General features: G+C 39.1%; 1 protein-coding gene across 11 annotated transcripts; it reads right to left on the bottom strand.

The window, feature by feature from the left end:
- Positions 1–16,448: 16,448 nt before the first annotated feature.
- LRRC8B (leucine rich repeat containing 8 VRAC subunit B) lies at positions 16,449–77,983 on the bottom strand. Of its 11 annotated transcripts, XM_019753340.3 has the most exons (8): positions 77,645–77,783; positions 62,993–63,067; positions 55,269–55,325; positions 42,126–42,180; positions 41,327–41,355; positions 32,449–32,552; positions 27,735–29,899; positions 16,449–21,390 (listed from the first exon to the last, which is right to left on the bottom strand). In XM_019753340.3, exons 7-8 carry the CDS (start codon positions 29,871–29,873, stop codon positions 21,118–21,120), a joined length of 2,412 nt encoding a protein of 803 aa, XP_019608899.3. In that variant the 5' UTR covers positions 29,874–29,899; positions 32,449–32,552; positions 41,327–41,355; positions 42,126–42,180; positions 55,269–55,325; positions 62,993–63,067; positions 77,645–77,783; the 3' UTR covers positions 16,449–21,117. The 11 variants fall into 11 exon arrangements, with proteins under 11 accessions (XP_019608899.3, XP_019608889.3, XP_074191209.2 ...); XM_019753330.3 differs by lacking the exon at positions 41,327–41,355 and having other exon boundaries at positions 77,645–77,806; XM_074335108.2 differs by lacking the exon at positions 62,993–63,067 and having other exon boundaries at positions 77,645–77,782.
- Between the last annotated feature and the right edge of the window lie 42,886 nt (positions 77,984–120,869).

The raw sequence follows: 120,869 nt of genomic DNA, 5'->3' as shown, positions 1-120,869 counted from the left end.
TGGGCAGTAAAACATAGCAACAGAGGGAAAGAAAATAGAAGCCACAAGGCACTGTGTACGTGTTGCCTACCAGGCGTGGCATAACTTAAGTGCTTTAATTTATTTAGGTTATTTCATCCTCATAACCTCCCTGAAGAGTAGGTATTGTCATTCTGTTTTACAGACACTCAAACTGTGGCTCTGAGTTCCCTGAGGCCTCATAGCTAGTAAGTTAGAGAACAAGCATTAGCATTCGGGGCTGTCTGATTCCAAATTTAAACTCGACACTCAACTTTACTAGTGAGCATCCAGCTTTGGGGCTTGCTTTGGCATGCCCAAGTCACACTCTGGGTTAGGAGAACAGAGAAAGGTTATCTTTTCCCCTTGACTTGGGGCAGGGGGCGGGGGGGGGGGGGGGGGGGTCATGTGAATCAACGCTCAACTTAGGGTAGAGTAAGTTCCTGAACCAATTTTTCCCAGAAGTCAGAGATTGCCACCGGCAAGACAACACTGAAATCCTTTTGCAGCCTTTTCTCTCAGCATTCTCTCTCTTTTCTAAAGCAAATTGGTGCTAATTCTGGGGCAGGCGGGGACAAGTAATCATCACAGCCTCCTAGAGACATCCTTGGTACAGCTGCCCAGGGCACACTTGGCTGTGTTTACAAACCCTTTCCCCACTCTCCTGAATTTACTCCATCTAGTTTTTAGTAGCCAGCAGTGAGTTTTCCAGCAAAAATCCTTTATAGTGCATCACACTGTCCACCAGAAGCTCCCCTTGAAAGTTCAAAATATGCTGAAACCACATTGAGAGGACGAGGCTGGGGGCCCTGCATTACTAAGTGTCTATTTGTCATTAGTCGGTTGGCTTTTCCTAGCATGGTTGGTCAAGGACCTGACACTCCAGGACCTGGAGTGTAGGTGCCCAGTCCCCTGGTGGTGGAGACTCAAAGTAGTAGGACAAGCCATGCTGATCTTCGCAGTGTCGCCTGGCCACCAGCAGGGTGGGCAGCCTCAGACAACATCTCACCTGTCTACCATTTTGACCAGCTGTGGAATGGAGCCTGGGCTGCAGACAGAGTGCGGCCACTCTCTAGATAACATCTCGAGCTGAACACACTCTCCCTCCCAATTCCTAAAGTTTCATGGCAGTTGATTTCCCATGGAAACAAGCAGAAATCTGTTTTAATCATCGAGGCATTTTTAGTTTCCTAATTTGTATGGGAACCTGGAGATGCAGACATATGGTACATTCATTATCCCAGAAAGCTGCAGCTGAAAGAAAAATAGTGAAGGCCAGTCTTAAAACTGGAAACCTTTAGCATAGGCCTTCAAATTACTTTCCTTAATCTCAGAGACTGTCAAAAATGCTGCCAAAAGAATTGTTTCTGTTTCAGCTCAGCAATGCTAGCCGAATTTGCATTTGAACCTTGGTGTGTGCTTCCCCCACAGCACAATGCAGCAGCCGACCAGCTCTGCTGGTTGGAGAGAGAGTCCCTCTTTCCTCCTGAACCAGACTGAGGGAGTTAAACAAGCACTGGCTGAATTCAAATCCTCACCTCATATTTACCAGTCCTGTGACTTTGGCTTAAACCTGAGCTTCTTTGGGCCTCATTATCTTTATCTGAAAATTTCACTCGATCATTAACAAATATTCATTGAGCATCAATTTGTGAGAGGCACTGTTCTAAAGACTGAGATGATAGCAGTGGGTAAAATAGGATCCCCCTCTTTAGAGAGTTCAGGTCTTATGTGGGGGAGATAAACAATAAAACAAATGAGTAGAAGGCATAATATGTTTACTGGGGATCAGGGTTACAGAGAAAAATAAAGCAAGGGAAGGGAGTATTTGGGAAGGGCAATTACAAATTTAAAATACACTGGTCAAGGAAATTCTCAGTAGCAAAGAGGCAGGTGAGGAAAAGCCTGAAAGAGGGGGTAAGAGTGAGCCGAGCGGGTATCAGAGGAAGAGCATTTCGGGTGGAGGCCCCAAAGTTGGAGACTACTTGCTGTTTTGAAGAGTAGCAGGAAATCCAGCATGACTGGAGTCCATGAATATGGGGTTTTGGGGGCACCAAAGAGAATTTGAATGTTGTCACTCTCATATTGGAAGGTTTTGAGCAGAGGAGATATTATCTAAGATGTGTTACGGTTACTCTGGCTGCTGTGCTGAGAGTAGACTGATGGAGGACAAAGTTAGGATGCTAACGTGGTCACTCAGAGGACGCCCCGGGAGGGTATGGACTGCGGAGTGGCAGTTAGTGGTGAGAAGTGGTTAAATACTGGCTCATACATGAGTTTGAAGGTCGAGCTGCCAGGGCTGATAGACTGGACGAAAGACTAAGAGGAGTAAAAGATTATTCCCAGGTTTTTAGCCTGGTTACCAAGAAAAATGGGGTGTGCGTTTTCTGAGATGGGGAACAGTATAAGAGGAACAGGTGGGGAGGAATGGCAAATCTGAAATTCAGTTTTGAACATGTTAAGTTTCAGGTGCCAATTCGAAATCCAAATGGATATAATGAAAACATATTACTTATCAAACAACAATACTTACCAAATGAAACAAATTTAAAAGAATGACTGTTTTTGTTTTCAAGAAAAATAAAATCTCTATTGATGCTATGTGATGAGAAGCCAAGGTGATTAAGAAGTAAAAAACTCTATGCTTTCCTAGAATGAACATTATTATTATTATTATTATTATTATTATTATTATTATTATATCTCTTTGCAGTTATTTAGTTAATGGAATTTCAAAGGTTCACAAATTTAAGGGTAAAGAAAGGTCTCGTCACTGGAACATACAATAAAGAAATCCACCTGCCCATTTACTTGGTCCTTTTGGGAAAGTTACACAGTGCTCTGGTCTGAATGTGTGCCCCCCCCCCCCCCCCCCAGTTCATACATTGAAATCCTAATGTCCAGTGTAACAGTGTGAGGAGTTGGAGCCTTTGGGAGGTGATTAGGTCATAAGAGTGGAGCCTTCATGAATGAGATTAATGCTCTTATAAAAGCAACCCGGGGGAGCTCCCTGCCCTTTCCACATTGTGAGGAAACAGTAAAAAGGCAGCAGTCTGCAACCAGGAAGAAGTCCTTCAGCAGACCCCAACCATGCTTGTGCCGTGATCTCGGGCTTCCCAGCCTCCAGAACTGTAGGAAATAAATGCCTGTTGTTCATAAGCCATCCTGTCCATGGTATTTTGCTATAGCAGACTGAATGACCTAAATGCACAGGCTAGAGTTGGAAAGAGGGTATTATAAGTAAGGTTGTAGAGAACATCATGGGGAAGAGAAGGCCTATGCTCGTATTAGTGTCAAGAAGCTTTCTGGCAGGTCTTCTAGGAAACGCATAGGAAATGAAAACTATCTTAAAAAACGTAGAGTTCTTAGTCACAGAATAAATGGGACCTTAACTTACATTTTAGTTTATTAAAATGAGTTCACGTACTTTTGCTGATGCCATCAAGTTTCTAATTACAAAATTTCTCCCTGACTCCAGAATATTAATGTTGGCACTGAATGGGGAGGGTGACTACAAGCAATACTGTTCTAAGCACTTTAAATGTATTAATTTATTTAATCCTTATAACAGTCCTACGATTCTTGTAATAAATCTATCACAGGCTTGGCCTGTAAAAAAACCCCCCCCAAGCCATAAAAATCCCAGGCTATCTGAGAGTAAAATGGTGGTTACCAGAGAATGGGCATTGAGGGGGATAAGATTGATGACATTTAAGAGTACAAATTTGTAATGAGTAGTAAATAAGCCATAAAGATCTAATATGCAAGTATAATGAATATAGACAATAACATTGTACTATAACTGTGTAATGTGATAAATACCACTACAATGGTAATCATATTATAATATATAAATGAATCAAAGTAACATGCTGTATACCTTAAAGGCACACAATCTTACATGTCAAATTTACTCAATAAATAATACAAAAATAAATAATATGTATAATAAGTTTGAATCTCAGTTCTGTCACTTGCTAGTTAGGAAACTCTATGAGACTCAATTTTCTAATATGTAAAATATGAATAATAATGACTCACTTCATAGAATTATTGTGCAAATGAACTTGAGGTAATGTGTGAAATGTATATGGAACAGTGCTTGGCACATAGTAAGCTCGCAATAAACATTACTACTATTATTGTGACAAATGGTAATTTTGCAAATCTTGAGGAAAAAGAGGTTACAAATATTCTATGGCAAGGAGGCCACAGGAATAGAATCTCTTCTTCTGGCTATTAATAAGCTATTAGTATGAATTACATTTTCAGCTTCAAGAGCCACAATTTCCCTGTCCATACATTAAGAAGTTTTGGAGACTATACTAACCTTCAAGGCATTGGAGAACTTTTTCTAGAGCATTTAAATCAAGAAGTTATTCCAACATGACTAACATTTTTAAAGTAATTTTCAAATAGGTAATACATGCACATGATACAAAATTAAAAGAAAATACAAAGATATGCAGAGAAAAGAATATACAATATTACCAGTTTTGCATTCACCAGATATTCTGTGAAAATGCAAGTTCTCTCTCTCTCTCTCTCTCTCTTTCTCTCTCTCTCTCTCTCTCTCTCTCTCTCTCTCTCACACACACACACACACACACACACACACACACACTAGCTTTCAAATACTCAGCAAATATATCCAATAGGAGTCGATTGCTTTTACTACGATACTCCAAAGCCCCAAGCCTTTTAAAGACTTGGGGCAAGAGTTCTAGTTCAGGAGTATTGATTAAGTTTCTCCAGGGACACTTTCTTACAGACTCACAATAGCTATTGACCCTGTTAGTGATCCTCTCCCCAAAGGCCCCAGAGAGGTGTCAGTAATCAGATATAAGGAGTGAGAAGTGAGCTCACGTAAGAAGAGAGCTCAAGGAAAGGAAGGTGAAGCGGACGAGTACCTCCTGGGCGTCAGCTATGACTATAAAAATTTTAAATGTACTGTCTTAATGTTCCCAGTCACTCTGGGAGATGGTTATTATCCTCTCCCATTTTGTAGATGAGAAAACTGAGGTATAGAAAGGTTAAGGGACTTGCCCAAGGAAACACAGCTAGAAAGTTGAGGAGGCAGGATTCACACAAGTCTGGCCGATATCAAATTCTTAAGCCCAAGGTTCTTTCACTCTAGGGAAAGGCAGAGGGTATCAGGTACCCAGGAGAGTGCAGAATGACTGAATTGCCTGTTATAAATGCTCTAAGAAGGGATGGGAGGTGAAATCAGAAAAACTAACAATTACAACATCAAAAACAATACCCAATAGGCAGAGGCCAGAGTCAACAATGCTTCTCTGTCTCAGTACCTTTTTGGACATGTGAACTCTTGACCACAACACGTTTCAAATGTTCAGAGAGGTCAGTCTAAGACAAGCACACAGATGTTAATGTTTTGTTGGGGAAGGCAGACCTTCTGCCCCCAAGCTGCATCAGTCCGTCCCCAGAATCCTTACTTCTATGGCTAAGTGGAAATCAATTATAATCACTTAAGCACATAACTAAGGTTTTTGTAAATGAAAATTCCTGAATAAAAAGATTAGATTCAGTTCTGGTGGTGTTACTGTCCTCATCAGTTCAGCTGCTATAACAAAATAGCACAGACTGGGTGGCTTAAACAATAGATATTTCTCATCGTTCCAGAGGCTGGAAGTCCAGGATCAAGGTTTCGTCTGCTTTGGTTCTTGGTGAGGGCCCTCTTCTTGGTGTATAGACATCTTGCCATCACAAAATGAGAAGGAGAGGGAGAGGGGGAGGGACAGGAGAGACAGAAAGCTCTAGACTCCTCTCCTTTTTATAAGGAAACTAATCCCATCATGGAGGCTCCACCCTCATGACCTCACCTAAACCTAATTACCTCCCAAGGCCCCAGCTCCTAATAACATCACATTGGGGTTTAGAGCTTTAACAAGCATTTTGGGGGGACAAATATTCAGTCTGTAACACTCACAAAATAATGTATGCTTACAAAGTTTAGCAGTTAGCAAAGCAAGGTCACATAAATCACCTCATTTGCACCTCAGGGTTGTTATCAGTAAGTTAGCTATTTTTATTTTCCCTGTTTTACAGATGAGGAAGCTGAGCTGAGAAGGCTTCAGTGATTTCCCCAAGGTCACACAACTTGTAAGCGGCAGGGGTGGGGTGCGAATTCTGGTTTTCTAATTCCAAAGCCCAGTTCTTTCAGCCGCATCAGGAGCCAGGCCATCCTGCCTCTAGTGTTAACAACAGCAGTAGCAAAACAGGCAGAACAATTGAGGTTCATTTAGTGCTTTACTGTGTGCCAGTCTCTTTGGAAACATTATTTCTTGGTGAAGGTACTATTCTATTTTACGTCCCTGAGAAAACCTAAAATCATCAGGGTTACGTCACTTTCCAATATCACACAGCTACGTAGTATATGAGAGAACAATATTTGAACTAGGTCTGGCTGAACCTAGAGATTATGTTCTTATTAAAACCTGTGCTCTAGTGGCCCTTGAAATCCTCTTTGAAAAGCAGTATGTAAGATAAAAATATTCTGTTAGACATTTATTGAGATTTTAGTCAGCAATGGCTTTCGTGCCCTTTAAAAGCATTAGTGTCCTACAATGTACTCTATTGAAAATCCAATTTTTTAAGCACGCAGATGGAGGACAGATGTTTCTTTATGCTCTGAAAAGTCCACTCTATGCAGCTGACCATAATGAGATTGCATCTTGTTCTGAATGTTTCAGAAAAAATGGCGTCGGGCAGATCATTCCAAACGAAAGCTGAATCAAGGGAGTTACTGCATAGATTTGACAAAAACAACAGGATGTTTTTCAGTGGTTTGGGTGGGAACTTTGCATTTTAGAGTACATGCTGAACTACACAGACATTTTCAGAGGCCCTCTACCCTAAAATTCGGCCTGAAGTCAAGGAATTGCATGATTGAGACTTACTGCGTTTCCCCGAAAATAAGACTTAGCTGGACAATCAGTTCTAATGCGTCGTTTGGAGCAAAAATTAATATAAGACCTTGTATTATATTATATTATACCCAGTATTATATTATACCCGGTATTATATTATATATTATATTATATTATATTATATTATATTATATTATATTATATTATATTATATTATATTATTAGACCGGGTCTTATATTAATTTTTGCTCCAAAAGTCGCATTAGAGCTGATTGTCCAGCTAGGTATTATTTTTGGGGAAACACGGTATGTGATGGGGTGGGGGTGCTACAGGTTAGGACAGTGCAATGCTGAACTTTATTTCAAAATACAGGTAGAATAAAGGCCCCAAGGCCATGGAGAGTGAGTAGACACTTGGCTGTGCCTTCAGTGGGAATACACAGATAAACAGACACTCTCTGTGAGTCTAGCAGTTGTACTTTAGTGTCTGAGCACATTGCAAATGCCCCATTGAGAAGAGGATTAGAACTGTGAAATAGTATTTCACAGCCTTTGTTGTGTTTTGAAGTCATGATTGCAAACTGTGAAAAAGTTTTTAGGGTCAACACACAAGTGTCCTTGTACGTTTTGACAGATTTGATTTCCAGGTTAAAAAGTTCATTTGTATTCTACAGAGAATCATAGCATCACAGAGCCTAAAATTGGCCATACAGTCACCTAGTTCACTGGTCCTCATTTTATTGTAGAGGAAACCGAGTGGGCTCTCTGAGGGTTAGTGACTTTCTGGAGTCAAACCTAGCACAACTGGGAGAGCATTCCCAGAATACCTAAAGGATCCTAGTTCAAGGTGGTGTTTTCAGATTTGGTTGAATTTTTGAATAGTACCTAAGAATACAGATTCTGAAATCAGGTCTAGATTCTAAACCAGATTTTGATTACTAACTAGGTGTGCTTTGGTAAAACATTTAACTTCCTCATGCCTCAGTTTTCTCATCTGTAGGATGGGCATAAGATTTTCATCCTTTAACCTCATCATACCCATTATACCCTTGCATAATATCCCCAAAGTTCTACTTCCTTATGCCATTTCCTTGCCCATAAGCCTTCAGTGACTTCTCATTGTTTTAACAGTCTGTCCACAAAGTACCCACTAATAGTTTCTGGCACACACACTTGCCCTTAGGCTTTCTGGTTGACTCACTGGTCCCAGGACACAGTTTGCCAATGTCTGGCATTCTGCCTTTCATTCATTCTGCACCTACAATGTGCTAGGCACTATGCTAATTGAAGGGGATAAAAAAGATTTGGTTTCTGTCATCATTTTAGTGAGGAGAAAATCTGTAAATAACCTCACTGCATTGTTATAAGGGTTAGGAATAAAAGCACCCAACTCCAACTTGGGGAAAGGAAGGTGTTTGGAGGAGGTATTAGAGACAAATGACATTTCATCTTAGTCTTGAAGAATGAATGGAGGTTTGATAGATGATAGATAGGTAGATAGGTAGGTAGATAGATAGATAGATAGATAGATAGATAGATAGATAGATAGACAGACTTCCATATTTATATGGAAGGAAGGGACTACTGATTGAGGGAACAGCCTGAGCAAAGGCATGGAGGCTGGGAAGGCCTGGCACCAAGGACTACCGTGCAGTTCCATATGGTGGGCCTGCAGGAATGTACGTGGAAAGTCCAGCACTGCCCAGAGGGTTTGGATTCTGGCCAATAGAAAACCACTGGGGTCAGGTCACATTGCTGCTTTGTTAAACCCCACAGGGCACAAAAGAGCAAGAAAATGAACATTTCCCGTGAGTCACAGGTAAATGACTGGTGAAGTCTCTTTCTCAATGTACTGAGTGAGTCTGGGGGAATCTTTTGTACCGGTGACAGTGAAAAGTCAACATGGTTATATTTCTGCCACTGGCATCATTCCAGTTATGTGGCCTTGGATTTCATTTTTTTCAAGGTTCTTCTATCTAGTTAAAAGTGACAACACCTCTTCTTTTAAATCACGTTTCCTGACTACGGGAGAACAGACACGGGTGTGACTGTGATGTACGGTCTCAAAGAAAACTCTTACTGCCTTGTTCTCAGCAGTGCCCTGAGGGGTGATGGAAAAATGCTTGGTAACAGTGGGGAACCCAACATGCCATCCTTTGCACCCTGACTTGGCAAACTAATGGCTTCCAGGGAGATGTGGGTGCTGCTCAGGACATGGTCTGTTTATTCAACTATCTTTTGGCTGTCCCTCCTCTTCATACTGGGAGCGAGAAAAGAGAGAGGAAAAGAAAAGGCCCGTGGGTTCCTGATGGGCTGGATACTCCTTTTTCTGGTCCACTGTCCTCTTCTCATTCAGAGTGGACCCATCCCCTTCACATGTCAGTCAACTGGATGCTCAGATATTTATAGAGAATCTCAAGCCAGGTGCCGAGACGTCAGGTAGATGGGGATGCTGTCCACATCAGGTTTACAGTCTAGTCAGGAACACAGACATTACACAAGTAGTAATCACCACAGTGATGGATTCTTCAAAGTAGAGTGCAGGTTGCCATGACAATGCACAATGGGGGAACCTAAACCTGGACTTGGTCAGGGAGGTGCTACTCTGAGGAAGTGACCATTTAACCTGAGAACTGGATGGACAGGAGTTAGCGAAACAAAGGGAGCAAGGAAGAGCCTTCCAGGCAGAGAGAAATACATGTGCAAAGACTGAGGTGGGAAAGGGTACGTTTTAAAAGATTTTCTAGAATCTTTGGAGGAACATTTTTTAGAGCTAACATGTAGTAAACAGCCGCCATGGTCAGACATGATGCTAAGCATTTTACATTATCTCATGGACTCCTTCTGTGAGTTTCCATTTGGGCAGGGCCCTTTGTTTTGTCCCCATTGATCCCACTGTCTCCTCTATAGCTAAGGCAGTAACTGGGAAGGAGCAGGCACTCAATATTTGTAGAATAGAGTTTACATTTTACAGAAGAGGAAACGGGGCTCAGAGAGATAAGGTTACTCCAGGGTTACTGGTGGAGATAGGACCAATAACCCAGGATGAAGCTGAGCGCCTTCCCGGCAGCCAGCCGATAGTCCAGCGCTGTCTAGGACAATGGTTTTGCTTTCTCTTCTTTCAGACACAGCAGAGCCTGTGTCGAGGCCTGGAGCAGTCCTGAACTGGGCACCAGAACACAGACTAGGTGCACAGCTCACAGCTCCAGGACAGCCCCTGTGGGTCAGCTGAGCCTGATAGGTGCACAGTCGGCCCCTAGAGCTGGCACCCAGTTGGGGATGTACTCTAAATGCAAGGAGGAGCAGACATTGCTCAGTGCACCCAAGCCCTGAGGTGTATCTCTCCAACTGGGAGCCTGTTACCATAGCTGACTGGACACTTAGGCCCAGAGCCCCACGCTACAGAAACCTGAGAACCGAAAACTTGGAGGCATCTGTTGGCCAGGTCATGCTCTAGGCTGGATGTCAGTGGGATGATCGGCCTCAGGTTTCAGGCTTTGGTGTCAGAGCTCCAGAGGGCCGACTACCTCACATGTCACCTTTTTACCTGTGTGATCCCAGGACATTTCTCCTTACAGGGAACTGGAACCTGAGTGATGAAGGCTCTTCTGGGAATGCTCCTGTCTGCCCTGCCTTAGATGGCTCCCCCTCACTATACCCCCGGCCTTCCTGATGCAGAGGCACTGCAGAACAGCCGTTAAAATCATTTCATCCTCCTTCACTTGCTGCCATGCTTTAGGTTCTTTAGTGAATAAAAGTCTTATTCATAAAAGTGAGTCACTTCCAAAGCTAAAAAAAATAAATGTATGACATGCTCAAGCTCTTAAGAACATTACTAAATATTAACCCTGATCAACACTTCCCACGCACTGGGATATGTGGATCAGAATCCTGGAGCAGGAAGGCACCCTAGGGGACACCTAAGCTCTCATTGGGCTCATTTGGAAGGGACTCTGAGCACGCTGCTATACACAGATCACACTGGAAATGGCATCACAAAGGCTGATGCTGAATCCCAGAAGTGACAAGGACCCCATGTTCTCTCCCCCTGTGAGCTGGCCTCTGGTCTCAACACCTCCAATTCCCTGAGCCGCAGCTCCCCCTGGAAAGCTTGTTAATTTCCTGCAGGCGCCTCCGGTCATGGGCTCAGCCTAGGCCTCTGCTGGTTACCTGCGGCAGCACCCAAGCCATTTGGCTCATTTCCAGCCTTGTAAAAAATGCTCTGCAGGCTGCATCTTTTCTAAGCTGGAGGAATTAGACTCACTACCAGAAGGAAAAAGGGAGGAGGGCCCATTTCTTTCATCTTCTAGAAGTGTATAAAAAGTAGGTAACGTGATCGTGCAAAGTCACTTGGTAAATCACCTTCCCATTCTTAGCAGATCTTATTGGGGCAGGCGTGAGAGGACATCCGATAGCTGCAGGCCCACTGTGCCAACAGGTCTCGGAGACAGCTGAATCCAGGTGACTCAGAGTGGGTCTGACATGCCACTTGCCTTAAAGGACAGGCATTTTGAAGCCTCCAAGGGGAAATGCCAGGTGAACCAGGGCTTCGAGGAGTGGGTTCTTCGAGCTTGGGGTGAGGCTTTCTCCGTGCTTAGCAGTCAAACGGCAAAGCCAGGGAGGGACACACCATCAGCCTGGGGTGGGGGACACAGCTTCTTATCTGCAGCATGGCATGAATTTCAGTAAGGTCAGCATAATCTGTCCCTCATCCTCACTCTCCAAATGTCTACATCAGCACAACAAATTTAGAACAAACTGAGTCTTCGCTATGATTGGGTATCATTGTGCAAAATGTCTAAAATGTCTGCCAGCATTTCCCTATAATAAATCAGGACTTTCAGGGATTAAACCGGAATTGCAATTCTGTAGTAAAACCCAAACTGACGGAGAGCCTCTTCTGCACCTTGAAACAAAACCCAAAATGTGAACGACTCTCTTTACCAGGATTGGGTCTTTAGTGAACATCTCCCATAGGGTCCAAAATTCTGAATGGCACTCCATTCTTCTACTGAGAGCAAATGTGCTCATAGTTTAGGTTAGTGCATTAAAATAAAAACTATGCATTTTCCAAAGTAACCATAAAGTTTAAAAGTACATTAGTCCTTTGGATGAAATTAGGTTTATTTATATTAAAGGGTGTTTAAAACTGTTTGTGTATATGTGTGTGTCTGCATGTATGTCAATCCTGTTTTAGAATATTCAGAGTCTGCACATTATAAAAGACAGAATACAGGACTAGATGTCAAAATCCTAGGCTGTGTTCACAATCCCACCACTTCCTTGACGTATGACCTTGGCAGTCTGCATTATACAAAAAACAGAGATTTGGTACTAGAGTCTCCAGTTCAAAACCTGGCTCCGCCATATACTAGCTGTATAATGTAATCTATAACCTCATATGTCATTTAACCTGCCTGGACCTCTTTCTTTTTCTATGAAATGGAGATAATGCCTACCTTAATATATTCCATGCATTGGTGATGTTTATATATATGGCAGATGCTTCAGTAGTTCTCAATAATGGTAACTATTGAAGCTGGCTCTTTCGGAGCCCAGTTTTCTTATAAGTGAAGTGGGGACTGGAACCTAAAATGCTTTGGGCCCCACAATGGACTGTGCCCAGGCAGGGGTTATGTCATGTAGGGTGTCATGCAGGGTCTCTGGTCCCGCTCTCCATATAAGAACACAGGACATGGTGAGGCCAAAAAGGAGGCCAAATGGAGCCATAGGTAGGGGAGTCATACCACTATATTCTCGCTGGCGGCTGGGTTGGAGACACAGGAAGCAGGAGCCACATGATCCGCAACCTACCATCCGCTTCTAGTGTAGACAACCTCACTTGCTAACTGCAATCCTCCGTGCTAACTGCAGTCCGCCTCTGCAATCTGCAAACCGCGCTTGCTAACTCAGCCACGGCAGTTATATCAGTGCCTAATGGCTAACCAGTAACAGCTGATGGCCAACTAGTCACAGCTGATGAGCATCCACTACCTGAACCAGCACCTTTCCATGTGAGGCCGAGAGCCTGGAAACTGCACACCTGGCTCTGTCCCCACAGGTTATTATCAAGACGTAGGATATAACTAAAGTGAACGCAGCTTCTTAGAGAATGCACAGGATCTGAAGTTAGGTCCTATGCAGGAGGCCTGGGTGCAGGTCTTGGCTGTTCCACCGGGCTTTGGTTAAATATAGGTGGTCCATATTCCTGACAGCCATCCCAGAAAAGTGAAAAGAGCTCTCAACAGGGGGCGTGTAGACTTAGACGCCATCTCCTCAGGCCTGGCTTTGGGATCGCAAGCCAGCCGCTTTGGCTTTCCCCTTCAGAAAAGGCTCTCCATGGTTCCTTCCCGGAAAGTTCTGCAAGTCTAGAATGACATAAGGGAGGGGGAAAATAAAATGGATAGCGACTGACTCATTGGCTCAGGAGAAGACAAACTAAGGATGATACAGAGCAGGAGGCGGCACTGGGCTTAAAGCCTGCAAGAAGAGACCAGTGAACTCTGCAAACCTGAGTGTCATGAGAGTCTTCAGACACCAAAGTGGGTGGGAGAGGATGAAGCGCTGAGGTTAATTGTTGATTCCCTAAACTTTGGTGGAAACAAACTTTGCAGAATGTGGCTTGAATACGTATTCCTCTTCTGAATGGTCATGAGACCTTAGAAAATTTTAAGTTTGTTTTCTCCCTTGAAAAAAATCACCAAATAAAGTTGTTGGGTGGATTGAGATAGCACACATACCGACCCTGGTAGAAGACCTGCCATGCAACAGGTGCTAAATAACGTTATTGTATTCCACCATGTGATTTCCACTGTGGTGACAGACTCCGAGCTGAAAGAGCGTGGACAAAATGGTTAGATTTTTAAAAATCTTTTCTCAATTTGGAGACATGAACAAGGTTTGCAGTGTATTGTTCTGCCCAGCTATTACAAGTCCAGCAAATTTTCCTCAGGCCTCTTCATGCAGACTGGATCGGTTCTCTTTCCCCTGGTTGCTTCTCCAGGCCTTCCCTTTCTGCAGAGCCATTGCCTGAGACTGGCTCTGTTGATTTTGAAAAGGGTGACAGAAGCGCTCCAGTCTCCCCATAACGATCTGAGTAGTTTTTCTGTGAAGTACCATAGAGGCTATAAGACAAGGCTGTGAATCCAAACCCAGTTCAAGGAAACACTAAAAGGAGACTCCGCACAGGTGGCATTTGTCTACCCCCCCCCCCCCCCCGCCCCGCGCCCCCGCCATGTTTAAACATGTGCCTGCGGCACTGATTTATAAGGAACACCAAATGTCACTGGAATAATTGGAAACAGGGGACCAGTCAACTCAGGTTTCCACATGCAATTCCTTAGGTTAACATCCTAAGGAATGCAAATCGGCCCTGCTCCCAGTCAGTACCCTGAATACGTCTTATTTGAAATTGTGACAGGAAACCACCTTTTAGGAACGGAGAGTCTTGATCACTGAAAGACATTCATTTTGGTGAGTACAAACGGAAACATCACACTCAGTCTGATGGGTATTTAATACTCTCAAAGATGGGGTTTAGTAATGGGTGAGGATGTGTAAGCTTGGGGTATGTGGTTGGGAAGGGACAGGGTGGGGGCCAGGAGAATACCGTGCTTCCAGGGGGAAAGAGAGGGGAGACCCAGCAGCTGACAGGCCGTCTCGTGACACCTGGGAGAAGAGATTGTCTGCTGTGATGTTTGACAGAAATATGATGAGCTGTGAGAACTTTAATTTGCTCTGCAGCCCCCGCCCCCCCACCTGCGTGCTTGTCTCTGCTTAATCATCTCTAAACTTGAGCTCACTCTTGTGAGAGTTTTGTTTTTGGAGAAGGGAATAGACAGCTGATATAAAAGTTTATGATTTTTACTAGTAGAAAACCATTTCCCCCACCTCTACCAAATACTTATTGTATATTCAAAGCATGCTCTTTTTGGTTTTTAAATGGGTGCTAAATTCCTGCCTGCCCACCTCTGGTCTGATTCTGGTGCCAGGCACTGCATGGGGCTTTCTAAGTGCATCTTGTTTGGGATGGAGTCACAGGGATTAAGTGAGGGCCACTGAATTCTCAAGATGTCACCTTGGGGGCTGCACTTGATAAATGGAAGGTAAGGAGAAACTGAATAAAAGGGGAGGTAATAAATAGGAGCGGGACAAGCTTCTATTTGGTTTACTCTCATTTCAGCAGCAGAGGGAGGCAGAGAGTAAAAAATGATGTGCATTGAGTCCCACACCAACAAACAGGCCCGTGTAAAAAGGGATACAAACTTTAAGGTATTTATTATAAGAAATAGTGTGAAGAGCTTCTCGGTAGCACACAGGTAGTTTTATAGATCTTGGTACTTAGGAGGCAGGACGTTTAACTCCAGAGGATGATGAGACAACAGAAGAGAGACTTGTATTTTTTAAAAAGTCTACACATGTTAAAAATGACTTTGTTTCTGATCCTTCTTTGGCATACCGATGTATATTATTTTGTAAATATGGGGCTTGAGTTCAAGGTGTGGCTTTCAGCCTTTGGATAAACCACTTTTCTCTAGGCCTCAGACATGAGATGGACAGAGACTACAAGCTAGGATTTCAGAGAATTCAGAGAAGGGAGCAGAACCCAAACAAAAGCTGCAGCTCTGGAGACTGGAACCATGCCCTCAACAGCACTGACACAGCCTCTCCCCCACAGGCAGGCCCTTCACTGCGTTTTTGAAAAGCCATTTTGCGATGTGGAAGTGAGTGCTGAAGATCATGAAGACACATTTACTGCCATGCGCATGGGGGCATGTCATTGCTCCCGGTGTCCCAAAACTCTAAGCAGTCCCTGAATGGCTGATAATGCTTTAGTCAGGCATGGGCTTCATTTCCTCAATATAGTTCCCATTCCCAAGGCACTTCAGAGGTGGAGGAAAGCCTTTCTGTAAGTACTGCATTTCCAGGGGAAAATATGTCCATCTAGTTTCAGGGCTTTCCTTCATAATCTGGTTCAGTGCATATCAAATTCTGTCCTCCAGCAGAGAAAAGATCTGGGTATCAGTGTTTCTGAAAGTGTCTCTCTCCCTCTGTCTTCTATCCAAGGGGTCAACTGATCACGTGACTATTTTACCCAATAATTCCATTTTTTTCTCCCTTTACTAAACCTTCTGAATATTTCCTATCTTGCAGTTTATTACTTTCTATTTATCAGGTCTACTATTCAGTGTTAGCGCGAAACGAACAGTAAATGGAGAAATAGGAGCCAAGGAGAGAGAGAGAGATGGCTTGGTTTGTGATCAGCAGTCCTCCAGGATGAACACAATTGGAAAGACGGATCTATTTGACAGATTTCACCCTCTGCCCCACGCAGTGCACTCTAGAATCAATCCAGCTCTTTTTCAGGGGCTTGCTCTTTTGTAGCATGCTTTTGAAAACCCGTACTACTGTTATGAGATTCATGTGTAACCTGAAATCTGTAATTTGGAGACTAATGTCACCATGTACCTGCACAGGGAAGTGTGAGAAGAGGAAGAGAATCACGTTTGGAACCTGGGCACTGGTACGTGTACACAGGTAAACGTTAGCACAGTCAACGTCTTCCAACATTTAATCTGTTTTTATTTGCTATTTATTAGAAAAATTCAATCTTTATTTTACACAAAACGTACTTTAAAAACAGTCAAGTTTAGCAAAAACTAATGAATCTCAGGCAAAGGGATTTACCACCAAAATGCAGATTTACATGGTAAACCTGAGGGCCAAAAACATTCAACTCATGACAAAATCTTACATTTTCTAATAGTTTATTACCAGAAGCGAAGCAAAAACCGGTTATGTATGTTTCAAAATATATGACAAAGACAAATGACCAATGCTAGCCTTCGCTGTGAAACTAACAAAAGAAAATGTCTCTACTGAAGATTGGCCCTTATTTCACTGAAAGTGAAACATTTGAAGAGTTTCAAAAATATTTAAACATATTTAGGCTTATACACAACACAGATATGCACAAACACATTCATTCTAATTCTATGCCCCTTTGTATTTTTCAAATTGCACCATCTCTGTTAGAGAGAATATATAACATGCAGGAGGCATTCATAATTATTTTTTCTCAGCAGTAGTGTATTATTATACAAGTAAAAAGCAAGACTTAAATATGAATTAAATTCAACTGGAAGCCATTTCTATTCAGTACTTTGGCTCATATTTTCTATGTTAATGCTTTAGTGTAGATGAAATCTTCATGTGAAAAAAAGAAGTTGAAGAGAATATAGTCTATTATCAACAGTACTTAGTAGGTAGTTCCCAGTGGATGTAGAAGTGATGGACCAGAAACTGGAAGAAAGCAATTAAATAGGACTACAGTTTTTTCCCCTGCTTCAGCTTTCATACCCGGCTGAAGATGAGAAATAATTATAATCAGGCCTTTTGCAAGTTATTAGTTTATACCATTTCATGTATATAATGTCTTCATAATTAAAACCAGGATACAAAATAAGCCCTTCACTCTCCCACTAGCCTTCCTCTTGTTTCCTGAAAAAATAAATAAATAAACACAGATTTTGATGCAATATACAGTTCCTAAAAATAAAGTGAACTTAGTTATATTCTTATGCTTTTGAAGGGATGAAAGAACATTGGATCAGTTGTAAATACTGCGGGGATGGGTAAAGTAGAACTGCTCAATTAAACAATTATAGGCTCTGGCTTCCCTCCAAAGATACTGTTGCTGTACAAGTGCTCATCAAATTTAAGGGGTGGGTGAGTGGAGAAGGAAAAGAAAACACCTTATGTAGATAGGGTGATGGTAAGAGAACGTACAGATGGAAAGAGCATTTTATTGAAAATACAAGGAAATAAAGCTATAAATCCACAAAATAGTTGTTTGATTATTTTAATGGTTTCTGAACCCATCAATATTATGCAGCATTTTAATTAAACATACAAAATTTGAATAATGGAACACATGACGAACAGCAATAAATATTTTCACTATCAAACAATATTATGCAAATAACTGCTCACCACAGCACACCAGTTGGAACTATGCCACAGTGCTGGGATCTTAGGATCTTGACTTACCCTGTTTAACACAAACATTTGTTAAGTGACAGTGACATATGGTGACATCTGGGGGGAAAATTAAGACTGAGGATGAAGAATGAAAACAGTATCTATGTGCCACATAGATGTACCCTGATGTAGGTTAGGGAAAGAATACTACACCTTACCAGAAAGGCTCAAAACTGCTTATGTTCTCAGACTAAAGTTAAGCATTCAGTTGTCTTTTAAATATTACAACTAAGAGAATAGAAAACTCCATGATTACAAGTAATGAATAAAAAAGAATGACTATCCTAGCACTAACCTACAACCTCTTGCAACTTTGGAAAAAAATGCTAAACATATCCTAAACGAGTAAGTTACATTTGCATACACAGGGGTGTGTGTGTCTCTTTGTGTGTGCAAAGTTGTGTGTATGTGTGTGTGTGTGCATCTCTCTGTATGTGCACACGCATGTAAATAAAATGAACCAATGCCACGTAGCATAAGCCATCAACTTGGTTCTGAATAACATCCACATTTCTTTTTGGAAAATGTATTACACATTCTTGGAAATCAAATGACAACTAAAGTCTCATAACTGTAAGTGAACAAACTTCATTTTCTTCATTTAAAATCCTCTTAAATGAATAGGAACACTTGCAAAAGGAAGATGTGCTTCAAATATGCAGTAAAGGTGGCATCAAACACCAAATTTTCCTATGTAAGTGGTGGTCTCAGGGTTTGTTGCATCAGTGCTATGTCATTTCAAAAGCTACCTAAACACTGGTGTGTAAGACTGAAATAAAAAAGAAATCTAAGAACTATGGCATCAAGAACAGAGTTTGCACCAGTAACTATGCCCTTGTGTCTGGAAAGCCACTTACAATATCCATTATTGATCGTGACTGTAACGCATTTCCAGAATTTAGAGAGGTGATAAGGAAGACTTAGCCAATGAGTTTGGCAGGTGAACAAAACCAGTCACTAGCCATGAAGAATTCTAGTTTGTCAGGGGAATGGTAGCAATCTAAAATTTGTTTTGGTAACTCTTCTTTATAGAAGAGTGTGGAATTTTTCATACAAATTATGGCTAATTTTATGACCCCCAAATTTAAATACCTCTCCATGTATCATGTTCACATCCAAAACTGAAGATAATCCTATCCAACGTTGGAGTCAACATGCATGACAATTCTATTAGGAAACATTAAAATGACCATCAACTCACATTAAAAAGAAATGAAAATAACAAAAAACTCTAGAATAGTCAGAGTCTGTTTTCTGAAGTCCTAGAAGAAAGTTTCGTCTGGGTCCCTGAGAACTTGAATGTCCTGGCTAAAGGCAAGTTTTGGTAAGGTTTACATTTTTACACCATTCCCTCTCATTCAGAATAAACAATACGGTTTAGGTTTTGGTAAGAATTACATTTTCACACCATTTCTTTTCATTCACAATAAACAATAAGGTTCAGGCAGCTTTTGGTGTTGTATGTTTTTTCTAGATGACATTAGTCAAATTTCATTTGACGCCAACAGTTCTTTGTCTGAGCTACAGTCCAGGGGTGTGTGGCAGGTGAAGGAAGCTATATTTTGTTAGAATTTAAAGACTTGCTTTCACCTTTTTGGAATGAGTAAAGCAAGAAAAAATACCACACATCACAATTCCACATTTACAGTACTCTTTACCCATCATGTTTTCCAGTTTTGTCTTAGGGCGGTTAATACATTACTTCATAGTTACATCCAAAATGAGAAGGCATCATAATGCCTAGACCCATTAGAGAAAAACACATTAAAAAAAATGTACATTTCCCAAAAATAAGTCAGCTGATTTTATTTGACAATATCCATGATAATAAAAGGCCAAACACAAAAGCTCTTCATAAAAAAAAAAAGAAAAAAAGCCAAATGTATACCAGAAAAGTTAGACAAAGTCATGAGATGAATTCCAGCGAAATGGATCTATTTTTCTGTGAGCTTTGAGCAGTCATCTTAAACACTGAATAAAGGCTGAGTGTTTTACGTTAGTCATATCTATAGATCATGCAGATGGAGAAGGAAAGTATTTTGCTTTAACACTTACTTAATTTCTGCAAGCTGTTTTAAAACCAATTTTAAAGATCCAAATCTGTACCTCTCCCCTCCATCACAGTTTCTGAAGTCAGTAAGAATTGTACCCGTACAATAAGCACAGCAACAAGGGAAGAGAGAGAGGTAGATGATGTGGCCATCCTCTTAAAAGGAAACCCCCCAAATATTTTAGGGCACGAAACACAAGGCTTTTGTTATCCAAAAGTAATTAGTTGCAGAGTACAAAAACATACTGGAGAATGCATCCTGGAGAAAACATACTGAAAAACAAATATGAGAATCATAAGCAGCCAAAGCCAAGTATATTAATAGTAAATTCTTAAAGAGATGCATGTGTTTTCCGTACCTTACAAAAATTATCCCCACAGATTTTGAATTCAAGATTATACAATAAAAATATTTATATGTTTTACATTTACTATAAAAAATTAGCAAATAAAAAAGGCTTTGATGATACACAAGAAGACATTTTAGAGAATACATGAATTTTCAGGATGCCCCAAGGATGACCAATCCTACATACCCTGCTCCTGTTTTATGCAAAGGTCAAAAGCAGGCACTTTTTCAGGGTTCATCATTGTTAAGAGAAAACCAGATGAAGGAAGTCTCAAGCAAACTGGGACAGGAAGGATAAAGCCAAGAAGGAATTCTGCCAAGCACAAGGCCTTAAAATATTTAAGAACATAAATCAAAGACAGTGTTCAGTATACATCAAAGAAATTTATATTGATGAGTTTATGGTCTAGGTGATAAATCTCCAAACAGGAAGTCAGTTGAAATAGTGTGCAAATAAGTAATGGGGGCTGGGGAAGGAAAAGAAAGAATATCTGATCTTCAACGTAAAAGCTGCAAGGTAGAGATTCAATAATTTCACATCCCCCATTCCACCCTCAAAGTGTACTTCTTACATTTCAAGAAGTAAAAGACCAATTATTCACAAAATCTCAGTTCAGTGTTAACACTTTTTACCTGTTTAATTTAGGGCTAGACACTGAGTAGCATTAATAAGACATTTGGTTAGAGTTAGTCAAAATTATTATCCATTTTTTAAGTCTTTATAATTTAGGGAATTTTAGTTCTCATTTAAAGCCCTGGGGCATATTTTTAAAAATTATTTTCTCTTTAGGTTAACATTTATCTAAGCAAGTCTGCAAACGTTCTGTTACAGGGAGAGGCAGAGTATTGAGCAAATTCTCCTCTACAATTAGACAGCTCCGTTTTAGGGACTGACATCCTTCCAGTTCAGGAGGAAGTGTTTCCAGGTAATTACCAATGAGCTCCAGATGAGTAAGGTTCGACAGCTCACCCACGTGAGGGGACAAACTCATCAGGCTATTTTTGCCCAAAAGTAAACACTGCAGCTTTTTGCACTGAAACAGCCCATCTGGTAGCATCTCAATCTGGAAAGGGAAAAAAAAAGAAGCCAGTAAAACTAGTTTTTGATGGCCTATGATAATACATTTACTTATGTATACTCCTAACTTTTCCCAAAAACATTTCTGCATGTTCACAGAGATACATATAACAATGATGATAAATTTGATGTACATGGAAAAGATAAAGGAAAAATAAGGACATTCTGACACTGAGGCTATTGTAAACTTAGAAACCCTTGTTATACACGTGTGGGAACAAATTTGGCTCTAAACATTCTAACAAGCAATTCTCAAAGAAAACCTAATCGGTTACGCACTCATTCTCCCTAAGACTAAAAAACAAACAAACCAGTAACTCAGGAGAATCATTATTATTCTTGAGTCCTAGATCAGAAATAAATTGCTCTCAAGAGTCCTCAAAAAGAGTTTACTGTTTAATGTAATGAGCAACATCCTCAAAAATATCCTGGGAACAGACATGAGGCTATTTTTTTTTAGAGTTTCACAATATAGACTGAAAATTTTATTGTTTAAAAAAAAAGTCAGCAGAAGCAGACAAGAAGATATGATAACATATACATGTACATTTCATTGCCCTCTACATTCACTCTTATGAGTATTCACCCTTCTTCCTGCTTTCTGGTGGGTTCGATTAAATCATGTAACACAGAGAAATAATTTTAAATATGATAAATAGCCTGCAATGAGGTAAATTCCTAGAGCCGCTCAACAGAACTGCCCCCCCTAGCTGGTGGGTAGGTTGCATGGGAATTTCCAAGGGAGCCACAGTGTTTATATGAAACAGGGTTTATTGGGGAAAGACACCTAGAAGAGCGCTGGGCATGCACAAGGCCTTCTACTCTCACCATGCCACTGAGAGGAGAGTTTGGGCCAGGCAGGGCAGGACTACACCCCCCCCACCCTATAACACTGCACGTATGTGTGCAGGTGGGGACAAGCCATCTTGGCAACTATGAAACAATGTAGGCTCATTGGTTAGGAAGTCACTTTGGTAGAAACAGGGATGAAAGAGGCACTCCAGAGGAGCCAGCCTGCTCCTCTGACGGGCTAAGGCAGCCCCACGGAGCTAGCTCTCCGTTGGAACTTCCATGGTCATCCAGACTGATCTCCTCAAAAGGATAAACATTTTTTCTACAATGTAAAGAATGGTCACAGTGCGTTAAAAAATGCTCATTATGTTGGAAGCTCCCCTTCTCCTCTTATCACCCACACATACACTCAGTACTGGATATCCTTGAAAATAAATGTAATCATTAACATTGCGAAAACTGGTGTTTAATATTGCTCATCACTGCACACCAAAATACTAAGTATAAGCAAAGGAAGAATTGCTACCCTTTTATTTCCTTCCCTTCTCAAGAAGGCAGATGCAAAAACCATACACATGTAGATTTCAATATAGAGATATAGCAGAGAGACGAGAGACAGAAGAAATGTAAGGCCTTTCTAAAGCAACCCTTTCTGGTCAGACCTCTGCAGCTCAGAATTAGGGTCAGCGACGTACAATTACAGGGAATAATCAGTCCTGATCAATGTGAGAGTCCCTGTTGGTGTCTAAGCTATAATGTAGGCAAATTGGTTAAAAAGGGAGAAAGCGTGGCTCCTCTGTATTCATAAGCACGTGCTGAGAGCAGCCCCCTTTTGTGCCAGGCTCCCAGCTGGGTGTTGGGGATAAAGTGCTGGGCAAGACAGATGGGTCTTTAATAACCTCAGTCTAATGCAGAGTTTCTCAACCTTGGCACTGTTGACAGGTGGACAGGACATGCTATCTCAGGACATGCTAATCAAATCCATAAAATCCAATCATTTCAAGAAACAAAGCTGAACGTTTCTGTTTCTAAGTAGTGATGTCAAAAACAATGGCAAGCCCTGCAACATAACTAAACTTCTGGAGGAATTTCCACATTGTTCACCTTCTGGCTAGTCTTTGAGTTAATAAATGCAATACATTAAGTGCAGAACTGTAGAAGTCAGAAGACTTAGGTATATATTGGAGTGGTTTAAAGATTTGAGGGAAGCTATTAAATCCTCCCCCTTTCCTTGTGTTTCTCTATCACATTCAATACCATCAGAATCCAATTACACTGTGGCACTGGGATAGAGATGGATGCTGCCTCTTCCTCTCCCGTCTTTCACAGCCACCCACACACACCACTGCTTCCTATGTAATATCATTTGGGTTGATGCACATAAGATGCAGTAAAAAGAGCACTAGAGGAGGGGTTGGAACAGCTGGGTTCCATCCCAGATCCATCACCAGGAAGCTTCAGACCTCAGGCAAATGACTCTGAGCTTCAACTTCAGTACCAGTAAAATGAAGGCCATGGATGAGTGCAGGCGCTGGCAAAGTTTTTCTCTAAAGGAGCAGGATAGTAAATATTTTCGGTTTGGTGGACCAAGAGGCAAAACTGAAAATTTTATAGGTGCTTATATAACAAGAGAGAAAAAAAATTAATACATTTTTTAAGTGTTGAAATTCAAAATATAATAATTGAATACCTTTTTTTTTTTTTTTTTTGTAATACAGGCCTAGTAATGAGAACAATGGAATTTATTTATGGACAATACAATTTGGATTTCATATAATTTTTATGTGTGACAAAATATTATCATTCTTTTGATTTTTCCTCCAACCATTTAAAAATTCAAAAACCAGTCTTAGCTCAGGGCTGTATAAAAATTTGAAAAACATCCTTAGCTCAGGCTGTAGGCAGATTAGGGCCTAGGTGGTAGTTTGCCAACCTCTGGCCCATCGGGTTCCTTTTAGATATAAGAGTCTTTGTCTCTTGTTTTAAATCTGTATTCCTACTTCTAAATCATAACTGATTAAACCTTTTCATGGGGTTTGTTTCTTGATTGTCCTCTCCCAACTCTTCCATATGCTACAGTCAGAATCCCATTGAAGGTACCAGTTCAAGCTAACTAGCACTTTCAAGCTGAAGTCTCACCTCAGCCATTATCCAATGAATCACACGTGAGCTTGACTGGCAGACTTCAAGGCACTTTCCATTCTGAACACCTTGCTAAATGCTTTTGTTCCTTGTTAGGTTGGGGCACGCCTGTTGCAATCCTCTGGGCATGACCTCTATCTTTTTACATTCCTGCATCCAGTGTTCTCAGGGTGTATTCCATGGAACACTCCTCTCAAGAGTTACTATGAAAAAGAGTGTCTTGCTCAGCTATGTTTGGCAAACGTTGCATACCATTTCCCCTCTTGGAGAAGCACAACGTATACTCATACATTAAAGCTCTGAGGAATCCTGCTGCAAAAATATGATAAAAAAATAAATGTTTGATTTGTGTGTGTGTGATAGCACCTATTACTATCCCGTGGAAGAAACTCCGGAGCGCCCTCTCAGTTAGTGAATGTCTGTTGTTTGGGGGACTGCTCAACATCCTCAATATCTAGAGAATTCTCTCCCTGACCTTGGTGGGAAGCAGAGCCCACTTCCCACTGGAGGAACCGACACCACCAGATTCTTGTGTGCCCAGCTTCCTTGTAGCTCGTGTGGGCATTCATTAGCTCTGCCAATCGGGTGCACAGGCCTGGACTTTGAATTGGGGCTAGTGTCACAAAGAAGCAGAAACCATGAAGACCCTATTTTGTGGGCGGGGGGAAAGGGCTTCAGCAGCATCAAGATTTCAGGGGCAACAATGGTGTCCAGTGCTCCTATGGTCAGTGGCAGGGTATCCCTACCATTTTGCTTTTGATTTTGGCTGTGGTCCTTTTGGCTGTCTGACTAACTTTGTGCTTGATTGTTTTCCAAGCTTGATTCTGCAGGCTTTTCAGGGATGATATGAACTACACAACGTCCTTTAAATAAATGCCTTTTCTGCTTAACCCCAGAGATAGTATCTGTTACCTCCATCCTTGAATCTGATATACTGCTCAAGTCTTTAGAAAAGTCTTAAAAACAGGAATCTTTGAGGAATCTGAAACCTCATTCCAAATGGATGAATCAACTCACATTTTTGAGTATGTGCATATCTAAATATTTATACATCCAATTTAATGTTTGTTTTGTTTTCTAATTGTTCTAAGTATTTTGGTCTACCTAACAGAATCATGAGGTTAGAAGGAACCTTGCAATTAGTTAAATCCCTACATGAAACCTGAATCCCCGATTCCCTTTAACAACATTCCTACCAAGTGGTTAACAATCTATAATCCGGGCCATTTTATTAAAAAGAAAATCACTTCTCCCTTCTCAAATGTTCATTCAACCTTTCAACAGCATTTTGGGAAAGATGAGAAATCTTCTGCTGGTCCTAGTTCTAACACTTATGGGTACTCCCAATAAGCTTTCTTTTCTACTTAAGTCTTTCACATATTTGAAGACAATTTGTGGACTATTCTCTCTCCTTTCCCTCCCCAAAACTTCCCATCATTAAGCTAACCTGTTCCATGAGAGAGGTACTTTTCACCTCTCCGGTCGCTATCTTCTGAGTAAGTTCCAGCTCCTCCAAATCCTTATTAAATAAGTCTCTTCACAGTTCTAAGTAGAGTGTCCTGAGTAGTTGTGATGGTCATTATTATGGCTCTAAGGATGCTCAGCAACTGCTTCTTGTACTTCTGAGACAACCCGCCAAAGATATCATTTTACTTTGGCCGTAAGCTACCTTCAGCATAAGATCTTTCACATGCTATCAAGCACCCTCATTTATTCAGAATAGGATGCGTCTGGTACTCCTAGTCTCTCTTTCAGATGTAGAAAAGCAGTCAATGAACTTGGTATCAAAGTTACATAAAACTCATTACATTAAACTAGAAAAAAAACGGTAACCTACTTATACGTTAAATAATTAATGGCCAGCTAACAAATTCATCAGGTGCAAATTTCAAAAGTTCATGCTGTGATTTAACTGTATGACAACTCGGTGGAACCAACGCCTCTTAAAATAATTATTTATACTTTTTATTATAGACTTAACAATGGAAGAATGTAACCAAAATATTAACATTAACCAAACTGCATAATTAAACAACACTAATGATAAATCTCTAGATCTGTAGTTTTCAAAGTATGGTCACCAGACTAGCATCAACTTAATCTGGGACTTTTTAAAATTGCAAACTCTTGGATCCTACACCAGACCTACTGAACCAGAAACCCTGGGTGTGGTGCCCACGCATCTGTTTTAACAAGCCCTTCGGGTAATTTTGATATGCACTGCTAATCTAGATCAATCCCAAAGGCGTTTTAAAACCTCATAATCCTTTAAGACCTGAAGATTTCTCATTTATCTTATAATGGGTTCTATCCTTTTACACGTGAGTAAAGAGTTCTCAAAATCAGCATGAATTTTGCTCTCATTCCCTAACTTTCTGGTATTCCTCCAACAATCCATGGTTTTTAAAAACAATATCTGGTGACTAATGTTTATTAGCCAATATCAAGCTCATAGCTATATTTAGCATGAAATACAAATTCCAAAAATTCTAGGAAATAATGCATTTTGGGGCAGAGTAGAAGAGAACAGTTCCCCATTTCAACTTGAGAAAGATCACTTTCGTCTTTCGGCAGACCTGATTCCTGACAGGATTTTTTCTTCTTCCCATATGGACATTATCATCACTCTCTCGTCCTTTCAGCTAGCATGATTTTTTTTCCTTTTTCCTCCTCCTTCACATTTTAACCTAGGAAACTACTCATTTATTTTGTTTTCTCTTGTTTCAGAGAAGTTAAGTTTTCCTTACTTGGCTTTACTGTTGCAAATTATGGTTCATTTTTAAAGCATAGATGCTGGAAAAAGCTCCTAAGAAGCCTTAGTGTTGCATTATAGAACAAGGCCTTTCATTTCGAATTGCCTTTCTAGACATGCATGTAGATTTCAAATCTTTTTTACTGCATCACAAAAAGAGATTTATGAATAACTCACGATCCCAGTATTTTTAACAAAAAGTTCTATGACAGATTTGGAAAGCTGAAAAGTGTTATGAAACTTTCTAAGTAGTTAAGGCCTTTCCAAAATGAAAAGTTCTATCATAACTAATTAGTTTAAAATACTTCAATTGTGATGTTTGTGTAAAATATGGGAAAAGAGAATAAAAAGAACATATGTTGAGCAACTACTACGTGTCAGGAACTTTGCCCATTTCCCCCCCCCCCCCCCCCCATAAAATCTCCATGACAACGTTTAAGTTGGATTAAAAACGGATGTTCTCAGTGTTTTGGTAATTTGTCCACAGTCACATGTCTAGTAAATGGTAGTCAGGCTAGGCTCTGAGGATGCTTAGTATGACTTAATATACATGTTTTTTTTTTTTTTTTTTTACCTACATTACACACTGTAACAGCAGATGGTCAAAAGACTGGCTAAATGAAGGGAAGAATGGATTTACTTACATTGTTGTTCGTCACAGCAAAGTACTGCAAATTACTCAGATACTGGATTTCTTCTGGAATGAAGGTCAGGTGGTTATAGCTTAGATCCAAGTACTGTAGTTTGGTGCATAGAAAGAGCTGCAGGGGCAGATTCTCAATATTATTATGGTCCAAAGAGAGCTGCTCTAGATTAGATAACGCCCCAATTTGGGCAGGAATATAAGCAATGTTATTGTGCCACAACTTTAAGCAGGAAAGATTCTGGAGATGCTGAAAGCTGATGATCTCTTCCACCGTTTTAAGGTTATTTTCCTTGAGGTCTAACTCATGCAAATTGTTCAGGCTGAAAATGGAGTGTGGAATGCGTTCCAGGTCACAGCTGATCAGCTCTAGGCTTTTCAGATTGATCATCTTTTTCAGGTTGTTCAACACAACCAGCTTGCTCCCCTCATTATTGAGGGACAACTTCTGCAGGGAAGGCAGGAGGTCGGTAACGACCTGTGGGATCCGGGACAGGCTGCTCTTCAAGTAGAGGGTCCTCAGGTTCTTTAAGTCCTGGAAACCCTCTGGCTGCATGGTACTCAACTGCTCGGGCAGAACACAACTGGACAGGTAAAGTTCCTTGAGATTCTTCAGGTGAAATACCCAGCGTGGAATTTTCCCCATTTCAGTAAATTTCAGGCGGAGGATTTTTAAGTTCTCCTCTAGGAAGGCCAGCGCAGGATGGTCGACCACCAGAGATGAGTGGTACACGTGCAGCTCCTTGAGGTTGACCAGCTGCGAGACTGTGGAGGGCAGCTTGACCTCAGGAATCAGCTCCAGACTCAGCACTTCGATCTCCGTGAGCTCAAAGACATTGTCTGGAAGACCGTTGAGCATAAAAAGATGCAGTTCTACCTTGTCCTGGGAGTTTTTCACGAGTTTGCTTTTCAGTTTCTCCACTGTCCATTCATTATTGAGGTTGATCTGTTTCAGCTTGTTCTCACTGACTTCCGACAGGAATATGGAGAAGCGTTTGGAATAAAGAGGATCGTACTGATCGGCCAGATGGAGGATGAAGGCAAAGTCATTCTTGACGTCAGGTATGTCGCTGTAGTTGCTTTTCTCTCTCAATGCCTCAAAGGAATATTGCTTCAGGGAACTCCTGACCATCCACCACAGGCTGTAGGAGGAGGTGAGACCATAAAGTATAACCAAAATGACATAGAATGAAGCCAGGACCTTAAATATTTCTGCCAAGGAGTAGACACACTGGTAACGCTTATATCCTGTAAAAGCCTGCACATCAACTGAACAGTCAATTTCAAGAGTGATGTAGGTTAAAAAATATGGAACATAAGTTATGATGAGGATAAACAAGATGACTTTGACTATTATCTGCTTCAGGTACACTCTGTAAATGATGTCCTTCTGTTCCACGTGCAGGCGGAATCTTTTCACTTTTTCAAAGATGGCTTTGGCCTGTTCGCCCTCCTTCTTGTCCAAGACACTGGAAGTTGGGCTCTCTATGCCAGCTGACTCCAAGCCAGGCTGCGGGTAGGGCAATGCCTGCTTACTGGCATCAACATCAGCTGAACACCCTGAGGAGGAAATCAAAACCTTGGACTTGGAGTGTGTCAGGGGCTTCACCGACTGCTCGGCCACTGTTTCGGACAGGGCGCGGGTAGTCCACGGAGAATCGAAGCACTTGTGAAGGATGGCCACAAAATGCTCGAGCCTGGAACTGGTACTGGGGTAGTGAAGCCAAAAGTTGCTACAGGCTGCAAAGATGAGCGTGTGCAAGAGCACCAGGTAGGGGAAAAACTTTGCGAACCAGTGGAGCTGTTTCTCATAACAGACAGCGTCAATGTACGAGTACTGCTGTCTGTGGAGGTCATTCTGGATTCTGAGGGGGAGCGGAAGCAGTGTCCCGGGATCAGAAGATGTATTCATGCTGGCTTTCAGGATGTCCCAAGGCACGGCGCAGTGATTGTCGAATTCCACCTTACATGGAAGACAGCACAGAACCCTGCTCTGCGTAAGCTGGAGGGCACCGGCCAGCACAGCCACCAGTAGCATGACCAGGGTGATGTAATACCAGAAGACGTCCCACCAGGGTTTTAGGATGTGATAAGATGACTGGGCGTCTGCTAAACATTTTAACTCTGTTAGTGTAATCATGACTTTCCCTTGTAGGAGCACAGAAACTAGAAGAGAAGACATAAAAGAAAAACCACTGACGTTAGATATCCAAAATAAGCATTTACGGCTAATGTCTGCACACACATATCCTGGCTAAGTGGGGTTTAGTTCAGGGGCAAAGCCTGAGAGGCAGTACTGCTCAAGAGTTGTAGATGTCTTCTGGTTTAATTTGAAATTGTGCACTGTAGAGTCCCTTAAATGAGAGACCATTTGGTGATAACCAGCCTGGATCTGTACAGCTACCTTGGACAGGATGGGAAGCAGCTGTCTACGCATAGTTTCCTTCTGGATTTCAACTCCATGTTAAGCTATTAAAAACCAGAAGCCAAATTTTCTTCAATCAACATTGGGAAAACGTGTTCTTATGCTACTAGTTTCTAACAGCTACATTTTATACCCTCCCAAAGGTCTGAATAAGCTCTTTTCTACATCGTAACCCCATCAGTGACAGCCTAAGGGTAGTGTTTCAGTCACTCCAAGGAACCTCGTTTGAACAAGCACTGCTTTATAAAATTATCCCTTAGGATAATCCCAGAGGGATCTGCCAAGTCTATGTTCAAAGCAAAATGTGATTTAATGCATTATCTCTTTTCCCTCCAACCTTTTGCTTTGTAACTCAAGTTCATGTCTAACTCAGAGGATTTAAAAGCTGACAAACAACAGTGATGGCTTAAAAATGGGTAGGAAAGAAAAACCCAGTTAGGACACTCAACTATGGAGATTCTCATGTTTAATGTTTTCAGGGCAAAATACTAATACCAATCAAAATATAAATGATTAAGGGCATGCTCTATTATTAAATTATTTTTGCCTTCAGAAAAACAAGGTGGATTTTGCATTCCCATATTTGATATTTAAAAGTATTCAGGCAATGCTCCTTACATGAATGCTTCATGTAATGTTCAGAAAGCAACTACACAAAACATTAATGAAATCAATTAAGTCATTAAAAAAACATTTTAAAAAAACCCAAATGTTTTAAAATTTGCTAATTAGTAAAATCTATGCGATGGAATAGAGTAAGAGAGATAGAAGGAAATATTTGAATCTAACAACGTATCTGGTAAGCAAAAAAAAAAAAAAAAGCCACAGTGGCATGGTCATCTTTTGCTGGTGGTCCAGCTCTAACTTAAGTCCAAGGGCTTCTTCTTGTACTTTCTTGAGTCTGAAGTCTTATCATCTTTCCTGGGCTTGAGTTTCTCCTAATACTGGTAGAACCCCCAAAGAAGCTTTTTTACTCTCAGTGGCCCTCTTTCTAGGGGCTGGCATCCTGCCTTGAACCCTAGAATTCCATTACAGAGGCTCTGCTACCTGTTAATAAGTGTCTCCTCTTTTGCTGATCAGCCCCAACACATTCCTGATCATCTGCCCCCTGAACCCTATACCTTCATGCTCTCCCACTTGTTAGGACATCATCCCATGAGCCCTGACTTTAACTGCTGGACTGGAGCACCACTTTCTTCCTGTATCTTCTCTGGACATCATATCATATTATGACCATGTCCTTTTAGGACCTGTGGCGTGATTATATAACTCTCCAGGGCTTCCCTCCTTTACTCTAGTTTAGTGGGTCTATTTCTGACTCTCAGCTCCTCCCATTTCTGCCTCATCCCACTGCTGTTAACCATAATTGTGCGTCAAGACAAGTCAAAAACCAAAAACAAGAGGATTATATGAGACGAATAGAAAGTCTTGGACTTAGACCCCAAAATACCATAACATGATGGGAGGCAGGGTGGCAGAAAATGTTGCTGGATGAACATATGAAAACTACTTAGGGATTTTAGTTGACATGAACGTATACTTTTAGCTAATCTTGTAATAGCTATTATGCTAAGTGTACCTATATGCTGTATTAATGTTAATTATAGCTATAATATGACTATAATTTATGGCTGTATTAATAGATGAACCCAGATAAAAGGAACCTAGTCCTTCTGTGCCTTTCTGGTGAGATTACACCTGCAACCCCGTGCTCAGTCACAGGTTAAAGACTAAGTGGGCAACAACAACAAAATCAGAAACTACTTGTCTACAAACCATTTCCTATTGAGAAACACAGGTGATGGATGATATTCAGCTGAGATAAAAGCTGACTAGGGAAACCTGAGAATTTAAATTTAGATTTTTATGTGCCTATTATTTGGATGAAAGAATAAGTGGCTCCAAAGGCAGACCTAGGTGGGTGGACATTTCAGAAAGTCATATTTTGATTCAATTTGTGGTGGAACATCCATAGCATGCCATTCTGTGAAACAGTTCCGGGTCTCGGTGAACAAGATGACCACCTGTCAGGGACCTTGCAAAGGAATTCCTTGTAATGAATCAAGAGTGTGAACCAGATCATCTCTAAAGGTTCTTCCAGCTCAAAGTTTATGGCTTTATTTATTCTCTCAAAGGTCCTGAGAGTTGAATTCATTTAAGATAGGCAACTGGAATTACAGAACAATGTAAACTGTAACAATGATAAGGGTGTTTGACAGAGAACATTTATTCAACAAAGACCACATGTCAACAGTGACCAAAAGAAAGTACTTTAAATATTTAAACTTACGCTAATAAAAAAAAAATGATTCCAATAAGTCAACAATGCTTCAATCAGGAGGCCTACACCTTTTAAAATTTCTTAGACACACCATCTCTGTGTTTGTCTTCATTCTATGAGAAAGCATAGATATCTTGAAGTAGCTGTAATCATTTGAACAAACAAAAATTAGAGTTACTGTCTTCAAGACCTTCTCCATCATAATATGGCCAACAGATTTTCATAAATCAGCTCACTTTTCATACTGGCAAAGCTATACACATAGGACCTCACCAACATATCAGATCATAATCATATCCTGAACTCCCTTAAATTACAGAAAAATTTCTACATAAATTTAGATGTAACAGATTTTAAAATCCTGTATCTATAACACTTAGATGAACACTTAGCTTTTTCCAAGCAAATGTTACAAGAAATTAACAAATGTTAATTTCTCTTATTCAATCCTCATCCAGTTGGACTTACTTGCATTTACCAGATAGCCTGTCAAATCATGTAATTTCTGCACCCTAATTTAAAACCTCACATCTATCCAAATAAGAACACTCAGTGCTCTTAAAATTTAGCCTACTGATTTCACTAGAAGTAGTCACAAGTTAATAACTTTTTAAGACACAGCTCAGAAATATGGCTGAAATTCTCTGAAATTGTATTATTAAATACATCTATATTCATTTTTTACCTTGTAGGTTAATAAAAGACATTCTTAGCATCTTTTTCAAAGAAGCAGTTACAATAGTTTAAATTACATATACTCGTATACTGATCAGTTTGAAATGAGAACATTCTAAAATAAAACAATTTTAAATTGGATGTTAAAATATTTTAGTGCCTGTATAATCTCTGAAAGTTTCTGGGAAGGTTTATATATATTTGATATTTGCCCTGAAGACACAATCCTTTATTGGTTGACTAAGTATTTGAAATCCAGCTCCAGACTGGATTGCAAATTACATTTAAGATATTTTTTGCAATAATCTTGTGACCTTGTCATTTTTCAAAGATCAAAAAGTTGGACATGTCTGAAATTTACTTTGTATTTACCAATCCATGTGTAAAACCTGCTTAATAATTACTACCCATTATCCAGTTATTTTGCAGGCCAGAGAGCACAGCTAGTGTGTATGAAAATCTAGCTGTACACTAATTCATATTTAGCACCACTGGAGTGTAAGTTTCTCATTCACAATTCATTTTTAAATGGTTTATAACATACGATACACAACTGCATTTATGTGTAGCAAGCATGATAAAGACATTTGATGTGTGAAACATTTTACATACAATTTCATTGCAGTGCATCTGTAATGTGCCAGAAAAGGAATTTATTGCATAATTCAAGAATGCTATTCAGTCATGATACCTCTTGCATACAGTACAGTTTTCAAAAAAATATTGCAAATACATTTTTTTACTTTAAACACAGTATTTCTATGAAAGCAGAAAGACACAAACCTCTAACTGTAGTATTTTAAAATAATCATAGTGAGAAACTACTATAACTAAGATGTTAGCAAACCATAACTTACTACAGGTTCTCCATATTCATTCTAACTGAAAATTACTTGTAAAGAACTTTTACTTTTTTAAGAATAAACTTTTCCTTTAATCACTTAATGCAGATTTCCTTGTGAGAGTTCTTTGTCAAAAAGAGAGCAAAAATCCATTATTAATAATAATCTGACATCTACTGGTTTCCTACTATCAAAGTACTTTCATTTATATTAATTTGTTTCATACTTATAACAAGCCATTGAGATAAATATTATTTTGAATATTTTATAAACAGAGAATAAGGTGGGCCCAAAGAGTTACCACACCCAAGGTGACAAAACCAGCAAGAAACAGTAACAACAAAAACCTAGATTCTTAGACTCAAATCTCAAGCCTTGTCCACACCAAACCACACTGTCTCATTCAATCCAATTAATTGTGTCAGTTTCACTTCTCTCCAAAACTAAAGAAAAAGCTGAATATTTAACTCTCTTCTCCAACTGCATTGGACTGCATATTTGTGTCCTCCCCAAGTATGTATGTTGAAGCCTAACCCCCAATGTGATAGTGTTAGGAGGTGATGCCTTTGGCTTTGGGAGGTGATTAAGTCATGAGGGTGAGGCCCTCGTGAATGGGATTAGTGCCCTTATAAAAGGAACTCCAGGGAGCTCCCTGCCCATTCCACCATGTGAGGACTCAGCAAGAAGATGGCTATCTATCAACTAGGAAGTGAGCTCTCCACAGACATAATGCGCCTTGATCTTGGACTTTGCAGCCTCCAGAACTGTGAGAAATAAATGTTTGTTAAGTACCCAGTGTATGGTAGTTTGTCATAGCAGCTCCAATGGAGTAAGATATCAATTTACTCCAATACCTGCATTACAACTGGGTTCTATTACAATCTTGAAAAACAAGGATGCAAATGTACAGTTTTCTGCAATGTCTCCAGTTATATATTATATAATTTACTTTCTCACTTAACATGTTTTTCCTACTAAACATTTTCCACTGAACTATCTAAGAGTAAATATATAAATATGAGGTCTGACAATTAAGTTTGCAAACTTGTTGCAATGATGTTGCTAATCTTTTTGATATTAGAGGGGGGGTTATTCATTATGAATTTGTACCAACTGGACAAACAGCCAAGTTTACTATTTGGAAGTGCTGAAAAGGCTGCGTGAAAAAGACAAAAACAACCTGAACTTTTCGCCAATTCATGGCTCTTGCATCACGACAATGCACCACCTCACACGGCACTGTCTGTGAGGGGAGTTTTTAGCCAGAAAACATATAACTGTATTGGGACAACCTTCCTATTCACCTGATCTGGCCCCCAATGACTTCTTTCTTTACCCAAAGATAAAGAAAATATTGAAAGGAAGACATTTTGATGACATTCAGGACATCAAGGGTAATACGACAACAGCTCTGATGGCCATTCCAGAAAAAGAGTTCCAAATTGCTCTGAAGGGTGGACTAAGCACTGGCGTTGGTGCATAGTTACCCAAGATAAGTACTTCAAAGGTGACCATTCTGATATTCAGCAATGAGGTATGTAGCACTTTTTCTAGGATGCATTCACGAACTTAATTGTCCGACCTTGTATATAGAATCTGGATTTAATGACGTATGAAAAGATCAAGCATTCCTATACATTTTGATGACATTTTGATGTTAATTTTTCTCATTGACGTGTTTAGAGAGCTAGAGCATAGCTGTCCTTTGTCATTACAAAATTTAATACTGTTTGTGTGTCTAGGAAACATTTTCTAGAGCATAATTTTGCAAACAATACGGACTTAACCCAAGTCAGAGCTCTATTTCTAATACACAAATGTACTAAATCATTTCAAAGAGACAATGTTAAGGGTGAGGATTTTTATGGTCCTAATCCCATTCCTTCAGCTTTTAAACCTCATTAAACAATCATAAAAGCTTTTCAAAGCACATGAAGTCACTTGACAATCTCACCCCAAAGTCTCTATGACTGGAACAACAACACTCAAGTTAGGGATCTTTACTTCCCACTAGTCCTATCTTACTTTGAAAGCATTTCCAAAATAACCAGTGAAAAAACAAACAAATGATGATCAGATGGTATTTAGAGTCATTATATGCTGAGAACTGGACGGTACTTCAAAGATTCCTGACTCTGACCCCAAGCAGGGACATAGCCAAACAATTCAGAATGGGGTTTCTCTACTTACTCTCACTGAAAATTTATTTAAAAATGATCTTATATCCATTCAAAATGTTCAGTACTACTTCAGGATGTTTTTTGGGTCTACCATATGTCTAACTGAAGTTTAAATTCACCTGAGTTCTCTCTCTGGGAAACAAAGCATCATTATCTCTAATTTGTTCCTATATTCTAAATAACCCCCTGAACCACTCTTCAGAGATCTGATGACAAATCCTTTAAACGATCGCTAGCAAGACACTTGGTATGCCAGTTTAAGTCCTTTATTAATTGTTTCAGATCTTGTCAGTATAGTGACTTTCAAATAACAAACACCCTTCCCAAATTTAGTCATAGTTTTGAGACCCAGAAGGGAACTAAGATTTATCTAGTAAAGTGTTTCTCTTCCATTAATGTCCATAAAAATCACTGGAGAGCTTATTAAAACACAAAGTGATGGGTCCTACCCTCAGAATTTCTGATTCATTAGGTCTGAAGTAGGCCCAAAGAATGTGAATTTCTAACAAATTTCTACTTAATTTCTAGTTCCTAGTGGAACTAGTGAGATGTGGCTAGTGCAGAGACCATTTATAAAAATCACAAATCTTTGACCACAGTTGTCAATTTTGGCTTCATATTAGAACCACCTGGGGCACTATTAAAGGAAACCTAAAACCAGACCCCACTCCCACAGAGCAATTAAATCGGTCCAGGTAAGGCCAGAATCATTGTTTTTTTTCTAAATTTCCCCAGAAGGAGAAAGCTCACAGGATAGATTGGCAATAAAATATCTAGGAAAAGTGCCTACCTTTTAAGTCTTCTGGAAGTTTCACTAGATGTCTAGGCACTATCCCCTCTATAGACTGCAAAGAATAGCTACCATCTCCCACATGAACCCCTCAGAGACTCAGCTTGGTGAGGCAGAAGAACAGTAAGTCAATGAGCTGTAGAGATTTGCAGGATGGACATAAGGGGAGGGACAAACTGGGGAGCTGAAAGGCTATTTCAATCATGTGGGCCAGAAATAGTAAGAGACGTTTTTAATGCAAAGAAAGCAAAGAATGAAACAGTCACTATAAATGCAAATTCACATCACTTGCCAACATCAGAGAAGTCCATGGAGAGAAGCAGGAGCCAAATGGAATCAGATTTTGATTTTCTGCTATTGGAGTGTCTTCTGCAGTTTTTAGCACACGGCATACAACAAACATCTGTACACTAAAGAATTGAACATACAAAAATGCAGAAGGCAGCAAATGATATGTGCAGATGTTTAGGCAGGGTGTAGCCCACGGGGAGGAGGAGGCCATATAAAGGGGAAGGATTTTGGGTAACTATTCTGCATATTCCAAAGCCTAAAAAGAACACAGTTTTATTTCTAGCGATTCTGTGAGTGGTTCTTTTGCTTCATTGTGTTGGCTGGCACAAAGATAGCTGGAAGATCCAAAGTGTCCTCGTTCATCAGGCAGGGAGTTGGTTCTTACTGCTGGCTGGTAATTCCGTCATGTGAGACTTCACATGGCTGCTTGAGCGTCCTCACACAGTTGGGTTGGGTTCTAAGATGGTGCACTCCAAGTATAGAGGTGAAAGCTGCAAGTCTTTCATGGCAGAGCCCTGGAGGCTGCACAGTGTCATGTCTGCCACATTCTACTGGTCAAAGGAGTTACAAGGCCAGCCCAGATCTGAGGGCAGAGGAAGCAAGCACCACCATTCAATGGGACGATGGGCAAAGAATGTGCGGCCATGTCTATTTTCTGTTCACAAACGATTTACAGTCCTCTTACATACAAAACATCATTATCTCCCAAGACCCCCTCCCCCAAAGTTTTATCCCACTATGGCATCAAATTCAGGCTTGAAGTCCATGATTTTGTCATCTAAATCAGGTCCATGGTGCTGTGAGACCCTTACGATTCTTAGAGCCCTTCCGTCTAGCTGAGAAGATCTAAGAGGCACTGCCTTATATCTTTTGAAGTCTTAATACAGGGTCTTACAGCTGTGCCCTGGTGTTTGTTTTTACCTTGAGACCAAATTTTACTGGCAGTAGGTAGTGCTCTGGATCTGATCTTTTGACCTGATGACATTTCTTATTTTGAGTGTCTTTTGCTGGGTACAGAAGCTAGCAACGAGTAACAATTCTATTCATGGCCCTTGAAAATTCTGGATGAGAAATATTTCCTCTGAAGTTTACTTAAACTCTGAACAGCTTCTTCTTTAACTCATCTGTCTCTTGCGATGCTTTGATCACAGGTGGTTAAAACAAGAAATCAATTGGCACTGCCCATATTCTGTTGGAATATTCCAATAGTCCACAAATTCATTAGGTTGATTTTCTATCTTGCACGTTACTACAGGGGGCAGTCGTGCTGATTATGTCCATGCAGAAAAACAAGGGTACCATTTTACCTCTTCCAATAGCAGTGTCCTGACTGCGCTTCCAGCCACCATTTAATAGCCTTCTTCCTTCCTTTCAGGTTTTCACTGCCACATGGTCCCAAAGCCAATGCCAGACATTTTGTTATGGCAGCTCCTCACTTCTAGGAACCAATTTTTGTTTTGGCTTTTTATGGCTATGTAACAAACCACCCCAAACTAAGCAGTTAAAATAACCATTTATCATTTGTCATGATTTTGTGGGATGATGAAGCAGTTATTCAGTTTCACATGGTGTTGGCTTCGGTGCTAGAGTGGCTGGAAGGTCCAAAATGCCTCAGTCAGAGGCTGGCACTGGGGCTGGCTGCTGGCCCGGAACTCAGCTTGGGTTGATGACAATGGGCCTTGCCACTCCTCCACATGGCTGTTCAGATGTCTCACAGCAAGGTGGATAAATTCTCAGAAGGAACACTTTAAGCACACAAAAGTAGAAGCTACAAATCTCTTTAAAGTCCAGCCTTAGGAATTACTCCACACCATTTCTGCCACATTTGATCGGTCAAAAAAAGGTAACAGAGGCAGCCCAGATTCAAAGGGAGGAGAAACAGATCCCATCTCTTGATGGGAAGACTCACAAATTATTTGCAGCTATCTTGAATCCCTGATAGGAAGTCATGAGTATTTAAGTAGGAGATAGTGACATAGAAATGAATGAATTCTTTGAGAGAACAAATTTAGTGAATGAAGAACAGATCTTGTCTTCCCCAAATAATGTCAGATGAAGAAGAACTATTAGACACAGAACAGTAAAGAGAGATGGAGAAGCAGGGTTAGTGAAATAAAGGAGAAGCCCAGTATTTCTGGAGCACACAAATCAAAGAGTTTTAAGGAAAGAATCAGAAGACAGCATAGTCAAATAACACATAGAAACCAAATGAGAATAGAGATGTGTGACTACCATTCTGCAGTGTCTTACCCAAAGCAGTAGACTGATAATGGGTCTCTGAAATAATCATAGATACTATTCTAAATTCTAGGAAAATAACCTTAATCATCTAAAGCCCCGGGAGAAAACTGCTGAATTCGACAATTAAAACCATGGAAATAACCCTAGAAATTCTAATTAAGCTGAATTGTTCTGAATTTAAGGAACATTGCTTCACTTTTCCTTGTTCCTGGTGGTTATGGAATACATCATGTATTTAATTTAGATGGTAATTGTCTTTTTAGGAAAAGACCTCTCAGTTCTCTGATGCTTTTGGTGAGCTACCAAATTATCTGGAATATATTTATAATGAAAGAAGTTGAAGCCACATTATTAGAATATTAGCAGGGTATAAGCCACCAGTGTCTGCATACTTATTAGAGAGAACGTTTAACCAGAAGTCAACCTCAAACCATTCTCTACCACCTTCGTTATCTATAAGAAATGTTTTCTGACTCCCCTCTTACCACCCCACAGTAAGCAAGCCATCGAGTAGAACCAAACTCAGTTCCTATGCAGTCTCCTTTCAAATGACTAGCTGAAAGCAGAGGTCATCATTCCGTTTAGTTCTCCTAATTCTTCCATAGATGACCTACCTTTCACAAGAGCAGACTCATATGAACTATTTACTCCAGGCAGCAACCTCAGAGATCAGAGTACAACTTTTTACAAATAAGGAAACCAAAGTTCAGAGTTGTTCAAGTGGCTTCTCTAGGGTAGTAGAACATGGGCTTATGGCCAAGTTTCCTAATTTGAAAAGAACTAGAAGGTTGGTAGCACTGATTCTGGCCACCTAGCCTAATTAATAATAGACTTTAAAATAAAGTCTATTATTATTTAAATGAAATAAAACAGGGTTTTGAAACATTAAGTTGCAAATATGGTCCAGAACATTTCTATGTTATATTTTTTTAAACTATAATTCAAAATGAGTTCTTTCAGCTCCAGAGCAGACAAACCAGTGTACTCTTTAAATACTTAAAAATATGATTAAGCAACGAGTCTTAACCCTTTCTCTAAAGTTAACATTTATATACACTCAGTTATGGAGGCTAGAACTACAAAGGCATACCAAGGAGATTATGTGGCATTGCTTCTGCCTTCACAGGATTTACAATTGTATTATGGAGAGAAAACATGCGTAGTTGAGAGCACCACCATCTTATACTGTCACCTCTGTGCCAAAATGAGTGAGATGACAGCTAAACCTAAAAAGTACTACATTTGGTTATATAAACAAAATAACCAAAGAGAATGGGTGAAGCATTACCGAACAACAGCACTTGTCAAAGAGAGGTCAGAACTTTAGTCTGTTCACGCAACACATATTTAGAACGCCTACTTTGTGCCAGGGAGAGTTCTAGGTGTTAGGGAAATACAGGCGTGTAAGATAGACAAGACCTCTGCTCTCAGCAACATCACTGGGCAGCAAGGGAAGAGCGACAAGAACCAAATACACAGACACAATAAAATGAAAAACACTATGAAGACTATAAAGCTCCTTTAGATTGGGTGGTCAGGAAAGGCCTGTTTAGAGGGACTGCCATTAGAATGTAGCTCTCAGTGGAGCCAGCCCTGTGATGACACTGGGAAGATCACTCTAGGAAGAAGGAGCCAGAAGCTCAGGATGTGTGAGGGTCAGAAAGGAGGCCACTCGGCTAGAATGTCGGGAGCCTTTACAAAGTAGAAGAGTGACAGAGGGCTTGCAGCCAAGGTAAAGTTTGGATAATAAATAGTCCAGGAGAGATGGAAAAGCCACTGTAGAGTTATAAGTGGAGGAGTGCCTGATGATATTAGCTTTTAAAAATGTATAGTCAAGTCAATGAACCAGCAGGCAAATGTGTACATACCCAAGAAGTCAAAGGATCTACACCTTCACCTATAAAAAGAAGGGTGTTCAGAATACAGTAGGGGACAGACACACTGTCCTCACCACTGCTTCCCCTGCACTCTATGTTCAAAACTAGATGACACGCTTTGAAGATATATGTCGTATTCATAACACTAGAGAGTCATATTATTTAATACAGTGTATAAATTCATCATTCATTATGTCAAAGGCAAAGGCTCTGCCACAGAGCTAATTTAAGATTAATCTTCCACAACTATAAAGGAAGAATGATGTTTGCAGAAAGCAACAGTGCACAGAACTTGCTTATTTCTGACTTACTTACTCTAGGAGAGCATGGCAGCTTTTAGTTATGGAAATAAGGCAAACCAATTCTATGCATTAAAAATATTACCTTAAACAAAGCAGAAAAATATAGACATGGAATCATGCAAAGTCTCTCATAGACATTTATTATATTCTTTAGATCTTTAACGTTAAAAATGACAAATATCAAACATACACGTGCGCGCACAGACACTCACTCTCTCACACACACACACACACACACACACACACACACAAAACCTTTCTATGTATAAAACCAACAAAGCACAGTAACATGATATTTTGCCAAGATGTATACAGATCTAAATTTCATTTAACTGGTTTAAAAACATCAAAAAGATTTTACTCAAAACGTCTGTAGGAATAATAATCTCTTTGTACGTATTAAGTATGCAATATTTGTTTGCCCCAAGCTACTAACGTAATAGTAATTATCTTTACCATGTGTTCACAATTCAGAATGTTAATCTTACCCTATGAATGTTGGTCAACTGGAAACTCTGCAATTAGTTTCTATTTGAAAAATTCCTAAAGAGAAATCATAAACATATTGTTATAGTTCATGCATCACAGGACTGCAAGATAATTTATCCACTTATGTGGTCCTAAAATTTCCAACATCTATAATAACTTTATGAGACACATAAAAGATGACTTTTTAAAAATTTGAGTGTTGTTAAAAGGGACCACCTTCTGACCTCTTACAAAAGGTGTTAACCAATACCCAGGAAAAGAAACAAATCACTGTCATAACTAACACATTTAATCTCATCACCATGGCAATTTATAAGGTACACAATCTGAACATTAAATTTTTAATGAAAACTGAGAGAATCATTATATCTGAGGCACCATTCATTTTATAAATAAAAGGTAGAAAACCCATCGAAAATATCTATGCTTTATACAAAAAATAGGGAAATATTAGGGGGAAAAAGACAATATTTGAGATTGTTTTCTCCTTCCAGGTTTTTTTGTTTTTTGCTGGACAGTTGGTTTTACACAATTGTGCCATTGTAAAATTCAATGGCACAGCATGGAGATCTCCTTTTGCCTCATTTATCATAGGCTTTCTCGATGTTGTTATAGTTTCTGCAAAGGTCATTTTTGACGGAAGAATAATAGTTCATACACCAGTATGTCACAGTTTACAAAACCATTTCCCTATGAAACTTTAGATTTTCCCTTTTTATTACTAATAAAAGAGTACAGATGCTGTAAACATCTGTACTCTGTTCATAAGATTTCCTTTGTACAGACTTCCAAAAGTGAGAGTAATGGTCAAATTATTTCCCAAGAAGGTTATACTAATTTTCTTTCCTATAAACAAGATATGAGGAGCACCCTCACCAGATGTGGGAATCATCATTAAAAAAACAAAAAACAAAAAATTGCTAATTCCATATATGAAAAATGATGTTATTGTTGCTTTATTTCTCTGAGTTGGCCTGAATTCTTTTCAACATGTTTTATTAACAAGTTTATTTCCTTTTTTCTATTTAACATTTACCTAAACCAGAGGAATATTTTGTTGAGACGATATAAATGTGTAACTTAATGAAAGCTCTCTCATAATGACATCTTGTCATCTCAGAGTGCAGCTATTGCTGTCAAGTAAAAAAACAACCAAATGTAGTTGTTCCTTTATCCAGGCTAAAACCAAATCACTCTACTTTTAGAAATCATAGAAAAAGTTAGCGCCTTTCTTCCTTCCCAGCGGCTAACAAAAGTGCAAGTTGGAAGGATGAAATATGAAAATACTAAGTGGCAATTCTTCTTTGAATAGAATAAATAGTCCATATTAGGCAGGATAAAAACAGGACTCAGGTTGTCACAGGAATTCGGACAGACTCAGCTGCTGAGACAGCATCAGTGGGTTCTTCAGTTTGCTATGCCAATGAGTGTTATAAAACTGGCATTACCTTCCCCTTCAAAAACAACTTCTCTCTCCAGCAACAGGACACAAGACATATATTTTCACTTAAAAAGTCAATTCCAAAAAGTCATCTCCAAGTCTGGAAGACAAGCAAAACACTGAGAACCCCCTTTCTCAAATAAGAGTTCCTTTCAGAAGGTTCCCAGAGAGAAATTTATAAGGGAATGCTACCAAATGAATGCGGATCAACCAACAATAGGAGGCAATCAGCTTTCTGATAGAAAAACTGAAGGCCTCAAGGCTTTTACTTTGAAAACTCAGAAGTCTGCATGCTCTTATTTTCTGCAGAGACAATGGAGATTCACAAAACAAACTCCTTTGTAGAAAAGCAAAGAACTGAAATTCTGGAATCTGAGAATGGCTTTCCATTTGGATGAATTTCTTTTAGTTAAATAAAATCTTAGATTTAGCAACAAGTCAAAAATCTCCTCATAGTCACTTGATCTCATTTTGCAGGTCAGAAATGGCATAAATCACTCACATATCACATTTATTTACCCTGCTTTGTGCAATTCCAAAAGTTTAAGACTTCAAGTTATGTAAAATTAAAGTATCCTATTTCGTCAAGTTGAAAGGTTCAAACTATGAATACCAGGTGTACTTAAATGAGCATTTCACTTCACCATCTGCCCCACCCAGGAGCCACCTTAGCCTCCACAGGCTGAATCTACTGCTCTTCCACATGTGTTCCTAGAGCACTTTATTAATAGTTTTCTCACACTGTTTTATCGTATATCATAAGCTATTGCCCCAAGTTCCTTAAGGACTAAGGCAGTATCTTATTTACCTATATCCCCAGGTTCTATCCCAGTGTCTCTTTCCAGGGCTAGACTAGGGCCCTGGATCTCACAGCAGCTTCCATGTAGCAATTCATCAGTGGGGTGTTGAAAACATTTCTGGAAACTTAATTAGATTAAAAAAAAACAGTATCTACCAGAACTTTTCTCAGGGATTGTACAGAATGTGGCTGGAAGGAAAGATAAGGAGTCTATTTTTCTTCTGGTCAGTTGAGATCTTGGGAACTGGCAGAGGGGGAACTAAAGGGCCTCTTTAGCTCCCCTCTTCCATCTCATAGAGTGCTTGACTTTTCCTCTTAAAAATGGCATGAGTGAATATTTAAAGAACAACATTCTGAAGTGACATTAAATCATTAGCCTGCCCAGGGTAACAAGTTATTAGCCCACGGGGAGTACTCCCATGTCTCACTCCTGTCCCTGTCCCCACCGGAAAAATAAATAAATAAATAAATAAATAAATAAATAAATAAATAAATAAGGAAATAATTAATGAGTGAACGAATACCAAATCAGGTTTCACTACCCAGTGAGGAATCAAAGATATGGAGGAGGAGGCCTGGCTCTCTGAAAGCTCTATGAACACAACTGGTTTGCACAACGGCTCTGGAAGGGTGGCAAAACAAAATCGTGGGAGCCTCATGCATTTCCATCACCCTGTACAGGGACAGAGATTCAGAAGCAGAGGCAAAGCATTCACCCTTCAGGAAGAAAAGAGACCATTCACAGTTACCAACTTCCCAACCAAATATGACATCTCACCAATCTGAACGGAGAGCTGCTGTCAATTCAGCATGATTAGCTGCACTGTAATGACGGTGAGTCATTTTGAATCCGTGATAGATCACTGGATAAATGCCACAGCGTCCCTAGTGACCTTAGTATTTTATCAAGTTATGATTTCACATTTATTCTTTTGTACAAGTTAACAGTATAATACAACAGGCATAATGCCATTGCCAGTGGAATTCTCAAGTTATCACCCCAACAAGGGAGGTGTGTCTCATGCCCTGTCCACCTCCCCACAAGACCACGGGCTCTAGGAAGGCAAGGACATTTCTTGTCTCCCCAGGGCCTGCCACACAGTAGGTGCTCCATATGTACTGTAATTATAAAACCCTGGGAGCTGTGAGCAAACTGACAACACTGCATGTCCTTGGATGATTTTGTCTTATAAAACAGTGATCACTGTAAAGAATGCTACATTTGGTATAACATATTCTTAACCCAATGACAAAAATCAAATTGCCGTGCATTGCAAATCAGCCTCGTGTTTAGACTGAGCTAATTTCTGACCATAAAATACAAAGGTTTAATGCTCACCAAGTATTAAATGACAATTAAACACAAAAGGTATTTAAAATGAACACTACCCACTGACCCCCAAGCACATAGCTGCCCCACACCTCATGCTTCTTCATTCAGCATTTGGGGAGTGCAGATAGCTCTGTCATACTGCTGTTAGTTAAACTGCATCACTAAATGGGTAGATGCCTTCCCACCTCTCACTTGGAGCTCTTAGGAGAGTCCAGTGTACAGGACCAGACCTAACACACAAGAGATTCTCAGTAATTATCTGTTGAATGCAAAAAGGTGGTGGGAGATGAAAAAAGGAAGGCCACCATTTACTGGGCACTTTGTGAGGTACCATGTTTCCCTGAAAATAAGACTTAGTCAGACAATCAGCTCCAATGCATCTTTTGGAGCAAAAATTAATATAAGACCCGGTCTTATTTTACTATAAGATCTTATTTTACTATAAGACCGGGTCTTTATCATATAATATAAGACTGGGTCTTATATTAATTTTTGCTCCAAAAGATGCATTAGAGCTGGTTGTCCGGGTAGGCCTTATTTTCGAGGAAACATGGTAGGTATTAGCATCTCAACTCTAAAGGTGAGAAAACCAAGGATCAGAGAAACTGAGACACTTGCTCAAGCTCACAAAGCAAACCCAGAATTCACAGCAGCTCTAACTAAGAGCCATCTGCTATACTGCCTCTCCAATGAGCTATATAAAATGGAGTTTTATATAGAATAACACCCCTCTTTAAAAAAACAAATCTACTATCTTTTAGAGAAACTAAAAGATACAATCTAAAAATATCAGATGTATATAGTTCTTCTAGCTCATTACTCAGTATTCTATCTAGTGAAACAGAACCAAGCACTCCCTTCTTCATTCTGCCTGTCTCTGTTAAGTAATTACGATCAACATGATAGCCATAGCAAGGGTGCATTCGGCCGGCACAACCTCTTACAGAGAAACATCTACCTACCAATTTAGTGACAAGAAGGATAACTGAAGTTTAATCTATGCTTAAATGATGTTTTACATGGCTTTTCTTCCTGTCTTCCTATTAAAATGTGGTTAAGATAAATTAATACCATATCACCTAAATGTGAACTTCTTTCTGAATGACTTAACAAAAAGAGTATCAAATGTCCTCAATGTGTTAGTTACTTTGTTAGGCCTAGTTATTATCCTCAAATTCTTATGAATATTTGAAAGACCGGGAAGAGTTATAGCAGAATGTTTAAGATCGAGTTCTGACTTTGTCATGTGCCACCTGCTTGATCTTAGATAAGCTAAGTATCAATTTTCTATCTGCAAAATACATATTAATGGAGTTGTTTTAAGAATTAAATGTGGTAAAAAAAAATTAAATGAGGTAACTATAAATCAAATGCTTAGCACAGAAACAGGTACAAAGCAAGTGCTCAAAAATGGTAATTTATTAACAAGTACCTTTATCTAAAATTAATCCTTTAAAGTTTGGCTTAAAAGTATTATCCTGTAAAGAGAAACTAGATTAGATGTTAAAGGATTTGGTTTTCCCCCTAAGTTAGTGATATCCATGGCAGATTTTGCAAAATGTCACATGACTCTAGTTACTACTTCAGTGTTATGAAATGTAAACATAACTTACCTCAATTATTTAATATATGTGCCCATAGGACAAAGTGATGTAACTTTTTTTTAAATGTTGACTTGTGTAAAGTAACCTCCGCTTTTTGATGCAGTGCCTGTCTCCCAATCAAAATGCATGCTGCAGACAAGACATTTACAGCCAATGTCACTCAAACAGAGGCCATTGTGTAAGTATATAAATTTATATATTTAAATATATAAATACATATACAACTATATAGTTGTATAACAATGCAAATGTACTCAATGCCACAGAACTGTACACTTCAAAATGGTTAAAATGGCAAATTTTATGTTACATATATTTTACCACAAAAAATCTATAATCATGTAAAACTGGAAAACTGTTCTCACTGCTTTAAAATGAACATAAATGGATTATACAAATTAAATATACAGTGAGCCCCAATGTACTAGAAAACATGCCAATACACAAAAATATAATTTTCCTGTGTCAAATTTGCTTTGTCCACAATTCATGGGTTATTATAATATATACTAAATATTTAATTATCAATTTTGTTTGTTACCTTGAGTGAGAATGGTTTGGGTGTGGGATATATGAACCTACTAGTTTGTCCAGAAAAAGTATAAATCTTTTTTTACACTAGATAAATAACTATATATGAAGTTAACACATTCAAAAATCTTCTAGCGACCATCTAGTTAAGCACACACAAGATTTTTTCCCCTGAAAATAACCATGGAAGCACCTACATATTTACAAAAATCATGAATACATTTAGATGGATTTGAAATATTTGATCCAATTGTTAATCTTTTACTAAGAAGTCAATCTATTAAGTTGGTCAACCACTGACTAGGCGTCAGGAGACCCAATTTTTACTCCCTACTTTACAGCTGACAGTATAATGTTGGGCAAGTTATCTCCCCTCATTTGACTTGACTTTCCTCACTTATAATGTTAGAAAGACAGCCAAATGATTGATCGACCCTCCATGTCTTGCATTCTACTAGCCTAGGAGTTGATTAATTGCAGCTGGAGTTGAAGGCTACACAATCTGAAAAGACTCCTCTGGAGTGGTGAGAACTGGACAGGGCTTTAAAGGAAAAAAGTGACAGCACCAGGAAAAGCATTAACTCCAAGAAGAATGATGTATATATTCTTAGAAAGCACTGAAAGGTCTACAATTGGCAACTAATAAATTGGTCGTGTTGAAAAGAGAGTAAAAGTGGGTCATAGCAAGAAAAGAAGGTCAACAGGTCAAGCATAAAATGAAAGCACTGATTTTAATAGAAGCTAAAAAGCTCACTGGGAACCATGGGAAGGTCCTAACAAACTCATCCCTCAAGCATTGGGGTTCACCAGGATTCAGTGCTTGGCCAGCAGCTTCTCTGCTCATGCCTATGCTCTCCTGGGTGATATCCTCTACTCTTAAGGAGCATCCACTACTTCTGTGTAGATGATTCCCAAACTACATAGTGAGCCAAGTTCCTAAAGCCCAAGCCTCAGAATCATCTCCCCAACATCTTTCTGGTTATCCACTGAGATGTGCAGAAGCAACTCAAACTCAATACGTCCATTGCATCTGCTGTTTCTGCTCACACCTGCACCAAACGTGCTCCTTTTGGGTCGCTGAATATTGATAGCAACATCAAGACTAATAGCTGAATGATGCTGATGGTGTTAGCAATACCAAGAGCTCAGGTACCTAACCCACAAGCCTTCTTTTCCTCTATTCTCTCAGTTCTGTTGGTTTGTTACTTAAACTAGTTCCTTCTGGATCCCCGATACCACTGCCTAGGGTGGAGCCAACTCCATCTTTGGGAAGGACAACTCAAATACTCTCCTCTCTTCTCCCCCTTAGTCCCATTTCCATTTTGTAGCCAGAGAGCTCTTTCTAAAACATATCACTTCCTGATTTGCTTTTGTTGTTATGTAGACAAAATAATGTCTCAGGGAGGGTTGGCAAGGCCTGGCAATGGAACTTGATGGAAACAAGTACTATCCAACTTCTCTTGCTGTTTTATTGGCTCTACTATTTCCTTTCCAGAAATGCTAGTGTTTGACCCCAAAAGGCTGGCAGACGAGATCACATATTCTGTGATAACAGTGACCATCACTCACCTGAAAATAGCTGGGATAGGAAGAAAAGAGGTTTCACCATGTGGCTCACTGGGGACACGACACACTCAACCTCCCACGTACGTGTGGCCATCTCTAAACTCAGCTCACACTGCCTGTGTTACATTTCTGATATAGTTTCAACTACAGATGTGATGGGAAGGGATTTTTAAAGCCTCAAGCTGTTTCTATGTACATGTTACTGGGGTCTATGCCCCCAGACACTGGACATCTTTACAGAAGTTCTCGTCTGCCTCCTGGTCAGTGGCAGTCACTTCTGCGGCAGTCAGTTCTGAGAATATAGAGTGATTGCTCCTCCCGCTGACATGTTTCCCTGTAAAGGTTCTGAAGCTGCTTTAGGCAAGTGCGAACGGCCCAATTTTACTTTCTTTTTATACCTTTTGTTCCTTCCCACCGTAGGGGCCTTGTTGCTGATTGAGCGAAGCCTCAGCTTCTCCACTCACACCACCATGAGACTGAGAGAGAGGGGCTGGTTTTCCACAGTTGCAGTGTGAAAAGTGTGCACTGCCAGGAGTCCTAGGCCTGCCTTCGCCACCCTCTGCACGGGCTTAGGCAAATCACTCAGCCCGTCCAAGCCTCCCTGTCCTCAGCTTTACAATACGGACAACATACTAGCCTGAAGAGTGGATATTAGTGGTAAAATAAATATTGTGGAAGTACTTTGGAACGATTCAAGTGGCGCACGAATGTAAAGGGGAACTCATGAAGAAAGGCAATTCATTCTTTTGCTGGCAAAGCAATTTTAAAAAAAGGATGGCTCTGGAACATTATTTAAATTGAAACAAAACCACCCACGAAGTGAGCTTTATTCTCTCCACTTTGGTTCCAAGGAAACAAAACAGCAAGTGTTACAGTCACCCCCACTTCCTAACACTTAAGTCCTACTTACGTCAAAAGGAACTTTGTAAAAAGGCTCAGGGGTCCGGGTGGAACTATGTAGCTCAAACACAGAATTGCACTGTGAGAAGATAATCTGAGTCGAAATTTCTTCTCCAAATCAACCTTGCAATACGGAGTGATAATGGACCATTTAGTCTATCAATTGAGGAAAAGGAAGAAAGAGAGGGAGAGAGAGGGGAAGAGAGTGGGGGTAGGGAGGGAGAGAGAGAGAGAGAGAGAGAGAGAGAGAGAGAGAGAGAGAATAAACAACACCCACAACCTTTGGCTCCCAGTACCAGTGAAGCACAGCGTGCCTATCTGCCCATCCCAGATAAGGCCAATACAGCTTATCGTCTCAGGCTCCAATTTTCCCTGAAAGAAGGTGTGGGAAATGAGGCATTGGGCAAGAACGTTAAAAGAGAAACAGGTCAGTTTTGAAAGGACAGGCTCTTACATCGCCTATTACTTCAGGTAACAAGCCCACTTTCACCTTGGAGTTAAATCAGTGCTTCATATTTGCAACTTGGTGAATGGCGACTGGCCAGAATCACTGGTTTCCACCTGCTCCTCTGCTGAAGCAGAACAATGTGTGGTTTACATTTCAGGTAAACATACTGAGATGTCTTTTTTTCCTGACAGATTTTCTCTGACATTAACTGGGTGCCTTGCAATACAATCCTTCTGACACTAACTCCATGGAGAGTTAGTGTCATCCCACAAGACTGTCCCCACTTCAGATACCAGTCCCAAGTCCAGGGACCCAGACTACCCACCCTTCTGTCTGACTTGATGACAAATTCAGGGGTTCCCACAACCCCCTACTTAAGTTTAATAATTCACTAGAACATAGAACAAATCACAGACGCAGGAAAACACTTTCCCTATAATAGTATTACTGGTTTACTGTAAAGGATACAACTCAGGAACAGCCAAATGGAAGAGGTGTGTAGGGTGAGGTACTTTGTGGAGGGGCAGGAGCAGAGCTTCCAGGCGCTCTCCGAGCACTCCACCCTCCCAGCACCCCAGTCTGTTCAGCAGTGTGAACAATGCCTCCCCTGGCCTTTTGGGGAGGGGTGGGGGCCTGGAAGTATCATTATATAGGCATGGTTGATTAAATTGCTGGTCATTAATGACTGAAGAATCTCCAGCCCCTCTTCCCCTTCCAGAGGTCAGGGATAGACTGAAAGGTGCAACCTTCTCCTCACATGTTGGTTCCTCTGGAGACCTGCCCCCATCCTGAAGCTATCTAGGGGCCCCCAAGAATCACCTCATTAGTATAGTTGAAAGGGGGCTCATTATGAGTAACAAAAGGTGCTCCAACCAGGAAATTCCGAGGGTTTTAGGAGCTCTATGCGAAGAACCAGGGGGCAAAGACCAAACACACTGGTACATATTATACCACTCATAGCACATCACTGCGTAGGCACCATCTTGCAGGAGGGCTGATTCTTACACAGAGTAGTTGCAATTGGAAACAGTGCTAAGCAATCCACTTAGAAAGTCAAGCTCACCTTCAAGGTCCAAACAGGACAAACATTTAAGCCATTGTCCTCCTGAGTCCATGACTTACAGAAGTTACTTCCTAAGGTATGCCTTCCCTGACCACTCCAACCAGGCCTTCACAGCATGCTCTTTTAGTTTCCTATCCTTTGCTTTCATAGTACTTATCACACACCTTCATACAACTGTTCGATGAAAGGTTTATTTCTCTTCCACTAAGCTATAAGCTCTATGAGGTATGGTCTATCTCCCCTCGTTGTACACCCAGGGTTTAGCAGGCAGAAGCTGCTATTAAGTATCAAATGAACAGATAAAAGAATAAAAATTAGACTCTCTTGCTTAGAGCAAACACCGCAACAACTTCCTATAACAGCCACATCATTTTGTCCTCAGTTCGCCAAATGCTACATGACACGCAAAGGTCCCGAAGCTCTTTGGCACATAAAGACTCCACGTGAGCCCCATCAGCACAGAAGAGAGGGTTAGCTCAGCCACGGCATTAAGAACGATAGAAGGCGGGCAGCTCAGGGCATACAGACGTGGCAGCCCACAAGTAACTAAGAGGAATCAGGTAGAATGCCCACGTTCCAGAAAAGGTGACAGGTAGGGTTTCTGCCCATTGGGCTTCAAAACGCAGGACTGTGCAGCTTCACGTGGTATTAGCAAAGAAGAGAAACCATGTTCTCCCTGGGAATTTTCTAATTCTGATGGCTTCCCAGGAGACAAAAGCCACATTCCCCATCTGGGAGCTTAACACGTGATTTCTAAGTCAGGGTGGGGCTTTGTCTGGTTCAGTGACAAATTCAGCCGCACAACATGCATAATCTCCAGTCAAACTTGAGTTTCTCCTTTGCACACAGCAAATGGATCTACGGTTATTTGTGGGTTTTTTTTCCCTGTATCTTTCCTTACCCACTCACAAGAAACAATTTCTTCTATTTATATTTGGCAACACCATCTGTTTTTGTTGTGGAAATTCTCACCTATTCAAGGAAGGCAACAACGTAGTCATTCTTAGTTGAATAGAGGTAGAAATGAAGAGGACCCTCGGTACCACCAACTTGAGTCATGCATGACCAGAGATGGGGCCCCAAGAGAATGTATAAGAGGAATGTCTTGTATCCACTCTAACACTAGGTATACTCTAGCTTCTGCTAGATGCAAAGCATCATCCCAGATGCTTAAGGAGACAGAAAGGTGTCACACTCAGATGTCACCCTCCAAAGGAACATAAGTTTTGGTGAAATAAAGCATAAATATAGAAAAGATCAAACAAATGGATTACACAGTTGTGTCTTAAGGCAATATACACCAAAGGAATAATAGTTACAGCACAGGAGTTATGAGATGGACCGAGAAAGATGCATAGGATTTATGTAGGCGGGAGGTAAAAGGATCGGGGTAAATAATAGGGCACATTATAGTTTATGTGGAGGAATGGAGGAACAAATAAAGAGGGTAGGAAGAATCCAAGGTGAATTTAAGGAGTTAGAGAAGAGACATATATAGATGGAGTGGTATTTTTGAGACAGAAATAATGAAGATAAGATTAGGAAGTAGGTTAGGGTCAAATATTAAAGAAAGTTTAGAATGTTAGGCTAAGAACTTTTCAAGACATAGCTCAGAACATAGCATATAACAGGCACCTGAGAAATGATTGTTTGGGGGTAAAAACATCATGTTTAGAGTTAATAGCCAAATATTTTTGTGAGAGCAGAAAGGAATTTAGATTTGATCATACAAGTAGGAAAGAATCACTGATAGTATCTGAGCAGGAGATTCATGGAAAAAATACATTTAAGGGCATATTAGTATATATTAGGGAAATTAATCTGAAAGCATCAGGAAGAATTTGCTGCAGGGGATTTGAGAATGAGGGTAGGAAGGCCAATTCTTTATTAGGGTATATATCAGATCACCTTGTGTAATAAAATAATAAAACATAAATGAACTTCAAAATTAAAGTAGAAATTTTCAAGTAGAAAACTAGTTATCCTTAACAAAAATTAAACTATCAAATTAGCCAGTAAAATGATGCAACTGGCCAAAAACAATTAGATTTAGATTTTTCCGGAAAGTCTTAATTGATGTTTTCAAAAGAGAAATGGATTTGATTAGTTTTTTGCTGTTTGTTTTTTTACACTGTTTGGTACCTGAATGGTGAAATTAGATGCCTTGGGGTAAAATATCACTTTTAGAATTAATAGTTAAATATTTCATGCAATGCTGTAACACAAAAGAACTGCCATTTAAAACACACACACACAAGGGTGCCAGATATACTCATGGCCATGTTAAACACACCATAAACAAAGCCATCAGCTTAAGAATATACTGGGCCCTTCTTCTGGAAAAATCATTAGTCATTCATTATGTCACTCACCATGCAATCAAACTTCTGTTTAAAATCAAGTTACAATTATTCTAATTAAGGGCCAACATTTCATTTGTTTCACAACTGGTGCCTACTCGAACAGTTTTGTAGATGATTTCACCACAAGGTAACTTAATTAAATTTAGTGCCTACGAGTTTTGTTTGTTTGTTGGTCTTTTAGCTTTCTTTAAGCAACAGATTTACTAGTTTGGGTATCGGAAATCTTATTTCTACAAAAATTACCACACGAACTAAATCTAAATCAATCCAAAATGCTTTCATCTCTTATAAAAAAAAGTTCTTCTCTCATAAACACTTTATTTAAATATTTCCCAGCAATAGGCTTGTGTGGACAAACCAGGAAGTGAAACCAAATATAATCCCATTGTGAAAGCCCGGTAAAATGAAAGAATACATTTGGAATTAGCTGAGGCACTATTGCAATTTCATTTAAAAACCCATTACCTTAGAAACATCAATTTAATCAAAACAGTAATAAGAGGAATTTCAAAAGCACACGTCTTCATTTTGTTGTTTGGCAATTCCCCCAATCTTCTATGCAAATATCTTTTTCTAGCTGGGCTGGCTCATCAGAAACGCAAGCACTCACCCAGCCCGCCCTTGAATGGAGAACAGGGAAAGCTATCATTTTCATGTTGGCAAATCTACTCTGCAACGAAACAATAGTAATCTTTAGTGACTTGCTTTGGAGGAATGTACCTTTTACTTCGAAGGTAACAAGCAAACTCCATTTCTCTTAGTTGTTTTGCTGGGGTTACTATCATTCCCTTTATTCTACTGTAAATTATAAATTCCCTGAAAACAGGGACTGTATTTTACTTGTTTGATTAGTTAAGTGCCATCACTTTTAAGAACTTTTAAGCAGGTACTCTGCTAAATAGCTTATTGGCATGGAGTCTAGAAGTACTGGTACTGAGTTATTGATCAGAGGACTGGTGGCACACTGGATGTCAAGGAGAGCCATGACTCAAGGAAAAGTGGCCACCCTCGTTTTGGCCACAGGGCCAGTGGTGAAAATTGGTCAATGGAGGAGAGTGATGAGCGTGATTTTTAAAACGCTGAATTTACAGTACCTGTGGCCCATTTAGGTGGTGATGTCTAGTAGGCAGCTGGACATACAAACTGGAGCCCTGGGGAGAGGAGAACATATGAATGAGTTTTGTTAGACTGTTCATTTTTGCTGCTCACCCTGGCCAATGCTGGGTTCAAAAGCTTGCACTTGGTAATTTGGAAAAAATAAGTTATTTAAAATAAAGAACTAAATGTAGCCTGAGTCCATCTCCTACGTAAAGGAGTTCACTTAATACCTCCATTTCAGAAAATTTACATTTAAAGTTGAACCAATTTAATTTTTTATGAAGGTAATCAAGTTGACTAAGATAAAAAGTCTTATGTTATAGAACACACACACACACAGACTCTCTCTCTCTCTCTCTCTCTCTCTCTCTCTCTCTCTGAATGGCTTCTACTTGTCTTGCCCAAATGGAGGTAAATAGCATTGGAAACAAATACTTTTTTTTGTTTTTTAAACAATAATATGCAAGCAAAGACATTGTTTTTCGATAACTTGCAGCCTCCCTGTTAGGGGTACTCATTGCTTTCCTCAACAGGAATAGCCAACTCTCTAACAAAATACATTACATAAGGGCCTATTTTTCATTTTACTTCAGTGTAAAAGGACTGCTACCTCTCCCATGCTTCTTCAACTTGGTGTTCTAAACTCACTGGTTGTAGAAATAGTTAATACATTTTGTTTATTAACAAAGTTAATAGAAACATGAAGGAATTTTAGATGCAGAATGTTTTGTATTTTTATAATTATCAATCTTTCCTCTGCTAGCTTTGATAGAGTTGGAAAATGTATCCTTGGGAAATTTAATTGTGGAGAATACTTCCTGTTTTGTTTTTCTCTACCAAATTTATCTGTTTAATGTACTATACAATTATTTTGTCTATTTTCTGTGTGTGCCCACTAGGCAGTAAGCTCTAATAACACAGGGCTTTTAACGTAGGGCTCACTGATGTATCCCCAGCACTTAGCCTAGATAGCAGGGGTTTAATAAATAATTCTTGAGTGAATAAATCACAGTCCTGTGATTATTATATTTCAAGAACTTAACACGTGTTTTTCCTTAGCAATCATGACTCAATCTCTATATTCCAACTTAACCTTGAAACATTATTTCTATTTACATACTCCAAATAAATTTTTTCAGTACCTATATTGTGGTGGGACCCTGCAGGGCATTGGAGGTTATTGATAAAAAGGAATTAACATGGGGAAAACTAAAGCCTAGTGTCAAAACCTCCCAGGCTCTCCAGGTGACTCTTCTGTCTGCCTCTGTCTTATGAGGAGGAATTATGATTCTTCTCTTACTCACCCTACTCTGACTTCTGGTTTCCTGATCTCAATTCCTGTTTCAGCATCTGTTTCAGTCTAGGCTTCCGTTTGGTATTCTGACCCCAGGTTACCTGAGTTTGACATCTGTTGTTTTCATTGTTTGACACTTCTTGTGTGTGGTTAAACCTACACGGACCAGAGACTCACAAAATTTAAAATAACAAGACAGATATTATAGACTACTTTCCCCTCAAGGTTCGTATTGTCCTTCCCTGTCCCCATTATAAAACCTAATCATTTCCTCATCACCCTGTTTGATGGAATAATTACAGTGACCACTTGCATTCCTTACTCAACATAATTTTTTTTTTCCTGGTCAACTGGATTTAGTTAGCATGAATTATTATGCAATCAAAAAAAAAGGAGAAACTATTATCATAATTACATATTCATATTAAGAAAAATTAAAATCAAATTTAGAAAAAAAGATGTTCTCTAAGCAATTTATGCCATAACTTTTCCATTTGATGTCTAGATATATGATAGAAAAAAAAATTGTGCTTGTGCACTTTTTGTGAAACATATCCAGTGTAGAACCTAGCCTATAGCTTTTTAAGTCCCTGGATTGGTCTAATTTAATTCATAGGCCAAAAATTCCAAACACATCAATTGTATCAGTGAGGCCATATTTAGAAAGGTTCCCATCATCTGCACAGAAGACAATTTACTTGACAGCACTCCTTTCTTGGGCAATGATTCAAACCAGCTAGACTGAAAATAGATCTAAAGGACTGTCATATAGCCCCAAGTAGCTCTGTGAGCTATAACTTGATTCATTTTCCCCTATTTGTACAATTGGTTCTGCAAACAGGATTGCAATCTAAGAAATGCATTTTCCTCCCACTGTGATGAGAGGTCTTCCCTAGTACCCTAGGGAAGGCTCTATTGGATTCCTTTGCCCTTACAGGTATGGTAAGCTGCACATACCATGTTTCCCCAAAAATAAGACATAGCTGGGAAATCAACTCTAATGCATCTTTTGGAGCAAAAATTAATATAAGACCTGGTCTTATTTTACTATAAGACCAGGTCTCATATAATATAATATAATACCCAGTATAGTATAATATAATATAGTATAGTATAGTATAGTATAGTATAGTATAGTATAGTATAGTACAGTATAGTATAGTATAATATAATATAATACTGGGTCTTATATTAATTTTTGCTCCAAAAGATGCATTAGAGCTGATTGTCTGACTGGGTCTTATTTTCGGGGAAACACGGCAATGATTTCTTGATTTTTTTTTTTAATGAGAAACAGACATTTGAACTCAATGAGCTATGTGAGCCCATGACAAATAAGGACTCTAAAATTAGAGACTAATATTTTATCAAAGGAATGTTAGCATTGAAGTTGAGGAATAGAAGTTTGAGATATCAGGCTGAATTTCTATGTCTACGGGGTATAGGCAACTGCTTTATTTTCACTGGTAATATTCCTTAATTATTGTTTTTAACTTTTTGTTATGGAAAATTTTAAATATACACAAAAGTAGATAGACTGGTATAATGAATCCCACGTGCCCATCATTCTGATACAACAATCACGATACTCATCCCCACTGGATTACTTGAAACAAATTCTAGATGTCATATTTTACCTGTCTTATTTCAGTATGTATCTCTAAAAGGTAAAGAGTCTTTAAAAAATATAACCACAATATTATAATCATACCCAGTGGTGTGCTGGTAGATTTTAACAACCAGTTCTCTGGGAGAGAGAGGAAAAGAAAAAGGCCCCCATATGTAGTCTTTGCCAATTTCCATTTCCATGATGTAAATAAATATTCCCACCACAGCCAATTTCCAGGTACCAACATGCCGTCACTGAATGTGGAGTTGAGAAGCAACGTGCAGCCCACCATTCTGTAAGCCCTCCACTATACAGCTACATCAGACATAAATAACCTTAAGAACATAGATAATAGCAAATTATAGTAAAATAATTAGGAAGTGATACATTTTAAGCATTAATTTTATTTTAATACTCTAATTTTGAGTTTGTATAACTTAATTTTTTAATAGCTGTGTTTAACAACTGGCTTGCAAAATTCCTGAAAATATAACAATTGGGCCTTGTCAGCTCTAGCAAACCACTGACTCACATCCAAATAATTAACAATCCCTTAATATTACCAACTATCCAAATTTCTCTGGCATCTCTCTATTTCCTCTTTTTTCTCAGCAGTAGAGAAACATTTTAAGCAGGAAGGAAAACGGAACTTTGCTTCAGAAAGCGACACCAGAGTGTCAGGCTTCCCAAATGGTTTGGTGCTGCTGTGTATCAAGCTCAGTCTGCTGTTAAAGTCTGTTTCCAGGACAGTAAATTACCGTGTTTCCCCGCAAATAAGACATAGCCAGACAATCAGCTCTAATGCGTCTTTTGGAACAAAAATTAATATAAGACCCGGTATTATATTATATTATCACCGGGTATTATATTATACCCTGTCTTATATTAATTTTTGCTCTGAAAGACACATTAGAGCTGATTGACCAGCTAGGTCTTATTTTCGGGGAAACACGGTAGATGTTTCATGCACATGTACCTTCATATTACTGGGGAATCATAGTTATGTTGTTGTTTTGCTTTCACTGCCCATTCTCAGGCCCCCAAGAGAACGAGTTTGTAAAGGGGTAAGAGAGGGACTTGGCAGAAGGGACAGTAAGTCCTTTCCAGGCAGACAACCCTAAGTTGATGGATGGAGAGTTCTATGAGGAAGATTCCTAAGCAGATGTGACATAACTTTCTGTGCCTGTATGTCCCGCCATTGAAACTCTGGTTGTAAAAAGCTCTCTTTAAATGTGCCTTCCAGAATCAGTTATGGCATGTCAGATGCAGTAGGGCCTAAGAAAATGACAAAATGGGGTTACTGCCATCCTTGATGAGGATGCCAGGCTGCAGTGCATCTCCTCCTTGAGCTCATGGTCAAGTAAGACTCAAGTCCAGTCAATGAGCCAGTATCTACCACTACGCAGCTGGACTCCACAGGGTACATTCACGAATCCCTCCAACCAACCAAATCTGTTCCCACACTGTCTTTCTATCACCACTCTGTACTGCCTTTGAACAAGTCCTTTATTCCAGATGGGGCAGCCTACACAGTAGCCAAAAACTACATACCATATTTTATATTTCAAACATTATGAAAAATTCCTAACACATACAAAGGCTTACATAATAGTCCAAGGAAGCCTCATGTACCCTTAACCCAGCTTCAACATTTATCAACTCAAATCATACCCATGTCCAGAATTGTTCTGAAGCAAATCCTGGACGTACCATTTCACCCACAATCATTTCAGCACTATATACTTTCTTTTCTGCACACCTCTGTAGACATTTCCCTTCTACCCCCTTCGTATTTCCAAATTCTGTCTCATCCTGCAAGGCTCAGCTCGGGTCTCACTTCCTCCATTGTTTCCAGTGAACTTGTCACTTAGTCACGTCTCCCTGCACATCTCTTATTGCTATCCTGCTGTTCCTTACCCTTAAACTGTATACTCATAATGTCATTTCCTGGAAAGCAGAAATCCTCTCTCATTATACGTATAGTGCAACAATAAAATGCTTAGTAGGGAAAGAACTAAAGAATAACAACTTGGTTTTATAAAGTTAATTAAAATTTGGTACAACAATTTCATACATCATATTGATCAAATTCCTTATATGGGAAATGTCTCACGGCACACAACAGGGTATGCTGACACAGAATGATGGGGCAGAAAGAACATTGGACATGTTGTTCAAAGGCGTGGGTCCTTGACCTGACCCTTCTGTTTGTGTTATTTTGGGTATACTGACTGACTTCTTGGAGTTCACCCATAAAATAACTATTAACTACAGACATCCTCTCTCTTTCCCTCACTAGGCTGTCGAAATTAAATGCGATTATATATGAAAAGATGGCTTTGCAATTGATAGAGTGTATTGTTAATACACATCATTACCTGTAAATGCAGAAATGATTCACTATATGACTTGACAACAAGAAAAACTATTGTTTTGGATACTGAGTATATGGGAATAAATAAAAGTTCTCAACAGGGAAAATGGGAATGTGATAGACAGTATAGAGACCAAGTGGGATTCAGAACCAACAAAATTAACCCTGAGAGGAATGTAAGAGCATACCTAGATTCTTTCTGAGACCTCAAAAACCACTGCCTTATAATGAAAACAGACAAATTGAAGGGCCCCTAAAAAGAGATTTCAAAGAAAGCAAGACAAACTGTCAGCTCTTTAAGAAAGGTTCCTGTTACATTAAATAATTAAATGAAAAGACAAAAATCAACATCTGATTCCCTCCTTTAAATAACACTGTAAAATTATACAATAAAATAGCTATAATTCTGAGTTTATGCTCTTCCAGGACATTTTCAAAGCCTTTGGCTTCTGAACTTTGCATTTGAGAAAGAACCATCATTAATACCAAACTGCAAACATTCATCATATTACACTGAACACTAATTATAGTGGAATTGAGCTCTCTTCTTCCAGCAGAAAAGGGATAGATGGCTTTCTCAAGAAAATACTGTTCTACAAACCCCACTGCAAGCTGTATTCGTGTCCTGTGAGAGACTGGTTCAGCCCATCTAAACCATCCACTGGAATATTATTATATGTTTCTTGCAAGTAAATGAAAATTACAAAGGTTGGGGAAAAGGCTTAAATATTATAAAACTGAATAATCTAGGCCAACAAAGAAAAAAGGGTTTTTCAACTTTAGACATTAATACAATTTAGCAATAGTTGGTAAAAACAACAGCTGCTATGCCTGGTAAATCCAAATAAGATTATTAGGTCAAAATCACAGAAATGCACAGAGAACATTTCAAAATTCCCAGAACACTGACAGCAAGGCATGAAAGCGGAATCTCATTAGGAAAGGAAACATTTTGTTTAGAAATAATTTTTTTTTCCAGATTTCATCATATGTGACATCTCTGAGGACTTCACTACAGAGTAGAAACACAAAAATCAAAGGGTAAACTACAGAACAATGGTTTCCTTCCTTTATTCCCCTTTTCCTCTCATCAACCCCTACTGCACACACGAGGCAACTCTATCCTTACATCTTATTCTTCATAAACACACATATACAGAGATTTTAAAAATTTATGGTTTTTCAAAAATGAGATATTACTAGAATAAACTTTCTCTTATATAGATCACTTTAAGATAAGGAAACTACCAGTCACTGATTCAGTTACTTTCATGCACAAGGGAAAAGAAACAAAGGAGTTCTAAGACTTCTAACAAGTAAAAATGAGGATTTTATACCATCTTGACTTATATTACTTGGAGTACTGTTACCCATGCTGATAATTATCATGAAAGACTTTCCAAGGTTAAAGTCTATATATCTCAAATAAGCATTAGAAATGTGAAGGGCCACTAATTTTTTTTACTTGTCCATTTGATGAATAATTCAAGGTTGAATTTCAGAGGACATGAAGAATGAACAAATTTCAGGCTACAACAAAAAGTTAGAGGCTTTTCTGATCTGGTTCTGGGACTGCTATAATTTTTTCTAATTTGTCTGTAGCGTTCCTTTTCAATCAATAACTATAGAAGCCTAATTTTTCAGCATTAAGTAATTTGACTCTAAAGAGCTAACCAAGAAAAAGTTCATTTAAGCTAGCTAACTAAAACAACAAATTATAAATCATCAGAAGGCAAATCAGGTGGAGCTGGCCCTGTTTCTTGTAGGTGGATAAAACAAAAAGTCCAGTGTGAGCACACATTGGCCCTAGTAAGTAGCTGATATGAGGTTGACGTAGTCGAATACACTCATAATCATTAAGTTATGGAAGCTGATGTTCATCACAAGAAAACCGTGTGTTAAACCTCCTAATCCCTTTAAATCAGTTAACTACTTAATGTTCCCATAATTCCATGAGGTTATGTCCACCTTACAGATGAGGCAACTGAGACAGTTATGTGATTTACCTAAGCCTTCACAGCTAGTAAACTCATAATAGTAAAACTAGTGTGAAAGTGAATAATCTTCAAAGAAATCTTTGAGGAGAATAAAAAGTAGCTGAGCTCAATGGAATGAACAACAGGGTAAGCATGCAATCATTCATTCACTCATTCATTCAGTAATGAGTAGAGTAGTAGAAGTCAGCCAAACGACCCAGGAGACTGCATTCCTATCCTGCCTACCATCTGCCTGCACTTTAGCCAAGCTACACAGTCTCTCAGAATGCCAGCTTCTTAATTGTAAAAATAGAAATAATTCTACCTGGCCTACTTTCTATCTTCACATTGATGATAACATCAAATGCAATGGAAACTCCCTCCGCCCAGGAGGTATCAGAGAACAATCACCCAGGAAGGACTAAATTCCTCACAAATGTAAGCTCTGTTCTCCCCACAAAACCTACCCAATGTGTCCAGGGTTTTCAAGCCTTCTGGAAGACAAGCAGCTGTCCTGAATGGTTTCAGCAGACCCCTCTCTCCTGTGCAAAGAGAGTCATTATTCTTCTCACAGAACAAAAACGACTTCCCCCATGTCTTTTCTCATTTCCACTCAGAAGTCATTCATGTTTAGAAGCTGTCTTGAACGTTCTGGCTGCTATAATAAACTACCGTTGACAGGGTGGCTTAATCAACAAACATTTTTTTCTCACAGTTCTAGAGGCTGAGACGTGTAAGGTGCCAGAAGATTCACTGTCCAGTAAAAGCTCGCTTCCTGGTTCGTAGACGAAGGTGTTTTTGCTGTGTTCTCACGTGGTTGGTGGGGCAAGGGAGCTCTTTGGATTCTAGCTTATAAAGGCTCTACCCTCATGACCTAATCACTTCCCAAAGGTCCCACCTCTCAATACCATCACTTTGGGGAGTAGGTTTCAACACGTAAATTTGGTGATGGGGACACACAAACATTCAGTCTACGGTAGAAACTATAATTCTCGAAGTTGTGCTAATATAATGTATGTTCACTGGTAATCTGAAATTTGAGGATTTGGGGGATCCAATGAATAATCAGGAGGAACTTAAATCCATTCCTTCTATGAAAAACTAAAAAGTTTGATGTTATGGAGTAAGCATAGTTTGACTTAAATACTTACCATGGGATCCTTGTGATGAGAGTTAATAGGAATATTTATTCTAATGCCTCTTTCTCAAATTTCTTTCATCTTAGTCTCCTCTGTTCCATCCTCACTGCCCTACTTGGTCTCCCAATATGCTTTCTCTCATCTCCCACACATCCTCCATACAGACGCCAGCATAACTTCCCTCCAAAAATCTGTTGTCTCCTTCTGCTTCAAAACCTTCCTTGTGGCTCCTAGGCTCCTCCTGATGAAGCTCTATTCTATTTATAAGGTTCAAAATGCATCTCCAAACCCAGCCCAGGCAGCAGCTGAGCCAGAGCCAGCTCAGAGCATTCCAATTCCCGCCCCAGTACTCTCATTCTTTTATCCACGCTACAGAGGGGGAAAAGTTGACTTTGGTGGAGAGGGCTACACTATATAGGTATTTTTAAAAACTCAAAGTGTGAGGTTGATTCCAAGCATATTTTCAAATCAGTGTAAGAGCCACTGTAACAGATATCGAAATTGGCAAAATATGGGTCATCGGGCAAAAAGAAAGGCGCTACATGGCCAAAGAATTTAGAGCTAGAAGGAACTTCAGGCCCTTATGCCACAGTACAACAGGCACATTCAGCTTCTTTAGCTCCAAAAATTTGATTCAAGTCCCATGACTTTATATTCTAAAACATTGTGCTAAATTATTTTACCCTGTATCTTCCCTTAAACATAAAAATATAAACAATACAAACTTAAAATATAATTAACAAATTTAAAAATAAGTGTCCAAAAGATGGAATTGATTAACTAGAATATTTTATTTAATATTTAGGTATTTCACTAGGGTTGTCTAAGAACATGATACAAGAAGATGCAATATACGAAACAATGAACATACATGTGAGAAGGTTAAAAACTACCTGTGGGAATCTATGGAAAACACTAATTTCTACAATATCTAGAAAAAATTTAATTGTAATTCTAAAACAAGCATAAAATAAGCGTGTGCTAGTAGTTTAACCAATTATTTAAAATAATTCACAGAAGAAAATACTGCAAGCTATTATCAATCAAGATAGATTCAATTTTTAAAAAATCTTCTCTATTGAAAGTTAAACCATGCAAAATCAAGCAATAGGATTAATGACGGGTAATTTTAAAAACCAGCCCAAGATTCCCTCCCATGTAATATGCTTCAGTAGATTAGTCTTTGCAGTGGGCTGGCTCTTGCTTTGGCACTTTCTGTACCACAGGCTCCCATTACTCTTCCTTCATCTTCATGACTCTGGCTAGAGAAAAGTCAGGTGAAGTGCAGAACAATGGGAATTGTAGGGCCTGAATCAGCCTGTAACCCCAGTTCCCCCTCCCAAATGGGCCGGTCCCGTTCTGCCACTGATAAAGAACAAGCCATGCCTGGAGAACCAAGATCCCTTTTTAGCATTGTAAACCATGTAGGAGATGCTTATTATATCTGCTTTGTTCTCTATTTCTCTGGTGCTCATCACCATAGTAACAAGGCACACAGATGGAAAAGTAGGTTGGAAATACCCCAAAATGGGGGTAGGGAATATGGAGGAAAGGGCCTTTCACTGAGAAAAGGCTAGAATTTCTTCTATCGGAGGTGTCACAATATTAAGGGTCAATTCTAATGGGAAAAAAAGTTGTCTTTAAGAGAGCAACAATAGAAAGCAGCTTAAAAATTCAATAAATATTAATGTTTATAGGAGATGAACTTGCCGAACTTTAGCGGATCAAAGCCAGATGTATTTTATTAGAAAATCTTGTACGCAAATTGAAACCTTTACACAATATCCAATTTTGGAAATCAAGTACTCATTCCACAGTGTGGATTATTATTACTCAAAATGTTTGGTTATTTTGTAGTACTAAAAGTTGAGACATCTATAAAGGAAGTGTGGCTGGGAAGATAAGTTGATACAATGAATATTTTCCTGAAAGTGACAAGTTTATCTTCCAAGTTTTAGTATCAAATGTCCCAAGAGGAAATCACTGGGTGGGGTGGTGGGGGTGGCTACTGTTTCACCCTAGGGAGTCGCTGCCCCATTGAAATTGGAACAAGGTCTTTCCCATCACCAGCCCCTTTGTTGTCTGTACATTCAGAGACTTTCAAAAGCACTCTCGGTCCCTATCTGCTCTCTAAAGCCACCACATGCCCAAAGTTCCATCTGTAAGAAAAGAGAAATCTCCTGACTCTGATACCTCCATTTTGTTATTGTTGTGTTTTGTCCTTTCCTGCCGTCAGCCTGAGTCATCCTTTCTCAAAATTTTCTAGGGCACTGGAATATTTGGGATATTATTTATGTTGTTACTGGTCAGGAAATAGGAAAAGGAACCACACTAGCCATTTAAGCTACTTGGGGAAGTTTTACTCTATGCAAATAAAAATGGTGCATATACAAAAAAAAAAAAAGGCAGGATATGCTTTATAGACAATTGTTTTAGAAAATTTAACATTCTAGCTACTTAGATTTTAGAAAAAGCAGCAGACAACTTTATGGGAATTTTAGGTCCTTGACTCAGCCACAAACTAGGGTGACACTGTGGACAATTTCTACTTTGTCTTTCTCAACCTGACTGTCTTATCAGTAAAAATAAAGAACTAAAATAGAATAAGGACATAAACGTGAGGAAATTTAAGAATGATTTCAAGGCATGTTAAAATGCTATGTATATAAGTATGTGTGTATTATTCTGGCAAAGACCCTCAAGGATACCTATCACACAAAAAAGTTAATAATCAATACTCTCTAAGATCTCTTCTAAATAACTCTAGAATACCACAACTTGAATCAACTTACCCAAATCAACTCATGATTTTGAACTCAGAATCAGGTGAGCATAATATTCAGGTTGACTCAAAAGTCCCCACCCAGGGAATTTGTCCCTGACCACCCCGTGTAATCCCCATCACCAACCACTTCTCTAGCCCTTTACCCTGCTTTATTTTCCCCCATGGCACTTGGCACATGACATTGTATCTTGCATTTGCTGATTGTCTAACTTCCCTCTTCTAGGACGCATGCTCCACGCAAAAAGTGTTTTTTGTTTGTTTGTTTCATTGTTGGGTGTATTCCTAGTGCTTGGCATGATGCCAGCCAAATATTAAGTGCTCAAAAAAAATCTGTTGAATGAATTTTTTTAAATTCATAAAATGAAGCACAGCAGTACAAAAACGCAAACGCATTATTTTTCTTTTTAAAAAGTCTGGGGTCCTGCCAAGAGCTATGTACTCTACTAAGTTTTTTCCAAGCATCTATCTCACATAGTCTTAGTCTTTTTCATGGGATCACTTCAAGTCAAGCTTTCCGATCCTAAGAGCTTTTTATAAAATAACACACCTGGGAACGGGAGCCAGGTAATATATTGTAGAAAAAGTTGCTTCGTCATGTGCGATGTGCCACTAACCTGTGGGGTTTGCCTACACAAGTCACATATCCCATTACAGTTTCTACATTTGTATCATGAAGACAATACTTGCCCCTGCAGTAGATAATGCAGGTCAGCAGGAGAATAAGTGTGAATGTAAATACTTTAGTATGTTAGAAGTGATGTACAAACATGTAATATGGTCAGTAATGTGGAGGTTCCTGAAAAGTACTTCAGGGCAGATTTGCTATATGCTGTTGGGAGCAGGCAGGAGAACAGTGTCTTCACACAGGCCAGAGCACCCAGGAACCAAGGGAGCCCCAGAAAAGGCTTCTTACTCAATAGGATGCGGCTATGCTTAACTCCTCTCCCTTCAGATCGCCTTCCTCCTTAAAGAAAAAATGTCCCAAATCTAGCCTGGGACCAAATCTTTCTGCATGCTGCAATCACAACCTCCTTCTGGGAAGAATTCAGCATACTTGATAACATGCTGAAGAATTTTTTTTTTCCCAATGGGATTGAGACTTGTTCTTAAAAACCAGTCACCCACTGACTCAGCCGACTATCAGTCAAGCATCTGGTGATTTTCACCTTTCTTTTTTTTTGGATCTAGTCTAAAAACGGGTACTAAAATAATTATATACAATTTCTAATTGTTCTAGGAGAGTTTGTGTATTCTTAAAATGGATGATGGTGATTAAATCACTTTGGTAGCAAATTAGCTTGTCAGATATAGCTAAATCTATCTATCTATCTATCTATCTATCTATCTCCATCTATCTATCTATCTATCTATCTATCTATCTATCTATCTATCTATCTATCTATCTATCTATCTATCTATGATATGCACTCACCATGCTCTTTCTTTCTCTGTTATATGTCACTGCCCATCAAGAAGAAATCTTTAGGGCCTAGTAGGGTGGCTTTTTCCCTTAGAGTTGATAGTTAATTTGGTTGAAAAATTTTCTGTAGCACCCAAACCAATTCATCTTCAAACAGGGCTATGGGGTTTGCGAGTCCCCCACGTTTTTGGGGAGGGAAGGGAGATAATTTACTCTCTTGAAGAATTTATTTCCAGATCATCAATTAACCCTTGTCCAAAAGTATCTGCTTCAAAACAGCCGATGTCCTGTTGGTTCTTTCTAGCCATCTCTTTTCTTCTCCATCTATTAATGTTTTCACATCCACCTTTTTCCCACATTCTAAACGAAAGGCAACCATCTCACCTGTCAGGAATCTGCCTATAATGCATTGCCTTGGGGAGTAAAAATCTCCACGGCCCCAACCAAAGGGATATTTTGAAATACCTGTAGGGTTACAGATGTTAAAAAAGTGAATGACTTTCATGACGGAGAAACAAATCCTTTTGGAAGTCAGCGGAAAGTTTCCATTTCTTTGCTTTGAGCAACACTAGAAGAAGATCTAATCAAGTTATTAGACAACAAAAAACTGAAAATCACTTTTATGATCAATCACTAGATAACTTCTGGCATATAACTCAGGAGTTTAAAAAATTCCTGGTGGAATTATACTGCCTTTGTTCCCATATACTTATTTATGTGGCAAGATGTATTAAGCACTTGCATTTGAAAAGCACTTGATTTAATATGAAACCTAGCTTATTCTAGCAATAAGTAATATTTACTATGTATAAATAATTTTTAAGCCCCATGCATCTCACTGAGAGATAATTTTCCAAAAAAATTTTACCTATGACTAATAACGATTCATCAAAATTCTAATATACTTGTTGTTCTGGTCAAATTGTATACTAAAAAAAAATCAGAACTCAATCTAAAAGAAATTTTATTTAACAGAAGTTTATTGTCACAGGGACTTAAAAAATAAAGATATAGTGTATGTTTAGGTTTGTGTGTCACAAGAGTATGATAAGATAATCAATGAAAGTTTTTCAAATATAAGTTACATTGGGATGAAGTTTTATAGAAGAGGAATGAAATGAGTCCCATGAAGGAAACAACTATAAAATTCATGATTTTCTAGAAGAGCTTGTTTCTGTGTTTTTTAAATGGATGATATGGTAGATATGAAATCATTTTGGTATTCATTTAACTTCTATCGGGTACATTAACAAGTTTGTTTTTTTTCTAAAATATCAATACTTATCATACTAGAAATGTCATCTTTTACAACTATTTAAAATCATGATGAAAAATGTCAGATATTAACTTCTAACATGTATGAGGAGAGCACATAGTTTTTCACAATCCTTTCAGGGAGAAAAACACTCGGAGACACTGTTCTAAGCTGTCTGAGAGCCAAGCGCTTGTACTGATCATCTAGAATTGTGACTTCTAGTAGAAACACAAAGCCAAGATTGTTCCAGAAAAGGGCAAAAGCGGTCTCACGCATCTCCTGCAAACTGTCAAATCCAGTACTCTGAATACAGAATACGTTCAATAAACACTCATTGACAAAATATTATGGCCATTCAACTGATTATTTATTAATAAGACATATATGTAATTTACTAATAGCATTTATTAATAGCATATATATGTATGTATAAAAATATATAATATGCCTTTCTATTTCTAACCTTCAAGCAGAGCTTTCAAACTTTAGTCAAGTACCAGTCAAAAACATGTTATTGAAACAAAGCCCTGGACTAGGTAATAAGCATGCTGAATTTTATTCCCTAAATTCTTTCCCCGATTTCCATTTAAATGTCAAACATGATAACTGGTCTAGGAGGCCCTGGAGATGAACAAAATAATCTTTATCCCCAGGAGAACGTAAGAGGGGGCAGAGCTGTTCTCTGGCTTAGATACAATCACAGGAGTATAGGCTCCGAGGCAGCACAGGGGAATGAGCTTCTGGGGGTGGTAGGCAGACGGAAAGTGTCTTGAATGGTCTTTAGAGTAGGTATGCTTGAAATGATTCTTGAAATCTTGCCAGGCGTTTGACAAGGGGCTACGAGCCCCCTAGATAGAGGGAAGAAACAAAGCCAGGGAGCTGAGCCATCCTCCTCCCTGTACTGTAAATAGTTGAGGACAGCTGGTCTACGAAGGTGCGATTGTGTTTGCTGTGTCAATGGTGCATGCACTGGTCATTAAGCAATGACAGGCTGGGAAGAGGTAAAGCTGGGAGTTGTGAAAGCCAACAAAGGAAGACTGTATTATATGGCTCACCGAGGAGTTTGGACTTGACCCTGGGGCTAATCAAGTCATTAAAGGGTTGTTATTAAACTGTGTAGTGATGGTATGAGATTTGCCTCTCAGAAAGATTACTTCCCTGTGCCCTGTGGAGTGCACAACGAATTTGGGGGTTGAAGACAGGAAAGACTACAAACTAAACTACCGGAAGACAATTAGCAGTGATCCTGGAAAAGACTCAAGATAGCTCAGGGGCTTGGAGGAAAGGTGCTGATAGAAGGAACCTTAAGAATATGGCCTCTGGACAAGTTGCTTTCCAGTTGTGTGAGGAGCAATATACTGGAGGAATGAGGCAAAGACAAGCCCAGAACGAGTTCTAGCTTTCTCTGAGTCCTATAATTTGGTAAATAGTATTGTTATTTGAAAAATATGAAATCTAAAGATGAATAGCAAGTTTGGGGGAAAAGAAAGTATCTTTAATTTACTTACTCCAGGTCCTCATTTGCTCTATGAGGCAGGTACCATAGGTATATTATCGGCCCCTTTTTATTCTCAAAGGGGTAAAATTATTTGCCAATATCACATGCAGCAGTTTGGGAAACTTACTACCGTGTTTCCCCGAAAATAAGACCTAGCTGGACCATCAGCTCTAATGCGTCTTTTGGAGCAAAAATTAATATAAGACCCGGTCTTATTTTAATATAAGACCGGGTCTTACTTATATAAGACCAGGTATAATATAATATAATAAATATAATACTGGGTCTAATATAATATAATATAATACCAGGTCTTATATTAATATTAATTTTTGCTCCAAAAGACGCCTTAGAGCTGACGGTCTGGCTACATCTTATTTTCAGGGAAACATGGTATAAACTAGGCTCACGAGCAAGTAAACAGGGAGACAGGTCCATACTTTCACAGAACTAATTTCATATTCTTGTGGGGGTGTGAAGAGACTAGAAGATAAACAAGCAAGCAAACAATAAACCCAGATCTGAAAGACTATGATGGGAGTAGGTGTCGGGGTTCCAGAGGCTTTACCTGAGGTGGTCAGGGAAGGTATCTCTAGGTCACGTTTAAGTTGACTCCTCATTGAGGAGAAGGAAACAGTCATGCAAATTCATAAGCGAAGAACATTCCAGGCAGAGAACAGCAGTTGAGAAGTCCTTGAGATAGGAACAAGCTTGTTGTGCTAAATACATGGCAAGTGGGGAGCAAGAGGAAGTCCCAGTTCCAAGGTCATTCCTGGGAGGGTGAAGGTGAAAGACGTGCGGTACCTCAGGGCAGCAGTGGCACAACATAAGCTCTCTTGGGGACGTCTGGGGACGTGACCAGCATGCACAGCACTGTGTGCCTGAAAAATTGCATCATGATTCACAAAACGCTTTGGGAAGACACGTCATGCTTAGTTGAGGAATGCCTATTTCGGCATTGAAATAGGGCCAAGAAAAAACTCATTTAGTTTTGCCTAGAGAGATGACCTTTAAAATCTTTTGATGAACAGAATTTATCTTAAATTTATCTACTCAGAGCAAGAAACTACCTGCAGTCCAATGGCAGGCAGCTCTGCCCCCGAGGCTGTCATGCCCCATCATGCTCCATGGAAGCAGAGCCTCCCAGCCACTCTCCAAGGCTCTAAAAATGAGTAGAGGCAACATTTTCTCCCAGGATCTCCAACGAGCTCAGCTGGACAGGGCAAAGAGAAATGGTACCCCACTGCCAATGTGTGGAGCTGGGTTCCTTTTTACGCAAACCCAAAAGCCTTGGAGGGACTGGCTGGACGCTGGAGTTGCCCACTGTCCAGAGGCCATCCCGGGCACAGCAGTCCAGACCGCTCTCCAGAACATACTGTCCACACTTCCCATCCTGCGTTCATGTTCCACTGCTGCTTTTTGGGCTACCAATTCTTCTGCCAACGGTCTTTCACATGGCCTCCATTCAGCCAAAAGGCTTCCAACTCCACACGCTAAAAGCAAAGAAACTCTGACCCTCTCTGAAAATATCCTACTTTACAGCCAACTTGCTCAGATGCATCTCAGATGCTTGGTGCATCAAAAGAGTACCTGTATTTAAAGTTTGCCAATATAGCATGAATAAGCTGTAAAATAATTAAATTATTCCTGCATGATGTAGCCCCTTTCAGCTTATCACATTGAGACGTTACATATTATATACACTTATTTTAAAGATGGCTCGAAACATTAAAAACAGTCTTCTTTGCAATGGTATTGGAAACCCGTGGCACATTCGGGTCCCTGTCTAAGAGCAGGCTGAGCTCATGTCTGAGCTAATTTCAAACCACGTTTCTGCATCACCTCTTTACTTCAGTTCGCTGGTCAATTTTTTGGTTCCTAAAGTCACCATGTAACCTCTGACCATAAGACATTTGCACATGCTTTCACAGCACCTGTACATCTCCTTCCTGACAACTTTCACAGTGGCAATTTTTCATTTATTTGCTGGCTCACCCAGTAACCTGCAACCTCCACAATGGCAGGGACCATGTGCATTTTTGCTTACCACTGTATACCCAGAACCTAGCACAATGTCTGGCACACAGTAGGTGGTTAATAAATAGCTGCTGAAAAAAAATACTATGAAATATGCTCAATGGTGGATATGTTACAGCTTTTGAGAATGGATCAACTCAAAATCATTCAAATTAAGGCTGAGGAAGGTTAAAAAATACACAAAAGATTTGCCACTGTTTGGGTTTAAACTGCTTTTGGAGACAATTCTCAAAAAGTTTGACTAACAATTTAATAATACTCATTTGGACAAGTATGGACATGACCAATTTTAAAACATTTTTTTAATGGAATAAGAGTTCATTTTCAAAAAGGTTCACCCAGATCAGGCCAAATTAAAAGAGAAAAGCTACCACTTACTTTATCAGGCACAGTATTAAGCACTCTATACACATTTTATTTTATTTAATCCTCATATCTAATTATTATTCCCAGTTCACAGATGAGGAAATTGAGGGTACGAGGGGCTAAGGTTTCATACTGAGTAAGTGGCAGAGCAAGGATTCACATCCATTTGATTCCAAGACCTACGTTTTTAATACAAGCCACGTTTTAAACTAAGAAATAAACATTGACATTGAATAACGTGTTGCTACCTCTCATGGTGGTACCAACTGGTACCACCAATTGGGCAAATGCCCCAGTATTTAAAATAGGATTTGGATGCCAATGATGTGACAGCAGGGAAACTAGACAATTCATGAAACAGGAATAAGGAGGAATATGAACTAACACTTACTGAAAGCTTGTTTTATGTCAGATACTATATTAGATGTCTTAATGTGTAATTTTTTTTAAATATTAAGAATCCTATGAGATAGGTAACATTAGTCAAGAAAAAGAGGTGTAGAATAACTGATGTTTGGGTACCCAATATTCATTGCCCCCTTTCTTCCAAATATGTGATCCTCCCACATTTTAGCTGAGCATAAGGTTGTCAGAAATAAGGACAATATTTCCCCAGTCTCTATCCCAGTTAGGTGACGTCGCATTACTAAATTCTAGCAATGAGATGTAACAAGACCTGTATGACAGCCTCAGGTCCTGTTACATCTGTTCCTTAAGAGACCTTCCTGAAGAAAGGCTTTTGTCTTTCCTCTGTCTCCTTCCTTTTTTCCTCCTTTCTACCACTTGGAACCTGGATGTGATTGATGGCTGACACTTCATCTGGGACCATCAGGTTGAGGGCCTCACCTGATGTATAATAGATCTAAAAGGTGGAACCAACCCAGGTCTCAGAAGACTGTAAAACCATCCTACCAGCCCTGGATTGTCTCTCTATTAACTTCTTTTTTTTCCATGTGAAATAGAAACAAACATCACTTTGTTTAAGCCATTGTTCTTTGCAGTCTCTATAACTGGAAGTTAATCTTAACTAATCCAACAACTCATCCAAAGTGATGGTGCAGGGTTCAAACCCAGACCCATCAATCTGCAAAGGATATGCTCCTAGGTAGAAGCCTGAAGCACTCCTGCTTATAATCTGCAATAGAGGTGGGAGGGAGTATCAAAATACTGAAAAGGAATTTAACAGAAGAAAAGAAGATTTGAATATGCTCTCAAATCGGCATACGTGAGAAACAATCAGGAATATGCTAGTTGACAATGAAGAATTTAGTCTCCATCAGAGACGGGCAGAGGAAGATCTCAGGCACCTCCACGGAGCTGTAAACAGAAGAGAAATAGAAGCTGTGCAGCTGGTAGCTTCTGTGAAAGCTGTTGGCTGAGGAGTAGGCCTTGTAGAATAGAGCCCTGGAAATGGCCACAAAATGAGACAGATTCTGAAAGGGACTCTGAAATTGAAGATGCAAGAGATGAAGTTCAAAGATACACCGTCTGGAAAGGGACAAGCAGAATCATGTGACCCATATCAAAGACAGCATAAAGGTCAAAGGCAAAAAGAAAGGTCAAGGTTGAAACTCCAACAACTTATTTTCATTCATTTCCTTTACAGGGGTTCACAACAGCACTGAAGAGAATTTATATTAAGTTGCAATACAGTAGAATCCTAAATGAAAGGGTGTCATAGAACAGGGAGTTTACTACTATTACCGTTTAGAGAATTTGTAAATGAACAGCAGCGATAAGAATTTCAAAGAGAGATTCAGTGACTGGAGTTAGGCCTGGATTTATTTAAGATCAATCATAATGACCTAGAAAAGGAAAAATAAGTTATATCTGCCAAAGCCATTATTTTAAATACTAGAAAAAAACTAAGTCATCAGAAAAGTATGGAGGAAGTTTAGAAAATACAGATGGGAAAAAAATGACAACAGGCAATGCAAATAAAATAAAAGGCAGCAATATGGAAACAGACATGGCACAAATTAGAATGCATTTTACAATTGGTTACATAATTGGGTGTCCCAAATTCCTTTTGTCTGGTCACAGGTCTAAATTGCTGTAGGATAGTGTCCTACGGAGTTAGGCAGGGAGGAACGTGCTTCCTACATGGAAGGCAATGTAAACCACTCCACCAAGTCCAGAGTAACATGACAGATACAGCATAAATTCATTGCTGCAAATATGAGTGTAAGCTAGAAGGATGCTAGGAAGGAGAAACAAATAAAATCTGGAAATTCATCGTGAGAGACAGTAAATGAAAATTGGGGACTAGATTAAGTAGGCTATTTTTGCATGGGCTGTAAAAAAATCAAAAAGGAACATAAAAATACTCAGATGCCATCAAAAAGCATTTGGAAAATTAAAAAATGTTTACAAATAAAAACGTTAGTTAAAGCAAGAATCTTCTACATTTTAAAACATTTTCAACTTCAGAAAACAAAACAACAAAAAATCACAAATTTCAGGCCACTGTAGGAAAATACCCACAGTTTTAAAAAAAAAAAAAAAAACTTGAAGGAATAATGGAATATTATTCAGCACTCAAAAGAAATGAGCTATCAAGCCATGAAAATGCATGGTGAAACTTAAATGCATATTACTAAGGGTAAGAAGGATATAGAGTCTAATGATTTCAACTATATGACGTTTTGGAAAAGCCAAATCTATTGAGCTAGTAAAAATATCAGTGGTTACCAGGGGTTGGGGAGAGGGAGGGATGAATAGGTACAGTACAGAGGATTTTTTAGAGCAGTGATATTATCATACTCTGATAATACTATCACGGTGGATACATGTTATTAAATATTTGTCCAAACCTATAGCATGTACCACACCATGAGTGAACCCTAATGCAAACTATGGACTTTGGGTGATAATGATGTGTCAGCCTAGGTACACCCATTGGAACAAATGTACGTACCCTTGTGGTGGAGGGTATTGATAAAGAGGCAGGCTATGCATGAGTGGGGGCAGTGGGCATATGGGAAATCTCTGCACTTTACTCTCAATTTTGCTGTGAATCTGGAACTGCTCTAGAAAATAAAGTCTATTAAATAAAAAATCTTGGAGGACCCGGTATCCTTTTCAAGTTATATATATGGATTAGGGCCCTTTTCGTTTTAACTAATGCTACTTTCATTCTGAGGATTCTGAAGAATGAAACAGCAATGCAGAATGGTCATAAAAAAGCAAATCTTAACAACTAGTTCAATGAAATCACTCCAAATGTGAAAATATTCATGTTATGCTGGACATGTTGTAACACCTTTCCAATTAAAGGTATAACTTGAACAAGTTTCGAAAAATAGTAAATTTAATTCTAAAATTTAGATTTTTTTTGTAAAATAAAAACATTTTGCGGGGATACGTAGTAAATAGAAGTGCCACGATGCGACTGTACACTCAGTGACAACTCTGCCTCCTTCACTACCTGAACTAAGAGAATACCAGACCTGTTAGGGTTTATAGTCTTAAATCACATAGGCCCAATTACTGAAGAGATTAGCTGTCACTTTATATTCTCTTCAAGAGTGGAGCTCCGGACTAGGAAAGCCAGGGACAAAAGAAAGTCACCTTGTCACCCTTAACTCAAAGAGCATTTGGGATTCTCAGGAGGTATAACTTGAACACATGGAGGGTACTGGAACATAAATAACTATACTGCAGTGTGACTTCTTTTGTGTGCTTCAACCCTACACAGGTTTAGGGGACAGAACAGTCTGACAGACACATGCCCTTTAATCTCTTCTTAGAAAGGAGTGAACAAATTGCCTGTTTCAAGTTGGCTGCATAACTGCAATTAAAAATTTTCATACTGATATATTTCTACAGAGTTTTAAAGAAGTTTTTAGGCGAGGCAAATTTATTCAAGGAAGTTCACACATAGGTTTTTGTAAACTTAGTTTTGTCCTTTTCTTGAGCGGTGGGGGGAAAGGGGTGCTGAGAGGGCATCTTTCTGACCATAAAGAAAGGTCTTCCACAAATGTCGACTACCAGCAACCTATGAACTTTGGGAAGTCAGTTGAGGACACAGAGTAAAGAGCCAACACTGAGCCTCCTCCTTCCTGACCTCTCAGCACCTGCTCAACTGCAGCCCAGGAGAAGTAAACTCTTAGCTTCTCTCGTTCCATGGGTATAGATTGGCCCCTTCTCTCTCTAACAAAGGAACGCCACCACCACCACCAAATTGTAGGCGTACAATGAGTATCCAATGAGTATAAAATGTTTGTCAACAGCGCCAGGGCAGGGGGCAAACAAGAGCGACCAAACGCGGACGCCCGCAGGAGAGGTCTAATCACCCAGGAAGGAGAGACTCCAGCCTGGAAAACCAGAACCCTGTTCCCGCTGCGCCCCAGAACTCACACTCAGGTGCAGCGCCCAGATCTCTAGGGTAGAAGGGACCGCCTCGTTGCGGCTGAGGACAGGGCGCAACGAAGCCGTGACTCATCTCTCTGGCCGAGCCACCTGCCCACAGGCCTGGCTCGCAAGTGAGGAGTGGACAGGTAACCGCACCTGCTGGGCAAACCCCACCTGCTGCGCCCCCTCACCGCGTCCTGCTCCTCCACCACCTGGATCGGCTCGGCTCCTCCTCCGTGAGTCGGGGGCGTCCCGCTCCAACCTACCTGCGCGACTCCAGCCCGGGGCGCCGGCGCTCCCCGAGGGGTCCGCCCCGCGCCGCTCGGGGCGCGCGGGTGGCGGCCGGGTGCCCTCACTTTCTCGGCTGCCGGCCGCGGCGGGCTCAGCGGGAAGCCCCAGCGCTGGCCGGCTCGCCGCCTCCGACCGGCTCCATTGTGACGCGGCGCCTTCCACCGGCCAATCGTGGCGCCGCGGCGCGAACCGCTGACTAAATTCGCGGGTGGAGGAGGAGGGGACTGGGCGGAGGCAGGAGGCGGAGGCGGCGACCGCGGGGTGGCGGTGGCAGTGGCCGCGGAGGAGAAGGAAGAAGAGAGAAGCTGAGGCTGCTTCGGTAGCTGCTCCTGCTGTTAAATGTGCAGCCGCCTTGGCCCCAGTGTTTGCCCAGCTTTGGGACTGCGGAGGCCGGTGACTCACCCATTGCTGTTGGAAACAAAGCACAGCTGCCATCACCCGGGAGCGCGCCATGTGGCCGCCCCGGCCCGCTCGCCACAGCCTTTGGTCCGCAGGGAGCAGTGCACGGCTACGCATCTCACTAGGGGGCTACAAAAGGCGGGGGCTGTTTTCAAAAAGAGAGAGAGGGGGAGGGGCTGAGGGCTGCCCACCGACAGCACCGTGCAAGAGACTTTGGAAGTACAGTGTTTATGTGTCCCCCACCGTCGTCCCGTCCTCCCCCCCACCCGCCTCGCCTTCTCACGTGTGCACCCCGGAGTAACTTGTGATTTACATAACGTGTTGGGCCCTAAGGGAAGGCTCGGGTGGAACACGCGGGAACCCACTTCTTACAGACAGAAGTTCCTTTACCTTTCTTTATACTGCGTGTAAATAGGAAGGCTGCGGAGTCGAGGTTGTGCGTAGAGTTTACGGTTGTGCCAAACTAAACGGCTTAAGTTAGGATTCTGGGCCTGCAGTACTATCCATCTGTCTCAAATGTCCTTACCCTCGGGAAGGGGAGGGAACAGCATGATAAAGGGGCCATCCTATACTCATAACCAACATTTAACTGCTAATAAACTGCAGGTCCACTCCATTCACTCGCCCACCCATTTCCCTAGGCAGTCAAGTGGCCAGGCGTTTAATCCAAACCCAGGGATTGGGGGACTTAATGTTATTTATCATCTTCGTTTAACCCTATGCCAGATTTAACTCAGTCTTTTTGCACAAACTATCATCTTCAACAATGATTCAGTTAGACAACATTTATATCTCTGAGTTGCTATGGCAATCACATTCCCATTTTAAAAAAGTGTTCCTCCAGGAGCCTCCCCAAAAGTAAATGAAGATTATAAAACATTTAACATTTGGGGCCTACCTGATCAGTTTGTGTAAATGGGAATAAAGAAAGTTGCATGACTGAGTTATATGAGATGGAGTTGTGTCCCACAAAGACTGTTCAGATAAACACCACAATTTAAATCACCCTCAAAGGGGACAAGAAGGCTCTTTATGACACTGCTCGATGTCCTTGCCCATGCCATTCTGGGTTGGCAGCTGTATTTTTCCTGAGTCTTAGGAGGCAGAAACAGCATTCTTTCACTTGGTCATTCATAGATTTATTTTATTGAGCGTATGTGTGAGAGACAGTATGTATGTACAGATCTAGTAAGCTACCTGGTAATTTAGATTTGAGTTTGGTCCTCAGACTGCCTACTACCTGGAGAGGAAGATAAAAATATGCAAAATTAAATATGAAACGAAAAGGTGGGTGCTAGAAGAGATACTGATTGTAAAGTCATGACATTAAAAATTGAGAATATCTGATTTTCCATATGTAAGTTTGAATGTTTGAAAAAGAATGTTCTCTCCCCTTCCAAATCCATCAATAGACAACCCATTCTATTACAGTAGTATCACTACCTGTGTAACTTGGGGTAGTTACTTAACTTCCTTGGGTGTCAGTACCTTCATCTATAAAATAAGTTATAAACTAGACGATCTGTTAAAATTCCAATTCCAATGATGAATGAATAAGTGACTTCCCTGCTTGATAACCCAAGTCACCATTAGCAGGAAGTCAAAGTGATCAAATTCATTAAAACTGAATTAGGTTAATCTTAGATACGTAGTTTATAAATATGTTTATTTTATTCCAATTCTCATTAACAAAATCACCCTCCATGGTGAATTTATTACTGACACTGAAGAAAGCGGTCTTCTAAATTTGTGATACTGCTTCTGGTAATCCTCCTCTGAAACTATAACATCAAATAGATATTTCTCCTGTTTCTTCTTCCTTCTGCAACGCTTCATATAAGCTTCTGCTTGCATTATAGTGAGGAGAAAGATAAATATCCTCAAATGCTGTTCTCGGAGAACTTTAATACTATGCACATGGTATGGGCCCAAAAAAGAGAGAGACTATTTTAGTAACTAGAAATTATTGTCATTCCAGCATAGGCCTTGAGAAATACAAATGCTGTGTGGCTTTCTATGCCTGTGCCTAGTTAATCTCTTTGCAAACAGGACCTATGGAATCTTGGAAGATATGCAGTCCTTTCAGGAGTATCTGAAATTCTCTAAGGGACTCTGACCAATTTATTTTGACAAAAGAAAGTTCTGAAAGACTCAGTCACTATTTCCACAGCCAAGTTCACTGAGGTCTAAAACAGTGATTCAAAATCCCATCACGGGTAGTAAGCACTTACTATGTATCCTAGACATCATGGGTGATACCAAAGAAGCATCAGACTTAGTCCTGGTCCCTGACCTCAACTGCTCAGATCTTAGACGAACGCACAGAAAACAATCAAGTGTTACTTAGGCTCAGATGAAGAGATTGAACAATGTGCGTGGTAGTCAGAAATAGCCTTATGAAGAAAGAGAAACTTTAAGTATTGAAAGAGAAGCAGGATTTAGGAAGACTGAATTCTATACCTTTGCCTTATCTGCCCCGTATATTGTCTTAAAATGACCAATCCACCCACAGGGCTCAGTCAATATCTTTCTGGTAAGCTAAGAATCTCTAGAAGAAGCAGGAGTAAAAATATTCTACAACATATCATTGAGTAGAAGAAGAGCTACTGGTAGGGTCTTCACATTCATGTGACAAAGGGATGATTATGAATAGCAAATGTGGCCTGTTCTACACAGTGACACAAGCAAAGTCACAAATAAGAGACATGAGAGGAGCACTACAATTTGGTGATCTGGTGGCTGAATTCCATGACCCATATGAAGGAGTCAACTAACTCTTGGGTTAGGCAGGCCCCTTCTGAGTTGAATCCCCCCTCTCCCCACAAAAAAATCTGAGTGACATTAGTATTAAGTTATGCTCCATGTGGCGGCTTTGATAAGAGTTTATTTTTCTCTGAGTCCTAAGAAATTTTTTATGATTAATGAAAGAATATTATCCAATATTAACAATTCTTTTCCAATTTATTATTCTAAATATTATTTATGATCATGAAAAATCCTCTACTACTTTCATTAAGCATTTAATGTCTACAGTGTATAAAAGAAAACACTGGGGATCTGACAGAGGGGAGGGAGAATACGAAGATAAAGATAATTCCTTTTCTTTAAGATATGTACTCTTAAAGTAAGTGGAGAAGCTGTATCCAGATAGCATACAGCACCTTAAAGAGAAGGTGAAGTTGGTGGGCCCTGTAGGGTTGAAGGAGAATCATACCGAACGTCAGTCTGAGGAAGTTTGGCTAGCTTTAAGGTTCGAAAGTAAAACATTACTTTTAAATGTTGTCTCAGCATCATGGTTCAAGTTTGTTAGTTCTACCAAGATGTCAGTTCACAAGAAAAATTAGAAGTCATTTACAGTTTTGCATTCTCAGAAAGTTTGCCAGAATCCCCCTCCTTCAGCTGTGTATGATTGGGCAAACTGTCATTGATAAAGAATTTTGTTTATATTGGCCACTTTACCATGTTTTCCTGACCTTTCCAATTTCCTGGTTGCAGAGGTTTAATATGAGCTTTCCTTGAGCCTGGGGGAAAGTCTGAGAATGATCCCTGAGAATGAGCTCAGTCGTGAGAATTCTGAGGATAGAATGAATAGGACATTGCACATGTGTTTGGAATAAGTAACTTGACTTAGAAATCCAAACTGTAATTGTGCAAGGCTGGCTGTGTACTTCTGTGTGAGCGGATCCCTTGTTATGGTCCCAGTTTGAAACACTCACGGCTAGTTACTCAGTGTTCTCACCATCCGTTGTACTGATTACCCACTCTGCCTTAACTATACAGTGCCCCTTCCTTACAAGACAGGTGCCCAGAAGGTGACCTCTAGCTTCTTTGCTGAAGGAAAAACACCAGTTCCTACAGCAGGATGCCTCACGTCCCCAGTTGATCTGTCTTCTGGGAAGTTGTCCAAATATTTCTTTGAAAGTTTCCCATGCATCCCATTTGAAGAATATATGCTGTCATCTGGGTCACATACTGGAATCCACCACACAGCAGCCAGCCAGTTATTGACTCATGTCCATGGAAAGGAGGTAACTTAAGAAAATATCCTTAGTGAAGCCAGGCTGAAAGCCTGGAATTAAAGCAGATCTGGTGCTCCTCAACCTCTGCAAAGTGGTCTGGTGAGTACTGCTAGTGACTGAGACAGTGCTTACTGGGGTCCCTGTGAGGATTCATCCTGTGTTCCCTGAACCATATGGAAATCTGAGCAAGAGGTTTCCTGGTGCTGTGAAAACGGCTGGTATCTGAGGTTCAATATAGTTAGTTAACCTTTCCATTCTTTGGTTCTGAGTAACCCACATCTAACACACTCCAGACCTTGGTTCCCTCCCCACCTTTTTCCCCCTCAGTAGCTGTGTGTGTGTATGTATATGTGTATGTGTGTTTCTTGGCCTATTATAAGGCCATCTGTTAATTAGAATACACATTGAAGACTGGACCTCAGTTCTCATCTAAACGAATTTTCTAAATCCAGGAGCTAATATAGCTCTGTGGCTTATTAAGAATTTTAAAAAATCAAAATGTTTTAAAAAAAGATTGAGAATATTTCAGAGCTGGAAAAGAAAGAGCTATGTGCTAGAAAGAGCACTGGACTTGTAGTCATGATTTCCACTGGTGGCTCTTTTGGCCATGAAACCCAGGGCAAGCGACTAACAGCAGTGGCAAGAGTTTCTATTTTCCAATGTGTTTAATACATCTATACTGGCCTATATAAGAAAAGAAGATGGGTATATTTCATGTTTCAGAAGTCTCAGACTTCATTGTATTTCACTCATTCATTTACCATTCAACAAATATTTATTCTGTGCCTCCGATGTGCAAAACACTGTAGTGGTTTGTGCGAATATACTGATCCATGTGATGGATGCAGGCTTTGTCATCTTGAGGTGCATAGTCTCCTAGCATTCTTCCAGAGAACGTTAGGCTGGGCGTGATAAATCAATGAAGACTAACTAGCCAGATTCCAGTCTGTCCCCACAGCACCATCCTCTTTGGATGGTGCTTAGTCTCCCGAATCCTACATACCCAAATGCAGACACACATTCCAATTACGTGCTTATTCTTTTATTAACTTATCTCTGCATATTTCTTCTTTACATTCTAATGTACTATATCCACCAAATTGTTGTGTTTGAAGCCCATGAAAGCAATAGGACACTTGTTCTCCAGAAGCTTAAAGTTTTAAAAACTTAAAACAATAAAGGCAAATATGCAGCCAGATATGGGAGCAAATATGTGGCCCAGTAGAATCTCCTAAGACAGGATATTGACATGGCTCAGAGCCTATGACTCAGATATGCTTTTTGATAGCCGAATATAACCTGGGTACATTATGAAAAAGGGCAGTAAATAATAAACCAGATGTTCTTTATCTCAAAATTGAGGGGCAATGATAGCCAGCTCCGACATTGATAGAAGAGATAGAGGGGTAAAGTGGGGAAGACTCCTTGGAGAAATTGAGACCTGATGAGTGAATTAAAGAGCTTAGGGCTTCAAAGAAAGCCTGTTGTTTCCGTGAGTAGAACAACTTTTAGTGGCTGACAAAGGCCTCAGTGTGGGTGGGGGAGTTACAGACAGCTTGATTATAAGTAAAGATGAAGGGGAAACATACTGAAGGATGAAAACAGGTACTTGTATATAGGTGGGTGGAAATTCTACAGTTTTATCTTCATCGTTAAGTAAACTCAATTATCCAATAAAATTCCTGGATTTACTTACCAATTCAATAAGCAGATATAATCTTTAGTTCTTTAGTGTCCTCAAGGATAAAAAGGATATGTGCATTCTGTCAAAATACAATGATAGTGCAAATAATTTCTATTTATAAACTATAGTTCATGCAAATCACACATAATATATTATAGTCATTTCTAAATAATATGCTCTTACCTCTGTAGTTCATATGACTAAGAGTAATGTCATCTATTAGCAGTCCTTCCCCTTTCAGAGTCCTCCGTTAAACTTCCTGCAGCTTAGCCATCATTCAGAGACCCAATAGGTTGAAAGATGGCAATTGGTTAATGGCAGATCCCTAACATCCTGTGGAGGAATGCTGGGAGACTGTGGACCTCAGGAAAGCAAAGGCTACATCTGTTGCATGGACTAGTGCATCCTCAGAAACCAGTTACAGTGTTTTGCACATAGTAGGCACACAATAAATATTTGTCAAATGATGAATGAAGAAATGAAATGAAGGTTAAATTCCACTGTCACCTCAGAATTTAACCCCTAGCTATGTCCACTATAGGTCTCACAATTTAACATGTTCTTACTTGATTGAAGAATCAACACATTTAAAAGACTTGGATTTGGAAGTGGGAATGAGTGAACAATGTGATTAGAGAAGACAAGGGAATGATATACAAGTGGCAAGATTTGTCAAAATTAGCTGAAAAAAAAAACACCAGTTACAAGGTTACTTATTATGTGTCTCATGGCGGTGGATGTCTTAATTGCCTCCTTCCGGTAACACAACATCCACATTGGCATTGGGCCTTTTTTTCCAACTTGAGTGTCTTGTGACTTTGAAGTATCATCTCATCTTGAGATTAATTATTCTTGACCAGAGGCTTGCCTTTGGAGATGCTAGAAACCATGATGATTAGCATAAAATAACAAGGCAGTATAAAGACATCAGTCAAAAAGTCATGATTACCTTTAGAAATAGCCACCCACATATAGCACAGTGGCTAAAATCATAGATTCTGGAGCCAAGACTACTTGGGTTTAAATCTTGGCTTTGCCCCTGTAAACTGCTTCATTTTGTCATTGCTTAGTTTCTCTGTGCCTTAGTTTTCTATTTGAAAAATGGATTGTGGTGAGGATTAAGTGAATAATCTGGTTAGAGCAGTTCCTGACACATAAGTCTCATATTATTCATCTTAGCTCTTACCATGATCTTGGGTAAATCACTTACCCACTCTGGGTTTAGAATTTCCATGTATAAAATGAAAGGTTTTGATAAGATTATCTCTAAAGTCCTCCTTAATTTACTGTTTTCAAACAAAGGCAGTTAGTCCATGCATTTTTCTACATATATGTGTGTGGTTAAAGATAGGGAAGTGGATGATTAGTTAGTAAATACTTTCCCTGATTGATTGGTGAAGAGGCTATTGGGAGATGGAGGTAAGCTTTCTCACCAGACTCTGATTGCTTAAGGGTAAGACATATATCTTCTTCTTCACTATACCAAGGCCTAACATGGTAGTTGGGGCTGGTGGGTGCTCAATTAACTGTTAATGAATGTGGAATAAATGCCTTGTATCTTCTGTTCCCAGGTGTGTGGGAATGGGATAGCGGGGCACTGCTTCCTAAGCCTTTTCTAGTTTTCAAGTTACACAAATTACTAAAAAACAAACGAAAACAAAAAAAATTAGTGCTCTCTACTGGAGATATTCATAGTGCAAGAATTTATAGTTGATTGGTTTTTTGATGGCAGATTCTGATTTGAGTTCAGAAGTCCTGGATTTTAGAAATAGGATATGGCAGATAGAAATATTTATCTGTGTTGCAAGTACAAATTTGGTATTATGGCGTAGACGATGAAATGATTTGCATTCAAACACCAAGTCTCATTTCTTAGCTGTGTATTTCTGCCCTTCCTTCAGAGTACTTGTATCTGTACATTTGTGCAAATTTTGTGTTTTTTTCATTCATTATAAATAAAAAAGGAGGAACAGCATTAATTAAAATATCAATGTTAAGAAAGTGAAAAGACCAGCCAAAGCATGGTAGAAAATACTTGCAAATCATATATCTGACAAGCAATTTATATCCAGGATGTATACAAATACAACTCAACAATAAAAAGGAAATAACCCATTTTTCAAATGGGCAAAGTATTTGAATAGACATTTCTTAAAAAGAAAAAAGATATACAGATGGATAATAAGCACATGAAACAATGCTCACCATCGTTAGCCATTAGGGAAATGCAAATCAAAACCACAAGGAGCTATTACTTCAACTTCATTCAGATGATTAAAATAAAAAGACAATGATAAGTCTCAGTGAGGATGTGGAGATACTGGAACTCTTATACCATTGCTGATGGGCTTGTAAAATGGTGTAGCAATATTGAAAAACAGTCTGGCAGTTTCTCAAAATGTTGAACATAGAATTACTATTCGAGTCAGCAATTCCACTCCTAGGTATGTATATACTCAAGAGAATTAAAAATATATGGGCACCAAAAAACCTGAACATGAATGTTCATAGCAGCATTATTTATAGTAACCAAAAGATAGAAACAGCCTAAATGTCCATCAACTGATGACAAATTGTGGTTATATTCATTCAACAGAATATTTTTTGGCCATAAAAAGTAATAAATACTGATCTAGGCTACAACATAGATGAACCTCGGAAACATGCTAAGTGAGAGAAACCCTTCACAAAAGGTCACATATTATATTATTCCATTTATATGAAATGCCCAGACCAGGTAAATCCACACACACAAAAAGTAAATTAGCTTCTGTGGTTGGGGAGGAAGGGGCAGAGAGCAACTGTTAATGGTGACAGGGTTTCTTTTGGGGATGATGAAAATGTTCTGATATTAGTAATGATGGTTGCACAACTCTGTGGTTATACAAAAAAAACACACACTGAAACATACACTTTAAAAAGATGAATTTTCTGAATCACATCTCAATATAGCTGCTATCAAACAAAATCGGTGCCCTCTAAATACACCCAATTTCAATAACCATAGGACAAAATTTCAGTCTTTGCTGGATCTTTTGAACCTGGATTTGCCGTACAGATCTCCTAGGAAGGTAAGCATGTTAAGTGCTTCCTTATTGTTGTTGCTTTTTTTTTTTTCTTACCAACTAAAGAAATAATCTGAGCTTGCCTTTACCTAGCCTCAAAGGAACTGATTAAGGAGTGAAAAAGGCAATCTAACTGGTTATTTCTGTTTTACTGAATTTAAACTTTTTGAGTTTTATTAGGCAAACCATTAGGTATCTTAATTTATAAAAATAAAAAGTATAAAAGAATGAATCCTGAATTTCAAGTATTCCCCAAACTGTACATTTGGGTGCTTATAATAAATGCTGGCCAGGGTTTAAGGATGATATGAAAGGGGTAACTTTAAATATATATTTTTCTGTTCATTCTGTCAGTTTTTGTTTCATATCTTTGGTGCTCTGTTGGTAGGCGCATATATATTTATTTGTTATTTTTTCTTGATGGATTGATAGTTTTATCATTATAAAATGTCCTCTACTTTTATTGCTGTCATTTATATGATGTATCTTTTTACATCCTTTTAATTTCAATTTATTTATAATTTTGACAATAAACTATTTTGTATAGACAGCATAAAATTGGATCCTGCTTTTTGGGGTTTTTTTTTTTTTTTTTTTTTTTTTTGCTTTTTAATTGGTTTGTTTGGTCCATTCACATTTGTAATATATTTGTTATTTTCCATTTTTGTTATTGGCAAATATATTTGCCATTTTTGTTATTGTTTTCTGTATACCTTAAATATTCTTATCTGTTTTTTCTTTACTGCTTGTTTTACATTAATTGAATATTTTCTAATGTTACATTTAATTTCTTTAATGATTTTAATTTCTTTGATGATTTTATTTATACATTTTGAGTTATTTCCTTAGTGGTTGCTTTAGCACTTAACAGATATATCATAACTTATCAAAAGCAGTTTCAGAATTATACTAATAATTCCAGTGAGATGATAGAAACATCATTCCCATATGATTCTACTCTCTTTTCTCTCTTTTTGTGATATTGTTGTTATATGTATTACCTCTGTACATGTTATAAATTCAGCAATACATTGTTAATAATTATTAGTACTTTGCATAATTTTATGTTTTTTAAGGAAGCTGAGGAAAAAAAGGAGGCCATCTATATATTTATAGCTTTTGTTATATTAGTCTTCTTGCTTATCATGTCAGGTTCTCTGCATTTGTTCCTGTAGATTCAAGTTAATATCTGGAGTCTATTCTTAGTCCAATACAGCTTTGTTCCCACTCACCTCCTTGTGCTTTTATTGGCAAATATGTTACATTTCTGTTTGTTATTGGCCCACCAATATAACAACATACCCGTTGCTTTATGCTTTTTAAATTAGTTAAGAGAAGAAAGGATAAGACATACGCAGTATACTCTTTTAAATTACATAATTACCATTACTAGTGTTTTTTGTTGTTGTTTGTATTGAACGTACTGTCTGGGGTCACTTGCTTTCATCATGAAGAACTTACTTTAGTATTTCTTGTAAGGCAGGTCTGCTTGTAACAGATTCTCTCAGGTTTTATTTATCCAAGTGTCTTTATTTGATCTTCATTTTTGAACAATAGTTTTGCTGAATATAGAATTCTTAGTTGAGAGTTTTTTTAAATTGGGGGACTTTAAATACGTTATCCCATTGCCTTCAGCCCTCCATTGTTTCTGATGACAAATCAACTGTTAATCTTACTGGAGTTTGCTTATAAGTGAGGAGTCATTTTTCTATTATTGCTTTCCAGATTTTCTTTGGATTTTTACTATAATCTGCCTACCGATGGATCTTTTTGAGTTTATGCTTGTCGTGCGGGAGACCCTGCTCGCTGCGCCATTTGTCATGCGGAGCGGCCTGCGGGGTCTCTGCTCCCACTCCCCACACAAGAACGCAGGATATGGTGAGGCCAAAAAGGAACACCCACGGAGCCATAGGTAGGGGAGTCATACCACTATGGTCTCACTGGAGGCTGGGCCTACCGGACACATGACCTGCCGTCTGCCTTTCCGCCAACCGACTGACCGACGACTCTCCTCCACTCTCCTCGACTCTGTTCCTCTGCTCTCTTCCGCTCTCCTCGGCTCTCCTCGGCTCCTCGGCAATCCGCAGCCCTCCTCCGTAGCCGCAGCAGTTATACTACCGGCGGCCAATCGGCTAACTGGCCACAGCCGTTGGCCAATCAGCCACAGCCGACGGCCATCCACTACCCGAGCCAGCACCCTTCCACGTGAGGCCGAGAGCCTGTAAAGTACTTTCTGGGGCTCTGTCCCCACAATGCTGCTTGTAGTTTGTTGAATTTCCTGAACATGTAGATTTGTATTTTTCAGAAAATTTGGAAAGTTTTCCACCATTAATTTTTCAAATATTGTTTCTGCTCCTTTCTCTCTCTGTTCTCTAGTATTGCCATTACCTGCATGTTGGTATACTTAATAGTGTCTCACACTTCTCTGAAAGTGTTCATTTTTTCTTCATTCTTTTTTCTGTCTATTCTTTAGCTTGCATAATTTCTGTTAACCTATTTTTAAGTTCTCTAATTCTTTCTTTGCCAGTTCAAATTTACTATTGAGCCCATTTAGTGAATTTTTAAACTTTAGTTATTGCACATTTCCACTCCAGAATTTCCATTTGGTTCTTTTTAATAATTGCTGTCTTTATTAATGATCTCCCTTTTATGTGACATTGTCATTGTATTTTACTTCTAAAATCATGATTTCCTTTAGGTCTTTGAACATATTTATAATGGCTTCTTTGAAGTCTTTTTCAGTTAAATCTGACATCTGGTCAATCTTAGAGGCAGTTCTGTTGCCTGCTTTTCTTCTGGTATATGGGTCATATTTTCCTGTTTATTTTGTATGGCTCATAATAGTTTTTTGAAACTAAACATTTTAGATAACATATAGCAACTTTGGGTATGGTCTCCACCTTTCCCCTGCTCTGGGGCTTGTTGTTGTCATTACTTTGTTAAGTTGTTCAGGGATTGGTTGGATTATTTTAGTGAAGTTACTTCCCTGCCCCTCCCCCCACTCTCCCAAACACAAAGACAATGAAGAAGACTCTGACGTTGTTCCTCAGGGGTGCATCCTTGGATATGCCCACAGTCACTCTGGGAGGACAGTGGTTTGGCAGGGCTCTCTGTCTTTCTGGTTAACTGACCACACCCATCTGTGAAGCTCCACTAATTACTGGTGGATTCCTCTATTGTTTGTAAAATACCCTGGGGATAAATTGCTTCACACTAACCCAATCAAATTCAGTCTCCTTTGAAGGGGTACTTCCTGAAGTTACTGTTTGAAGTTTATTCATACTGCAGGAAGGCTCTTCCAGCTGTTTTTTCTACAGCAACTAGTTGGCTTACTGTTTAGCCTATATCTTCAGTGAATCTATCAATCTCCTCCCAATTGCCTTGTACCAAAACTTCCACTGTTTTTGAAAGTACCTGTACGCGTGAACTTTATGCTCTGTTACAAATGAAGTTGGTTCCTTTGAGGAGAGATTTTGAGCTGTCTGTTCTATGGGCTGTTGCTCCTTCCAGGCAAAAATCTCTGAGCCACAGCTCTGGTGCTGGGGGAAGGGACAATAGCTCATTTCTCTCTAAGTGACACCCCTGCTTAAAAAACTGGATATGGGTAAGGGGACAACAGCCCCAGGTGTCCTTGTCTTTTCTACCTTGGCAGGGAACCACTGCCCTTTGAGCTGAGGCAAAGGCAATAGGGACCTCACTGTTCTACTGTGCCCAAGATACAGTCTTTGTCCACTGAGTGGGGGCTTGATGGAAGAATGAAGTCCCTGCCTCTTGGCTGCACTTGCCCAGAACTTGGCCTCAGCAGCAAGTATCTGGGGGCAGCATGAGAAATGCTAATGTCCTGTCCTTCCCAGGAAGATAGCCATCTAGCTGGAAGCTCGGGGGAGTCAGAACCTTGTGTTCTTGGCTGTACCAGTCTGGAGTGAAGTTCCTAGCTCATTGATCTGGGAGTGGGGAAGGGAGGGGTAGGTTACATACTGAAGACTTTTGCAGTTTTATAGAGTTTTAGTAAACGGTTTTGAGTAAATGTTTCCTCATTTACTGTATGCGTATATGGCCAACCATTTTTAAATGATTGTTTTAAAAATAATTTTCATCAATTTTGCTGAGGAGTAAGTCTGAATTGCACATTGTCATTCCAGAAGTGGAACCGAGAAGGAGAAACATTGGTAATGTATAGATTACCATCGTCTTTAAGACACTGAGTGCTTCAGGTATCTTTGATTGTGGTGAAAGGCCTAAGATATATTTGTAATAGTAATAATAGTTTTCTTAGATTAGTAGTTCAGAAGCAAAACCTAACATGGAAATTCCTGTAGGTGATTTGTTGAGGGAGTCCTCAGAAGAAAGCTTTAGTGAAGTGGTGACATGGAAGGATGTAAGTTACCAGGCTTCTCTTGAGGGAGGTAGTGTGAGCTGATGGCAGCCAGTACCCATTTACTGGGATGGACACATCTGTCCTAGGAAAGAGACTCAGAATGGAAGTGCTGCAAGAATCTAAGTCAACCTCATAAAGATAATCATAGTAATACCGGTAGTAATAAAAATAATATAACAGCTACTTTTATGTGCCGCTTTGTACCATTTTAGGAACTTTATACTTACTGTCTCTAACTCTCTGTATATAACAATGCAGTAATTAGATATTACTCTTTGATGTCTACACATGAAATAATTAGACCTGACCTGGTCTAGGTCACTCAGCTTGGTTCTACAGCTCAATTCATTACCTACAGAAAACCATCCAAGAAGAATTAAAGGAGAGAGAAATAAAAGGAGAATGAAAGAAAGGAAATGGAGCAAAGAATCAAATGCTAAGCAAAAAGCAGAGGCATGCATGGGAGTGCCCAGGCAAGACCAACAATCGCCCCATTGGCCATTCAGCAGTACAAATGCCCTCAGCTTTGGCCTAAGCCTTCTGAGATCAGCCTTGTCAGAGTTCAACAATGACGAAAAATCTTGGTTAATGTCATCTAAGGAGTGAGAATTTTGGAAACATTGCACATGTGTCTATTTCCCACTAATTATCCTTAAATTACTTGGTTTAGCAAGAGTAGAGCTTTTTCCCTAGGCAAGAACCCTGCATAGCAAATATTTTCCTTTAAGTTAATTGGCAGTGGAGAGTCTTCAAGTGGTGCTATATACCCCCAAGCCCCATTGTGGTTCAAGTGCTAAATATTAAGGTTCTACATGAACATCAATTTAAACAGCACCCGGCAGCAATTTCTTCAGGAGGAGCTATATTTTTGTGAACAGGGTATGCATGCACCTGGTCTCTCTTTAGTAAGTGACAATATGATATTTATTAATAAGAACAAAGTGAAGGAGGACTTACAGACTGATCCACATTCTTTAATATGTGTTATAAATGCTCTCTTTTTTTCATTAAAGATGTTGCCTGAACTACGTATCTTAGAAACCACTTCAAAATCTTTGCTTTTTACGATTTGGTTAAAGAGAAAGTGCCATTCATTAAGAATAAGATTCCACTGAAATAAGTTAGGCACCTAACTAAACAGATCTATGCCAGTGAATGTGTAGTTGTAGTTAGACATCACTTTTTCACTTTGTCTAATTTAGAATATATTAGCAGATAAGTAACTCTCAATGGACCTGTGATTGCAAATGATGTGCCATTGGAATACCATAGAAATATTTGAAAGTGGTGATTGTAATCACAAAGCCCTAACTCTCCTATTCTTCTAAAACAGAAGTTGCGATTTTAGACCCAGAAAAACCAGTACAATCTGACAAGTTAATAACTTGAACAACAAAACCACAAAGACCTCATTGGCATATGAATATTGTGGGAATTATAACAAAGACATTTGGGGAAATTTTAGATCTATTGTATTCAAATAGAATACTTTCTAAAGTTTCCTCTAACATCTGCTTTTTCAATGCCAGCCAAGATTGGTAACATAATTGAACCATATTTTAATCTCTTGTGTTTCACATTGTTTAAGTTTGTTATGCCAGGATATTTTTTAGCAGATGGCATTTCAATATGTTTTTAAGGTTTCTTACAGCAGTTTCCAGGAGGCCTTAAAACTAAATTCTCCTTAGGAAATGATTCCTTATTTGTACCTCTAGAAATAGATTCAGATTCACAGCTGGATTAAGCAGAATATGATATTAATGATTGGTATCTGTTGCTAGATGACCACTTTTGACGTTTAATTCCTTACAAAATCAGACTGATCTGTAATTCACTATTATTTTTATTATTATTTTGATTTTATGATACAAGAACAATAGACAGTACTTTAGGTCAATCACAATACAATGGGACAATAACTTCCACTTTACATGCAGCAATTTTTAATATTTCTATGTGTTTTCCCTCAGATATATTCCATTTGATTGAATCTTTATCTTCAGTGGCCTATTGTCTGCTTGATGCTCCGTAACTCCTGACAAAGTCAACTCTCAGTGGATGGGATCAGACCCTCTCTAGGCTTTCAATATTATTTCTCCTCTTGCTGACCCTTGGGACTCTGCCCTAGTTACTTCAATTCAAGAAGTGTCTGTTAGTCGCTGATAATTCTTAATATTTTCTAAAATCAACAACCAACCACAAAAAGTCATTAATCACCTAATATGTACTAGATATATATGTTTATATTCCATGTTATAACACACACACACACACACACAAACATACACACACACACACACACACACACACACACACACCAATCTTACCATGGAAGATTGAAGTGTAATAATGGTTATGATTGTGAATAAATCAAATATTATTATCTTTCTGACAATAGTATGTTTTCAGATATGAAAGACAATAAACATTATACAATACTTTTTCAAAGTCTACTGATAAATAAATATGCAATTTGCAAAGAACTAAGAACAGATATGTCCCATTTTAGACAAAGTATTCATATAGTATTCAAATAATTCATATTACAAAACAGATTAATTAAGGGTGGTTAGTTATATTAAGCCAAGCACTTACACTTCACAGTGTTCTTTTAAAGTGTGAACTCTGACTTAAACATCATTGTTACTAATTAGATTTTAAAAATTCAATTTGTGCACCATCTTTAGGACTATATCTGTTACCATTACAGTTTCATGGATTTACCTATCTGAGCTACTTTCTGAAAAATACGTCCAGTTAGAGAGAGTGCTATATTTAGGTCAAATTACTTAAAAAAAAATTAAAAACAATATATTTGATTCTCTTGTAACATTGAGGGTAGAGAAGAAGGAAGCAGAGGTAACTAATAATTATTTAAATTTAGTTTTTCCAGATTCTTTGCTAAGTGCTCTCTTTGTGTCCCATTTAGCATCAGAACAGCTTTTGAGGTGAGTGTTTCTATTCTTACTTTGTAGATCAGGAACAGAGGGCTATGATTAACCGTGGTTATATAGCTCTTAAGTGCTGGAAGGAAGTTTAGAATCCAGACCTTTAAAGTATATGCCTTTTGAAAACCAAACAACCAACCAACCAACCAACCAACCAACCAACCAACCAACCAACCAACCATTTATCAACTGTTAAAAAAGGAACCAATGAGCTGGACAACTGAAGCTGAAGTAGAATAATATTGTATGTCAATTATAAGAAAAAAAAATATATAGTCAAGGGAGGTGGAGTATAGCATAAGGAAGATAGTCAATGGTATTGTAACAGTTATATAAGATATCAGAGGGGTAGAAGCTTGGGGGAGGGGGTTATCACTTTGTGAGGGGTGTAAATGTCTAACTATTATGTCGCTTTGCACACCTGAAACTACAAAAAAAACAAAAAACAAAAAAAAAGGAACTAAAAAAACCCCTTACTTTTGAAAGGAAATAATAGATAAATATTTTTTGGCCAGATTGTTACACTCCAACCATATGTAAAATAACTCTTCTAGTTACCTAGCTTTAAGGTAAAACAATTTAGGCCCTTACAAAGTGTAGGTTTAGCTTCTTGAAAAACACTGAAAACTTACCATGCATGAAGAAAACAATTCATTGGACCAATGCTGGCATATGACATGCATACTGGCATATGACATGCTCAGTTTTTATGAGTAAGATATGCCAAATATAGGGTCATTTTAGCAGTTGAAGTCTGTCTTTATGTAAATAGATGTTTGTTCTCATTGATACCATCCCCAGCAGTACCGAAGGCCTATTGGTTGCATGGTGCCAGCCTGTAGGAAGATAGCATATCACAGATTGGTCTGCTGTTTGAGTTGGAACTGAACCAACTACCATGTGATGACTCCAGTCATCCATTTTGATAGTCATTATTCTTCATTAGTAATCATTTTTTCTCTGGGGATTCAGCCTTCACAGAAAAGGTGGGTCCCTGAAAGCATCTGATTTCCCCCTTCCATATCACTGGCCTTGGATATTTTATTAATTGCTGTATGAGTTGGCATTATTTACTAGTTTCAAATATTCTTCAAATACCATCAGTATAAATAATTCTTTGTTTCCTCTTTATGAAAAGATCACAAGGTTGAAAATCTCTGGCTCATTATGAAGCCATATTTTATTTCATTCTTGGTATGGAGTGAATATAGCCAATCTCTCAGAAAGTGGTGAAAGATTTTTGCCACATGACTGAGCATTGTTCTTATATGATTTCTTTGTTTACTGACTTTCCTTTAATCCACCCTGCCTACTCTGGAAACTCCTTCTATTGCTTCTCTCCAACTTTCAATTCTGTGTCAAAGTAATAAATGTCACATCTATGATACTTCAGAACTTTCCTGTGTCCATATTCAAGTAATGCCCTTTACCACCTTTTACCAAGTGCATATGGAAAAAGAGGTTACCCAACTGAGGTATCTAAGCTATGAAATGACTGATTTATCCTTTTCTTGACTCACTCCACCTCCAAGGTAAAGCCTGGAAAAATACTCATTAGACACACTTAAGTTCTGAAATGGCAGATGTGACATCTAGTACTTTGAAAGAATCCTTTATGCTAACGAAAAGCATTAGAAGAACATTGTACAGCATCCCAGTGTGGCAGCAGTCCTGAACTCTGCCTCAGAGCCTACAAGACCCAGAAGCCCCATGAGACATAGAGAATGACAAAACTTTGGATGACATATCAGCTATCAGCACATATGCTGCCCTCTCCTATGCAAGCAACTAAATTCTGAGCCTTGAGAGGGAGTCATTAGGATTCCTTCCTTCCTTGTTTTACTCCATTCACTCAACAAACATCTATGGATTTCCTTCTGTGTGCCAGGAACTCTGCTAGGAGCTAGGAATACAGCTCCCAGTTATTTTCTTGCCAGCTGGTAGTCTTGCCCCTTCTCTCCCCACAAATCATCATGGTACCATTAAGTATTTGCTGAGCATTTGTGCTGTGCTAGGCACTGTGGTGGTGATTCATTCACACAAGTATCTCTCATCAACATCATAATCTTGCACGGGGGGTAATAATATTCCCGTTTTATAACTGAGGAAACTGAGACTCAGAAAAACAAGTCGATTTTTCAAAGTAAGAAGTGGAGCCCCAATGCTGTGAACCCAAGTTCTGTTGGGCTCCAAATGCAGCTACGTTACACTCTTTTGTGTTTTGTTTTTTCCTCATGAAATGGTAGAAAACTCTCCTGGAAAGAGAGTTAAAGTGCTCGATGTGCCAGACCCGACAGCTTCCCGCAGCACATTGGAGCCGGTCCAGTTCTTCTCCAAAAAGGCTTCTTTCCTCTTCAGGGTTTTGGCTACTGAAGGTTATTCTCCAGAAACCAGTCTTTTTCTCTGTGTCCTTTCCAAGTGTTGTTTAGTTGCCCAGCTAGCAGATTCAACTTTTCTTTCCTCTTTATTGTTCTTCTCACCTGTGTATCAACAAATTTAATATCACTTGTTCTCACTTGTCTTTCCTTTTCCTAAAATACATTTAGCCTTCGTCTGTACATGACTGAAGTTTTTCTGTGCCATTTCCTGGATCAACTGAATGTGTCCCCACCCTCCCTCCAGCCCCCCACCCTCTGCTTCTGTGAATGTATATGCATGAAACTATCAATTGTCCTAGAAACTTCTACATGGCTGGGCCAAGTTTGGTCTCTTCTACCCAAGAGCAATTAATATTGGGCAAGTTATCTAACCAATATATGCCTTGATTTCCTCATTTCTAAAGGCAATTAGTATCTACCTCATAGGCTTGTTTTAAGAACCAAATAAAATACTATAATACTTCACACAGTGATTGGGACTTAATAAGATATTAATAAATGTGAGCTCATTATTATTGGGATTTGATAGAGCATGTCAGTTCCTTCCATCAGATCAGGCTCATAGGAGGGGCTAGGACTACCAATAAACTCACCCAAAGGGGAGCTGGAACCTTACGGTTTAGGCTGTCACGTTAGCACACTTTCTGAGGACTACAGTCGGGGTCAACCAGGCAAATAGTTGGCAACAGGGCTGACACTGAAATACCAGGGAGTACCAGTATTTGAGCAAGACACAGCAACGAAGAGTTGAGAAGTGTTTGTCAAGGGACGTGAAGGCTTGGTTCCCTAGGCTGATTTCTAGGACAGGCCTCCAATCCTTTGGAAGTAATCTTTGGTAGAGGAGCGGGAATATAGGCAAGTGATCAAAAACTTGAGGATGGGCAGAAGCTAACTATAAGCCATGGAGTAGACGCCAAAACTTGGGACTGCCGTGAAGGCCCAGATCTAGAAGTGGGGGCTAGCGCCAGAGTCATATTCAGAACAAGGGGAGCAACATGGAACCTGGGAGTGTGGGGCTGGGGCAGTCCCAGGCCAGGCATAGGGACCCAGCCAGCTGGTCACGATCCTGTGATTCCGGGTGGGGAGAAACATAGAAGTGAGGAGCCAGGCTGAGCTATGTGTATACAGATCTGTTGATGTGATACTTAATTAACATCTTCTGCTACTACTGTGAAGTGTTATAAAGATAATGAAAAATAGATGTGAAGGTGATTTTTACGTTTTGTTTTTTTTAAAGCTTTTTAAATGTGAGGCATTGTGGCTATTATTTATAATCATACTTTTTCATGATAGCAATGCAATATTCCATTTACATTCTTGTGTTTCTTCATAATTTACCTTGAATAATATTTCCATTATAATAAATACAACTGGTGTATTGAATAAGTATGATTTGAGAGATGTAATAAGAAAAGCAATTTTATGTTTGCCTCCCACTGTCACATTAAAGTGTATTCAGTAAGATAAATGTTTTTCCCGCTGCTGGAAAAGCTCAAGGGGACTTAGTAACAGAAAGTCCCATGGTGGCTTTAACTTGCAAAACAGAGCTTAATTCAGAAATTAACATGTCTAGTCTGAATTTTGATTTTCATTTAAAGGTAAGACCTTCTTCCCTCTCCTTTCTCGTCCTGTCCCTAGCTGCTTTCTAGCAATCTTGGCAGGGATGGATTGTGGGTTGCTTCTCCCACCTAAGCAGCCTCAGGTCCCTCCTGAATATTATACCATTAACTATAGAACTCAGGAAGGGACAGAAGGAAAAGGACCAGAATGTTCTTACTTGGACTGGTGCTTTCATTCTATCTTCTTACTTTCCGGGACAGATGATGTTTAAAGCTGACTTTTTTTCTCTGGGACCATCCTGGATTCATTGACAGCTCACCAGCTGGGCCCCTCTCACCTACGCTCCTACAAGGTGAGCAGCAACCCTCATTCTCCTGATTACTGACACTCCTCAGCCTCTAGATGTCCAGCAGTCCAACCCAAGCTCAGATTCCATTGGGATCTCTTGCCTTTTGGCCAAAGCCCTGGTTGAGCAGGTGGGATCGCTTTTAAAATGATTCCAGGACAAGATTCTACCAGCTCTCATTCTCTGTTGGTGAGCCAACAATAGCAAATCTCTTAGATACTTCTGTCCCGGCCCTCAGACTAACAGCCACCCTGCCACAGTCCTCAGATTTGTGTCACACCCTAGCCCGGTGTGCACCTGGAGAATGGCCCTGGCTCACAGCTATGGTTGTTGGCTGGAGGCTTCAGTTACTGTCCACATGGGGTACTCCATGGGATGGCTCAAAACATACAATAAACAATGGTGGGAAAGACACAGAATAACTGCTATAGACATTCCTGTACAAGAAGGGGGAAAGGTCATGGAAAGGTCCCGTCAGACATAGGTTGGAAAGTCCTTGATTAGGTCTCTAGGCCTGGGAATAATTCTTCCTCTTCTCAGTCCCTTTCTCTGCTCTCTTGTCATTATTCTCTGAGCAATCCTTCCTTTTAAGGATTGCAGCTGAGCAGTTTTCTCAACCTGCTTCCTTCCAGTGGAATTCACTTGTCCAAGGACCACTTTTCATGTTGTGCTGTCTCTGTCCCTTTCTGGCCAAGTGGCCAAGTTGATAATTCTTCTGAATGTATAATTCTTTTTAAAACATTATGGATTTTTTGTGTGAATTTTATTGAGTTATACCATTAGACAAAAGCCACACCTCCAAATCCTTTCAATGTAATCCCGTCTCTCCCATCTCTCCCTTGGGTTTTTGCTGAGGAGGCTGAGGGACAACACCCTCAAGCTTTCCAGAGCCCTAGTGTTTGATTAGAGCATCTGTGATCCACACTGTAAATCTTTCCAGACTGCCTTCTTCATACTGGATTGTACTCTGAGGAAGCACCCTTAATGTTCCTGATGTTTTAACAGAAGACTTTTCAGTCATACCCTTAGCTTCATATTTGACCCGTTTTTCTTCCTGGCAATGCTCTGGATTTGTTCTTTGCCTGGAAGCCATTTCTTAATTTTAGCATCATTTGCCGTCTTAAGAACCTAAGAATTTTTGAAATCATTCCTGGCTCCTTTTGGTTTAACAATTCTTCCTTTAGTTTATGTCATTCCTCTTGTATTCTACTATAAGCAGAAAAAACAAACCAGGCGGCACTTTTAACGCCCTCGCTGGAAATCTCTGTGTCATCCATCCAGTTCATTAGGTACAGTTTTTACTTTCCAGATAACTACATGCAACACTGTTGCCGAACTTTCTACTACTAACATGTCCAGTTCTTCTTGATTCTTGGTTCCAGTAACATTTGCTTCCCTTTCTTGTAAGCCCTCACTCATTGCCTTATCAAAGACTATGAGGCATCGATTAATAGCGACTTTGAGGCATGTTAGGCTTTCATTAAATGCTCTCTTCGGTGCCTACTGCCCCGTTCCTAAGCCACTCTCACATTTCAGATTTTTGTTATTGCAGCACCCCACTTCTATACTAGTTATCTATTATGTAATAAATTACTCCCAAACATAACAGCTTTAAATAACAAATATTTATTATCTCACAGTTTCCGAGGGTCAGGAAGCTTGGAGCAGCTTAGCTGGATGGTTCTTACTCAGGCTGTCTCATGATTGTAGCGGAGCTGTCAGCTGGGCTGCAGTCTATGGAGACTTGGGTGGGGTAGAGGTTCCATTTTTAAGCTCATTCGCATGGCTGTTGGCAGAGGCTTCCATTCCTCCTCACATGGGCCTCTCCACAGGGCTACTCATGACATGGCTTCTCCCAGAGTAAGTCATCTAGGACAGAAAAAGTACATTCCCAAAGAGGAAGCTGCAGATTTTTATACAGGCCTCCCTTGGAGACATTGGAGCTTCAGTTCCAAATCATGAAGTGAATATTGCAATAAAGTGAATCACACAAATGTTTTGGTTCCCCAGTTCATATAAGTTATGTTTACACTATACTGTAGTCTTAAGTGTACAATAGCATTATGTTTAAAAAAAAAAGTACATACCTTAGGTAAAAAATTACTTTATTTCTAAAAAACAATGATAACCATTATCTGAGCCTTCAGAAAGCTGTAATCTTGCTGGTGGAGGGTCTTACCTTCATTTTATAAGAAACACAGTATCTGCAAAGTGCAATAAAGTGAAGCACAATAAAATGAGATATGACTGTACTCTAATCTCAGAAGTAAGTGCCATCACTTGTGCTGTATCCAAATCACTACAAATTAGTCATTAAAATGAACCTACACTCAAGGGGAAGGGAATTATGCTTGACCTCTTGAAGGGAGGAGATTCAAAGAATTTGTGGTCATACTTTCAAAACTAACACAGGTAATATACTGACTGAGGAAGATAGTTTTAATTTCTTTGCTTTCCAGTTGTCTGATTTTAAGACATAACATATCTTAAAGTAATCTATCCTGTAAAAAGGAAGACTTAAGTAATATTAGGTATAGGAAGGCATTAAAAAATTGGCCATTTAATTTCACAATCTAGTTTACGCAAATAGAAAAGGAAAAAGAAATCTTGCTTTTGTGGCTAATTTACAAAGCACTGACATCAATGAATTAAGCATATTCTTGCATTAGCAGCAAAAATGGACCACTCATACTGACGGCTTTATCTTGTGGTTTCTTTCTCTCAGATTTGTGGTTAGCTAATTATGTCATCAAAGGGTTTACATCACCTACCTTGTCATTATAAATACTTCCTCTTTGTTGACTTCTGGTTAATTTTGAACAAGTAGTCCATTCCAACCGAAATAAGTCTTTCCTAAAGAAAATTCACAAATTTGAAAAAACATAAAAATGATATAAAAGCCACAATTAAATATTATGATAGACATGGCATAGTGGTACATCTCGGAGAGGTACATAATTGTTGTAGAACTTTGCTAATTTTGTAATTTTCATTCACATTTACAATTTTTCTGCATAGATACAGAGCAAGGTAATGTCAGTCTAATAAATATAAGCCACAGTCAATGATTCTAGGACAGTTCTGTTGTCATACATTGTTCTGGTAGGAACTGGAGTTCACTAGGAGAACTGAGGATAGGAGAAAAAAGCTTATTCCATTCTTTCCTACGTATCCACATGGACTGCTTCAATTGAGTATTCAACATCAGGTCCTAAAAAAGGAAAATAGGTCTATGTAGTAAATAGGGTCGACAAACAGGAAAAGTACTGCCACTGAGTGCTTCTTTTTATTATTTTTCCCTTCTTGGTCCTGGCCGAGTACTGTACAGGATTTAGAATGGCTGAAGCTAGTGAAGAAGGTGATTTCTCTTGCAGCACTGAGTGGCCCTAGATCTCAAAGCCTTGGAATCAGCATAGTATTCTACCCCTCACAACGCTTTGTAGACAAAGCTCAGTCTTCTCCATGAGTTTCTCCCTTGCTTCTCAAAGATCAGTCTTCCAGCGTTACCTCAAAAACAAAGGATTATTTCTCACAGCTTACTTACTCCTACAACCAACTCATTAGATGTGGGAGCCTAATTATTATGCATTCACATGATTTATGTGTTCAACGGTTGTAGGAATCAAGACATCCTTGTTGGCACTGACTGGTTGGATCGTTACTGCTGCTTTCTCGTTGTAACTGAAATCCATAAAATAATTCAAAGCTTATTTGTTCTCTTTTTTTCTCCAATACATTGTATTTATACGCAGAACATAAGGAAACCCCCATATATGTATGTTGACAAAAGTCATAATCTTACAGGAGATTATAAAATTAATAAAAATCTCAATAATTTCCACAATTCATTTGATTACGATATTGGGGTATATGGAACAACCTACAGCTACCAGGATTAAATAATGTCATTAGACAAGGACAGATATCTGATGGTGATTTGTAATGGTAATGGAAGAGGAACTTCTTAAGTCTCACACTTAAAAGTCTGTGTTGTGCTCATTTGCTAATAGGTTTCTATGACTGTTATCGTAGATGCTATGGATCATTAAAATTTTGTCAAACAAAAAATTTTTGTGATCTCATACTTTCCACTGTAGAACTATGATAAAGAAAGATAAAGGAATGCTTTTTCCCCCCATATTTTTTTAAATTAAAAAATTAAAATTAAATATGACAATTCAAAAAAATGAATAAATTACGTGTTCAGCTCAATAAAATGTCACAAAATAAACTCACCTGTGTAATCACCACTCAGACCAAGAGAAAGAATGTTGTCTTCATTCGTCTCTCAATCAATGCCTCCTTCCTTCTTTCCCAGAAGTATGCATTATCCTGACTTCTAGCATCATTTTGGCTGTTTTAAAACTTTCTATGAAAGGAATCACAAAGAATGTATTCTTTAGTGTTTGACTTCTTTTGTTCAACGTTGTATGTGTGAGAGTAATCGATGTTGTGGTGAGCAACAGTTCTTTAATTGTAATTACTATATAAGATTCCATTTTATGAATGCAAATACTATATACTGATATTATTCATTTAATGTCAGTAGAGATTTGGGTTGTTGCCAGTTTAGGACCACTAGAAATAAGGCTATTCTGAGTGCTCTTAAGCATGTCTTTTGGTACACATATGCATGTATATTGCATGTATTGCTGTTGGCTATAAACCTAGGAGTGGATCTGCTGGGCAGAGCTGGCTTCATGGGCACACAGCTTGGATGGGTTTTGAGATTATCATGCTGAGCGAAATAAGTCAGACTGAAAAAGCAGAGAACCATATGATTTCACTGATATGTGGTATATAAACCAAAAACAACAAAAGAGCAAGATAAACAAATGAGAAACAAAAACTCATAGACACAAACAACAGTTTAGTTGTTATCAGAGGGTAAAGTCGGGGTGGTGGTAGATGAGGGTAAAGGGGATCAAATATATGGTGATGGAAGAAGAACTGACTCTGGGTGGTGAACACACAGTGGGATTTATAGATGATGTAATATACACTTGAATTATACACTTGAATTATACACTTGAAAGTTACTAACAATTGTCACCCTAATAAACTTTAATTAAAAAAAATGTTAGGGGGGGGTTCACATCTGATTCCTATGAAAAATTATTTACTTAGTTAACTAGATGCCTCTACCCTGATTGTAATACTTTGTAAATAAATGTATTTTAATTGTGCAGATATGTTTGAGTTATTTCTATTCTACTTGTAGTTTAAAACTTGACACAAAGGCCTTTTCTTTTGATATCTCAAGGCAAAATATTTACACTGTAACATTCTATCTTATCTAAATTTATTTTATGTCCACTATACAATTTAAACTCTTGTGGAGAAGAAATTGTGTCTTACCAAACTATGTAGACTCCGAAGCACCTAACATAATGTTTTGCACATAATAGGAGCTTAATATATATTTGCATAATAAATGGGTGATGAGTGAATAAATAAGGAGGCCGGAGTGCAGTAAAAGGAACGTGGATCGGAATAAGAAGAGCTAGGTTTCTGTGCTGTCTCTGCATTAGGCAAGTGCTTTTTAAATGTTTTCTTAGTGTCCTCATTTGTAAAATCAGAATAAATCCCTGTCTATCTGAAGAAGTTTTGAGGCTTAAGAACATAATTTTCTTAATGTGCATTATAGAACAATAAACAAATATAAGGTAGTCATTTATATTTTAAAAAGGTATTGGTAATGGGAAATATATGCCTGTAAAGGCATAAAATACCTTCAGAAAACTACACAAGAAACAGGGGAACAAGCAGGGGAACTGGGTGATTGGGAGACAGGATAGGAATTTGAATTTTAATATTATACCCATTTGTATTTTAAACCATTTAAATATTTTAGCTATTAAAAATCAAATGAATAGAATTTAAGAAAAATGTATTGTTATTTCATTTTGTATCAGAGAACTTGGCTCAGCAAAAATACTTTTGGTGCTGATAGTCATGATCGAGATTGAGAGCCTTATCTAAACACCTTTATAGACAGAGGTTTAAATAATTTGTGAGTTAATCACATTGCTTTTATTTATTTATTAAAAAGTTCTTACCTTTATTATTTATACTCTAGCTCAGAGCCTGGAGCATATATTGATTATTTCTTAAATTCATTACATAGTTTGAGCTTGTTAGATTATTACACTAGATTTGGAAGGGTCAAAATGCTAGAGATTTCTGGAATGTGAGGTTCCTTGTCGTTGAATATAATTTAGAAAGTTTTCCTGAGTACCCTGCAACAAATAGATCTTTTTTAGGGCGTCCAGCAGGGAAGGACAGCTACTCATGCATCCTTGGTGAGGAATACTGTTCTCCTGGGATGACCTTGCAGCACTGATAGGAATACAGGTGACTTAATGAGAAGGGATGGGACCCTCAGTCACCTCACTCAACTACCAAACTTGGTGATAAACAGAGTGACACATGTGGCAGCCAGATGGCCTGTACCTCCTTAATTTATGTAGAGGTTTTCTGAGTAAACTTTTCAGTCATGTAAAGTATTTCTTAATTATTCAGGAACCTTCCCTAGCCTTTGGTTTTGTCTACGTCCTGGCCATTTCGAGTTCCACTAGATAACCAGGGAAAGTAGATTGGGATCTGAAATCCAATCCAAAGAAATACGCTGTTTTTAAATAGTGTTGAACTTGAGTGGTTGAAACTTTTGTTGAACTTGAGTGGATTGAAACTAATGCCTCAGTCTGAGGATGGAGGTTGGTTCTGGAGCTTATTTATCTGTGTCTTTCCCAGGTTGGCAGAAATTTAAAAAAAAAAAAATTACTTCACTGTCTCCAGCTATTGTAAAATGGTTTCTGACTTTTTTTTTTTTTTTAACTTTTCTTATTCTCCTTGCAAACTTTCCAGCTTTAATAAATTTAATTTATGATGTTTTAAACTAAACAGATTGGAAAAGAGGCTTTGGGAGGAATATTTTCTATTTATAATTTGTTTGGGTATCCCAGTTTCTTAATCATATCTCTTAAAAGATTCAGGTTTTTTTTTATCTTAAGCTTTCAAAATCTGTCATATTTCCTTTGAGAGGTAGATAGGATGTTTGCCCAGAGCCCTGCAATTTCCAAATTTGAACAACAAAAGTAAGTCACTACTAGCATTATATTAACAAAAGATTTATAGTCACCACTAAGCTGCAAGTAATAAAAACTTATTTAGCTTCAGATTGATGTAAAAACCTAGCAAATCATTATATATTCATGACTTTTGGTTCTGTTGCTCAATGTGAAATATAATATGAACCACTTTTCTAGGTGTTTCAGCTGCGTATTGCTTATGATTTGGGGTGGCTTGGGATGGCTTAGCGATAGGTAACTAAAACAACAGACAATAATAACTATTCATTTTCCCATGATTCTGCAATTTAGTGAGGGCTTGGGGGGGATGACTTGTCTTCGTTCCGTATGGTATTGTCTGGGGTGGCTCAGTTGGAAATGGATGGTCTACAAGCTTCACTTATGTGTCTGGTGCCCTACCTGGGGTGACTGGATCAACTGGGGGCTGACTGGGGCTTCTCTCTGTTCCTTCAAAATCTCTTATTATTCAGGGCTTCTCTTTATACACCTGGTATCTATCTATCTATCTATCTATCTATCTATCTATCTATCTATCTATCTATCATCTACCTATCTAGGAGTATCTATCTATATCCATCCATCTACCCACCCACCCACTCACCCATCCATGCACCCATTTATCCATGCAAGTGGCTTCTGTCTCTAAATGATAATTAAACTTCTTTATATGGCTGCTACCTTCCAACAGAGTAAAAATGGGAATGACGATGCTTCTTAAGACATTGACCTGGAATTGTCAAAGAGTCACTTCTGCCATATACTTTTTGATAAAACAAATCACAAGGACAGTCCAAATTCAAAGGGACTAGAAATAGATTCCACTTCTTCAGGAGGAAGTGGCCTGGGTATTCAGAGGTGAGAGGAAGGTGATCATCTGTGGAAACAATTTACCGTCTCAAGACAGCAAGAGCAGTCCATTAAAACATCTCTTTCATGAGTTCCTTCATTCCTAAAAAGGAATCAGTTTTATTCCCCTAAAATGTGTCCTTTTATGGAACCTGACCTTTTAATTTTTATCTGATCCTCATCAATATGCACAGGTTTTTTTCTGTATTTTGCCACATTACAAATGAGATGTTTATGTTTGCCTTATTGCGTTTTTTGTAATAACTACATATACTTCCAGGCACACCACACACACAAACACAAATGGTTTCTGCAATAAGACAGATCTAAGTTTTAATGCCAGCTTTTACTACACGTGACCGGGATGGCCTTGGGCAATCTACCAAAACTATTATTTGCAGTTTTCTCATCTGCAAATTGGGTTGACAGAAATATTTATTTTATAGCATAGTTGTGAGATTTTAGTGAGATAGGAAGTATTTGATACGTAAGTCTTCCATCGTTATTAACTATTATCATATCGTCTCATGATTTCAAAGTCATTTACAAACTAACGTTTATTTTCACTTTTATTTTTTAAGTCTCCCTGTAGTTTGAGCAACCAGGTAAATGGTGATGCCATTTAATGAGGTGGGAAAGACTGAGATAAGAATATGTTTTGGGATAAGTAATTTTGTGGGTAAGAAATGATCCTAGAAGCTATTAAGATGATATATGAGTATATACTCAATTGTGCATATATACTTGTATGTTTAAATGTATATAGATACATAGCAAGACAGAGAGGGAGAGAGAGATGGAGGAAACAATTATCCCAATGATGATTAAGGGCTAGACTATTCATTATTCTTTGCTTTTGAAGACAGAAGTTTTACCTTTACCTTATTCTCTTTCTAGTATCCATAACACAGACCACTATCACTTCCAGGTGGTAGAGTATTCATATCATTTTCACTTAGTTGTATTATTGCTTTCCCTGTAGAGTGAGCTTGAGAAGTAACCTGGAGACAACTTTTAGAGCTCCTTAGTATTCCACAGATTCAGTTATATCCAGGTTAAATCATGCCTTTCATTTGCTGAGTGTTTTGAATACCTTTCCTTGCTTTCTCAATATGTAATAGGACAAGGAAGAGCTTACAATGTGTGTATTCTCTTTGTCCTCTAGAGCTAATAATTTCTATTAGAATTTGAACAAACAAGTGTCTTGTTATTTATTAATATTCAATGTTAATTAACATTTATAATTTATAAAACATTTTCATAGTCAATACAGAATGTGATCAAGATAAACCCTTAACGTACCATTATTATGCCCATCTGACAGACAAGGAAACATGCTTAGAAATTTTAAGCATACAGCTAGTGAGTGGCAGAGCTAAGACTTAAGCATTTTCCACCTCCAGAATCTATGCAATGATAAAAGGTTTGATAGAAGAAGCAGCTTTTGGGAAGTATATGAATTTAAATTATTCCTGATTCCTATCACTATGAATACTTTGAAATGACTCTACATATTTCAAAATTTCTAATTAAAATATTTTGGTAACATTCTTTTAAAATGCACCATCTGTGATTCTTCAGCAACTTTTCATGGGGGATCTGTGGTTTATTTTAAATATATGTTATTAATTCATAACCAGAGTGAACTACAATGTTAATCAAAGATATTCATCAACAGATAAGTCTTTCATTAAAGAAAGACTTTTAAAAAGTTATTCTTTGCCTAGTTATTAATAAGATTTTAAAAATCAAATTATTGCCATTATAGCAAGCTGATAGTCAATATATCAGGTTGAGAAATTATTTTGATTAGCATAGTGTCTTTACTCATAAACTCATGTAATTAGGCATACAGAAAATCACACTAAAGAGACTTTTTTTCCCTTCAGCAATTGACACTCATGGTACAAAGCTGGAATAAAATGATTGGATCTATTTTTTCTTCCATTGTTATTTTAAAATATTAACCTCACTTCTAGCCAAGAAGAACTAACTTGAGACAAGAGTAAGAGGTTATTAATGTGAAGCAAATGGAGATTCAATCTTGATTCTCAGAAGGTGTTTTCACGAAGCAGGGAATTACATTCAGTGTGAAAGTACCATGTTGGATTTTTCCAGCTGAGCAGAAAAATGCCCTGTATTTTAGATAGCAAAAAATAAATCTAGAGACTGTCACTCACATTAAGAAAGCATACTCGTATATCATTTGTCATTACAAAGAAGAGCTCAAAATATTTTCTGATTCTCATTTGTCATTTCTTTTTGACCCATGGATCATTTTAAAAATATATAAATATTTTTCTAGTTAGTTTTTTATTTTTGATTACTAGCTTAATTTATTGTGGACAAAGGTATAATCTATAATAATTTTAACCCTTTGAAATTTATTGAAAATTTATTCTGAGGCTCTGTTATTATATGTATAAAATCTTAGAAATATTTTATTTTTCTCATGAATTAAGCATTTATCATTGTGAAATGACCCTCTTTATCTCCTTTCTTTTCTCCTTCCCGCCTGCTTCTCCTTTCCTTCCCTCTCTCCCCTTTTCTTCCCCATACTATGCACACATTGCTTAAGACAAAGCAAAAGAAGTTGCCTCTTCTCTTACAAAAAAAAATAAAAAAAAATACAACTGCTCTGAAGAAAATGTAATGATTTATAAGAACCAGGTCAATCTCATGAAAAACAAATACCAGGTTATATCTCATATGAGTTCATATGATAGGTGCATTCGTGTGTTAGGAACTTGTTAATAAGACTCATTTGCCATGACACACAGCTCTTTCTTTGTGGTTGACAATATACAATAGGTCTGCTAACCACATAATAGCTTCATTTACCAATATTGCAGAAGAAACCTCTTTGTATGACCTGTCCTAATACAATAATTTTTCTGTTAATTTGGTTTCAGTTTTTTAATCCCACAGCAAGCCCAGTATTATATTAAAGCTCATTTTGGCAAATGGATTCTTTCCTAGCACTGAAATGCAGTGACATGGAACTTTGGTTTCAACACCAGTTAATGGACAGCTATTGCCCTAGATGCTGTTGTTTTTGATGATTGGAGCATTTGTTAGCTTGTTATTTGGAACAGCTACTGATTAAAGACTCTTCTACTAACGATAGCAAACACATGTTTATGGAGGCCTCAGCCTGTACCGGGCACTATCGAATTGTATTTCACAGAGGTATTTAGTTCTTGACATGTTATGATAGCTCTGTCTAACCTTTCAAACAAAGAACTCAAGGGAGCTAAAACACTCCTGTCATTTGTATATTATTAAAAGCCTGCAAAACAGATTTATCTAATCCTCAGGATGGCTTTGGAGCAGGTATTATAATTAAGATCTTAGAATAGAAGGAACTGAAGTTTAGAGATATTAAGTGACTTACCCAAGGTCCCTTTAGTAGTGACAGAGTCAGGTACTGGGACCTAGTGAAAAGAGCAGGGTGTCAGAGAAACTCAAAGTTTCACCATCTCTGCCATTTCCTAGCTCTGTGACTATAACAGGATTCTTAAATATATCTGAGCCAGTTTCCTCATCTGCCTTGGCTTTGTCCCAGGGTTGCTGATAGGATTGAATGAACTAATGGGTGTGGAAATATCTGTAACCTGAATGTGTATCTAAATGTTAGCTACATTATGTAACCTTTGTGGAGGAGATACGAGATGGCAGAGGATTCTAAATCACACCATTTCAAGTCAGGCAGAACTGGTTCTAACTAACATGTCCTGCATGAACTTGAGTGTGTTACTTGAACTCCCTGTGTCTCTGTGTTCTCTGCAGTAAAATATGGATCATAACACCACCTTGTGGAGCTGTGAGCATTGACCAACGTGACAGAGGGGGAAGCGTGAGCACAGCACCAGGCTCTCAGGAGGCCCTTGGTGCACATCAGGGCTCCTCTCTCTGGCTCCCAAGCCTGGTGCTGGTGTTAGGACAGCACCATCTCCTTGCAGAGCACTGAATGACTTAGTGTAGCATGGAAGAGCTGTCATGGACTATGCAGGTCATTCCATGGATGAGAAGTCTGAGACCCAGAGAGGTGAACTGACTTACCGAGGTGACAGACCTAGTGGCAGAGTTGGAAGTTGAATACAATTCTGATTTCAACGCCAGTTTTTTAAAATTACAATATTACAGTAGCCTCCACAATGGTATTATTTATATGTACCTGCCCTTGCCTTGTGAAGTGATTATTCACAACCCATTAATATGTGTAGATAGCACTGCAAGAGCAGTTGAATCAAACCTGAGTCATTCTACTTCAAAAATAGCCAGGTATAGGACGTTAAGCAAGGAAAGGTTGTTCTGTGTATCTTGGACTATTCTCTGTAACAGAATCACGGATTATTTTGTCTCTGTGTCTGGTGTTTACACATGTGTTCCCTTGTCTACCTTTTATTTGATTTCAAAATCCCTGTTGCTATTACTCCAGAGACTTGTGCATGTCAACTGAAAGATGTAGTGGAAATAACCTAGCACTAAGGCATCAAGAGACCCAGATTCCAGTTCCACATTTGGTATTAACTAGTTGTTAGACCTTGTTGGAAACATACTTAGTGCCTCTCTGACAGCTCTAAAGATCTTGAATTGGGTCTGAAATACTTCTAACTGTATTAGTTACTTATGACTATGGCAACAAATTACCATAAACTTAATGGCTTTCAACAACACAAATGAAGTTTCTTATGGTTCTGGAGGTCAGAAGTCAGAAATGGGTCTTATGGGGCTAAAATCAAGATGTTAGTTCCTAGAAGTTCACAGGAGAATTCCCTTCCATGCCCTTTTCAGCTTCTAGAGGCGGCCTATATTCTTTGGCTCATGGCCTCTTCTGGGCATCACTCCCAACTCACTTTCATTATCACAACTCCTACTCCTCTCTCTGACTCCTTCAATATCCTTCTTATACGTACCCTTGTGATTACTTTAGACCCACCTGAATAATTGAGATAATCTGGGTCACATCTGCGTGGACCCTTTTGCCACAGTAAGGAAACATTCAGCAGTTTTAGATTTAGATTTGTACATGACATATGGGGCGGCGGGGGGGAGGGGAGAGAGTGGCAGCATTATTCAGCCTGCCACAGTAACCAAAGTGGTCAATGCCACAGGCCTGGGCAATAGAGTAGGAAAGAATGAACTTGGTTTTGGTAATTTCACTTACTTCTTCAAATTGTGAACAGACAACAAGTGATATAGTACATGAACTTCAGAGTCATATAGACCTAGATTGAAATCCCAGCTATTCCATTTAGTAGCTGTATGACCTCAGACAAATAACAGAATTTCCCCGAGTCTCTGCTTCTTCATTTGTAAAATGGGAATCATAGTATGGATTTTTTTCATTCAAGGATGAAATGAGATCATGTATGTCAAGCTGTTAGCATGATGACTAGTAGGGGTCAAGGTCTAAGTGAATCAACACTACTCACGCCCAGGCCTTTCTTCTAATTCAGTGTGTGACCTCAGGCAAGTTCCTCTATGTGTTTTATTTTAAAAAATTGGACCTCACGTTCATCGTACTCCTCAGTATTAGTCTGGGCAAGGTATCACTTTTCTTTCATTTTAAAATAGTTACATTTTAATACTCTCATCTCTTTTCCTCTGGTTCTCATTTCCATTTCTTCCACTGTCTTCTCTCTAATGTGCTTGCTATGTGTCTTTGGATTTCTAAATATTCTTTTAAAATATACACTATTGTATAATTAAATTAAATGTTATGTTTCAAATTAAACATTATGGATTGGGCTATAGAGTGGGTCTGTATTTTCCGCCTTTTTCACTCATGGTTGCACTGTTCAAGACTTGTCTCTCCCAGCACATGCTTATCCACGCTGGGGCAACTGGCATCTACCGCCTGCTACAGATGAGTATTGGTTCACATGTACGTTCATAGACTTGTGCAAGAGTTACTCTGGGATATGCATAGAATAGTTGGAAGAGGGACATGGGATAAGCATTGACAGACTGCTCCCTAAAAAGGCTACAGAATTTCTTCTTCCACCAGTAGAACACCTGTTCTTCATAACTACTATTTGCAAATGTTTGGTGTTTTCTGACTCTGATTTTTGCCATCTGATGGGTACAAAGTGCTATTATTTATTTTTTGATTTCTTTACTAGTGGAGTTAAGCATAGCTTTATATACTTGCTGTTTTTCAGATTTCTCCATTCTGTTAATACAAGTAATTATATATATTTATTTATTTATATATACGAGGTCTGGCAATTAAGTTCATGAGCTTGTTGCAATGATGTTGCTAACCTTTTTTTATTTCAGAGGGATTAATCATTGTGAATTTGTACCAACCGGGCAAACAATTAACCAAGTTTACTCTTTGGAAGTGCTGAAAAAGCTGCATGAAAAAGTTAGATGACCTGAACTTTTTGACAACAATTCATGGCTCTTGCATCACGACAATGCACCAGCTCAGATGGCACTGTCTGTGAGGGAGTTTTAGCTGGGAAACAAATAACTGTATTGGAGCATCCTCCCTACTCACCTGATCTGGACCCCAGTGACTTCTTTCTTTACCCAAAGATAAAGGAAATATTGAAAGGAAGACCTTTTAATGACATTCAGGACATCCAGTGTAATACGACGATAGCTCTGATGGCCATTCCAGAAAAAGAGTTCCAAAATTGCTTTGAAGGGTGGACTAGGCGCTGGCATTGGTGCATAGCTTCCCAAGGGGAGTACTTCAAAGGTGACCATAGTGATATTCAGTAATGAGGTGTGTAGCACTTTTTCTAGGATGAGTTCATGAACTTAATTGTCTGACCTCATATATATATATATATATATATATATATATATATATATATATGTAGTTTATATAGCTATAAATTCTTTGCTTTTTTGTTTTTTGCTTAACTAGCTTTTTGTACTTATTTGTTAATTTACTTGTGTCCCTTGAATATTCTAGATGCTACTTCTTCGTTGGGATTAGACATTTCAAATTTCTTGTCCAAATCTTCAGCTTTTGGTTAACTTTATCTGGGACATATATTCTAGATATACTCCGATACATACATCCTGTCAATTATAAATACTGTAACTATCTGTGCCCAGTCACCTGTATTTTAAGGTTGGCAGGTTCCTTTGATGAAAAGAAACTCAACAATTTTCCTTCTTATGGTGTATGATTTTGAGCTCTTATTAAAAATTTACTTTCCAAACCAAGATAACAAAGATGCGCTCCTATATTTTTTTCTATTGGCTTTATATATTCCTTTATACTTTTAGTTCCTCAGTCCTTATAAACTCACCTTTGCGTATGACATGAGGTAGAAATCCAACTTAATTTTTTTCCCCCCATGTAATGACCAGTTTTCTTAATACCATCGCACAAGGAACACATCCTTTCTCCACGTACCTGTGGTCCCATGTCCCTCATATAGCAAGTTTCCACATACACATGGACCTGTTTCTGAACTCAATATTTAATTCCGTTGATCTATTAGTCCATCCCTAGTTGAGTACCATGTATGTTTAAAAATTACCATATATTTGTAGTATGTCTTCATTTCTAATAGACAGAGTTCTCCTCTTTTCTATACTTAAAGAACAATTTTTGCTATTCATGAACTTTTACTCTTCTACATCCTAACTTTGCTGAGGTGTCCTAAAATTTCTATTACAATTTTGATTCAAATTCAGTGAAAATGACACATGTAATCTTTGATTCTTGGCACTGGATGAGACCTGAAGAGCAATGTCTAAAAATACTAGAGAATTATTTCCAGCATTTGCTATAAATTATTGAGGGATAAATAATGCATTTATGCATAGCGACTGGGAATTATTTTTGAAATATAAACTGAGGCTTCTTGCTTAACCTGCAATTACAGCAAAAGGTGCAGTGTTATGTGACTGCTTCTGTAGTCTTAAAATTATAGTATTAATATAGTACTTCATGAAGTCCTTTCATGTACATACACAATTGTAAACAGAGTCTCCCAACTTCAGGGATGTCATGGTTACTGATCCTTTCTACATAATGTGAGCCCTGTGGGCTATCAGTTTCTTTCTGATGTGTTTTTAGTCCAAAGCTTTAATTTTGGAGCAAGAGATTAAATGTACGCTTTTTGGAATGTGTATCTTCAGTTATCTAAACATTTATTTCACTCTGGAGTCACAGTTCTTTAAATATTACCATGGTACACAAGCTCTCTATCTCACAAAGGCAGGTCTTTATCTCTAGGAACTAATATTCTGAAAAAAATCATGCTGCCACGGAAAGGTGCCAGCCAGAAGGTATTTTCCTCCATTCTAAATAGAGTTGGTCTGGCATAACATTGTGCAGTAGCCCCACCTTCCTTTAGTATAGATTTTTTTTTGTGTGTGTATAGATCTATATCCATTTCCCATTTAGGTGCTCACTCTCTCACTCCTCAGATTCTTAGTCTTTCCGGCCCTTGTCAGTTGGCTTTCAGGAGGAATCTAAACCTGATTCAGGTCAAGGGGTAAATGATCCATAAGGTGTAATGGCTTGCTCTCCCAACACTCTCAGCATTAGAGCAGAAATCTCAGTCTCACACTGAAGATACCGATAGGTGAGATAGGCAGCTGGGCAGTGATCTTTTCTGAAGCCCCTAAAATTGTAATTCACGTTCCATTTACACACAATCTCAACTTTAGAACTAAGGGCAGGGTACCAGCAAAAGCAAAAAATCCTGGCTGGCTCTACTTGCCATTAATTTTTAAAACGTACTGTTACCAGGTTGCCTGTAGCGACTACAAAACTCAGTGTCATTGCTGCCCTGTCCCTCCAGCCCCAACAAACTAGCTTTGCTGCGAGCGTCAGGGAATGGTGTGAAGGTTGTTACCCCGCTCCACTCTCCCCTCTTCCTGGCCTTCTGCAGGGCAGTCAAGAGGCAGCTGAGCATGAGAAGGCCAGGCAAGCTGCACGGCCCACCCCAGCATCCTGGCCTTGCTGGCCCAAAGCCCTTCTAAGACGTGGGAATTCCAAGGGTCATGTCCTTGCATTTGTCCTAGGTAATTACAACTGCCTATAAATGGAAAAAGAAAATATGGTTTTAGTCAGCCTCTCCGAAAAGTAACCAGTCACAGAAGAGGTTCCTTCCAACTAAATCAGTAAGTTCAGATGAAATATCCCTTGACTACTATAGCAGTTCAACTGTAAGAAACATGATGGTTGTTTTGGTTGAATTTTACTCAAAATGATTCAACTTAAGCTTTGACAAAAAAGCTTAGGTCAACAGTTAGTCAGCACCAAGTTTCTGCCAAGTGTGAACTGAACTTTCCAAAGCCGTGCTGGGGTTGGAAAGAGCCAATGGGCAAAAGGGGTCATGCTGAGTTCAGCTCAGGATTTGGGGCGTGTTTTCTAAAACTCTGCCATTCCAGCTGCCCACGGATTAAGCAGGGCAAAATGATTAACAAAGCTGTACGTATGTGTGTGCATTGGGGACACTGTCAACCATTTCAAAAATTCCCTGACTGACAAGAATGCATTCCTCAACCGTGGACCAAGAGAAAAATGATTCACAGCAGATTTTGGACATGCGCTGCTTGTTTATGGTGAAAATCTCAGGAAGTTAACTGTGGGACTGAATAACTTCTACTCTGTCGCCTCCTGGATGCCTGGAAACCCTGAAAGACAGACACAACGATTTACTAGTTTTGGCTCCCTAACACGCAGCACAATGCCCAACATATAATAAATACTTAATGAATATTTGTTAAATGATGGGATAACATCAGCAGACTAATGCTGGGGAGTGACTTCATAATCTGGCTGTGCTATGAGGCCCTTCAGCGTGGAAGGATGGGCAGACGTAAGTTCATAGGGAACAAAAACCTTCTAACTAAGAGCCTGTCACTTCCATGCTAGAAACCAGAGAGTGCAAAACACATGAAGCTATAGATTAGTTGATCAGACAAGGTAGCTATCACCAGGCACTAGCTCCAAAGGAATGTGATTATTGAGGACAGAGTAGAGAGTGGAAGTGGAGGTGTGTGTGTCGGGGGCCTGAGGGCAAAGAAAAGAGAAGGGGGTACTTGAAAGGCAAAAGAGATTGGAATGCTTAAGAGGTCAGAAAATATGGGTCTACTCCAGTGGCTATTCATACTTTTGGGCCTGCTAGACTTCCTGGACTTATGACAGTCCAGAAAACAACAGCGAATGGTCTTGTTTTTAATCAAACATTCAACAAAATGCAGGCAGATCTCCACACTTCATTGCCATTATGTAACAGGAACAGTATGGGAAAAAAACGAAACCCATAGACAACATACCATATTTACTTTCCACGTCATAATACTTCACCCTTTATCCCATTCGACATTAACAGGAAGCACCTATTTCGTGCGTTCTTGCCTTCTTTTCTACTATCTTTGCTCCTGTGATCATAGAAATGGGTGAAAGGAGTTTGAAGTGGAAAGCAAAGAGTCTGGGGGTAAAAACCAGATTTAGACGTGATTTGGGGAGGATGGTATTCTCCATCTTATTCATCCCCTTGTTCTTCCATCCTGCAGTTTGTGAGGGTCTCTGAGCATGAGCAGCCTGTAGTTCTGTGATGAGAGGTGGTCATTACTACTGGGGGAATTGAGCTGTGGATGAGTCCTGTAGGACGCACAACGTAAGAACGAACCTACAACTTTGCATGTGTCAGCCAGGAATGGTTGTCTTGGTCCTGGCATGGACCTGCATGGGCCTTTCTAGGCTCTACCACAAGGCTCTTGGCAAGTTTGGCCTTTGTCTCATTTGTCTAAAATGGCACAATCATTGCTTTCTGGGATCTTGGCTCGTCCTTGGACCTAAGGCTTCAGGGACCCACATCTTCTCTTGTTCCCCTCCCAGGGGATGTCCTTTTTCTGGGCTGGCCCCTCTGTCCTGCTGGCTTTTTCCGAGACGCTCTGCTTGTAATGTCCCTTTCCCTTCATCTTTCCTCTACAAATCTAAATTGTCCCAAGGGTTTGGGCTTTGTGAAACGAAACCTGGAAATGGTTGCTTCTGGCTGTGCTACAGACCTCTCTAAAAGCAATGGAATGCAGAGCCAGCTACCTGTTTGAAAGAGGGAGAGAAAGGGAGAAAGTACAGGGAGTAAAAAATAAACACATAAATTAAAGGCTTAAAATATATTTATTTCAAATATATATATTAGGTGCTCTAATCCCAAATCATCATAACATAAGGAAATAAAACTTTGGTTACTTGAAGGGGAGATATTTATAGACAGATAGGACTTATGGGGCCCCTCAGATGACACTATATTATCAGTTGTCCCCAAGTGAATCTAAAACTACCCTTGGACACAATATCCTGGAATATTTGCTTTGCTGCCTACTATTTCCTGCCATCTCCCCAAAAGTTGATTCCTCTTTATTCTTGACTTCTTCTCATCTCTTTTTTGCTTTACTAATAGCAGGTCCTGGGGGATCAGATTTCTTTACCTCTTCCTTTTACCATTGTCATGCAGGGGACCCTGCTCGCTGCGCCATTTGTCATGCGGGGCGGCCTGTGGGGTCTCTGCTCCCGCTCCCCATACAAGAACGCAGGATATGGTGAGGCCAAAAAGGAACACCCATGGAGCCATAGGTAGGGGAGTCATACCACTCTAGTCTCTCTGGCGGCACTATACTCTCACTGGAGGCTGGATCCACACTGTCCGCAAACCGCCATCCACGCTTGCCAGCCCAGCCGCCATCTCCTTGCTAGCCCCCATCTTTCTCTCCTCTTTCCTCCTTCTCTCTCTGCTAGCGTAGCCACAGCAGTTATATTGTGGCCAATGGCTCACTGGTTACAGCTGACGGCCAACTAGCCACAGCTGATGGCCATGCAATCACAGTTGATGGCCATTTACTACCTGAGCCAACACCTTTCTATGTGAGGCCGAGAGCCTGGAAACTGCTTTCTGGGGCTCTGCCCCCACAACCATCTTCGGGTTATTTGCCCTGAATCTTATAAACTTTTATAAACTTTACAAAAAGTTTGTAAATTTATTACAAACTTGCTTATTTATAAAATTTATTTTAAATTTTCCTTCTTCCTCCTTCTGCCCAATGTCTCTCTCTCTCCCTCTGTCTCTCCCTCAACTTCTGTAAAGGAGGCTGCAGCCTTTAAAAACAAAGTAAAGTATGCCAACTATAATTGAACATACATAGTCATGGGATATGGAGTATAGCATAGGGAACAGAGTCAATGGAATTTTAATAGATATATACGATGTCAGAGGGGTAATAGATTGGGCGAGGGGCGTTATCACTTTGTGAGGGGTGAAATGTCTAACTAGTGCATTGTTCTGTACACCTGAAACTAATAAAACAATTTTAAAAAATTAAAAATTAAAAAACACACAAAATAACCCTCTGCTGCCCTCTTGTGGATATCCGCTGATTAGCATGCATGCTCCTCAAAGCTAATGAAACTGGCTGGTAAATAGTTAAGAATTTGTGGAATTACCACCTGCCTCCCACAAATGGGCTCTTTGCAGGTTGCTTTCCTCTCTGGTGGGAGCTAGGACACTGACCCACAGTGACCACTACACTAGTCTTTGGTTTCATTTGATAGATTCAGCTAGTTTCCTGTTGCTGATAGCATAAAAGTAATTTCTCCTATTTTCCTGTCTCAGTTCCAAGGTTTGGAGTCAAGGAAGAAAATAAAAACATCTTTTTATTAAAATGTATGAAGCCGTTCCCTGTGGAGACTGGACTTCTCACCTTGGACCAGACAGCCTAACACTTGTTGGATTGTTCCTAGGCTGGATCAGAATAGTTCTTCTCTGGTGTCCAGACTCTCTATTCTGGGCACCAGGGAGTTACTGTGAGCTACTTCCGTTACTGCTTTTTTTTAATCCCCAAGGTGGGGCATAATTTATTCTCTATTATAAAAGTTAACACGTTTATGTGTACATTCTTTAGGAAAAGCAGATAGTGAAACAAACAATAAAAGTCATCTGTGAATGTCAACATACTGTCATGCTGTTGACAGTTTGCATTATCACCTTATTTATTTATACGTACATCTTTGAACAATTGTATTCTGTTATATAAGTGGTTTTATATCACTCTTTTCACACAACAGCAATCGCATACATTTCCTATGCTATGATGTACGTTACACCATCTTTCATGCTGTGTAGCCTCTCTCATGCTTGCATTAGTGCCTTCGCACTGGGCTGTGCTTTGTGAGGACAGGAAGATTTTGGAGGTGTCCTCCTGGGTGGCTCTTTATTATTCAATCCTCAGCTCAAATACTGCCACCCCAATGTACCTTCTCTAGCCCCTCAATCTAGGGAGTCGCCTCTGTTATTTGTCGTTTCCTCCATGTCACGTGTTACTCCTATCTAAAATGATCTTGTTCATTTAGTTGTTTGCTTGTTTGGGGCTTTTCCCCTGGCAGAGTGTAGGCTCCCTGAAAGCTGAGACCTTCTCTGTCTTCTTTGTCACTCTACCCTCAGAACTTAGGGTGGTATCTGATGTGAAGAATTTGCTCAGGTGATATTGTTGACTCAGACTGAATTCATTCTATGGCTGGACTGACTGTACCAAATGCATCTAAGTGATTTCTTACTGCAGAATATTTAGATTGAGCCCAGTGTTTTAATATTTTTGCAACACTATATAATAAGTTTTCATGCACACGGACAATTCCTCCCTCCTAACATTAAGCTGAAGCATTTTAAACATACAGAAAGATAGAACAAATAGTGTAATGAATATCTATATACCTTTCATGAAAATTAAAAATTTGTTAATATTTTGCCACGTTTATTTTCTCTCCCTTTTTACATACTTTTTTTTTGATGAACCGTTTAATAATAACCTGCAGACTTCATGATACTTTGCCCCTAAACATTTCAGCGTGCATCTCCTAAGAATAAAAACCATCTCTTGAATAAGCACAATGCTGTTAGCACACCAAGGAAAGTTAATCATAATTAACAATTCACTGATATAACCTGATAGTCAGCCTATATTCAAGTTTCCCCAATTGCCTCTAAAAATATATTCATAGCTGTTTACTCATATTTTTGAACCAAGACCAAAGTAAGTTTCATGGCTGGTCATTTATTTGTATATCTGTTTAGACTTAGTCTAGAAGAGTCATCTGTGTTTTTAGCTTATTATTCATTTTCAATGACTTTTTGAAGAAACTTGATTCGTTTTCTTATAGAATATCCTGTAAGATGTGTTTGCTCATTTCCCCATGGTGTCGTCTACCTTGCTTTTCTTTACTTTTTTTTTCCTAACATTGGACGTGTTTTAATGTTCAAACAGAACATATTTTCTCATTAATAAAGACACGTTTCTATTGGAGCATCACCTTTCTTCTTGTAGCAAATGGATCTGTGTTGTCATCTCATTATTCCTCAGCGTTTCTGGGAGCAAGAGTATAGACTTATCCATCCCATTTTATAGTGACTATTTCTCACAGGTGTTTAATATCACGTTATTAAAACCAACTTCCTTACCTTTTAGTTTTCCTATTGCTAGCAATAGACTAGCAATTGTTGAAC

Source organism: Rhinolophus sinicus, chromosome 14 (assembly GCF_057876585.1).
Source record: "Rhinolophus sinicus isolate RSI-liver-muscle chromosome 14, RSI-T2T, whole genome shotgun sequence".
Classification (NCBI taxonomy): domain Eukaryota; kingdom Metazoa; phylum Chordata; class Mammalia; order Chiroptera; family Rhinolophidae; genus Rhinolophus; species Rhinolophus sinicus.
This window is presented reverse-complemented; position numbering and strand designations above follow the sequence as displayed.

Excerpts from the sequence above, each read along its gene's own strand:
- LRRC8B (XM_074335105.2), bottom strand. The coding sequence starts at position 29,873 with ATGATTACACTAACAGAGTTAAAATGTTTAGCAGACGCCCAGTCATCT. Across the intron at positions 21,391-27,734 it reads TTGCTGTGACGAACAACAAT|ATTGAGATGCTACCAGATGG; the intron begins GTAAGTAAATCC and ends TTCCCTTTCCAG.